At 42.8% G+C, this 144,179-nt stretch overlaps 3 protein-coding genes across 12 annotated transcripts; all 3 read right to left on the bottom strand.

Moving 5' to 3' along the window:
• Positions 1-30,311: 30,311 nt before the first annotated feature.
• On the bottom strand, positions 30,312-34,273 carry cdca7a (cell division cycle associated 7a). 4 transcript variants are annotated; one of them, XM_020455548.2, is made up of 10 exons: positions 33,968-34,273; positions 33,123-33,248; positions 32,890-33,009; positions 32,559-32,774; positions 32,391-32,465; positions 32,065-32,253; positions 31,798-31,932; positions 31,551-31,700; positions 31,318-31,454; positions 30,312-31,003 (listed from the first exon to the last, which is right to left on the bottom strand). In XM_020455548.2, exons 1-10 carry the CDS (start codon positions 33,986-33,988, stop codon positions 30,973-30,975), a joined length of 1,200 nt encoding a protein of 399 aa, XP_020311137.1. In that variant the 5' UTR covers positions 33,989-34,273; the 3' UTR covers positions 30,312-30,972. The 4 variants fall into 4 exon arrangements, with proteins under 4 accessions (XP_020311137.1, XP_020311130.1, XP_031651065.1 ...); XM_020455541.2 differs by having other exon boundaries at positions 33,123-33,251; positions 33,968-34,120; XM_031795205.1 differs by having other exon boundaries at positions 33,123-33,251; positions 33,872-33,969.
• Positions 34,201-89,738, bottom strand: LOC109866716 (mitogen-activated protein kinase kinase kinase 20-like). Of its 2 annotated transcripts, none has more exons than XM_031795199.1 (20): positions 89,547-89,738; positions 87,566-87,759; positions 84,838-84,925; positions 57,421-57,522; positions 56,954-57,019; positions 56,751-56,779; positions 56,487-56,624; positions 52,140-52,226; positions 51,663-51,737; positions 49,654-49,760; positions 45,363-45,498; positions 39,399-39,443; positions 39,255-39,285; positions 38,999-39,135; positions 38,792-38,854; positions 38,603-38,701; positions 36,493-36,609; positions 36,140-36,214; positions 35,728-35,881; positions 34,201-35,584 (listed from the first exon to the last, which is right to left on the bottom strand). In XM_031795199.1, exons 2-20 carry the CDS (start codon positions 87,722-87,724, stop codon positions 34,878-34,880), a joined length of 2,415 nt encoding a protein of 804 aa, XP_031651059.1. In that variant the 5' UTR covers positions 87,725-87,759; positions 89,547-89,738; the 3' UTR covers positions 34,201-34,877. The 2 variants fall into 2 exon arrangements, with proteins under 2 accessions (XP_031651059.1, XP_031651051.1); XM_031795191.1 differs by having other exon boundaries at positions 38,999-39,138; positions 89,547-89,635.
• Positions 89,739-90,079: 341 nt separating this feature from the next.
• Positions 90,080-140,907, bottom strand: LOC109866706 (rap guanine nucleotide exchange factor 4-like). 6 transcript variants are annotated; one of them, XM_031795171.1, is made up of 32 exons: positions 140,699-140,907; positions 140,358-140,523; positions 139,894-140,019; positions 139,707-139,793; positions 138,675-138,821; positions 121,295-121,370; positions 120,790-120,854; positions 116,014-116,064; positions 115,787-115,893; positions 115,537-115,658; positions 115,243-115,426; positions 114,983-115,067; positions 113,285-113,345; positions 112,969-113,045; positions 112,599-112,745; positions 109,433-109,554; positions 108,330-108,415; positions 103,045-103,123; positions 102,617-102,767; positions 102,274-102,362; positions 102,151-102,181; positions 101,899-101,977; positions 101,270-101,416; positions 96,903-97,000; positions 96,411-96,536; positions 95,842-96,020; positions 93,807-93,897; positions 93,316-93,366; positions 92,990-93,077; positions 91,219-91,283; positions 91,066-91,120; positions 90,080-90,948 (listed from the first exon to the last, which is right to left on the bottom strand). In XM_031795171.1, exons 3-32 carry the CDS (start codon positions 139,918-139,920, stop codon positions 90,821-90,823), a joined length of 2,901 nt encoding a protein of 966 aa, XP_031651031.1. In that variant the 5' UTR covers positions 139,921-140,019; positions 140,358-140,523; positions 140,699-140,907; the 3' UTR covers positions 90,080-90,820. The 6 variants fall into 6 exon arrangements, with proteins under 6 accessions (XP_031651031.1, XP_031651029.1, XP_031651033.1 ...); XM_031795169.1 differs by having other exon boundaries at positions 140,358-140,907; XM_031795173.1 differs by lacking the exon at positions 116,014-116,064 and having other exon boundaries at positions 140,358-140,906.
• Between the last annotated feature and the right edge of the window lie 3,272 nt (positions 140,908-144,179).

The raw sequence follows: 144,179 nt of genomic DNA, 5'->3' as shown, positions 1-144,179 counted from the left end.
GTTAGAAAGCCACGGAGGCGGACAATAAGGCGGACAAAGACAATGGTTAAGTGGGGTCCGCGTCCCGCGCCAGAGCCGCCACCGCGGACAGACGCCCACCCAGACCCTCCCCTATAGGTCAAGGTTTTGCGGCCGGAGTCCGCACCTTTGGGGGGGGGTACTGTCACGTTCTGACCTTTATTTCCTAAGTTTTGTATTTATTTAGTATGGTCAGGGCGTGAGTTGGGTGGGCAGTCTATGTTTGATTTTCTATGATTTGGGGTTTTCTATGTTTCGGCCTAGTATGGTTCTCAATCAGAGGCAGGTGTCATTAGTTGTCTCTGATTGAGAATCATACTTAGGTAGCCTGGGTGTCACTGTGTGTTTGTGGGTGATTGTCTATGTTGTAGCTTCACGGTCGTCATTTGTTTATTGTTTTGTATACAGTGTCAGTACTTGCTTTATTAAAGATTTACCATGGACACTTACGACGCCGCATTTTGGTCCGATCCTTCTCGCCTCTCCTCTTCAGATGAAGAGGAGGACGCCCGTGACATCATGCTGAAACAGGAAAGGGCCTTCCTGAAACTGATGCCACAAAGCTGGAAGCACATCTTGTAGCATTAAGATATCCCTTCACTGGAACTATGGGGAATAGCACGAACCATGAAAAACAGCTTCAGACCATTATTCCTCCTCCACCAAACTTTACAGTTGGCACTTTGCACAGTGGTGGAACTAGAGTTTTATACATGCGGTGGCCAGGGGGGTGGCCAAGAATACTTCAGGGGGTCCATAGACCATGACATAAAATGTGTGTGTGTAACCCTAACCTGGCATCTAGGGAGCATGAATGAATCCTATGATTGCTAATTAGAGGTAAAAGTGATCATTCACTTAACCCGGAGTTCTTTAGTGTGGCAGATAGTGTGGTCCAAAAGGGTTACTTCACTATAATTCTTTAGCAAACTATGAATAGTCAGTGTCTACCTCGGAACTGCAGCTCAATTTCTTTCTCTCTCTCACACACACACACACTGTACTCACATATTGGAGAGACTTGGGTCACTCTGTTCTCATATATAATCTGGGTCTATAAGTGTTGAACATCCAAAATATTTTCAGAAAATAAAGCTCAAGTACCAAGGAGATAAGAGCATTGGTTTGTTACATAAATTGCATAGTTTATTTACAAAAAGGTACATTCACAAAAAAACACACTACAAGTCCTCATTTATTACATCTAACATTGATGAGTTGCTGTCAATAGACCTTTTATGCTGATTCCAAGCATACATTACATTGATATGATGCTTACCTTCGAATGGAGCTTAAACCCAGAATCTTTAAACAGCGCCTTTTTTCAGTTACAAAAACCTGCCTGTGATGTGAAGACAGATTCAGGTGTAGGGCAGAGAAAAATGCCAACAGGCTTACAGAATATTAAAGCCATGAATTGTCCTTATACCACGAGCTGTTGAAAGCCCTCTTCCTAGTACCATGCTGAGTTCTGGGAAATGTTTTCAAACACAGCTGTACAGGACCCTCTTCTCTGGATCTTGAAATGTCTGAAATACACGTTAAATAATGTGTCATATCTCTATGGAAATGTATAATTTAAGGGATCCACAAGATTAGATACTAACAGCTGCGAACTAAAATGTGTAGTTTAAAGTATAGGCCTGGCCTACCATTGGGTCCAAGTCTGATATCTCATGATATCTCATGTTTAATCGACCCTATGCAAAAATAGGAGAGTCTGTGGTTATATCTAAGCATCCAATTAGCCACATTTTAGTCCAATCTCAATCTTAATTACAAATCCCCATTATCCTAACTGTAAATTAACTACCAGCCTAAGTTACTAGTTAGATCATGGCTAGCTCTACTTTGCAGTATATAACTTAGCTAGCTATAATTTCTTACACCTTTACGATAGCAAACAGGCTATCTGCCAATTGAGGTAATCTTTTGAGTAACGTTAACAGATTGATAATAAAAGTTGTTCGTTTTGAGTTCAAGTACGAAAATCTAACTGAGTTAATGGATTTCAAATTGCTGAATGTTTACTTGCTGAACACTGACAGCTGTAGCCTACTAGTTACCTCACATTAGCAAAACATTCGTATACTGTAACTTACGACACTACACTGTATATGCGTGTATTACTACCACAGATGTAAATATAATTTTTGACTAAATTGGGAACCCATCTCTCTATTCTGATTATGTCACGACTTCTGCCGAAGTCGTTGCTTCTCCTTGTTCGGGCGGTGCTCGGCGGTCGACGTCACCGGTCTTCTAGCCATCATTGATCCATTTTTCATTTTCCATTTGTTTTGTCTTGTCTTCCCACACACCTGTTTTCAATCCCACTCATTACCTGTTGTGTATTTAACCCTCTGTTTCCCCTCATGTCTTTGTCAGAGATTGTCTTATTGTCAGTGTAGTTTTATGTTGTATAGGTGCGCATCGGGTCCTCGTACCCATGTTTGTTTATGTCTGTACATTTTAGTGTTATGGAGCATGTTACGTGGTCAATTATTAAAATACTCCATTTACACTCCATTTTGACTCTCCTGCGCCTGACTTCCCTGCCACCTATACACACGACGCTGACAGATTAACTGTCTGTTAATGGAGCAAAAGGTCTAACATTAACTTACACAGAGACTCAACTTTCGTAAAAGTTGTTCAGGAAACCTACACCCGATGCTTAACCTTAAAACTTACTTCAAATATGATTCTTTCGCCAATCGCGAAAAGAGCTTGTGGAGCTGTGGAAATATTCTCTCTTCTTCTGTATGTTATTCTTATTCTTCTGTATCTCGCAACCAACGTTAATATTCTCTCTTCCTCGTCCTTGATTTGAAAAATGCACCTCCGAACGTCAAAATAAATGTTTCTTTCAACATCAGCATCAAACTGCCAGTAGCTAATAAAATTTTGGGGTGGCACCCGGGGTGGTCAATCAGATGTCAGGGGTGTCCAGTGCGGACACCCCTCTGGCCGTCGGACTGCCAGATGGTGAAGCGTGATTCCTCACTCGAGAACGTGTTTCCACTGCTCCAGAGTACAATGGCGTCGAGCTTTACACCACTCCAGCCAACACTTTATTGCACATGGTGATCTTAGGCTTGTGTGCGGCTGCTTGGCCATGGAAAACCATTTCATGAAGCTCCCGACAAACTGTTATTGTGCTGAGGTTGCTTCCAGAAGCAGTTTGGAACTCGGTAGTGAGTTTTTCAACTGAGGACAGACGATTTTTCAAACCAAATCAGATGTATTTATAAATCCCCTTTTACATCAGCAGATGTCACAAAGTGCTTATACAGAAACCCAGCCTAAAATCCCAAACAGCAAGCAATGCAGATGTAGAAGCACGGTGGCCTGGAAAAAAAAACTAGAAAGGCAGGAGCCTAGGAAGAAACCTAGAGAGGAACCAGGCTATGAGGGGTGGCCAGTCCTCTTCTGGCTGTGCCGGGTGAAGATGATAACAGTACATGGCCGTTAAGGCCAGATCGTTCTTCAAGATGTTCAAACATTCATTGTTGACCAGCAGGGTCAAATAATAATCACAGTGGTTGTAGAGGGTGTGACATGTCAGCACCAGTGGTTGAGACAGCAGGTGTGGTAGAGAGAGAGAGAGGGAGGGCGAGAGATAGAGAGGGTCGAAAACAGCACGTCCGGGGCAAGGTAGCACGTCCGGTGAACAGGTCAGGGTTCCATAGCCCCGTGTCGATTTTAGCATGTAAATCTTGGTGGGGCAAAAAAAATAAAAATTGCCAACACAACCCTTAACAATACATAAATTGCACCATAACGGTGACAAACGTTGCCCACAAACTGTTAGGGCCTACATAAAGCTGTCCCAACTGCAGAGCTTTCTTTTCAGGACCATGGAGTGAACCACCGCTACACCTGGCTATCAGCGGAGCCTTGTCTGGCAGCGAAACAGTTCATTCAGCCTCATTTACTGCCTTAAGAAAACATAGCTGATACGGCTGACTTGCTTAAACAAATGGGGTTTCTACTGACAATTGAGATGTACAAACTATGGCATAAGGGAACGACGAACGCATAAGAGGCAATCCGTAATTTTGATTAAGACATTAATAAGCGAGCATGGACGGACATAGTCAATATAACTATTCAGCACTTTCAGAATTCAGCACAAGTCAGAACCGTAGGATAAAAAAAGGGGGCATATAAGCAGACAATGAAAGCTCTAACAATATTAAATGATGACATTTCTCTAAAACAGGCTACATACCACAAAGTCAGAACGGTAGGCTAAGTTATGTAGGGGGAAGGGACCAAATTATTAGAGTGAGGCACATGGGCTACTAACAGCTTTCTACACTTAAACCCAGACTTGGACCTCCACTGAATAGCAGGCTAGTGATTGCTTTGCAAAGCTTGAAGTTAGCCACTGATTCCTTCCAAACCACACATTGTTGAATTTACAATTTCCAACTTGTTGTGTAATGTTTATGTCCAATGGCCGATAAGCACTGATACATTTTATCTATAATTTCTCTTCACATGACAAGGATTGAAAGGGTTTTGCCAGTAGATGGTCGACTTGATTCATGATGATGACTGCTTGCTAGCTAAGATTTTGAAACTATGATGTTGACCTGATCAGTCCAATCAAAGCTATGGTAGATATAACATGATTTGATGTCATTTTATCTCTGGCCAATGACCTTGAGCCTTCTTGGATGGTCACATCTAATGTAAAGCTATGGCAGCACCCAAGGGGCTTTGCATTTTGAGCTCTCCCTGTATATTTTGCAGTGATGCAGTGTCCCCATGAGTGACAGAACAGTGAGCCAATCACGGCACAACTAAACAACATTACCAACCAGTACGCGCCGTATTTTCTGCTTGCTGCCCCACTAGCACAGAAAGCACTGAGCTGCCTTACTCAAGAAAGCAAAAAAGAGACCATGTTTGTATGCGGCTTTATTAACTCAATTATTATTATTTTTGACATTGTTTGCAAACTGATATGTGACGTGCATTAATGCCAAAATAATATGCAAAACAGGGGTCTCTGCCCCACCTGTCCTGAATGAAGGGTTGCTACTGCCATAGCCACATGCAAAACAGCAGAAACTGGATCAGCAGCACGACCATGTGGACTGGGGACAACCAGGAGTCATCAGGCCAGGTAGTCCTGAGGCATAGTCCTAGCGCATCCGACGATACCCCCGGATAGGGCCAACCAGACAGGTCCAACCAGGCATGATAGAACCCCACTCACTTTGCCAATGCACAGCCCCCACACCACTAGAGGGATATCGACAGACCACTAACTTTCTACCTTGAGATAAGACTGAGTATAGCCCATGAAGATCTCCTCCTATGCGCTTCAGCACATGGCAGTCCCATTCTGTGAACTTGTGTGACCTACCACTTCGCGGCTGAGCCGTTGTTGCTCCTAGACATTTCCACTTCACAATAACAGCACTTACAGTTGACAGGGCAGAAATTTGACGAACTGACTGGTTGGAAAGGTGGCATCTTATGATGGTGCCACGTTGAAAGTCACTGAACTGTCCATTCTACTGCCAATTTTTGTCTATGTCTATTGTGCAACCGATGTGAAATGGCTAGCTAGTTAACGGTGGTGCGCGCTAATAGCGTTTCAATCGGTGACGTCACTCGTTTTGAGACCTTGAAGTAGTGGTTCCCCTTGCTCCGCAAGGGCCGCGGCTTTTGTGGAGCGAGTGGTAACGATGCTTCGTGGGTGACTGTTGTTGATGTGTGCAGAGGGTCCCTGGTTCGAGCCCGGGACCAGGGACAATTGCATGGCTGTGTGCTCAATTTGATACACTTGTCAGCAATGATGGGTGTGGCTGAAATAGCCGAATCCACTAATTTGAAGGGGTGTCCACATGCTTTTGTATATATAGTGTATCAGACTAATTTCAGTGTCCCAAATTTTCGTTTTCTATGTTACATCTACTCTATGAGACCAGCCTGGTACTAACAGCCCCCTACACAGATTCTACAAGTACCACCGTCCTCCTCCACACCGACGGCCAAAAGCAGCAGTGCCTAATCATTACTTCTCAGCACTCTGTAAAGCCATCTCCAGGTGGCGTGGTGGTGGTGGGGGGTTGAGAAGGAGAAGGGGGGCTCTGGAATAATCACACCTCGTTTGAAAACTTTGACAAACACACTCCTCATCACAGTGAAGTGTGGGGAGCCGGGAGGGGGCACAGGTCAGTGGAGCTGTGAATAGGCCTCATCAGCGAGGGTGAGGGATCAGATCCTCATATTAGTTACACTGCAGTCACTCTCAGCGACCCAAGCCGCTTTATGCAATTATTTGCAATCAGCAAATGTGGGATTCATTATAAAATATTTTTTACCCTGACATAATTTGCTATTGTTCATGTAAAAAAGCCACACAAAAGAACAGTTTTAAGTGTTATTGTGAAGAGCAGGACCTCTGTTTAAGACACTTTCACATTGCAGCTTTGAAAGTCTGATTAAACTTTCAAATTGTGAGCAAATTATGCACTGACCCTTGCTGAGAGAGAAAGTGGCAGGCTTCTTGAGCACCCTGTCTATTGGGCTGATTTGTAAATATAAGCTTTTGAAATATTGTACTGTACAAGCTCATGAATATTTCAATTTGTTGCGTCTCATGGTGCCATAGTAATCCTTTGCATCTTGTGTTTTAAGGATAGACAATACTGACCTAGCTAACTACAATCTCCATCTATATTGATGGCAGGATGAACTCAGTGTAGGCCTTAAACTGCTGCTGACACTCTCATAATGAGATATACTTTAGACTTTCAAATATAACCTGGATTCTAAGAGGCAATTAACCGCTCGAGGTGTTTGTCTGTACATCTGTGTTTGTCTTAGTTTCATTTGTTGACAGGAAATATATGAAGCCCAAACTCTTCAGCATGCTGCTATCTGTTTTGGTTGGACTGTGCTTGTTAGTAATGCCAAAGAAATATCAGTCTAATTAGCAATTTCCTCACGTTGCTATACGTTGTTTCGCTCTGCATATTTCTGCCTTCCAGATAGTAATGCAATTAGGCACAGAAAAAAATTCTCCCAACAAAATTGCTTAAGTAGATGTAATTACGAAGTACATGCAGTGATGAGGGGAACATAACTTAAAGAATATAGCCATAAACCTCTATAGTGTAGAATCGCCACATTAGAAAAAAGCTATTTTTTGTTTCGCAATTTGTTCTTTAATCCTATAAAAATGTATTGTATGTTAGTATAATGCATACGTTTATGGACACCCTGTTTATATGGAGTTTCACACCAGCTTGAGAAATTCTGAGTGAATATGGGATAACTCTGTTGTCCACTAAATGTGAATTCCTATGTTTGAGAGTCAACCTCCTGGCTTGTCACAAAATACCCCACAGCATATGGTATACCATTTCAAATTGGTTGGTTGACAAGAAGATATCTAATTATGTGATAGCATAGACTGCATTGTTTTCTATTGTTTAATTAACATTGTGTCGTGACCCAATCTCAGCACCCAGAACCAAAACAGCTACTCAATGTTAATGTTGTTGTTAGAGACTAGTGACCAAACCACACCAGTTATTGCATGAAGTGTTTTTGTGTTTTGTACAAGTGGGAATAGTCAATGAGCAAACAATTCACTCAGGTATGGAACGCCGTTTGGGTCTTTGCATGTCAAAAAACTATACATGTCAATTAACACTATTTGACGCGTCAAATAAGCTTATAATTTGACACGTCAAATAATACAATTATATTAATGCAGGGAAACTTAAATCCGTTTTACCTCATTTCTACCAGCATGTTAAATGTGCAACCAGAGGGAAAAAAACTGTAGAAAAGCTTTACTCCACACACAACGTGTACAAAGCTCTCTCTCACCCTCCATTTGGCAAATCTGGCCATAATTATATCCTCATAATTCCTGTTTACAAGCAAAAACTAAAGCAGGAAGCACCAGTGACTCGGTCAATAAAGAAGTGGTCAGATGACGCAGCTGGTCGCCTACCAGACGAGCTAAATTACTTGAGGCAAGCAACACTGAAGCAACACTGAAGCATGCCTGAGAGCATCAGCTGTGGGATCACTCTCCCCGTAGCTGATGTAAGACCTTGAAACAGGTCAGCCATGAAGTGCTTTGAAAGGCTGGTCATGGCTCACATCAACACCATTATCCCAGAAACCATAGACACACTCCAATTTGCATTGTGCCCCAACAGATCCACAGATGATGCAATCTCTATTGCACTCCACACTGCCCTTTCCCACCTGGACAAAAATAACACCTATGTGAGAATGCTATTCATTGACTACAGCTCAGTGTTCAACACCGTTGTGCCATCAAAGCTCATCACTAAGCTAAGGACCCTGGGACTAAACATCTCCCTCTGCAACTGGATCCTGGACTTCCTGACAGGCCACCCCCAGGAAGTAAGGGTAGGTAACAACACATCTGCCACACGGATCCTCAATCTGGGGGCCCCTCAGGGGTGCGTGCTCAGTCCCCTCCTGTACTCCCTGTTCACTCATGATTACATGGCCAGGCACAACTCCAACACCATTATTATTTACAATGACGGCCTACCCTGACCAAACCCTAACCCAGAAGACGCTGGACCAATTGTGCATTGCCCTATGGGACTCCCAATCACGGCCGGTTGTGATACAACCTGGAATCAAACCAGGGTCTGTAGTGACACCTCTGGCACTGAGATGCAGTGCTGTAGAACGCTGTGCCACTCGGGAGCCTTTGAAAGTGACGCAGAACATTACAATTGGTGGATTCATGCCATATTTAGACTAGATAATGTTAAACAAGGTTGGAGGGTTGTAATGTAGAGCAATGAAATGGGGTATCAGTCTACTGCTTGGTGACACCCGCAGAACACAACTGTGAAGGGTTTACACAAATATTAGCGTTGTAGCTCTTATCAGGGACTTTGACTTAGAGAAATCACCTGCCCTGTCAGCCTATTGTGCGTACTGACAATCAAACTGCACTGTACAGCCTTACCTAAGGATTGGGGATTAATAAAATGGGGGTATCAGTCTACTCAGTACCCAAGTGATATTTTCCCAACATCCTCCTCAGAGTTATCAGACTCCAAAACATCCACTTGTATTTTTTTTCCTCTGGAATAGTGTTCAATACACATTGAAGGTTGACTGGTACAATACAGGTTCTCTGGGTATCATTGACAAGACTGATACCCCCATGTCATTGATCCACAATCCATAGCTAAGGCTGTACAATTAAATAAGTATGTGTCACGGATCCCTCTGAAACTTTCATTGCGCACACCTGGCCCCTATTCCCACTGATTGTATTTGTATATATGTGCCCTTTGTTCACCATGGTGCTGTCGATTATTGTTACAAGGTCCGTTGGTGCGTGTGAGTACCTGTGCTGTGTGTTTTGGCTTTCGTGCCATTGTGGATTGCGCAGATGATTACCGGTCTCGTCCCGTGTGTGCGCGTGTGTTATTTATTCGAGGTACACCTCTCTCTTTTGTTTTGGGTTTCTACCCTGTGTTTTGTTACGTGTCTTCGTCCCGTGCCTTTACGTGGCACGCTGTAATTTGGGTACAATAAAAAAAACTATTACGCATTTCTGCACCTGTCTCTCGAATCATTTATGCCGACGTGGCAGAATAATCGGCCATTAAGGGAGACCGCGGGAATGGCCTGTCCGATGACGCTGCGACTGGTCCATCTGGCACCGCTACAACTTCGGCAGCTGCAACTGGGCTATACGACGACGCCACTTCAGCAGCCACAACTGGCCGGTCCGTCGCCACTGCTACTGGTTCGTCCGACGCCACCACATCTTCGGCAGCGCAACTGGCCTGTCCGACCACGACGCAACTGACAACTTCGGCAGCTGCATCAGGTCCTGATCGACCAGCACTGTGTTCCTGTGATCATCCTCGAGGCCGATGTCATTGCGCTGCTGGTCTTCGTCCCCGTGCCTTTACACGGCGTGCTGTAATTTGGGATCAATAAAAAACACTATTACGCATTCCTACACCTGTCTCCCGAATCATTTATGCCGACCTGACAGTATACCCCCAATACAATTCTAAAGTCTAATACATTTTTATTTTTTATTCATTTAACTAGGCAAGTCAGTTAAGAACTAATTCTTATTTACAATGACGGCCTACCCCGGTCAAACCCTAACCCGGACGACGTTAGGCCAATTGTGCTGGAACTCCCAATCACGACCGGTTGTGATACAGTCTGGAATTCAACCAGGGTCTGTAGTGATGCCTCTAGCACTGAGATGCAGTGCCTTGAACCGCTGTGCCACAATCCAGTGTGATTTCAACAGATTTTTGTCAAATTAACAAAATTATTGTTGAATTGATATAACATTCTAACCTCGTTTAGCATAATCTATTAAATTATTCCATAATTCCACTATTTTTATTCATTTGCTTCACCGTCAATGACAGACTTATTTTGAAGGCGAACCGCAAATTCCACGAGTGTGGCTAATCCTTATTGTGGCTAGTTTAATATAGGGGAGTCCTTCCACCGTTAATCAAATAAGAACTGTCTTATAAATTAGGGGTATTTTAGATGATGACACCTAGCTATATAGTAAGCTAGCTAACTATAGCTACTGAAACAGATTGTCGTTTTGCTATGTTTTCTATATAGTAAGCTAGCTAACTATAGCTACTGAAACAGATTGTCGTTTTGCTATGTTTTTGGGAAAGAACATCCAACTTGCTAGCTTTTTTTTATAACCAGCACTGCCCACAGTTTGGGGAAGTGAGAGTCTGTGCTCGTGCGGCTGCGTTAGGTGCGCGAGACAATTTGACCAGCATCATAGCATATGTATCGGTGAATCGTTGTGGCATATGACATACGAGTGATAGTGTAATCAATGTGTAATAACTACGTAAAAAATGAATGAACCTGTTAAATTATTATGTGACTTCCAGAGTTATATTCAGGTCCTCATTGGTCAACAAGTTTATTTGACGCATCAAATCGCGTTATTTGACGTGTATCTTTTTTGACACGCAAAGACCCAAACGGCGTTCCATACTCAGGTTCTAAAACATAGCTCCCTCTGGTTCCCTTTCCCATATCATGCATAGTGAACTCCGAGGCATGCAGAGAGTTTATGAACATGTGTTGGCATGTGCATGCATCTGGGTGAAACCTGGGTGCAGCAGAAGGATGCATCGCCCATATATACGATCAGTTACAATGGAAATAAATAATTCATGACGGGGAAATGAGTCTAATTAGCAGGCAGTTTTGGGTCCTTTGATAAAGCTGAGGACTAATTCTGTGAAGGGCAGGAAGCTCTGTCATCAGTCAGCCCTGAACAGATTAGCATCTATTATGAATGAGGGACGAGCACCCTGGTGAAACCAAGTGTGTCCTAGAGACAAACTTAATAGCTCCTGCAATGGGACAAACTTCACCTCCCCCTTCCCTCCTCCCTCAGCCAGCTCCACACACACTAGTGAGTCCCTGCAGGGCTATTGTGTGCAGGTAGGAGCATGCTGCTACTGTGGAATTCCCAGCCTCCCTGTCCATCATTTTGACAGCTGTGGAAATACATTCGCCAAGCAGTATTTAAAAGCATCCGCTGTGTTCAACAGCACTTTAAGCACAAAAGGAACCTATAATTCAAACTCTGCCCTTGGGGTAACTATGCATGTGTCCAATTTAAGAGTTTTGGCAACGGATTCTCCAGCATTTAAAATATTTGGGGAAGGTGTTGTGATGTTTTGTAGTTTGTTTTTATTCCACAGGATGCTGGCACGTGTAAAGGCCTCATATTTAATCTAAGAGTAGTGTATGTGATAAGGTGTGTTAGTTTTGGTGAGGAGTAGAAGTAAATCTTACTGAGCTGAGCGATGTCATATTTATTTTCTCTGATGAGAGCCCAACACAATGAGGGCCAATTAGAAGCTGGTGTCATGGCAGTGGCGGCTGGCGTGTGTGAGGTGCTGGGGACAAGTGAGGGCCCGGTGTCAGGGGGACACGGGTGGGCGTGGTATGCCTGTCAGGAGTGCATTGGGAAAGATAACAATAAATGGCTAGTAATGACACTTAATGAGCTTGATTAAGTTGATTTGTTACTGGAAAAAAATGAAGTAGCAAAGGGTGGATGTAGGCGATGTAATAAGAGATTCATTTTAATAGATAGCAAATTCTGTAGGGCTTTGGAACACAATGGGACTGGAGGGGAAATTAGTGTAGGGTACAAAGGGATGCTAAATTAATTCTTACCAGACATATTTAAGATAATTACGAAAAATGAATATCATCTCTCATTTAGCTGAGCACACTCTAGCTCTGTTTATACCTGGTTCTAACATGTGGCCTTTGTCCTGATCTTGTCCTCATTCTGATTGTGCCCACATTTTTAGAGAATAGAGAATCAAAAGACGCATTGTGACCTGATTGTGATCATATCTAATAAGTGTAAACAGACAAAATCAGGTTACGATCAGGACAATGGACGCACGCTAACGGCAGATGTAAACAGGGCTGTTGACTGAGTTATGGCTTTCAGGTGTACTTTTTCAACATATTTCATCGTATTTTCCAGATGTCCTTGGGTTTATTATTTTTTAAACACATTTTTCTTGAGAGACCAAGTTGAAAATGTTCCCATATGAATATATCATACTGCTATTATGGATATGCTGATGACTGTCAGGTAATTATCTCACCCACTCACAGTGTTGAAGGCTGTAGGATTCCTTTCATTCCATCTGATAATTGACTATGAATGGGTGGGAAATGTTATATACAGTTCATATAAGCTCACTTTCCCTTACACAATACCAGTGGAAATTATTACAGCCTATACACGTTTCTGAATGAATCTGTAAACAAAATGCCATATTATACAATGTTTTTCACTGCTTTTGAATATGCCTCTCCCAATTTTCCTTTGAAAGCATCAGAAAGTCAGATGAAGGGAAGTTTAATTAAGTAAGAACCTGTTGAGGAAGATTTCCAATCATGGTCTTCAGAATGAGTGCATTCACCGTATTCATCTCCAGGCGATATCCTCTCTCTTTATCTAAGTGTGCGCTGGAGTTCTCTAGAGGGACCCCAGTTAATTGAATACATTAAAGGAGAGCGCCGGGGGCTTTATTTATTTTCTACTTTTCTTAGACTTGTTTAAATGAGACCAACTGCTGCTGTTTGGTCCCTTCTAGAGTCTAAAGGGTCTCTACACTGGGATTGGTGGGTAGCAGTGGCTAGAGCACAGGCTCAGTGGAATCCAAAGTGTTATTTATTCATGTTGGACCCCTGAGAAAGACTATCTCAAGCATTTGCCAATCATTCAAAGATAGTAAGGCCATTGCCAAATGTCCCATATAGCTGCTGTATGAAGTGGTATGAGGTGTTGAAACCATTAGGCCTTATATTTGATCTGTCTGGCCCTCTATACTGTCACGCTCTGGTCTTAGTATTTTGTGTTTTCTTTATTATTTTAGTTAGGCCAGGGTGTGACATGGGTTTATTTTGTGGTGTGTTTTTGTATTGGGGTTTTAGTAGGTATTGGGATTGTGGCTTAGTAGGGTTGTCTAGTAAAGTCTATGGTTGCCTGAGGCGGTTCTCAATCAGAGGCAGGTGATTATCGTTGTCTCTGATTGGGAACCATATTTAGGCAGCCATATTCTTTGAGTGTTTCATGGGTGATTGTTCATGTCTCTGTGTTTGTTTGCACAAAATAGGCTGTTTAGGTTTTCGCGGTACATTTTTTTTGTATTGTTCGTGTTTGTTAGTTAATTAAACATGTATCAAAATGACCACGCTGCATTTTGGTCCGACTCTCCTTCGACGGAAGAAAAACGTAACATATACCTCTAAATTGCAATGTTGTGTGGAACTTTTGTCAAGAATACACAGAGGTGGGTTGTTCTCCTCTTCGTCCTTTACATTGTTGGTATTATTCTCCTCTCTAGGACAAAGCTGAGCACCATCCATTTCCTCCTGGCCTGGTTGGCATAGCTGTCCTCTGTGGTTTCAGACAAAATGTAAGATTACTTGCGTAACCCCGGTTCTCTGATATTGTGAGTGAGATATAGAGGTTCGCTAGGACCACCTACTCTCTCGGAAGGGGAAAGGTGATACCTAGTCAGTTGTACAACTGAATGCATTCAATTGAAATGTGTCTTATGCATTTAACCCAACCCCTCTGAATCAGAGAGATGCGGAGGGCTGCCTTAATCGACATCCACATCTTCGGCACCCGGGGAACAGTGGGTTAACTGCCTTGCTCAGGGGCAGAACGACAGATTTTTACCTTGTCAGCTCGGGGATTAAATCCAGCAAACTTTCTGTTACTGGCCCAACGCTCCTACCCACCAGGCTACCGGCCGCCGTACCTATCAAAAGAGTTGGATACAGACAGGTAGTGGTGAGTGGCGAATAAGGGGAGACCCTCACTTTCCAAACCTGTAAAAATAAATGTAGATTTCTGCTTAAATAGACACCCAAAAGTATTGATTTATCATAAGAGAGCCATAAACAATACCCAGTAATGCTTATACTGCCAGAAATATTAAAATCTCACCTTTCTGATAAATCTAGTTAGCAAAATATCTGCGGTGTAGTCACTTTTGAGGACACAAGCTCAAGTACACTGTACAAATATGATAAAATTATGAAAATATGAAAGATTTGCAAAAAAAGTGGGAATACGGCTTGAAATGATTAACTGCTTTCTAAATATAATTATCAAATCATAAACTACTTACTGTAATATTTCACCTGTCTTAACTGTAAAATAAATATGATCATACTTAGCGACAGGACAAAATTGGCACCATTTCATATAACTGATGACAGAGCATTTTCTGCCCAGCGTCCTGTGAGCGACACACAGATGCCATTCAAATGCCTGCTGACTTGTTACAACTTCCGCTTTAAGCACAAGGGGATTTCCTCCCTCTGTGACCAAGAGAAAGTGGTCTTGTTTAAATTCTACAAGATTGTTTTGTATTTCATGTTGAGAGCTCTAAATCCTTCTGAGAACATTACGGTGAGATTAAACTGTTTTTGCTGCAATCGCTAGTCTCCCACTCACATGCCATATTGTAAGCCGAGCTGCGAGGTTGACAGACAGGGAAGGTCGATCTTTCATAGAAAATGTAGAAAATGTGACGTGTTGCTCCTTATGCAAATTAGTTGTACGATTTCACATACTGCATTTTAGATGAGAACGGCTTGCGAAGCGATCAGAGCTGTCACGGCGTGCACAGCAATTGATGTTGCTCCATTTACAGATACCTTTTAGTCGGAACTAGTCCCCCAAAAAGGACTTTGTTTAAGTTAAAAGGACAACTCTCCCGCCTTCTGTTTATTATCAAGCATGCCTATCTTCTTCACGCTCTTGTGAGCAAAGGAATGCTGAGAGATACCTCACTCACAATATCAGAGAATCGGGGTTACGCAAGTAAGCTTAAGTTCTCTTCAATTTTACGTTTTGATATCTCACATGGGGGGATATGGCCAACTCCCGTATCGTAAGACATGCTCTCCGAAGCCAGGGTAGTCCCAACATCAGCATCCCTTAGAGGTCCCGAAACTAAGGGAGTACGCATCAAAAAATTTCCGAGACAACCCATCAGAAAACACCTCATTACAAAGTGAGGGGAAGCCCAAATCAAGGTGCACACAATCTTAGTTTAATGAGATATGTCCCAAAAACAGTGCCCAATAGGTAAACTCCTCTGTAGGATTGGGCCCTTCCAGTCCCCTCCGAAGGCTATCACCCTCTCGCCATTATAAATCAATATAATAGTCCCAAATATCCAGCAGGATAACGTCAAAAAGAGAGGGTGGTTGCCCAATGATTGAAGAGCATAATACCCTTGCCCGAACACCCCTACAATCCAAGTAGATGTGCACTGCGCGTACTTGACAACGACAGCCTTCTAGGGAACGTGACAGCTGAAAAGCCTTAGGCTCTAAGGTGCGCCAATAGGAAAAAGTTGTCTCGGGCCAAAGATTGGGTTAGGTACATTAACCTGAAAAAAAAAAAAAACAACCAGGGCAGACTGTGGGCGTGACCAGTGGTTGGTAGAGCCAGTCCACACGTACACTTAGGGACGCCAAGGGCTGTAGCAAAGTGAAATATCAAGGAATTTTACATGTTCCCACTTTTCAGAGGCTATTAGCTGCTGTGGAAAGATCTTAAGGACAATAGACATGTTCCAGGACGAGCTAAAGGCCTAGAGCAGGGTTCCCCAACTGGCGGTATGCGTGATCGTATACAACTGTAAAAAAAGGTTTGAAATTATGATGTTTTAGTCAAATATGATATCTGTTTGGGCTTCTTGCGGTCAATTTGTAGTCCCCCCAACCATCTGCTCAAGAAAAAACCGTCCCGTGGTTGAGACTGTTAAGGTCCTTTAGCCGCTTTTTTGGCCAGCAATGCCCCAGCCCCCTTAAGAGACAACACAACTGTTATGGGTAAACTGTATCACTGTCTGGTCCTATGCACCTTGCAGGATCTTTTTCATTGAGACAAGGTTAATTGATGTTAGGTCGTCCTGGGATGTGTCTATTGTGCTTAAGATCTTTTCACAGCAGCTACTAGCCACTGAAAAGCGGGGAAAGGTAATATTCCTTGATATTTCAGCCCTTCCTTGCTACAGCCCTTGGCGTTCCTAAGCGTATGTGTGGACTGTGCTCTACCAGCCACTGAACAACAATGAACCTTCTCTCCATCCAAAAGATCCTGCAAGGAGCATTGAACCATGGAAAAAGTGTAGGAAGAAGTGTAGGAAGAAACATAGTCACACCACTTTTCCACAAAAAAAACACACCAACTAAAACATTACACAGAGTGTACATAAAGGGCTGGCACTCTTTTCCAAGAGTCGTGGTTTTGTCTCTTTCTTGTTTTCTTTCTCTCTTACTGGCTATGACCCAAAGGCTAAAGCATCCAGGTGAGGATAGAGAGTTGCTTTGTTCGCTAGGGTATAAGCCCTGCATGATGATAGCTGCCAGGACTGGTCGTAAGCAGCATTGACTGGAAAATCACTGGTCATCGAGGGGCTCGAGGATGAGGAGGGAAAGCATGCGGCATCACCAACATTTCCCTTGGTGTGTCAGCAAGTTCACCCCAAACGGCGTGGTCCCTGTGTTTTGGTCCCTCATAGGGTTGTCGCTTCTACCAGGCTGCAGCAAGTCAGTCTGGATAGATGCGGGAAGCGGACTGTCTCGGGACAGAGCAGCCAGCGCCATGACGTCAGATCTCAGGCAATACAGGACAGCAGTATTCCTAATGCTGGGCAGTAGGACAGCTACGTAACTGGTATGTCTTGGTCCTGCTCCGTGGAGGACGGCTGTCAAGAGCAAAGATAGTTCCTCAGCCGCTCGCTTCTCCATTGGGAAGCAGAGCAGGCAGTGGTCTGGCTAAGTGAACCAATCGCAGTAAAACATGGGACGAGGAAAACCAAAGCTTTGTGGACTCAGGAGTACCAGATAGCTGTCTGGGGCTCTGATGCCTGATTAGGGAATTACTATACTTACTGATCTCTAGCGCAATGGAGAGTGTTCTCAAGAACAGAGCCAAGTTCCGCCACTCAGAATCCTAAAAAGAGCTGAGGGGGCTTCAGAGTGAGCCCTGGAAACCTGTCCTCCAGTAGAACAGGGGAGCGGAATGGTTATAGTTCCCCTGCCTTGTTGTATAAAGTAGCAGTGCCCTCTGGCAGGAAAACTGGAGTGGCGCACACAAGAACTTGCTTGACTGTGATAGCTTGCGCCATAGCAGTCAGAAGCAAAAGGCCATAGACACTGGGAAAATGGGCCACACTGGATGGCGAAAGATAGATTGCCGTCCTGCTCCATGTGTCTGTGAGACCAGAGGGAGGGCTAATATGCTGACTTCTGCCCCCAACTCCAAACCTGAGGGGAGAGCCTCAGGGAGGGAGGTATTCGGGGGGCAACAAAAAAGTGCATCTCCTCCAGGAGTAGCAACCGTTAAACCCGAAAAGAGAATGTAGGGGAGAGGGCCGTAGGCCCTACACACTATACTCCTCAGCCGCCAGGGCTACGCCCTAGGTTAGCTAACCATTCTTACCTCCCTTAAGAGGGTTAGAGGGACACAAGACTGCTTCCCTACAAGTTTGGCCTGGTTCATTTGGTAGACTGCTGAGTCGCCGGGGATCTTAGTCCCCCAAGGCCAGCTTGTTGTCCCCTCCCTAAGGCTGGGGCGAGATGCAGAAACCAACAGGCTGTCACGGAGCCCGGATCTGCGGGGAAGGCAGAAGATGAAGGCTTCGTCTTCTTTTTTGTTTATGTCACACTTCTGCCGCATGGCAGCGACAGTGGGCCTGAACAACTCCTTGAGTGTCACTGGAGCATCCAAGAGGACCACTTTTTCTTTGTCTGTTAAGCTGGATGAGCTCATCCAAAGTGCCCTTTCTCCCACTCTCAGTAGGCTCATGGTACATCCACATCCTTGGATGACACTACGGGATGCATGGAGGTTCAGGTCTAATCTCACAGATCTCCTAAGCATCTGGGTCTAGGGTGTCAAAGTTAATTTGCTTCCCCACCACCTCCAGTAACTCAGCCTGATATGCCAACAATAAAGAGGTCACATTCAGAACTCTAATTGCTTGGGCTGAGGCCTTGTACATCTTCTGAAAAAACGGAGGCAGTAATGTGCTTCATCTTCCCAGGGATTGAGGCACTGATGTCGTTAGCAAAATGGTACAAGGTGGCTGGGGTGGTAAGAATCTTTCTGGTGAGGGTTTTTTCCCACAAGCTCCGAGCTTCCATGAGGCAAGCTGGTACTGCTGGGAGTAGTTACTAAAACGGAGCTGTATAGGACGGGAGTATTTTCCCGTCATATAGGTCTCTTGACAGGCCCTGAGCCCCTACAGGAGATGGCCACTCGATATCAAGTCTGGCCACGGCCCGTTTGCATACATTAGGGAGCCCAAAATCCACTGAAGGAGGTTCTCGGGGCTGTCAGGCCTACAGGCCTGAGAGGGTGGGAGAACGGGGTAGTCAGTCCCAATCTCTTGCCCTATCTCGAAGACATCCATGAGATTTATTCCATCATCATCCATGTCATCCCTAACTAGCCTTCCCCTGACACTACATCGTCAGACAGTGAGGGGAGGGAGTCGAGGCTATCCATGACCTCCACCCAATTGGGCTCAGTTGCGGAGAGCTGAGCCTCATCTTTCGCTGTTGGCTCTGAGGCAAGAGGGGCTATCGAGATAGAAGCATGTATAAGCCTCCTCTTCACTTGCCCTCATCAGCAGTCTGCAGTGCTCACAGAACTCAAAATCCTTGAGCGCCTCTAGAGCATGTACCTTAGCAAAGCAATTGATGCATAGAGGGTGGGAATCGTTCCCTGCAATCATGGAACCACAAGCACAAGAACGTGGGGGTTAAAGTGCTGGGCTAGGCTCGTCCTGGGATGGGATAGCAGTAGCCATTGTGAGGAACAAGGCATGCTAGGGGGACCGAACAACACCTGTCGTAGGAACAACGTGTAGACAGTGTATGTTGCAAAAAATGTGGCAAAGAAATACATTTTATGTCCTGAATTCAAAGTGTAATGTTTGGGGCAAGTGCAACACAACACATCACTGAGTAACCCTCTTCATATTTTCAAGCATGGTGGTGGCTGCATCATGTTATGGGTATGCTTGTCATTGGCAAGGACTGGGAGTTTTTAAGGATAAAAATAAATGGAATAGAGCTAAGCACAGGCATAATCCTAGAAGAAAACCTGGTTCAGTCTGCTTTCCAACAGACACTGGGAGACAAATTCACCTTTCAGCAGGACAATAACCTACAACAAAAATATACACTAGAGTTGCTTACCAAGACGACATTGAATGTTCCTGAGTAGCCTAGTTACAGTAATAACACCACGCACAATTAATCTTACAAAAGCAAAATTATCTTCTCTCCTATTGCATAATTGTTCATTTTTGTCACTTGACTTTTGATTTTGCCCAATATTCTGTGTTCCTACCTTGCCACCAGATTTCAAAGGTCTATGCACAACAAGGACGTCATCATAAAATTGGTTCCATGTTTCATGAGTTGAAATAAAAGATCCTAGAAATGTTCCATATGTACAAAAATATTATTTCTCTCAAATGTTGTGCACAAATTAGTTTACATTCCTGTTAGTGAGCATTTCTCCTTTGCCAAGATAATCAATCCACCTGACAGGTGTGGCATATCAAGAAGCTGATTAAACAGCATGATTATTACACAGGTTTACCTCTAAAATGTGAAGTTTTGTCACACAACACAATGCCACAGATGTCTCAAGTTTTGAGAGAGCGTGCAATTGGCATGCTGACTCCAGGAATGTCCACCAGAGCTGTTGCCAGAGAATTGAATGTTAATTTCTCTACCATAAGCTGCCTCCAACATTGTTTTAGAGTATATGGCAGTACGTTCAACCGTCCTCACAACCGCAGACCACGTGCTACCTCGCCAGCCCAGGACTTCCACATCCAGCTTATTCAGCTGCGCGATTGTCTGATAACAGCCACCCGGACTGCTGATGAAACGATTGCACGTCCAAAGAATTTCTGAACAAACTGTCAGAAACCATCTCAGGGAAGCTCGTCTGCGTGTTCATCATCCTCACCAGGGTCTTGACCTGACTGCAGTTCAGCGTTGTAACCAACTTCAGTGGGCAAATGCTCACCTTCGATGGCCAGTGGCATGTTGTAGTAGTGTGCTCTTCATGAAAGAATCTCGGTTTCAACTGTACCGGACAGATGGCAGACAACATGTTGTGAACAGAGTGCCCATCGTGGTGGTGCGGTTATGGTATGGGCAGGCATAAGTTACGGACAATGAGCGGAATTGCATTTTATCGATGGCAATCTGCTGCCATCACCTCTTGTTTCAGCATGATATTGTCGTGTACGACAGTGTGTTCCAGTTCCCACCAATATCCAGCAACTTCGCACAGCCATTGAAGACGAGTGGTACAACATTCCACAGGACACAATCAACAGCCTGAGATGTGTTGCGCTGCATGAGGCAAATGGTGGCCACACCAGATACTGACTGGTTTTCTGATCCACGCCTCTACCTTTTTTAAGGTCTGTGACCAACAGATGCATATCTGCATTTCCAGTCATGTCAAATCCATAGATTAGAGCCTAATGAATTTATTTCAATTTACAGATTTCCTTATATGAACTGTAACTCAGTAAAATCTTTGAAATTGTTGTGTTTATATTTTTGTTCAGTGTAATTATCCTTGAAACATTACTTTTAAACAAATCATATTTTGGTCTAGTAATGTATTTAGTACCTTTTTTACTACCATGTCAGTAAACTAAGCCTATAGGCATTAACAAGTGAAATATTCATCTTTGCTGTTGAAAGATGTCTTTGAACATCAATCGACCTGGCCACAATTCCTCACTGAATATAAAACACTATAATTTGTGGATTGAGATCCCTTTTAATAAAGAGACTAAAGTAAAGATTTAAAATGAACACGCTGATTAAGAGCAAATGTGGCAGGCATTTATATAGCAGGACTGCAAGATAATTAATAAAGATTCATGCTCTAGACCAAAATTTGAATTTTGAACAAAATGTGCCTGATGTGGGCAGCATTTAATCACCTTACTGACAGGAGTAACTGCTTTCATTTAACCTTGACTGAAGATCATGAATTCTAACGCGTTTAATTGGATACATCATTTAACAGAATGAACAGAGCAAATTTCCCCCAATTCAAAGGCTCTGATTGACAGACAGTGGCAGTAAGACCTGCTACAATTAAAGCTGATCTGTATTCACTGCCCCCGTCACCCAGCTCCATAAGTGATGTGACTGTTTGATCATCGCTGCAGAGAAACTTTGCTGAACTTCACCTTGTTTTGAAAGGGCTAGATGCTGAATAAAAGGGGAAGGTTTGGGGGGGGACACACACACACACACACAAGCCCCTTGGGTGCCAGCGATGCCTCCCACCTCTGGCCCAACAGCAGTTACCCTCCTGATTCCTGGCAGGGACATGACAGGACAAAAGACAAAACTGGAAGTCTCACACCATTATGTTTATTATCACCATCAGCAGCTTAATTGAAATGTTTCAAAATCAGGAAAATGACAATGCCACCTTTCCGAGACATTGGAAATAATGACTTTGTCTCATAGCCCTCTGCAGACAATTGCCCCGATGATGTGAAAACTGTGTTAAGTGGCATACAGTGAAATGTGTTGCAGACACTTAATTGTTTTCTTGCCTTTGACTCTCGAGAGAACAAATTTAATCTGTGAGCCAGACATTTCCTCAGCGACGAAGCCTATCCAGACAAAGCATGTTTGGTTAAGCAACCATGCTCCAGGGTTAAATTTCATATTTTGCAATTACAGGGTTTATTTTTTCGAACAAAAAATGTAATGCATTATTTAAATGATCATAGCTTTGGGATGTTTTCAGGGATCATGCTTCCAGGATGTTATATTAGGGAGCTTAAACTGTCAATATGTGAATCAGTGGCATATAGGCTACTGGCTAATGGATGTATAACCCTGTCAATTGAATGATTCATTTATTTTTGACATTTGTGTTGGAGAAAGACCCTTGGTTTGGTGCTAAACCTTCTCTTGTTGTTGCAGCATGTGGTACAAAACAGATGGGTGTGTAACAGTGAATCTCTGAGTGAAAGTGAATGTTTAACTCACTGACTTCATAGCTTCGAAACATGTACTACCTGATCTGATCAACGAAGAGGTGTGTTGTTTTGAAGATAAGCAAGGTTACGACATGTTATGTGGACAACAAATCTCTCACGCTTTGTTCATTGGGAACAGTCCTTGGATGTTGCAATAGGCTAACTGGGGGATGTTGACACAGTGGTTAGGCCAGCTGGGTCAGATCAACACTGATATTAAGGAACAGAAGAAAAAACACAAAGGAAAAACACATTTAGGGGATCAAATCCAGTCGAGTGTTGTTCATTCTGTTTCACCACAATAATACAAACCATCTGTGCTGATTTTAAGTGGTGAGAATGATTTTAAGATTATTGAGTGGCTTTTGGTGCTAATTATCTAAGAGCTCTTTTCTTTCTCTCAACTTTAGACTGACTACCTCAAATGTTTTCTCTGTTTCTTTTGTCAACTGATAGCTTTGTGGAGATATTGTTTGAAAGTTGGCTAACAACCATGACAGATCCATTATTTCAGCATGTGTGGTGAAGCAGATGTCACATGATGTTCTTCAAGGCAGCAGTTCTAAATGATAATACGTTGAAATGGAGAAACTTTAGAAGCCTCTACTGTCTCTCCAGAAGTCTACAGACAGCCAATGCTTTACATTTGCTACTTTAACCACTGCACATTATTTCGAGTCTGACTCTTTCCTCATTCTCCAGTATTAGACCATATACCAAGTCAAGCGTCAGATCCAACACTAGTAAGACTTCTTTGTCCAGCTGTTGTACTTAGCGGTCAATCTACAAGGTCACGCCTGGGTGAATTTGAAAGTCACCCCCTATTGCTGCCCCGCCTCCACCCGTTTCCTCTGCGCTGTAAAACCAGTATAGTCAACCACCATGGGTTAATAGAGACAGTAGATATTGCAGGGCAAAGAAGCATGCGGGTGCTTTCATGATTGATTGATATTGTTGGGTTTAAGACTGTGAAACTATAATATTAAACAAATGGTCCATTGAAAAGTAGGAGGTGCCATGGCAATGATTGAAATCCTTGCTGAGGAAAAAGGGACCGCTAGATGTCCATAGATGTTTCAGAAACAGAAGAGTAAACCAAGAGGGCTCATGAGATACTTGCCTTTGTGTGTCTTTCAGCTCTGCGCGTCCACACCGCTGAGTAAACAGTGGTTCATACATGATTCGTTCGTTAATGTACTGCTTTTTCTCCGTCAAGGCAAGAGGGCCTTTTGACGGGAATGTCTATGGTGACATTTTGACGTGGGAACAAGGGTCCGCAATTTATTGATGTAGCGAACATCGTGACGCAACGTAGTTCACAAACATGCAGACTCCTCTGCCAATTATCAAAGTGGTTAACTTTTGAAAACATGTAAAATGACCTTTGCTCCATTTGAACCTCCGCAGAACAAACGTACAGTAAATTCCTCTGGATATCAATTCCAGACAGCGTGTATGCTTTTTATTTTTATTTTTTATTTTTTTACCTTTATTTAACCAGGCAAGTCAGTTAAGAACACATTCTTATTATGCTTATGCTTATGCTTAACTTCAGTCCCTAGACAAGTCCTGGGATTGTTTCTTAGCTTTTGTTTTCGGGTCCTCAGCACTGCGGATATAAAGGAGCTTTCACAATAGGATTTATTTGAGACATCATTATATCATTTCTGAAGTTTAATATAAATGCTTCTTTTAACTAGCTAGAGTAAAGAATGCTTTGTTTTTCAGACATGTTTTCCAAATGTGAAGACATTGATCAAATGTAGTGAGCTAACTCATAAATACCAAATGCCTCTAAGGTTCTGCATTTTGCATGTGTTTGTGATTTATTCAGACTGTGTTAGTCAGTATATCCATTGCATTGTCTTGTATGTACAGTTGAAGTCGGAAGTTTACATACACTTAGGTTGGGGTCCTTAAAACTAGTTTTTCAACCACTCCACAAATGTATTGTTAACAAACTATAGTTTTGGCAAGTCGGTTAGGACATCTACTTTGTTCATGACACAAGTCATTCTTCCAACAATTGTTTACAGACAGATTATTTGACTTATAATTCACTATATCACAATTTCAGTGGGTCAGAAGTTTACATACTCTAAGTTGACTGTGCCTTTAAACAGCTTGGAAAATTCCAGAAAATGATGTCAATGCCTTAGAAGCTTCTGATAGGCTAATTGACATAATTTGAGTCAATTGGAGGTGTACCTGTGGATGTATTTCAAGGCCGACCTTCAAACTCAGTGTCGATTTGCTTGACATCATGGGAAAATCAAAAGAAATCAGCCAAGACCTCAGAAAAAAAATTGTAGACCTCCACAAGTCTGGATCATCCTTGGGAAAAATGTCCAAACGCCTGAAGGTACCACGTTCATCTGTACAAACAATAGTACGCAAGTATAAACACCATGGGACCACGCAGCCATCATACCGCTCAGGAAGGAGATGCGTTCTGTCTCCTAGTGATGAACGTACTTTGGTGTGAAAAGTGCAAATCAATCCCAGAACAACAGCAAGACCGTGTGAAGATGCTGGAGGAAATAGGTACAAAAGTATCTATATCCACAGTAAAACAAGTCCTATATCGACATAACCCGAAAGGCTGCTCAGCAAGGAAGAAGCCACTGCTCCAAAACCGCCATAAAAAAAAAGACAGACTACGGTTTGCAACTGCACATGGGGACAAAGATCATAGTTTTTGGAGAAATGTCCTCTGGTCTGATGAAACAAAATAGAACTGTTTGGCCATAATGACCATCGTTATGTTTGGAGGAAAAAGGGGCATCATGGGGATGGAAAATTATGTGGATATATTGAAGCAACATCTCAAGATATCAGTCAGGAAGTTAAAGCTTGGTCGCAAATGGGTCTTCCGAATGGACAAAGACCCCAAGCATACTTGCAAAATGGCTTAAGGACAACAGAGTCCAAGGTATTGGAGTGGCCATCACAAAGCCCTGACCTCAATCCCATAGAAAATGTGTGGGCAGAACTGAAAAAGCGTGTGCGAGCAAGGAGGCCTGCAAACCTGACTCAGTTACACCAGCTCTGTCAGGAGGAATGGGCCAAAATTCACCCAACTTATTGTGACAAGCTTGTGGAAGGCTACACGAAACGTTTAACCCAAGTTAAACATTTTAAAGGCAACGCTACCAAATACTAATTGAGTGTATGTAAACTTCTGACCCACTGGGAATGTGATGAAAGAAATAAAAGCTGAAGTAAGTAATTCTCTCTACTGTTATTCTGACATTTCACATTCTTAAAATAAAATGGTGATCCTAACTGACCGAAGACAGGGAATATTTACTAGATGTCAGGAATTGTGAAAGACTGAGTTGAAATGTATTTGGCTAAGGTGTATGTAAACTTCTGACTTCAACTGTATCTGATATTGCTGTCCATTTTGCCAGTGCTCTGGATTCATGACCAGCAATGAATTGTGTGTTGTAGGCTCTGGAGGAGACAGTTAATTAAGTAAATTTAATGAAGCACGGGAGCACCACCAACTCACGGTGGTAAGCTCCTTCCATGCTCCTTTCGTAATGTATGATCTCAATTCAATCAATCCAATGTACCAGTTCTCATTTAAGGTAAGATTAGATTTACACATTACGGCCCAGCACTTCCCTACATCATAATTAGCTACTCCCTCTGATCGGGACATAGTGGCATGCTGGACTCCCCTCATCTCCCTATTGCTACTCACAAATTTAATGAGAACTTTCACAAGGCTGTGCGCACTGACAATGTCATCACCCTCTCAGGTCCCAGCTCTAGGCCCTGCCTGTGTGAAGCCCTCACTAGTGGGACAGAGTGAGGGACAAAGAACCCAGACTAGTCCTCCTCCTCCTCAGCTCTCTTGTTCTCCTCAAGTCCCTCCTAAATCAGTCTCTCGGGGGGAATAAGCTACAGTAATGAAATGGCACTCTAAATTAAGCACTATGCTAGCTACAGTATGTACTTAGCCTACATGGATTGGCGACACATCTGTGAATGTACTACTCTCGTTGACTGTATCTGTCAATTTCCTGTAGTTGCGGGTGAAACCATTACCACAACCTCATTGATAAGATGCTTCTGTTTCTCCACCAACTCTGTGGAAGAGTCACTGAAAGTTGCAGCTGTCAAGATGAGGCAGTGTACAGAGTTGCCTGTATTGGAGCTCCCCCTTCAGGAACAGCTTATTGGGTATCTTCCATCAGATGAGGTGATAAGATAGAAAACAAGCATTCAAAATCTGGTGATGGTGTGAGAAGCCATGCTATGTCTGTCCAAACTGCCCAAAATCAGGTATGTATGTATGGTCAAGAGTGTGGAGCATGCAGCGCTGACCACCAATGATCATTTGTGTTTGACTACGGTGGTGCATGTGTGATCACAGAGCAGTTAGGGTTGCTGTGGTGAAGAGAGGGTCAAAGGTGAATGTAGTAGAAGTAGTGCATTGACTCATAGCCTAGCTATGGGAGATTAATGACCTTGTTACCCTTCAGAAATTCCCTTTCAGATGTATCACTTATAAACTCAGCAAAAAAAGAAACGTCCCATTTTCAGGACCCTGTCTTTCAAAGATAATAGTAAACAGTGTTTAAACCCCATTGTAAAGGGTTTAAACACTGTTTACCATGCGTGTTCAATGAACCATAAACAATTAATGAACATGCACCTGTGGAACGGCCGTTAAGACACGAACAGCTTACAGACGATAGGCAATTAAGGTCACAGTTATGAACACTTAGGACACTAAAGAGGCCTTTCTACTGACTCTGAAAAACACCAAAAGAAAGATGCCCAGGGTCCCTGCTCATCTGTGTGAACGTGCCTTAGGCATGCTGCAAGGAGGCATGAGGACTGCAGATGCAGCCAGGGCAATAAATTGCAATGTCTGTACTGTGAGACGCCTAAGACAGCACTATAAGGAGACAGGACGGACAGCTGATCGTCCTCGCAGTGGCAGACCAAGTGTAAAAACACCTGAACAGGAATGGCAGTTTTCTGCCATGGCCAGGGAAGAGCCCGGATCTCAATCCCATTGAGCACGTCTGGGACCTGTTGGATCGGAGGGTGAGGGCTAGGGCCATTCCCCCCCAGAAATGTCCAGGAACTTGCAGGTGCCTTGGTGGATGAGTGGGGTAACATCTCACAGCAAGAACTGGCAAACTTGGAGCAGTCCATGAGGAGGAGATGCACTGTGGTACTTAATTAATGCAGCTGATGGCCACACCAGATACTGACTGTTACTTTTGATTTTGACCCCCCCTTTGTTCAGGGACACATCATTCCATTTCTGTTAGTCACATGTCTGTGGAACGTGTTCATTTTATGTTTCAGTTGTTGAATCTTATGGTCATACAAATATTTACACGTTAAGTTTGCTGAAAATAAACGCAGTTGACAGTGAGAGGACGTTAATTTTTTTTCTGAGTTTAGTAGAGGTAGTGCATTGAATCCTATAGCCTAGCTATGGGAGATTAATAACCTTGTTACCCTTCAGAAATTCCCTTTCAAATGTATCACTTATATCTGAAATATACAAATATTCAGACAATTAGACTATTTAGGATATTGAACATATGCTCCTCAAAAAGTTAGCTTTAAGGAAGCATGCAAAAATAACAGGATTGACAAGTTCAGTTGTATGATGTGTTTTTTCCCCCCCTCTGTGAAGAATTCTGTATTTATAATGTCATTTTGTCACGCGTTCTTTGAAGGCGGCAGCGAGTGCACTTATGCCTTCCTTTGTTAGGGTGAGTTGGCAATTTCCTCAGAGATGGAACAACTGCAGGCAGCCTTTTTTTCGTGGATAATGCCCCTGACACCTGGACCAAACTGCTGTTTCCATTTGCTCACAGTCTGGAGTCGGTTGTAAGATACATGTCATAAGTCTCCTGCCACCCAAGAGTCAGTCGCTGCTGTTCCTCAACAGCGGCACACTCTCTCGACAGTCTACAGGACACAGAGGTCTGGGGGGAGGGGGGGATATTATCTAGAAACTTCTGTCCACCTGCACAATAAATCACAGAAAAGAGAGTACTGAAGACGTCTTAGTCCCCCTGAATGGGCTCTCCTGCCGTTCTTTTTGTGCTTGTGTGATCCAGGCCTTAGTGGCTCCTAACATGGAACATGACAATCTAGTTACGGCGTTCCATGGCAGTGAGCTGAAAAGGGTGTTTATTGCGGAGATCTGACAGATGCATTCTACATTGTAAATCATCTGTTGATTTTTACCTACAGATCCCATCGTGATCATGAATTGTGTGTTCCATTTATTCAGCTGTTACTCCCCTGGCTTCACAACAGTCACTAGACACCTAGGAAAGTAAAAGCAATTTTGCAACCCTGCAGCCATAATGAAAATATCAATCAATTAAACTGAAGAAAAAAAACATGCATGAAAAATCCTTCTATGCAATCTGAAAACCTGCATGATAATAGCTATGCAGTTCAACCAGCACAATATCACTATCATTATTCATGTAACATGATTGTCATCATTACTACTCCAATTCCTCCAGCCCTGGCAGAAGAGGGCATTGTGGGGGCTGAGGGCCCATCTGTGTGCGGTCTTCAGATAAAGTGATGTAGTGCTGGGGTCTGGACAGACAGGACCAAGGGCTGTGGCTCTGTGTTGCTCAATGTGGCATGGCACTCAGGGCACTTCAACCCCCATTCCCTCCTTACAGGTACCCGACAGCCCACCACCGTGCGCTACTCATTTACTGCTACACTGGTTTTCATAATTAGCGCCGCAAGGCCTCATTAAATCCGCTCTAATGAATAAATATTGTATTTCATAGCCTGATTACCAGATCAGCTCAATGCTTGCACGTCGTAAACAATTATTTCCCTAAATATTCATCACCTCAAAGTGGATGATCATTGGTATTTAATACCAGTATTTTCAAGTGCATCTTTATTATGCTAATAATAGATTTTTAAAGATTTGTTTCTGGGGGAGAAAAATATGATCCAAAAAATATGAAAATGTAGGGAACAGAGATGATGACCTAAACACAGCATCACTGTATGGATTTGTGGAGAACTGTTTAAAGCAGTAAAACTTGCTTCTTTCTTTGCACATCTCCAGATGTCTACGTTTATAAACTGAGGATGCTATTCAGACCAAATCTGTAGCGTGCCTTGATCAGCTTATGTGAAACGGCCTCCAAGATTTGACCAATGTCAACGCAAGCCAGAGCCATTTTCTACTGCATATGACAGAAGGCAATGGACTACTACAAACTTGTGACCAAACATGTATCCTTTCGTAGCCCAGCAGGACAAGCTTCCAACTGTTTTCCAAATATTGAACAAAGCAGCGCACTCCCGAATTAGAGTAGCTACTCCTGTAATAAGAGAAAGTCTTTCGCCGAACACACTCAAGCGTTGACTGAAATGTCAAAATGTAAAGTGTTAATGAGAGCATGCTCACTGGAGACGGTGCAGGTCAAATGCAGTACATTTTCAAAGGCTCAATAGCAATGAACCACCAAAGACTCACCGCACATTTCCTGTGTGGTACCACACTACCGAAGACAAAATACAGGCAATAACTTCTTTGCTACTTGAGTGACAACTGAGAACATTACTATTTGCACTGTAAAACATAGCTGGAAAATGAAAGGAGAGAAAGAGGAGAGCGAGAAAGTGCTTTAATAGAATTGATTTACAGGTATGAGATTCCCATTAGACACTGCTAATTGTTTCCACACCATTAGTGACAGTTATCTAATGAAGGATATAACCAGGCACTGTCAGATATCACAGTTCCTCTCAGCCCAGGGGGGGGGGGGGGGGGTCAATGGCTCACTGTGTCCTCTCCACCCCAGGGGCATTGTGGGACAGTGACAGACTGCCAAATAGTCAAGAGTAACCGTAACATTTTTTACTTTCCAACAGCTGAGACTAAAACAGCAGATAAGCCTTATTGAAGTTAAAAGCTCATTTTCTTACAGACAAATTTATGAATCTTGAGTACAATTACCGTAGAGCCCAACTAGCCCTATTACACATTTGATATATATTTGGGTTTATAACAACTTGCAGGTTAAAAGTGAGATCACAAGCAAACACAACTATAAACATTGAAGATATTCATCATAACAGTATAAACAGTGAGGAAGACTCATCAAATTACATCACGTAATTGATGGTAAAACTTTATACATTTAAAACAATGTAAGAAATACAGAATCAGGAACAATAGAAGAATTAACCGTTTTGCATTATGGAATATAGAGATATTTAACACAACGCTTGTCAGTCAGGTCCAGAATCAGGTGACGCCCTCCGTGGTTTACTGGCTCTCGTCCATTTCCTTTTTAAGGCTGCAGAGAGAGAAAGAGCCATGTTTGACTTCCCAACACAGTAGCAATCACAGGCCGTATACGATTTTTATTTTTTTATTTTTTTACCTTTATTTTACTAGGCAAGTCAGTTAAGAACAAATTCTTATTTTCAATGACGGCCTAGGAACAGTGGGTTAACTGCCTGTTCAAGGGCAGAACGACAGATTTTGTACCTTGTCAGCTCGGGGATTTGAACTTGCAACCTTTCGGTTACTAGTCCAATGCTCTAACCACTAGGCTACACTGCCGGTGAAGTGGGGCGATTGAAGTGCTTCAGCGGAAAGAACATTTACCTTTTTAAGTAGGCATGGGCGTTGTCATAGCCGTGGTATTTAGCCAGGTAGACCAGGACTCCAGTGGCACAGCGACCCTCTCTGGCTCTACAGAAGCTGCAGTTGCAGATCCCTCTGCATGTCGGACACTCCCACTCCTGCAACATACCAAGGCGAGTTCAACCAAGGCTGCACAACAGTCAAAGAATGAGTCACCGTTTGATGGCTAGGGAGTAGAACAGTGCAGTACTTACAGGATCCAGCAGGGCATCTCGGACCTCCTCTCCGTAGCGGTTACGGAGACATGGGCCACAGAACTGACCCCTCACCCCCACACACTCCGGGTTACGGCAGTTGGTCTTGGTGTCGATCGTCTTCTGGCGGCACTGGTGGCAAGTGGATCCCTAGGTCAAGCAAATCAGAGGGGTGAATTTGCTGAACATGGCAGTACGAATGTGAAACCTTGCGTTTGAGAACCACTGTAGGAGAATGGGAACTTACAGTGGAGCTGTTGTACACCTTCTCCCGCACGTTGTTGGCGATCAGATCCAGCTCCATCTGGGAGATGTCCTCCACAGGCCGCACCACATGAGGAATAGCTAGCCCCGAGCTGTAGTTACGCCGATGAGGCGCCTTCTATAAACACATTCACAAATATATCAACCGAACGGGCAATTCCTGGAGTTCAGATTCACTATTGTTGAACAGACAGATCAGGAAACATCAAAATATTTAACTTTACAACAAGGGTATGGGTGTGCCACTCACCGCCTCATCCACCTCCTCATAGTAGCGGCTCCTGCGCACCAGGTTGAACTTGTCCTCCTCTTCCTCTGGAGGAGGGCTGGGGGGGCCGTCCACCAGGGTGCGGGAGCGAGTGTGGGGCCGAGAGGTGCGTTCAGGGTTCTTCCTACGGGGTCCTGAGGCTCCCAGAGACTGGCGGGGGGCACGGCGAGGCTAGAGGAAATTAAAACATACCCAATCAAATACAGTAAAAAAACAAAAACATGGTAGCTAGTCATCAATAGTCAAATCTTCGGTTTCCTGATATGCGTTTTATAGTACAGCCTCATCCTCCATCTTGACCCACTTACCGTATTCATCATAGGCAGAGATGATCTTCTGGGGAAGCCAGGTATTTTGTTGAGTTCTGCCATCAGCTTTGCAAGCTAAACAAAATATTTCAAAAAGAAAAAAATGAGCACTCAAATGTCACTCAGCAGGCAACTGAATGAGCAGGCAACTGAATGAGCCCGTCCTACCATTGCTTTGTTCTCCTTAATGTTAAGCGCTCTCTTGTCCATGAAGTTGCCTCCCTCCTTGGAGTCAGACTCTTTTTTGGGCTGTTTAGAGGGCTCTGCTGCAGTAGTCTTCTGGGTGGCCCTCCTGGTGGGGAACTTCATGGCCACCTTCAGGGTCTGGGACCGACGGCCCTTCCGCCGAGGCACCAACGACTCCTCCGAGTCAGAGTCCACTCTCTGAAACACACAAGCAACATTCTGAAAGGTTGTTTATAGTAGTACCATTGTGTAATAAAATTAAGCTGGTAATATCAAGAACATGTTTTAATATTTTTTCAATTTAAATAATCACCATGGCACTCATTTTACTGCTGAAAGCATTCTCGAACCCAGTGAGAGACTCTTCCTCCGAGCTAGCCTCAAACACCTTGGCTCTCTCCGCCACCTTCTTAGCTTCTCTGAAGATACTTTTCTGCACAAAGTAAAACCACAAACTTCAGTTTCATTAACAACGAACTCATTAAAATGAGTGAATATGGTAAAACATTAATTCTAACTGGGTGGAAATTTAACAATTCGGCTTACCGTGTTGGCAAAGCCACCGTCCGAGCCAAAACTATCACAGCTGTCATCTGAGGAGGAAGAGGATGTCTCCATGGGCACGTTACGGAAGCTCCGCAAACTCATCCTGGTGGAAGGAGGCTGGGGGGCCTGCTGGAGCGACAAGCGGAAAAAGTTAGGAAAAACTGAATGACTATAGACAAACACTGTGAGTACTATTGGTTTTAGAAACTGCCTGTACACTGCTGCCCTCCTAGACAGGGAGAGAAGCAGCAATACCTATGGTGGTAGGGGTGTGACTGCAAGATTCATTCCGGACACCACAAGGTAAGTTAGCTAACGTAGAGCTACATCACGGCTAACACAAATGGATCTTACAAGGTCAATGAAGTTAGCTATAGAAAAAGGAGTTGCTAGCTACAGTAGCCAAGTAAGATTCACTCACGTTGATTTAGGATACAACCAACATTTGAAATTACAAAACTTGTCAGGATAAAATATGAATCTGAGTAGCCAAATCTGTGGTTTTAACTAGGTAGTAGCCACTGAAATGGTTGATTAAAAACACAACTAGTTAACGTTACTTAATATATATTTAACTGTTTAGATTCACACATGGTAGCTAGTTAGCGAAGCAGGATACTTGATTTGAAGCAAAGGCAAAGCAACGGTTGCATTGCAACTCAAACGAGACTGCAGGCAATCTGCAAACAGCTTGACTAAAATGTGAGCAAGAAAATAGAAAAGTTAACGTTAGCTAGCTACAAGTTTACCACAGGAGAATTGTAGGTAGCTATCATTCTCTGCAGCTATCTAGAAGTACCCTGTAACTTTGATATAGCTATTATAGGTAATTATACATTCCTTACCCTAGAGCGAGATGGACTCATTTTGTTTTCTTTAAAGTTTTTTGCAAAGAAAGTCAATCTAAACTCGTGTTCACGCTTCTTCAGTCCTTTAATGAATGCAGAGAAACACCTCCAGACTTGCAGATGGGGCAGAGAAATTTCCCGCGCAGGAAAATGTCCTAAAAGGTATATAAACTTTTTTTTTTAAATACGAGCTAAAAGGAAAATAGAACACACAAATCTGCGACAACAAATTAGCAAACATATATATTTTTTAAATAAGGCTCTTCAACACATTTTTATTTTACAAATATTTGAAAATATTATGTCATATACTGATCCACCAACGTGTAACCTTTCAAGTACTCTACGCCCTGGCGCGAAATCATAGCATAGAACTGTGCATAAAGGGGCGGGTTTATCGAAAAACTCCCGCGTCCTTGCCACCAGGTGTTGTGGTCGTGTTCTTGGAAAATAAGAGAAGCGTATGAACTTCATATATGTTTCTTTTTTTTAAACTGTACATATAGTTAAAACCTATATAAAACCTATATTACGTACATTAACTTTTCTATATTGTAATAAAAGGCACAATTATCTCTCATAAATAGAAATATTACAACAATGTAGTCAATACAATTTACAATAGCCTTATATAAAACAGTTCACATATACAACTACACATTATATGTAGGCTTACATGTTAAATATAAAAGATATGAGTGCATACAGTACAATTCAGCCCTAAAAGACTAAATTGTGTGCATTCCCTAAATCACAATTCTCACAAGCTCAAATGACTCCTAAAAAGATCCCTCGAGAGAACATTTAAAAATGTATATTTTTTAAGTAGTGTGAAGGATAATTTTCAAAGTAAACCTGCTGTCCAGTCTATTCAGACATGTAAACAGTTTCAAACAGCAAATGATCTTCAGCTTCGACCACTACAGCCACCTCTACCCCCTCTCCTCGGTCTTCCTCTGACCTGTTTATTGTCCTGTCGCGGTAACCTTTTCTGGCGCTCCACTTTGATCCATCCCCCCTCACTGACTTTAGCCCCCTCTTGCTCTGTACTGGGGTTTTCCACCGCTGGTGATATGCCCGGTATCACCCTGGGCCGGTTCTGAGCTACTACACTGTAACTATGGGACCGAGGCCTCCCTGTTTGCTGTGAGGTTCTGCTAGACTTATTCTGTGTGAAGTTTCCCCTTGTATTGGACCATGCACCTCTGTTGTGGCCTCCTGTCACAGTCAAAGAGTTTTTAAAGTAGCTGCTGTGCCTGCGGTAACCTTGCACTGCCCCAGCACTGAGCGGGCGTTCACGCTCCAATGCGCTATCTGAGGTGGTGCTGGAGGGGCTGCTGCCCTTTGACCCCAGGTAGAGGGGGGAGAGCATGGCGGACAGGCCGGTAGTGGGGGATGAGCTGCGGGAGCACCAGGGAGAGAGGGAGCTGCGGTTGGGAGACCTCCGCACTGCTGCAGCGTAGGAAGAGGCCTGGTCTCCATACGCAGACAGGAACTGAGACAGGGTGCCGGTCTCTGAGCCACCGGTGGGGGTCCGGGCACCATGCTGCTCTGCTGCTGACTGGTTCTTCAGCTGCCTCTGTCTCAGATTGTACATCCATCTGGGATCCACATCTGGAACAAGAAAGAACATCCACTGGTAGGATCGGCTACATAGAAGTGCTCATACATTTGTTCATTCTGTTTTTAAGACAGCTTTAAATGCACCACGTGTCAATGAAATCTGCATCCAAAGCACAATAGAAAGGAAAGTTGACCTTTTGAGTCTGATCTGCTTCTGGGGTTCCCTTCTATGTTCAACTGGGTTGTTTCTATCAGCAGCTCCACAGTCTTGATCTCATCTCGTCCACCGGTGGGGTTCCACATCACTGCATGGCTATATCGCGTAGACCTTGGTGATCTCACATCATTCTAGTGGCAAGTGTAGGGACACAACAATCACTGTAGGTGATTTTAAACATCAGATCACATTTACACGTCAAATTAAATTCAATGTATTTTAATTTTTTTTAAGCGTACCATACGGTACACTGTGAACCTACATTTTACTGTAGAATTCTTATTATTGGTAATGACTAGCCTAAAGGTGGTGTAGTGTAGGCCTATGTAGTACAATGGTTAGGTCATTGTAGGACTGTCTCCCTATAGGATATGTTTTGAATGACTCACCTCATAATTAACAATGCAGTCAACAACCTGATTGTCCCGTAGTCCAACTACCCATTTGTCCATCACAAATGGGGGCTGCAAGGAAATAGTTTGATAAATGGTAATTAATCATCATGCATAAGCTAGCTAGCACTGTGCATCTTCAACACTGCAATGACATCAATTCAAGGAATAATTACATTTATCTTGAGATACAAAGAGGGACTTTAAATGTCATAACATTTAGCAAAAGGGTACGCTCCTTCAATGGTCATAAAAACCGTCAACAAAGAAATGTAAAGGACAAGTGACTGTTGGTTTTAAGTCCGGATGCCCTTTCAGCACACGGCATGGTGTAATGCTTATGATCACACCTTGGTCATCTTCAGGACATCCACATCCTGTCTGTTGGCATCAAAGGTCACATCCTTGATGTACGTTATTGCAACTTCATCTCCGTCAAGTTCCATGTACATTTTCCATTTGCAGTCCTAAAAAAAGAGAGATTGTAGGTCTTACAGTATATTTATTTATCCCTGGCTGGCTCCAAACTGTTGCTTTCTGCAAAAAAATATATAAAATAGAACTGCTGTCAGTTGAGAACCTAACTTCATTTTTTCCTAAACCAACAGCACAGCCTAGAGGTAGTTCCTTAGAACTGAACATTTCTGTAATGTGAATGTATATGAAATTCTGATTAAATTTGACAGAAGCACAAGTTATGTTATACTTTTAGATTTGAATTCTGCTTTCACCTAGTATCCTGTGTGAGTTACATTCAATTAAGACATAATGTTTGAATATTGAGTGCTTTCCCCACACTTTTCTAATGTGCTCTCAGAATCATAGAGGATGGCATGTCTCTTGAATTATCATAGCATGAAGGATGACCTAACAAGTGGTCAAACATGAATAATAATAATGAGAATATTAACAACCAATGCTTGCAAAGACATTTATTTTACTTCAGGGGTAAACATAAGTTGCTACGGTGGATATCTAGGATTATTTCCTGTAGTGGATATGGTTTGCAGAATCTTGACACATGGTGCTATTTTTTGTCGAAAAAATACAGTGTAATGCTAATATTATTCCAGTTAGCTGAAAGTAAAGTCAGTATTTCAATATTTTCTGCTCAATGGACATAGGGATCAAATCCTCACTAGGAAATACAAATCTGAGCAAACCCCAACGCCATACTCCTTCTGAATATTGCATGCTGACAAAGCAGTAATGATTTTGCCATCCCCAAAAGCCAGCCATGAAGCCACAGGTCACTGCTTAACCACACAGGGTTCACGGTGTGGACCAATCTATTGTGTGGAAGGATCACAGAAGAAGACATCAAAGAAGTGCCACTAACACACTCGTCTGAGGAGCCTCAGCCCACTCCTGCACCGTCCCCAGGGGCTGGCCGGGGCTCAAAGGGGGAGCAAGTGTGAGGAAGGCTCTGGCTCCGAGACACACCAGGCAGCGGCCCTGTGTCGGCCCTGGCCAGTCGCACCAGGGCCCCCAGGTCCACGCTGGTCTAATCACTCCAGCAGAAACAATGTCTGATAATGATGCCCAAGACCGGAGTGCGTCTGCTCTAATGACAACTCATACATAATTCAGCACCTTTCTCTTGGCTGCGCGGTGATATCCTCATTAGTAGGGGACCCTCAGTGGTTGTCAGATGGTGGCCGCACAATCGCAGGCCCTCATTTTGTCTTTGAGAAGTGCAGCTGCTACCATGACACCGCCAGCAAAGAGAGGCGGGAAAAAAAGCAGTGCGGGTTTGTTTTATTTAGTGCAAAAAAACCTTCCAGTTTGTAAAAACAAGGCTGACACAGAACCTGACACCAGGCAGGGGAAAATAATTAGCTCTCATTTTCTCAGCCTCCTGTTTCCTTCTCCCTGCTGTGTTTTCTACCCACTAAAGCACCACATGTCAGAAGAAATGGGAGGCAATTAGCAGGCTCGTTTCAGCCCCGCCGAACTCACTGAAAGGGGACTATTTATGATGGGACAATGAACAGCTGAAAGATTAAATAACATTTGCCTTTTAAAAAGAAAATGACTTCTGGCTAAATGGGCAATTTTTTTATGAAATTCAAAAAGCAAGTGGAGAAGCAGCCTCTCTCCAACGTTTGAGACCCTAACAAAGGACGATGAGCAAGTGGGGGTGGATGGGATTATATGAAATATTTATTAATCTGTTTCTCTTTAAGGATATGTCTTGAAGGCAAAGCAAGCCCAGTGAAACTGGTCAGTGTTTGCTTGAGTTTGATGGGGAACATATGGGCATCTTTACCTAGAGAAACAACATCTTGAAGATGAGCATTTCCATCTTGACATACCAGTTTCAATCTTATCTGACAAGTTTGCTATGACTATATGCATTTGAACCAAACCAGAACTGAGACTAAATTATTTTACAGATACATTTGAAAATGCAGGGACAAAATATCAACAACAAAAAAGTCCCGAGACATGAAAACCTACCGAGTGACCTGTTCCTGCTTTCCAGTGGTACCCAAACACCAGCTCCAGATTAACAATCTTCCTCCTCTCCTCCTCCTCCTCCTCCTCTGCCCACGCATCCTGTGGAACAGAGATTTCCAGACGGAACATATTGTAACAGTAAACAATGCCAACCATTTCATAACATTAAAGAGAAAGGACATACAGTACCTTCATTAGTGGAGGGAAGTGGAAGAGCCCAATGTAGTCATTGGTTAGCTTCTCAATTTCACTCTGTTGGAGAAAGCATGTTATACATAGACTTCAAACTTCAAAATAATTAGTATGAGCATATTGCTCAATTTCAATAATTATACCATATGGACACATTGTGAAATGGCTGGCTAGTTCATGCTAGTGTGAAAGGTAATATGGTACCTTGAGGTGCATGATGTGACCTTTGGACCTGACCCCCAGGTCTCGCATGTCTGTTTCCGTGAGCAGCAGCAGCCTCTTGCCAGTGATGTGGTTTTCCTTAAACAGGTCACCATACAGCTGCATGCCATATGCCCCCTCTTCTGAGAACACGGGGGAAACAAATGCAAATTAAAAACACATACACGCCAAAACGATGGGTTTATTCATTTGAACATACCTACAGTATAAGAAATCTATATGGTGACTTTGTACATACCCGCCCCAAATATCTGCTGCATCCAAAAGTACTGTGGGGATGGAATTGGAAAAGCATTACTATTCATAGTCAATGGAGGCATAAATGGTTATTAATGCTCAAGTAAATTAAATAAGTAATCAATTGATACATGTTGATACTGACCACATGTTCCTCTGTCCAGGAATGAATTTGAAGGTTGGGAAGGAGCTGTGTAAAAAAAAAAGAATGAAGAAGAAGACAAAACTGAATTAGCACTGGGGAATACTGCTCTAATGGTCACGTAGTACAAATGTGCACAGCTCAAAAGAAAGAAATGCTGCCTATTCTTTATGTTTGGACTCTGACACAGATTTTGCATTCATGTGTGCAAGTAAATCATTATGAACATCGGTGCATTACATACAGTATACATTACATACAGGCTTACTTCATTCCAAGACATGTTTACCATGTCTTATAGCAATGGTTTTTGCAGCTAGTGTTCTGCAATCAAGATGACTGGGTCCTAAATGTCTATATTAAACTAAAATGTGTCCAATGCCCATCTGACTGGTCTTTCATGATGCATTTTAAAGATAAATCGTTTACTGTTCATTAAGTATAAAACAGGCAGAAAGTAGCCAGACAAAATGCAAATTTCATCATTATGATCACGAGGCTGCTATGTGGTGGCAGAAACGATGCACCGGGAGAATTGAGGGGAAGATGACTACATTAATTACTAATCGGAGCATTCTCTATTTGCTTCCCACGGAATCGTATAACAGCCCAGAGCCTGAGATGAATGGCAATCTCAACAGATCGCATTCAAAGAGGGCCGTTTTAGAATTAGCGCGATACACTTCTTTGCAGCCTCCTTCTGAAGTCCCTCGCCCCCAGCTGCATTTTTCGTCTACTCCAGTGGTATGGTTCGGAAGTAATGACATAAAAAAACACCACCCCTACACTACTGCCACAGTTCCATAATAGATTTTGCCTAATTAAAGTGACATAATATCGCGATTACAGGAGTCATATTGTATGTCACAAATTACTTCAAATCGTTTAATAAAATCCTTAGCATACTGTTGACAAATTGAAACAGATCTTAATTGATGACAGGAGGGGAAGGATGGGGGGATATCAGTAGAAATTGCTCAGCCTTTGGGATTCCTTTGGCAGGGAAGAGGAGTTCAGTAGTTCACACAACTCTGCCCCCATGTGGAATGGGAGTATACTGTAGCAAGTTGATTACACTATAGAGGCGGAAAAGCATTGGAAACTTGTTGGCTAGTGGCTACACCACAAATTCAACATGACTTTGTCAATCCCCGCAGGGGCAATTAAGCAGACATTGTCCGTAAGTGTAACATATACAATACAAATTGATGTTCTGCGCCAAGTATGAGTGGTGCCCAGTTAGCTAATGATAGAAGTCCCACCATTGACTATATATTTATTTGAAACCTTGAGGACTAGTGTGAACATGGGTCTAATGCAAATCAATTAATGTAATATGACTGATTTCAGGTCTTACATGTTAAAACATAGTTATTCCAGACCACATCTGAAGTTATATTTCTAACACCAGTCACATTTAGTTCATTTTCTCCCAGCACAAAATGTTTCTGATTGTCTTGGCCACATTCGGAATTTTGTGGCTAACAAACCTTTGTTGTGAAGTTATTGTAACGTTTTTGAATTAGTCGTTAGTTTCAAGGTAACAACAACAAACAAAAAACTGGGAAAACCAAGAGGAAATGTGAGAAGACAAAGATTGAGGATGATAGTGGGAGAATGGCATCCCTTAAGAGGGCAAGAATGAGATGAATGTTAGGAGAAGTACAACATTACCATAACGAGACACATACATATACGGAGGAGGAATGGAGGGAAAAAGAGAGGCAGAGGAGGTCAAAGAGAGAGACGGAGGAAGAGGGTGAGCTCGAGTCAGGTAAACACTTTGGGGGGGGGGGGGGGGGGGGGAGATGGTTTGTCGAAAGAATGGCAGAAAGTGGAAGCAGTGTGAGACCTACGCCAGATTGAAGACAGGGGGAGAAATGGAAGTGAGTGAGTGTGAATTATCAGAGGTGGCAGGGCAGGTGTGGTGAAGTCCTCGGAGCCTGAGGCTTGCACTGATGGTCAGGATAAAGACGAGTCGGTGACTGTAGGAGGGATATTTTTGGAAGATGTGGACCCCTGCCTTTTGTTTGATCCATTTGTTGTTTCAGTGTGTGAAAAAGGTGTTTGGTACTGTGGAATCGGTGAAGGTAACCCGAAGTGGTCTTGTGATAATTGTTTGTGTTTCTGCTGGTCAGAAGGAGCAGAGGCTTCGCGCCAAACTAATTGGGACAATAGATGTGACTTGAATTGCTCCCAAGAAAAGGGCGCCATTGAAAGGAGCGATTACTGGGGTAGCAGTAAATGTGAAGGTTGACCAACTGAAGGGGAAGACTCCCGGTGTTTGTGATGCTCGTCGTTTGGTGCAACACAGACAAGGTGGCATGGGTGGTGAAACAGAAGAGTCATTGGCTGTTATTTAGAGTTTTTATGTTGAGTCTGCCCAACAAAGTGAGGTCAGGATATTTTAGATCTCGTAAAAGCTTGTTACAGGTTGTTACGTTGTAACAGGTGTCAAGCTTATGGGCATATGGCAGCAGTGTGTAGGAGGGAGGGTCCTTGGTGTGAGCAGTGTGCAGAAGGGCATGAGACAAAGGAATGTGTAACATTGGGGAAAGAAGCTGTATGTGTTGATTGTTGGGGTGCCCATGGAGCTGGGGATCAGAAGTGTCTGGTGCAAGAGAGGCAGGTTGAGGTTACCAGGGTTACAGTAGAGCAGAAGGTGTCGTATGCTGAGGTAGTGAAGAAAGTTGAGGAAGATGGGTCAAGGGGGAGGGATCCTGACAGGATTTGTGTGAGTAGTAGATCTGTATCAGTACAGAGGGATAGGCCAAAATATGATATATGCTTCAGTAAGAGTTGCCGGGTTAAAGGGTTTGTTGAGTGGTAGTGTGTACCGTCCTTTCAGGCTGTTGGCCTGAGGTAGGACTAGAAACATTTAAATAGTAGAGTAGGGTGGTTGGGTTTTAATGAGAGTAGGGTTAGATGGTAGGGTATTTTACATGTATTTGACTCTTTCATGCAAAGTATAAGGGAGTTATACTACAGTCTAGTTGGTGGAGGTAATGCAACATTTACTGGATGCCAACCGCCGTCAAACCTCATCGAAGAAGAAGGAAATGTAAGAAAACAGGGAGAGTAAAAGAACCAAAGCAGGAAGTTTAATGAGAAAATGTTTATTGAAAAACAAGGAACAGTAGAGGTTGCAGAAAAACATGTTCATATCAAAACAGCAGTCTGTCTAATAGTGTCTCTTTAATTGTGTGCCATAACTATCGGAATAATCCAAGGAATTGGACTAATCCAAGGTGCTGAAGTTTGCATAGATCATATTGCAACTCTGGGTATTCGATGTCCTGAAAATACCTTACAAAGTGGTTGACTTTCACATCAGGAGGTGTATCGGTTGGTTATTGTCTATGTCAATGGATGTGTTTCGGAGTGACTAGGTTTAAGAACTACACAACAGAATACAAAAACATACATCAACTAAGTAGAAATAGGTGGAACCTGTAGGGCCAGAGTCAGACAGAAATATCCTCCATATTGGATATGTTTAGAAGAGATGAGGTCCCATTTGACCATAAATAGCAGAATTTACAGGGCATTTGGTGATGGCACTTGTTAAGGTGAGCTTCAATAGGCTCAGTTTGGGCATGGTTAAACACACTTTTGTCTGTGGTCAAAACTGTTGGTGCAGATGCATACATGTTTAGCTGAAAGATAATCATTAGCTTAGAGAAGCCATCTAAAGAGTATTTCATATCATCTCTCCAAAGAGATACTGTTATTACTTCCTAAATAATTGAATGAAAGGCCAACCTACCACTGAATAACAGAGTTAGTGGAATAAAGGTCCTTAATAGTTGCCTTTTGTCTATGAGAACTTACCCCTGTCAAGGTGTTGTAGTCGAAGGTCTATGGTACTCCTCACAAACATCCTGATTATATGCATCTATAACATGCAGCTGTCAACCAGCACACGAAGCGAGACTTCACAAACACCTGTAGTGCCCTTTACACCAATAAGCCATGGTATGCAGGCCTGAAATCCAAATATTCCAAACACTGTATTTACAGAAAAAGAGCACAGGAAGTCTGTAGTTTAACATGGATATCGGGAAACTTTTTCTCTCTCTCCTGCTGACATGAGTCAGGGTCAGCTGAGGGACACAACATGTACATTCTCGTCCTGGTGAGAGACTCAATCAGAGCAACTGCACTCTACCACATTCAGAACAAATTGGCCAATCTTAATGTCAGCAAAACGTCATAAAAGCTTTGCCTCCTCAATGCAAGTTGCTCACATGACTCTTTACAGCATGGCACTATACATCCAGTACATTAGGCATTAATGACATCCATGTGAGCCATGTAGGAGGAAGGTTTCTAATACATTGTGTTCATAAGGCGAGAAGAACATCTCTGTGCTACAACAAGTATTGTATCTTTGGATACGCTTTATTGTTTTTCAAAAGAATGTGTGAAAAATGGATTGTTCCAACAACAACAACAAAAACAGTCAAGGAATAAAAAGCTATTAGTAATGAATGATCTAATGTTTGAAGATGGTGTCCATAACACCAGTAATGTGAAAAAGAATATGCATGGGAGCTTGCTGCAAGACCACAGTTTAGACACAGGCCAAAGTGATTGATGGACAGATGTTACGGATGCTACCAATCAGGTTGCTCTAATCACTGTCGTCTGACATCCCAAAGGCCATGTTGATTTTGCGGCCCTCTCTGACACTGCTGGACTTGGAAGAGTTCTGCTTGGCCTGCATGTTGCCCTGCATGCCAGAGTGCAGGACGGAGCCCCCCCATGTCCAAGGCAAACATGTCCCCAAAGCCCTTCATCATGACCTGCAGACTCATCCCCTCCACCTCCCCGTTACTGGAGGATGTGATCTGACACGTCATCTCCGAACTGTTCGACTCCTCCGTCTTAGACTCATAGAACGACTCAGTGCTAATCTGAGCCGCCACGGGTAGGAACAGCAGAGAGGGAAAGATGGGGGAGAGAGGAAAGGAAGGGAAGAAGAGGGAGGAAAAGAGGAACGGGAAAGAAAAGGAGGGAAGGAAATCAGTCTTTGACCACACACTGTACACCAAGACGAATGATTAAAATGTGTTTTGTTTTTATACCCATTATGAAAAGGTGACTGTCAAACACTAGAAGAGTAGAGTTGAGAGATATAGTAAATTGGATTATCAGAGAAGGTTGGACTGAAACAATTGGAGTCTACAGGACAGATTAAGTTAGGAGAAAGGGAGAACACAAAGAGATAGCTGACACGATAACATCTCTCAGGATGACAGTACTGATTCTTACCCAATACATCAGTGCATGTATCAATTTCAACTAATGTCAAATTGATGCCAAGGCAAAGCACTGTAAGACATTCCCAATGCATGGCTGTAGAATGCAATTATACAATGGACAAAACAAAGTATTAGTGCTACAATGTGGAAGTGCGGTAAACAAATCCAACCAACACATCCAACTACAAAGGTAATATTTAGGTTAAATGTGTTGCATGCCAAAGCAATAACAGAAACAGGAGGCCAAGGCCGAGTGGGGTGTCCCTTTGAAAGCTTCACATAGAAAGGGTAGTATAGGCAAATACACACAAGCAGCGAAGCGTGACAACATTGGCATTACCAACATTACAATCACACTGACCTCTAATTATCACTGATGGCCAATGGGGGCTCAGTGACATAGTCCCACACAGAGTAGCACCATGAGCTAATACCTCTACTCAACACAACAGCCCATCGGTGAGACTCAGTGAGCCTAGCCAGAGCCTTAGTTTTATATTTTCCCGCCATTCCAGACTGAAATCTGAAGTAAACTGAATTATTTGCTTCCCCTTGTGACCAAGAACATAGGCTGTGACACATGGACCAACACAGTGAAGGTGGTGCTAAGCTGGGGTGCTGTTCATTTTCAGGGACAAGACGGTGTGTGGGGGTTGTGCTGAGGGTGTGGGGTGCAATGGGTATTGGCTCCTGAGGAACTTACCGGGGTGTTGGACTGCTCGATGAGCTTGCGCTCCCACATCTTCAGGCGTCGTTCTCTCTCCTTCAGTTCCTGCTCTTTGGTGCTCAGATCCCTCTCCAACTTCTTCAGTCTCTCGAGTGTGGCCTCGATCTCACAGCTACAGCACAGACAACATAGGGATGCGTTTCAGTGGCGTCAGTTTAGTTAAACCGAGGGTATGGCAAAGTGAGGTGGGGTGTGCGAAGTTGAAGCTCATTTGCTGCATTTCTACAGAGATTTAAAAACTCTCAAATGCTATTTGGAGAACAGCAAAAACAAAATGACCCCAGCAATGAATTATTATCCGCAATATTAGGTTAAAAGGTCTGTGGAACGGCGTGTACAATGTCAACCACTACTCAACTCCCACTCATCATTAATTGACTAATTTACTTGTAGAACGGTGCATACAGTGCAACATGAAAGATGCATAATTCACTCAATCAAGTCACAACCAGGCCGACTTCAAAAGCAGACAATGTGAAAGTAACTAGTGCATAAAACAGCTGACCGCGGAAGCAAACTATGCCAGATAAATCCTACACATGCATTGAAATAAAAAAGGCATAGGTCTACATCAAATGACTTACTTACAATAGACAAGGGCACATGAAGACAAACAAACTCGTTCAAAGAATGTCAGGGCCCTTTACATGTCAGTGTCAAACCTATGCGTTTCGTGTAGTTACATTTTCTTCTGATTGCCCCGTAATGTGGGCGCCCAAGCTAGTTTTCTGCATTTGCCAGGGAAGGGAAAGCATAGCATTGTATCAACAAGGCTGCTCAGAGAATATTGAAACGTTTTGTGTCAACACGGCGGCTCCGAAATATTAATACAGCCAACGAGGGGGCGGGTCCGCGAAAAGGTTTCCCCGGGCCATTTTAGTCTCCTTCTGATATCATTGTGTTGCCTACAAAGCAGTTGCGATATCTGATTGCTCATTATGTCAACAACAAAAAACAGCCCTACAGCTACACTATAGCCAGTACTTGACGTGGACTGAAATAGGTGCCGGTACTGTTTAGGAGCTCCACAACATTTTTGAGCTAATATTCTATAAGACGTGCAGGACCTCTAGCAGTAGATCCATAACTTAGCAATATTTAATGACGTTTTGCAAGCATGATTGATCTGGTAGAATATCTCATTTTAATTCAGGAAGGTGGACAAACTAGACTGAGAGGTGGGAATGCATTATATCAGAGACAGGTAGGGATTATGAATGAAGGCTGAAGATGATGTAGGCCTAAGTAGTCATTCATGATTTGCATTATCTGAATATTAGCATTCTGTCACTTCGTGAAAATGCACATTTGGCATAAACAGGACATGTATTTTGGGGCAGATGCTCTAAATAGCAAGTTGTTCAATTGTGTCTATTTTCATACATTCATGTATTTTCATACATGAAACCAAAATTGCACTAGCCTACTGGGCAAATGAATGAAAATATCAATTAGGCCTAGAGCTATCACAACCTATATTTTATTATCAATAATATACACTGAACAAAAATATAAAACGCAACATGTAAAGTGTTGGTCCCATGTTTCATGAGCTGAAATAAAGGATCCCAGAAATGTTGCATACGCACAAAAAGCTTATTTCTATAAAATTATATGCAGAAATGTGTTTACATCCATGCCAGTGATTATTTCTCCTTTGCCAAGACAATCCTTCCACCCGACAGTTGTGGCTTTTCAAGAAGCTTATTAAACAGCATGATCATTACACAGGTGCATCTTGTGCTGGGGACAATAAAAGGCCACTCTAAAATGTGCAGTTTTGTCACACAACACAATGCCACAGATGTCTCCCCTAAACAGATGCATATCTGTATTTCCAGTCATGTAGAATCCATAGATTAGGGCCTAATGAATTTATTTAAATTGACTGATTTCCTTATATGAACTGTAACTCAGTAAAATCTTTGAAATTGTTGCATGTTGCATTTATATTTTTGTTCAGTATAGGTTTTGGTTGCGGATGATCACCAAGAAAGAGGGCTCCCTCAACTCCCAATTCCCAATTCAAATTATCCCTGGTTATCAGATTACAGCAAGGTTTAAAAGCACAAGTTCAAATGCCAACATTCAATTCAAAACAATCAGCGCACTGCCTAAACAGCTGACAGGCAAAGCAAACTCACACCAGCCATCCAATACGCTAAACAGCCATTGGGATTTAAGTCTACTTTTTTGTTGTTGTTGCCTACTTTATATTTTTGGTCTTGAGCTAAGGTATGACACCCCTGATGTGTTTAGTAACCAACATCATCCACCACAACACATATAATACTGGTGTTAAACTGTTGATTTGAGGTACTTGTGCTTAACTCAGATTCCAACACATATCTCTCCCTGACATCCATGCAATATACACAAGAGTTCAAAGTTATGCATGTGTTTCTCAAGTTTGGATTCTGCCCTTTTAGTGACAGCTCTAAGGCCACAGACAGTAGAGGAACACTTACCTTCCAGTGTGTTTGCTAATGTGGTTCACACACTGAGTGGTCGGGTCTGCTTTGCCCAGCAGGTGGGGCTGTGTGGTGCACCATGGGTAGCCATGCTGAGTCAGAGGCCAAGACAATCGGCTCCCAAAGTAACTATTTATAACCAGGCACGTGACACAGACAGGAACTCCTGCCCTGTTCATGCATCCTCCCACACTCCCTCCCATCCCCTCAAATACTTTCCACTAATACTTGAAACTTCCCTCATAATTGATTCTCTTGCTATCCATTTCCTGACAAACACTCTCTGTATTTCTAGTCCTATCCTGCTCATTTACAGGTTTTCTAATACCTCTCACATTTCCTCCCACAGCACTCTAACTACCCCCTTTCTTTTCCTCCCCAACTAACTCCCCCTCTCTGCTCCTCCTCCCTGATCTAGACAGGTGCCAGAGAAACAGCGAAAAGAGGAGTCCCTTCATGCTCTACTGGACCATGTGCAAACTGCCTTAATATAGACTGCAACAAGAGCCCTCTGAGCCATCGTTACAGAGCAGTGAGCAGCTTCTAACTGACACTATTACACAAATGAGTGCATTGATAGCTAATGAGACAGCCAGCCACTGTTCACTGGACTAACAGTCTGATAAAAGAGAAGAAACATAGCATGAGGCCAGATTTAATATAGCCAACACCAGGAGCCATTTGTCAGCGGAGGCTACCGAGGGGAGAACGGCTCATAATAATGGCCAGAACAAAGCAAATGGAATGGCATCAAACACCTGGAAACTATGTGTCTGATGTATTTGATACCATTCCACTGATTCCGCTCCAGTCATTACCACGAGCCCGTTCTCCCCAATTAAGGTGTCACCAACCTCCTGAGATGCAAATACAGGACACCTACTCCTAGTTTGACTTTTTTCAAGTGCCAGAATTGACAATACCATTGAGCCTTCATCAGTGGGACACTTACTTATTATAATAATTTGTAGGGTGCTTATATATGTACAAGTTTGTATTGTAGACATGTGAATTGGAAGAGTGGGGTCGCGGCCAGGGTCAGCCAATACCAATGGCGACACTGGAGCAATTAGGGTTAAGTGCCTTGCTCAAGGGCACGTCGACAGATTTTTAAAATCTTCTCGGCTCTGGGATTCGAACAAGTGACCTTTCGGTTCTGGCCCAACGCTCTAACTGCCTGCCACCCTGAGAAACTATAACACATCGCTCCTGCAACCTGTTTGCCTCTGATGCAAGAGGAGCTCAGGCCGCACCACTCCAATCTTCTCCCGTTTCTTACTAGCTAGCTACTACGACTGTACTTGGTGTGCAACATTTCCCTCACTCTAATGCACATGTTCTTGATCGACTCTCACTACTGAGCTGCTCACCTGCTTGGACACGTCTCTATGAAGAGTTGTGAGCGTAGAAAAGCCCAGAGAGAGAGAAATCAGTAGCAGCTGACACCCAGGCTGTGCTGAACATCACTAATCCTCCAGCTGCTCATGCAGGCCAATTAAACACTTGGACTTGAAAAAGATGTTGATTATTTTTTAGACCTTATGGGTATAGAGAGGAAGGAGATCCAGATGGGGGATTCTTTAGATATTTGATGCCTTTATGTTATCAGTGCAATTATAAAAGATCTGTATGCACACTCCCAAATATCCCTTCAGACATTTAGTGGCCCACAAAAGCAGCACTTGCGCATAGATGGGCCTATTGATTTGAAACAGTTCTGGCGTATCCTTAGAATATAGCGGTGTTGGTCTAGAAGAGATGGAGAGGATTGCAGTCATACAGTATGATCTCAGTACCTCCATTCTGCCTTGTTGTGTAGGAAGGAGTTGCACTGCTCTGGAAGCTTGCTGTCATTGGACATGGTCTCCAAGGTTGTAAGGATAAGTTTGAACATGGGTCTTTCCTAGGTGGAAACGAAACAAAACAGTTTGATATTCATAAGCAGACATGTAGTATATATATCTACTCAAGACTAGTGGACTGGGTAACTGTATGTAACATAACATTACTCTTTAGTATTATCCATTGTAGTACTGACTTGCGTGCTGAGTCTACTGTGCACAGTGGTATGTGTGAGTATGCACAGTTGAAGTCGGAAGTTTACATACACTTAGGTTGGAGTCATTAAAACTAGTTTTTCAACCACTCCACAAATTTCTTGTTAACAAACTATAGTTTTGGCAAGTCGGTTAGGACATCTACTTTGTGCATGACACAAGTAATATTTCCAACAATTGTTTACAGACAGATTATTTCACTTATAATTCACTGTATCACAATTCCAGTGGGTCAGAAGTTTACAAACTAAGTTGACTGTGCCTTTAAACGGCTTGGAAAATTCTAGAAAATGATGTCATGGCTTTAGAAGCTTCTGATAGGCTAATTGACCTCATTTGAGTCAATTGGAGGTGTACCTGTGGATGTATTTCAAGGCCTACCTTAAAACTCAGTGCCTATTTGCTTGACATCATGGGAAAATCCAAAGAAATCAGCCAAGACCTCAGAAAAAAAATTGTAGACCTCCACAAGTCTGGTTCATCCTTGGGAGCAATTTCCATACGCCTTTAGGTACCACGTACATCTGTACAAACAACAGCACGCAAGTATAAACACCATGGGACCGCGCAGCTGTCATACCGCTCAGGAAGGAGACGCGTTCTGTCTCCTAGAGATGAACATACTTTGGTGCGAAAAGTTCAAATCTATCCCAGAACAACAGAACAAGGACCCTGTGAAAATGTTGGAGGAAACAGGTGCAAAAGTATCTAATTCCAATGTAAAACGAGTCCCATATCGACATAACCTAAAAGGCAACTCAGCAAGAAAGAAGCCATTGCTCCAAAACCGCCATAAAAATATCCAGATTACGGTTTGCAACTGCACATAGGGACAAAGATCGTACTTTTTGGAGAACTGTCCTCTGGTCTGATGAAACAAAAATCTAACCTTTTGGCCATAATGACCATCGCTATGTTTGGAGGAAAAAGGGGGAGGCTTGCAAGCCGAAGAACACCATCCCAACCGTGTAGCACGGGGGTGGCAGCATCATGTTGTGGGGGTGCTTTGCTGCAGGAGGGACTGGTGCACTTCACAAAATAGATGGCATCATGAGAAAGGAAAATTATGTGGATATATTGAAGCAACATCTCAAGACATCAGTCAGGAAGTTGAAGCTTGGTCGCAAATGGGTCTTCCAAATGGACAATGACCCCAAGCATACTTCCAAAGTTGTGGAAAAATGGCTTAAGGACAGCAAAGTCCAAGGTATTCGTGGCCATCACAAAGCCCTGACCTCAATCCTACAGAAAATGTGTGGGCAGAACTGAAAAAGCATGTGCGAGCAAGGTGGCCTACAAACCTGACTCAGTTACATCAGCTATGTTGGGAGGAATGGGCCAAAATTCACCCAACTTATTGTGGGAAGCTTGTGGAAGGCTACCCAAAATGTTTGACCCAAGTTAAACAATTTAAAGGCAATGCTACCAAATAATAATTGAGTGTATGTAAACTTCTGACCCACTGGGAATGTGATGAAAGAAATAAAAGATAAAATAAATTATTCTCTCTACTATTATTCTGACTTTTCACATTCTTAAAATAAAGTGGTGATCCTAACGGACCTAAGACAAGGAATTTTTACTAGGATTTTTGTCAGGAATTGTGAAAAACTGAGTTGAAATGTATTTGGCTAAGGTGTATGTAAATTTCCAACTTCAACTGTATGTGTACGATAGCATAGAATTACATATAATTCAATAGGATCTCTGTGTGCGTGACAATGTGGGTATGTGTGAGGACGTCGTACCTTGGGATCAGTCACCCAGCACTTCCTCATCAGCTCAGCGAAACTGTCTGGGCAGCTACTGGGAATGGTTAACCTCTGGAACAGACAGACACAGACACAGTCACACACACAATCACTAAAAGGATTGCAGTCGTCTCAGCTTTCAGTTTTGAGGTCAGAATATGAATTTAGAGCATGTCAGGAGGCAGGTCAAATATACGGATGACTTATGTGACTGGAGACCTGGTTCTGAGAATGCGGATATTGCATGAGTGGGATCAATTGGCTTTGGCCCATATGACGATCCCCCAACTAGTTATACTGGTGTGTGATGACTGAAATGATTCCTGCAAAGATACACTGGCTCATTAAGAAAAACTGTCAGGAATCTGTCTCTTCACAAAATCTATTAGCATAGATAGAGGAAGCTACAGTACATCTACAGTCAATCTGTTCCTAGAAGACTGCATAATGAGGAAAAAGGAAGTGCAGCTGTACCTCACTCTTCTCCACCACCAGCCAGGCGACTTGTAAACCCTCCAAGCCTTTAAAGGGAATCTCCCGGGTGAGCATCTCCCACAGAACCTGACACAGGGAAACGAGAGGGGTCATGGTCAGTCAACGAGCAAATGCATCTAGGTCTTTCTATAAACTAGGGTACCAGTGAGGATTTCCTACACTGGATAACTTATTACAGCTGATGATAAGTCATTGATAATAATCTGCCAATTTTCTTCATGTCATTACATTAAGATCAGTGGCGGTCGGTGCCGTTTAATATGAGGGAGGACGATTATTTTTTTTATGAGCATGGCCTTATTTCTATTACAGCATATTGGATGACAGTCATTCATATTCCATTCACTCAGCTCATGGTACCATCGATAGGTTCAGGCTACTTCATGATACTCAAATGTTCCCTATACCCATCATGAGGTTGCTACAACCTAGCTTATGAATTACATTTTTGTAGGTGCACAGTTCGAGATAAATTTCAGTAATCAAGGTCACAGACACTAACACATTCAATACCACCTTGCACACTCTTTCCTGCATGTAGCTGATCTATAATTCCTTCTCGTATATACAGTATGCGCTCTCCTCTCAACTTTTCCCTTTGCTTGTGGACTTCAGTGCACAACACATCAGCTGTCTGTGACCAGGCAAAATAACTTTCCAAACCAAACCTTCATATCATAACCGCTAACCTCTACACACAGCCTACGCCATTGTCACCATGTTAGCTAACGCTATAGTCAAAATAGCTAATAGAGCTAACGCATTAGTAAACTTTCTACAATCATGCAGTACAGTATACAGTCAGCAAGCAGTTTAGCTTACCTTGACTTGGAAGAATTCCAGTGTTGGATAGCCAAAGCCAGCTAGCTAACATAATGTAGCATCCCTCTCCGAGTGTTTGAGTAGGCTAAACTAGCTAGCTGCATTCACTAAGGGAAAGGTTTTTTTTAAATACAAGGAAATCTCTCTCTCTCTTGCTTCTCTATCATTTTTGATTAAGTTAATTTGTTAAAAAAATGTCAACTATTCTCTGTCTCTCTCTTGAGTAAACTACTCAGCGCATTTTATGCACTGAAGTGCTAGCTAGCTATAGCTTATGATCTCAGTACTAGATTCATTCTCTGATCCTTTGATTGGGTGGACAACATCTCAGTTCATGCTGCAAAAATTCTGATAGGTTGAAGACCGTCTTCTGGAATTTGACATAATTACTGTGTAAGTCTATGGAAGTGGGTGAGAACCATGAACCTCCTAGGTTTTTGTATTGAAGTCAATATACCCAGAGGAGGACGGAAACTATCTGTCTTCCGGCTACACCATGGTGCTACCCTACAGAGTGCTGTTAAGGCTATTGTAGACCTTCATTGCAAAACAGTGAGTTTTAATTAATTATTTGGTGACAGAACTATACAAAATATGTTTACATAACTAAAAAGGATAACTTTATTAATGTTTCACTATTTATATTTTTATGAAATTCACTGAGGATGGTCCTCTGAGGGATAATAGCTATTTTCAATCAAATTCAAGAGTTCATTGAAATGTTTTATGCTTTATTATGGTTGGTGTCTTGACAAATGTGTTCAAAATCCTGCGACATAAAACATAACTTTTCTGTCCTTGCATTTATGGCAGTGTAAATTGTCGTTATATCATATATTAATCATTAATCAGTTAAAATAGACATTGAACTTGAACTCTGTAGAATCCTGGATCTAACTCTCAGACACTCGCAGAAATGCAGTGTAAGTACATAACATCTCCTTATGTTATGGGGTGAAAACAGATTTCATCGGCACACATATCCAAATGCATTGGAAAATTGAATGCTTCTAACCGAAAGAGTCACCTCACCTTAATACTTAAAACCTAAAAATCGATATTGTCATTAACGTGGTTCTTCAATAATTATACATAATAGTCGTTGGATTTGATTTGGTGTCCAGCTGATTAGTTGTGCCTTAATATTTTCACACATCATCATCATCTGACCCAGAAAGGAATTTTCTGAATGACAGTCAAGTAGTGAACAGCTGTTGTGATAGCGCATGTGATGCGACAACAGCCCAAGTGCTGGAAAAAAATTGTGTTTTGCGAGGAATGTCCAGAATATTTTGGTGTCTCACTCCTTACGCCAGTGAAGACAGTTGTGCTGGGATCCACATTGGATCTAAGATCCTTAGCGAATTGATGTTGATCATCTATTGTTGTCTGCTTTATTTATAGCAGGATCTCATTCAATTTTTTAACAGAGAAAAAAAGCATCACGGTAACGAGTTCATGTTTTCATATGTTTTTGTGCCTCGGATTGGACAGTTTACTGTATGCAGTTGCGCAATAGTCAATACTACACAACACCCAAAGCTATTTCTATTCATTATTCTGGATATAATGACAAATTACCGTACACAGCCTGTACAATATCATCTGGTAATGAAATAACATGATAAATACATTTTGTTTTCCATGTTAGACCTGCATTTTTAAACAATACAAGGAGCATGGAGGAGCCTACTTGAATTTGAATTTGGAGCTCAGAAATTCAAGTAGGCTCCTGGAATAGGCCTACCTTGAAAATCAGACATTTTCTCAATTTGATGCTGGTGAGATTCAAATGGTGAGATTAATGCTACCGCTATTCATGTGTGCCTGCATCAAATCAAATTTATTTATATAGCCCTTCGTACATCAGCTGATATCTCAAAGTGCTATACAGAAACCCAGCCTAAAACCCCAAACAGCAAGTAATGCAGGTGTAGAAGCACGACCACATAGGATATAGAAAAATCCCCATGCATCCAAACGATTTAGTCGGGCAATGTCCACATTATTCTCACATACTGTATTTTAGAATGTAGTAATAATTGAAATACCAATGTATTGGCAAGGCCTAAAAAATACATTATTCTTAAAGTGGTAATGGCCTACTTTATTGACACTTTTTGGGGGGAGCGGGGTTCTATAATCAGGCCCTGTATGTACAATTATTTAAAATGTACAATTGTATAACAATTGTACAATTGCGGTCATTGAAAATTACAATTAAGTGCTTGAAAAAGTCTCTGAAAGTCTTTGAATTTGACTTGACAATGTCTGTATGAACCCTGCTTAAAGGATGTATAATCCTAGGCCTATTTTGTTGAATACTATAGGTGGAGATATGGGCCAATTTGCATATATTCACTTGTATTCCTCCAAGTGCACATGTGGAATGCATGAAAGTCCTTTTTATTTTTGTTCAAACCATTCTGAAATGTTTATCCAATGTCACACACCGGCCCCATTATTTATAGAAAGACCCATCTACACCACAGAATGCATGGTCTGGTCAGAGTCTTCCACTGAACTGAGATACAACACAGACTAAGACTTTAGTTATACATTTGTTTCCATATTTGGAGAGTAAAAAAAACCTTGAATGAAGGGCAAATTGGCAAATCATACAAGTCACTACACATAATACACATTTATAACAATACAGTAAATGACATTGTGTGTGGTAAATACACTCCAGGTGGAGTGTAGGTGGATTGAGATAGAGAACAGTGGGTTGACCCAGACACTGGCTGACCTGACCTCAGGCCTTGCTCTTTGTTCACTGACTATTTATGTCACTCAGGAGTCAGGCCCTTGACTGGCTAGGTGACTCAGAGCGTCCCCTATATGCTCTGTCACTCTACACTTCACACCTTCTCCATGCAGGAATGTAGCGAGCAGATGCAGCCAGCACAGCCAGCACCACACACACACACACACACACACACACACACACACACACACACACACACACACACACACACACACACACATAAATATGCCCAGGCTTCAAACTCTCTACTCAGGGATGAAAGATGATAGAAATTAGGAAGAAAACATATGGAACTGCTGCTAGCACTTCTACAAAAGGTCAATAATGCCGCTCCCGACTACTTTTCCAGTGGCAGTAATGAAGGCATGAAAATGTCATCTCTGAAAAGTCTGTTCTTTCAAGTGCTAGGTACTGGTTGATTGACAGTCTACTCTCTCAGCCCTGCAGTTGCAACAGTGACATTAGAGCTTTTTCTTAACCATACTTGTTCTTTGGCTTCCTCTACAAACTAAGCAACTTCCTTACCAAGCTGATTCAGTCCCAAGTCAAACAAGTTTCTCTGATGGTTTCTGTACTTAGTAAATAAAAGTCTATGTATGAGCCGATACATATGAACATCACAAGCAGATTGTTTTGCAGAATCAGCTGGAGAAAAATAGCCCAGTCTCAGTAACTATTGGATTGAGTATGAACAGCTGATCTGTGGTCAGTGTGTGTCCTATGTGTTGGTCACTCACCACGCCGTAGGAATAGGTGTCACAGGTCTCAGACACAGGCAGGCTCTGGATGACCTCCGGGGCCATCCAGGGGAACGTGCCTACCAGGGACATGTGTGTGGTGTGGGAGTGGAACCGGGATGCCCCAAAATCACAGATCTACACAGGGAAACATGTACTGGTGAAGGCCCGGGTTTTAGCAAGAGTTGGGAGAAAAAGGTTTTTGGTAAAACCAGTATGCAAACGTATGATCCCATGTATTCAGGAATGTGCAAACAAATGTACCTTAAGAACTCTGTCTGCCGTCACAACCACTGCAATAGAAAACATGTCTGTCAAGTCAGGAAAAATATGTATATTCAGGTTTCTTCTAATTCAGCTTATGTAATATTTGCCTCTGGCTATATCCGTTAGACCAGACGTGTCTTTTGTATAGACTCAGACACATAACAGAAGGCGAGATGATGAAGATGAATCTGAAATCTTACCATTCCTGGACTTCAGGTCTCTGTGGATAACCTTGACCGGGGCCTCTGAGTGTAAATAGTGCATGCCTGATGGAGAAATAAAGCACATTTCCTCTGACCAATCAATGGGCAACCAGGCTGATATAAACAAGTCTGTGTTAATCTGTGCTCTCCTAAATGCCTCATCCATGCCTTCCTCACAATGTCCATTACTTATGTAAACTAAGGACACAGATTAATCACATGTAGGCCTTCGTGTTTTGACTTCACTTGTTCTCAATGAGACCGTATTGTTCTCAATGAGTTGGAATAGACCCCGAGCGTACATATCTGAAATATATTCTACTGCTGAGTTGCTAATGAGCTAAAACAAATGTGGAATCTCAGTCAGTGTTTAAGTTTAGTCAAATGGCTTTGCAAAAAAATTCGACAAGAACACGTACCTTTGCATGTTTTAAAGGAGCTAAGACAATGAATCATGACTGTACCTTTGGCAATCTCCATGGCCCAAGTCATGACCTGTTCCTGGTCCATCTCCTCACTCTCTGCACTGGACAGGTAGTCATACAGGGACCCTCCACTGGCATAATCTGTGGTGAAAACACATACCATTATAAGACTCTCAAAATAGCATTTACATTGCTCTGCACTATCAAATATGTCTTTATACTATAGTTAAAGGTCAAATGCAGCTGTTTTCATCTCAATATCAAATCATTTCTGGGTAACAATGAAGTACCTTACTGTGATTGTTTTCAATTAAAATGGTCAAAAAGAAACAAAAATAGCTTCTCAGCAAAGAACAATTACTCCAGCAAGAATTCTGCTAGGACTGTCTTGGGGTGGTCTGAGTGGGGAGGGGAAAACTGAAAACTAGCTGAAATTTCAGGCGGTCTTTTAGAACAGCTCTTAAATGCTGACCAAACCGGCGGCATTGCGTCTGCATAACCAGGCGCTAAAATATAACTTGGTTCTAGTTTAGATGCTTGACGTGCTGCAAGTCCCGCCCCTCCCATCTACTCATTCGGTGATTGAAAGAGGAACAAGGTCCACGCTTCAGCCCAGTTTGTGACGGTAATTCACCTTAAAGTTGGTTGCCAACCACCAAAAATATAAACAGATATGCATCTGTTGGTCACAGATACCTTAAAAGTAAGGTAGGGGCGTGGACCAGAAAACCATCTGGTGTGACCTGATTTGCCTCATGCAGCGTGACACATTTCCCATGCATAGAGTTAATCAGGCTGTTGATTGTGACCTGTAGAATGTTATCCCACTCCTCTTCAAAGGCTGTGCGAAGTTGCTGGATATTGGCAGCAACTGGAACACGCTGCCGTACATGTCAATCTAGAGCATCCCAAACATGCACAATGGGTGACATGTCTGGGAGTATGCAGGCCATGGAAGAACTGGGACATTTTCAGCATCCAGGAAGTGTGTACAGATCTTTGCGACATTATCATGCTGAAACATGAGGTGATGGCGGCGGATGAATGGCACGACAAAGGGCCTCAGGATTTTGTCACGGTATCTCTGTGCTTTCAAATTGCCATCAATAAAATGCAATTGTGTTTGTTGTGTGTATCTTATGCCTGCCCATAACATAACCCCCTTGCCACCATGGGGCACTCTGTTCACAATGTTGACATCAGCAAACCGCTCGCCCATACGACACCATACACGCTGTCTGCCATATGCCCGGTACAGTTGAAACCGGGATTCATCCGTGAATAGCACACTTCACCAGTGTACCAGTGGCCATCAAAGGTGAGCATTTGCCTTCTGAAATCTGTTACGACGCCGAACTGCAGTCAGGTCAAGACCCTGGTGAGGATGACGAGCATGCAGATGAGCTTCTCTAAAACGGTTTCTGACAGTTTGTGCAGAAATTCTTCAGTTGTTCTATCCCACAGTTTCATCAGCTGTCTAGGTGGCTCATCTCAGATCATCCAGCAGGTGAAGAAACCGGATGTGGGGGCCCTGGGCTGGTGTGATTACACGTGGTCTGCGGTTGTGGGGCCGATTGGATGTAGTGCCATATTCTCAAAAACAATGTTGGAGGCAGCTTATGGTAGAGAAATAAACAATAAATTCTCTGGCAACAGCTCTGGTGGATATTCCTGCAGTCAGCATGCCAATTGCACGCTCCCTCAAAACTTGAGGCATCTGTGGCATTGTGTTGTGTGACAAAACTGCACATTTTAGATTGGCCTTTTTATTGTCCTCGGCACAAGGTGCACCCGTGTAATGATCATGCTGTTAAATCAGCTTCTTGATATGCCACACCTGCCAGGTGGATGGATTGTCTTGGCAAAGGAGAAAAGCTTACTAACAGGGATGTAAACAAATTTGTATACAGAATTTGAGCAATATAAGCTTTTTGTGCAAATGGAACATTTCGGGGATCTTTTATTTCAGCTCATGAAACATGGTACCAACACTTTACATGTTGTGTTTATATTTTTGTTCAGTATACATTTCTTTGATTGTTTATACTGTACGTTATATACAATTCAGAAAGTATTCACACCCATTTACTTTTTCCAAATGTTGCTGTGTTACAGCCTGAATTTAAAATGGATTAAATTGAGATGTATTGTTACTGGCCTACACACAATATCCCATAATGTCAAAGTGGAATTACGTTTTTTGAAAATGTATAAAAAAACTGTCTTGAGTTAATAACTATTCAACCTCTTTGTTTTATGGCAAGCCTAAATAAGTTCAGAAGTAAAAATGTGCTTAACAAGTCACATAATCTGTTGTATGGAGATGAAAGGAAACCACTCAGAGATTTTACCATTAGGCCAATGGTGACTTTAAAACAGTTAGAGTTTAATGGCTGTGATAGGAGAAAACTGAGGATGGATCAACAACATTGTAGTTACACCACAATACTAACCTAACTGACAGGGTGAAAAGAAGGAAGCCTGTACAGAATAAAAAGTAACAAGGCACTAAAGTAATACTGCAAAAAATGTGGCAAAGAAATTCACTTTTTGTTCAGAATACAAAGTCTTATGTTTGGGGCAAATCCAATACACACACATTACTGAGTACCATTCTCCATATTTTCAAGCATAGTGGTGGGTGCATCATGTTATGGGTATGCTTGTAAGGACTAGAGAGTTTTTCAGGTAAAAAAAATAAACGGAATGGCGCTAAGCACAGACAAAATCGCTAAGCACAGAGGAAAACCTGGTTCAGTCTGCTTTCTACCAGACACTGGTAGATGAATTCACCTTTCAGCAGGACAATAATCAAAAACACAAGTCCAAATCTACACGGGAGTTGCTTACCAAGAAGACAGTGAATGTTCCTGAGTGGCTGAGTAACAGTTTCAACTTAAATCTACTTGAAACTCTATGGCAAGACCTGTAAATGGTTATCTACACTCTTAGAAAAAAGGGTTCTAAAAGGGTTCTTCAGCTGTCATCATAAGAGAACCCTTTTTAGTTCAAGGTAGAAACCTTTTTGGTTCCAGGCCGAACTTTTTGGGGTTCCATGGGGGCAAAGGTTCTGCATGGAACCCAATAGCCAAATAACCTTTTTAGGTTCTAGATAGCACCTTTCTTTCTAAGTGTAGCAATGATCAACAACCAATTTGACAGAGCTTGAAGAATTTTGAAAGGATTAATGGGCAAGTGTTGCACAATCCAGGTGTGGAAAGCTCTTAGAGAAAGAGACTCACAGCTATATATGGCTATGGTAGCATAGCAAAACCTATCAGCAAGCATTCAGCAACGTACACAGCTGGTTGCATAGTAACAGCATCAGCGTCACCAGCCTGAATCTATTCGGTAGTTGCAGTTCCTGTATTAGCATAAAAAGTACTTTTTAAAATTCATTTTTCTCGCTATATGTTTATTGTGTGATTATATTTGATTTCCTTCACAGGCTATGTACAAAACCTGATGGATTTGTTGTTCAGCAGCGTCATGGGAACCCCCCTACCCTATCAGGAATTGTTACAGAAGGCAGAGGCAGTGGCTAGATACCAGTCCCGCTTCAGAGTAAATGGAGGACACTTGAATCGGGTTGGTCACATTTGATCTGGTCAATTGTCAAATTACTATGTCCTGGAATTCACCTAACCACCTGTATGTTGTAAGGAGGTGCCCCCTTCCACTGTGCCAATGGACTACTCCTGAGCCAGAGTGAATAATGCCAACCAGTCAGTGCCATGCTGGCATGTGTCCCTTGTGAATTAGCAGAGAATCAGGAACTCTGACTGGCTATGTTCAACCGTATAGTTACTGTTGGCTTCCATGACTGTGAGCGACAGTCTTTCTCTCTCTCTCTCTGTGAAACAGGAGCTGTGTCGGATATAGGAGCCGAAGCCAGGCTCCTTCATGACTAGTATCTGTGATGAGAGAGGCCTGGAGCAAACAGGTCAGGGTACACCATATACCCTACAGGAAGGTATAATATTTGCACATTGTTATATTAGCAGAACACTCCTAATATACTTAAGGAACAATGGTTTCTTAAGTATTATGTGAAGTATTATTTTTTTCTACATGGAACTGTTACACTTGAAAGGTATAAAAACACTTTTTTTCAAAATAGGGCTACTTAATGTTAGATCCCTCACTTCGAAGGCAGTTAGTCAATTAACTAATCACTGATCATAATCTTGATGTGATTGGCCTGACTGAAACATGGCTTAAGCCTGATGAATTTACTGTGTTAAATGAGACCTCTCCTCCTGGTTACACTAGTGACCATATCCGCATATCTGCGCATCCCGCAATGGCAGAGTTATTGCTAACATTTACGATAGCAAATGTCAATTTACCACAACAAAAATGACTGCGTATATATTATAGCTACTGTTTACAGGCCTCCTGGGCCATATACAGAGTTCCTCACTGAGTGCCCTAAATACCTGTCGGACTTGTAGTCATGGCAGATAACAGGGAGGCCTGTACATTCACATTTTGGGTGACTTTAATATTTCATATGGAAAAGTCCACAGACCCTCTCCAAAAGGCTTTTGGAGCCATCAACGACTCAATGGGTTTTGTCCAACATGTTTCCGGACCTACTCATTGCCACAGTCATCCCCTGGATCTATTTTCTTCCCAGTGGAATAAATATTTTGGATCTAAAAGGTTTTTCCTCATAATCCTGGACTCACAGACCACCATCTTATTACGTTTGGAATAGCAACAAATAATGTGCTCAGAGTACAAAAATCGGTTAACCACCTAATCTGAGGATCTAAATGTAACATTGTGTAATACCTTAGATGCAGTCGCACCCTTGAAAACAAAACCAAAATTGTCACAAGAAACTAACTTCCTCCCTGCTATACAGAAAATATTTGAGCCCTGAAGCAATTTCCAAGCTAGTATCAATGGAGACGCTCAAGTTTTTTTATCCTACATGTTATTTGTCACATCCGCTGAATACAACAGGTGTAGACTTTACAGTGAAATACTTACTTACAAGACCTTAACCAACAATGCAGTTAAGAAAAAATAAGTGTCAAAAAAATTGATAAGTTAAAAAAATTCAAAATAACAAATCACAAATAACTAAAGAGCTGCAGGAAAATAACAATAGCGAGGCTATATACAGGTGGTACTGGTACAGAGTCAATGTGGTGGCACCGGTTAGTCGAGGTAATACGTACATGCAGGACCTAGACTTGCCATGCGGTAGCGGAGAGGACAGTCTATGACTAAGGTGGCAGGAGTTGGAAAATTTTTAGGGCCTTCCTTTGACACCGCCTGGTATAGAGGTCCTGGATGGCACGAAGCTTGGCCCCAGTGACGTACTGGGCCGTACGCACTACCCTCTGTTCTGCCTTGCGGTCGAGCAAGGCATTGCCATACCAGACAGTGTGAATTCTATGGTGAATCTCCCATTACTCTCAACATTTTTTGAAAAAGCTGTTGCGCATAATGTATATGAATAATGAATAATGTATATGAAACGCTTTGGTCTGGTTTTAGACCCCATCATAGCACTGAGACTGCACTCGTGAAGATGGTAAATGACCTTTTAATGGCGTCAGACCAAGGCTCTGCATCTGTCCTCATACTCCTAGACCTTAGTGTTGCTTTTTACACCATTGATCACCACATTCTTTTGGAGAGATTGGAAACCTTAAATTGGTCTACGGGGACAAGTTCTTGGCTGGTTTAGATCTCATCTGTCGGACAAATCAATTGTAAGTGTCGGTGTTCTTCAAGGTTCCATTTTAGGATCAATTGTTTTCACTATATATTTTACCTCTCGGTGATGTCATCAGAAACGCAATGTTAACGTTCACTGCTATGCAGACACACAGCTGTGCATTTCGATTAAACATGGTGAAGCCCCAAAATTGCCTACCCTGGAAGTCTGTGTTTTAGACATAAGGAAGTGGATGGTGGCAAATGTTTACTTCTGCAAATCTGAACATTTGCAGAAAAACTGATCCATGCTTTGGTCAATTCTAGGTTAGACTACTGCAATGCTCTACTATCCGGCTACCCGGAAAAAGCACTAAATAAGCTTCGGTTAGTGCTAAACACGGCTGCTAGAATCTTTACTAGAACCAAAATATCTGATCATATTACACCAGTGCTAGCCTCTCTACACTGGCTTCCTGTTAAGGCTAGGGCTGAATTCAAGATTTCACTGCTAACCTACAAAGCATTACATGGGCTTGCTCCTACCTATTTCTCCAATTCTGTCCTGCTGTACATACATACACGTATGCTACGGTCACAAGACACAGGCCTCCTTATTGTCCCCAGAATTTTGAAGCAAACAGCTGGAGGCTTTCTCATATAGAGCTCAATTTTAATGGAATGGTCTGCCTATCCATGTGAGAGATGCAGACTTGGTCTCAACCTTTAAGTCTTTAGGTTCTATGATCGAGTGTAGTCTGGCCCAGGGTTGCGAAGGTGAACGGTAAGGGACTGGAACGACGAACTGCCCTTGCTGTCTCAGCCTGGAAGGTTCCCCTCTCTCTATTGGGATTCTCTGCCTCTGATCCTATTACGGGGGCTGAGTCGCCAAGGAACTAGAAGCTATCAAACTGCGCCACTACAGCCACGTCGATGAGAATGGGGGCGTGCTCTGTCCTCCTTTTCCTGTAGTCCACAATCATCTCCTTTGTCTTGATTATGTTGAGGGAGAGGTTGTTGTCCTTGCACCACACGCTCAGGTCTCTGACCTCTGACCTCGGCTGTCTCATCGTTGTTGGTGATTAGACCTACCACTGTTGTGTCATCGGCAAACTTAATGATGGTGTTGGAGTCATACCTGGCTGTGCAGTCATGAGTGAACAGGGAGTACAGGAGGGGACTGAGCACGCACCCCTGAGGAGTCCCCGTGTTGAGGATCAGAATGGCAGAATGTTGTTACCTACCCTTACCTCCTGGGGGCGGCCCCTCAGGAAGTCCAGGATCCAGTTGCAGAGGGAGGTGTTTAGTCCCAGGGTCCTTAGCTTATTAATGAGCTTTGACGGCACGATGGTGTTAAACGCTGAACTGTAGTCAATGAATAGCATTCTCACATAGGTGTTCCTTTTCTACAGGTGTTAAAGGGCAGTGTGGAGTGAAATAGGGATTGCATCATTTGTGGATCCGTTATGCAAATTGGAGTGGGTCTAGGGTTTCTGGGATAATGGTGTTGATGTGAGCCATGACCAGCCTTTCAAAGCATTTCATGGCTACAGACGTGAGTGCTACGGGTCAGTAGTCATTTAAGCAGGTTACCTTAGTGTTCTTGGGCACAGGGACTTTAGTGGTATACTTGAAACATGTTGGTATTACAGACTCAGACAGGGAGAGGTTGAAAATGTCAGTGAAGACACTTGCCGTTTGGTCAGCGCATGCTTGGAGTACACGTCCTGGTAATCAGTCTGTTCCTGCGGCCTTGTGAATGTTGACCTGTTTAAAAGTCTTATTCACATCGGCTGCGGAGAGCTTGATCACACAGTCATCCGGAACAGCTGATGCTCTCATGCATGTTTCAGTGTTGCTTGCCTCGAATCGAGCATAGAAGTTATTTAGCTTGTCTGGCAGGCTCGTGTCACTGGGCAGCTCTCGGCTGTGCTTCGCTTTGTAGCCTGTTATAGTTTGCAAGCCCTGACACATACGATGAGCGTCGGAGCCGGTGTAGTACAATTCGATCTTATTCCTGTATTGACGCTTTGCCTGTTTGATTGTAAGTCGGAGTACATAGCGGGATTTCTTATAAGCTTCCGAGTCCCGCTCCTTGAAAGTGGCAGCTCAACCATTTAGCTCAGTGCGAATGTTGCCTGTAATCCATGGCTTCTGGTTGGGCTATGTACGTACAAGTCACTTTGGGGACAATGTCGTCGATGCACTTATTGATGAAGCCAGTGACTGATGTGGTGTACTCCTCAATGCCATCGGAAGAATCTCGGAACATATTCCAGTCTGTGCTAGCAAAACAGTCCTATAGTTTAATATCTGCTTTTAATTGACCAAGTCACATGTGCTTCCTGCTTAATTTTTTTCTTGTAATCTGGAATCAGGAGGATAGAATTATGGTCAGATTTGCCAAATGTAGGGCGAAGGAGAGCTTTGTACATGTCTCTGTGTGTGGAGTAAAGGTGGTCTAGAGTTTTCCCCCTCTGGTTGCACATTTAACATGCTGATAGATATTAGGTAAAACTGATTTAAGTCTCCCTGCATTAAAGTCCCCGGCCACTAGGAGCGCCACCTCTGGATGAGCGATTTCCTGTAGGGCTTATGGTGGTATACAGCTAATTGTGTGCAGTTTTAGTGCCAGCATCGGTCTGTGGTGGTATGTAGACCTCTACGAAAAATACAGATGAAAACTCTCTAGGTAGATAGTAGAGGTAGTAATCGGAATGGCCGATTAATTAGTGCCGATTTCAAGTTTTCATAACAATTGGAAATCGTTATTTTGGGCACCGATTTAATTTATTTTATTTTTTACATTTTTATTTAACTAGGCAAGTCAGCTAAGAACACATTCTTATTTTCAATGACGGCCTAGGAATGGTGGGTCAACTGCCTTGTTCAGGGGCAGAATGACAGATTTTCACCTTGTCAGCTCTGGGATTCAATCTTGCAACCTTACGGTTAACTAGTCCAACGCTCTAACCAACTGCCTCTCATTGCACTCCACAAGGAGCCTGCCTGTTACACGAATGCAGTAGAAGCCAAGGTAAGTTGCTAGGTAGCATTAAACTTATCTTATAAAAAACAATCAATCATAATCACTAGTTAACTACACATGGTTGATGATATTACTAGTTTATCTAGCGTGTCCTGCGTTGCATATAATCGATGCAATGCTGGGGGATGATTTAACAAAAGCGCATTTGCGGAAAAAGCACAATCGTTGCACGACTGTACCTAACCATAAACACCAATGCCTTTCTTAAAATCAATACACAGAAGTACATATTTTTAAACCTGCATATTTAGCTAAAAGAAATCCAGGTTAAAAAGCAATCAGGTGAAATTGTGTCACTTCTCTTGCGTTCATTGCACGCAGAGTATATGCAACAGTTTGGGCATCCTGGCTCATTGCGAACTAATTTGCCAGAATTTTACGTAATTATGACATAACATTGAAGGTTGTACAATGTAACAAGAATAATTAGACTTAGGGATGTCACCCATTAGATAAAATACAGAACGGTTCTGTATTTCACTGAAATAATAATACGTTTTGTTTTCGAAATGATAGTTTCCGGATTCGACCATATTAATGACCAAAGGCTCGTATTTCTGTGTGTTATGATGTTATAATTAAGTCTATGATTTGATATTTGATAGAGCAGTCTGACTGAGCGATGGTAGGCAGCAGCAGGCTCGTAAGCATTCATTCAAACAGCACTTTCGTGCGTTTTGCCAGCAGCTCTTCGCAATGCTTCAAGCACAGCGCTGTTTATGACTTCAAGCCTATCGGCCTAATGGCTGGTGTAACCGATGTGAAATAGCTAGCTAGTTAGCGGGGTGCGCGCTAATAGCGTTTCAAACATCACTTGCTCTGAGACTTGGAATAGTTGTTCCCCTTGCTCTGCAATGGCCGCGGCTTTTGTGGAGCGATGGGTAACACTGCTTCGAGTGTGGCTGTTGTCGATGTGTTCCTGGTTCGAGCCCAGGTAGGGGCGAGGAGAGGGACGGAAGCTATACTGTTACACTGGCAATACTAAAGTGCCTATAAGAACATCCAATAGTGAAAGGTATATGAAATACAAATGTTATAGAGAGAAATAGTCCTATAAATACTATATTAACTACAACCTAAAACCTCTTACCTTGGAATATTGAAGTCTCATGTTAAAAGGAACCACCAGCTTTCATATGTTCTCATGTTCTGAGCAAGGAACTTAAACGTTAGCTTTTTTACATGGCACATATAAACACTTCTCCAACACTTTGTTTTTGCATTATTTAAACCAAATTGAACATGTTTCATTATTTATTTGAGGCTAAATAGATTTTTATTGATGTATTATTTAAGTTAAAATAAGTGTTCATTCAGTATTGTTGTAATTGTCATTATTACAAATAAATTGTAAAAAAAAAAAGAAATCAGTATTGTTTTTTGGGGTCCTCCAATAATCGGTATCGCAGTTGAAAAATCATCGACCTCTAGGTAGATAGTGTGGTCTACAGCTTATCATGAGATACTCTACCTCAGGCGAGCAAATCCTCGAGACTTCCTTAGATATCATGCACCAGCTGTTGTTTACAAATATGCATAGGCCCCCGCCCCGTGTCTTACCAGAGGCTGCCGTTCTATCTTGCCGATAGAGTGTATAACCCGTCAGCTGTATGTTATTAATGTCGTCGTTCAGCCACGACTCTGTAAAACATAAGATATTACAGTTTGTAATGTCCCGTTGGTAGGATATATGTGCTTTCAGTTCATCCCATTTATCTTCCAGCGATTGAATGTTAGCTAACAGTACGGATGGCAGAGGCAGATTAGCCACTTGGCGCCTGATCCTCACAAGGCACCCCAATCTCTTTCCGCAAAATCCAATTTGAGGTGAGTATTCACTGTTCTGATGTCCAGAAGCTCTTTTCGGTCATAAGAGATGGTAGCAGCAACATTATGTACAAAATAAGTTAAACATTTTGTTGTGTTACAGCCTGAATTCAAAATTGATGTAATAAAAATAAAACATCTTGCCCATCTACACACAATACCCCATAAAGTGAAAACAAGTTTTTAGAAATTTTTGCAATTGTTTTGAAAATATCTAATTTACACAAGTATTCACACCCCTGAGTCAATACATTTTAGAATCCCCTTTCTTTCTTGGTAAGTCTGCACACCTGGATTGTACAATATTTGCACTTTATTCTTTAAAAAATTCTTCAAGCTCTATAAAGTTTCTTCCTAGACATTTTCAAGTCTTGCCATAGATTTTCAAACCGATATAAGTCCAACTGTAACTAGGCCACTCAGGAACATTCAATGTTGTCTTGGTAAGCAACTACAGTGTATATTTGGCCTTCTGTTTTAGGTTATTGTCCTGCTCAAAGGTGAATTAGTCTCCCGGTGTCTGTTGGAAAGCAGACTGAACCAGGTTTTCCTATAGGATTTTGCCTGTGCTTAGCTCTAATCCGTTTCTTTTTATAAAAAAAAACTCCCTAGTCCTTGCTAAAGACAAGCTTACACATAACATGACGCAGCCACCACCATGCTTGAAAATATGAAGAGTAGTGTGTTGTGTTGGATTTTCCCCAAACATAACACTTTGTCTTCAGGACATAAAAGTTCATTTCTTTGCCAAATCTGTTTTCAGTTTTACTTCAGCGCCTTATTGCAAACAGGATGCATGTTTTGGAAAAGTTTTATTCTGTACAAGTATAGAAGTTCCGGCACCTACAGAGATGGCCGCCTCGCTTCGCGTTCCTAGGAAACTATGCAGTATTTAGTTTTTTTACGTGTTACTTCTTAAGTTGGTACCCCAGGTAATCTTAGATTTTATTACATACAGTCGGGAGGAGCTATTGGATATAAGAGCAACGTCAACTCGCCAACATTACGACCAAGAATACAACTTTTCCGATGCGGATCCTCTGTTTTGCCCAACACCCAGGACAATGGATAGGATCCCCGCCGGTGAACCAAAACATCGGCGCCGTAAAAGGGGCAGACGATGCGGTCTTCTGGTCAGGCTCCGGAGACGGGCACATCGCGCACCGCTCCCGAGCATACTACTCGCCAATGTCCAGTCTCTTGACAACAAGGTAGTTGAAATCCGAGCACGGGTAGCATTCCAGAGAGACATAAGAGACTAACGTTCTTTGCTTCATGGAAACATGGCTCACTCAAGACACGCTATCGGAGTTGGTACAGATCAAATCAAATCAATTTATATAGCCCTTCATACATCAGATGATATCTCAAAGTGCTGTACAGAAACCCAGCCTAAAACCCCAAACAGCAAGCAATGCAGGTGTAGAAGCACGGTGGCTAGGAAAAACTCCCTGGAAAGGCCAAAACCTAGGAAGAAACCAGGCTATGAGGGGTGGCCAGTCCTCTTCTGGCTGTGCCGGGTGGAGATTATAACGGAACATGGCCATGTTCAAATGTTCATAAATGATCGGGGGGGGTATGCCTGATGATTAACGAGACGTGGTGTGATCATAACAACATACAGGAACTCAAGTCCTTCTGTTCACCCGACTTAGAATTCCTCACAATCAAATGTCGACCGCATTATATACAAAGAACATTCTCTACGATTATAATCACAGCCGCATATATTCCCCCCCAAGCAGACACAGACTGCCCTGAACGAACTTTATTTGACTCTATGTAAAATGGAAACCACATATCCCGAGGCTGAATTCATTGTAGCTGGGGATTTTAACAAGGCTAATCTGAAAACAAGACTCCCTAAATTCTATCAGCATATCGATTGTGCAACCAGGGCTGGTAAAACCCTGGATCATTGTTATTCTGACTTCTGCGACACATATAAGGCCCTCCCCCACCCTCCTTTCGGAAAAGCTGACCACGACTCCATTTGGTTGCTTCCAGCCTATAGACAGAAACTAAAACAGGAAGCTCCCGCGCTCAAGTCTGTTCAACGCTGGTCTGACCAATCTGATTCCACGCTTCAAGATTGCTTCGATCACGACTGGGATATGTTCCGCATTGCGTCAAACAACAACATTGACGAATACGCTGATTCGGTGAGCGAGTTTATTAGCAAGTGCATCGGCGATGTCGTACCCACAGCGACTATTAAAACATTCCCAAACCAGAAACCGTGGATTGATGGCAGCATTCGCGCGAAACTGAAAGCGCGAACCACTGCTTTTAAGGTGACCGGAAACATGACCGAATACAAACAGTGTAGCTATTCCCTCCGCAAGGCAATCATACAAGCTAAGCGTCAGTAGAGAGACAACGTAGAGTCGCAATTCAACGGCTCAGACACGAGAGGTATGTGGCAGGGTCTACAGTCGATCACGGATTACAAAAAGAAAACCAGCCCTGTCGTGGACCAGGATGACTTGCTCCCAGACAGACTAAACAACTTCTTCGCTCGCTTTGAGGACAATACAGTGCCACTGACACGGCCCGCTATCAAAACCTGCGGACTCTCCACTGCAGCCGACGTGAGTAAAACATTTAAACGTGTTAACCCTCGCAAGGCTGCAGGCCCAGACGGCATCCCCAGCCGCGTCCTCAGAGCATGCGCAGACCAGCTGGCTGGTGTGTTTACGGACATATTCAATCAATCCATTTCCCAGTCTACTCTTCCCACATGCTTCACGAGGACCACCATTGTTCCTGTTCCCAAGAAAGCTAAGGTAACTGAGCTAAACGACTACTCACTTCCGTCATCATGAAGTGCTTTGAGAGACTAGTCAAGGACCATATCACCTCCACCCTACCTGACACCCTAAACCCACTCCAATTTGCTTACCACCCCAATAGGTCCACAGACGACGTAATCGGAACCACACTGCACAATGCCCTAACCCATCTGGACAAGAGGAATATCTATGTGAGAATGCTGTTCCTCGACTACAGCTCAGCATTTAACACCATAGTACCCGCCAAACTCATCATCATGCTCGAGACCCTAGGTCTCAACCCCGCCCTGTGCAACTGGGTACTGGACTTCCTGACGGGCCGCCCCCAGGTGGTGAGGGTAGGTAAGAACATCTCCACCCTGCTGATCGTCAACACTGGGGCCCCACAAGGGTGCGTTCTGAGCCCTCTCCTGTACTCCCTGTTCACCCACGACTGCGTGGCCACGCACGCCTTCAACTCAATCATCAAGTTTGCAGACGACACTACAGTGGTAGGCTTGATTACCAACAACGACGAGACGGCCTACAGGGAGGAGGTGAGGGCTCTCGGAGTGTGGTGTCAGGAAAATAACCTCACACTCAACGTCAACAAAACAAAGGAGATGATCGTGGACTTCAGGAAACAGCAGAGGGATCACCCCCCTATCCACATCAATGGGACAGTAGTGGAGAGGGTATTAAGTTAAGTTCCTCGCGTACACATCACGGACAAACTGAATTGATCCACCCACACAGACAGCATGGTGAAGAAGGCGCAGCAGCGCCTCTTCAACCTCAGGAGGCTGAAGAAATTTGGCTTGTCTCCAAAAGCACTCAAACTTTTACAGGTGCACAATCGAGAGCATCCTGTGGGGCTGCCTGATAAGGCAACTGCTCCGTCCACAACCGTAAGGCTCTACAGAGGGTAGTGAGGTCTGCACAACTCATCACCGGGGGAAAACTACCTGCCCTCCAGGACACCTACATCACCCGATGTCACAGGAAGGACATACAGGACAACAACCACCCGAGCCACTGCCTGTTCACCCCGCTATCATCCAGAAGGCGAGGTCAGTACAGGTGCATCAAAGCAGGGACCGAGAGACTGAAAAACAGCTTCTATCTCAAGGCCATCAGACTGTTAAACAGCCACCACCACTAACATTGACTAGCTGCTGTATCACTAGCCACTTTAAACAATGCCACTTCATATAATGTGTACATACCCTACATTACTCATCTCATACAGTGGGGCAAACAAGTATTTAGTCAGCCACCAATTGTGCAAGTTCTCCCACTTAAAAAGATGAGAGGCCTGTAATTTTCGTCATAGGTACACTTCAACTACGACAAACAAAATGAGAAGAAAAAAATCCAGAGAATCACATTGTAGGATTTTAAATGAATTTATTTGCAAATTATGGTGGAAAATAAGTATTTGGTCACCTACAAACAAGCAAGATTTCTGGCTCTCACAGACCTGTAACTTCTTCTTTAAGAGGTTCCTCTGTCCTCCACTCGTTACCTGTATTAATGGTACCTGTTTGAACTTGTTATCAGTATAAAAAGACACCTGTCCACAACCTCAAACAGTCACACTCCAAACTCCACAATGGCCAAGACCAAAGAGCTGTCAAAGGACACCAGAAACAAAATTGTAGACCTGAACCAGGCTGGGAAGACTGAATCTGGAATAGGTAAGCAGCTTGGTTTGAGGAAATCAACTGTGGGAGCAATTATTAGGAAATGGAAGACATACAAGACCACTGATAATCTCCCTCGATCTGGGGCTCCACGCAAGATCTCACCCCGTGGGGTCAAAATGATCACAAGAAAGGTGAGCAAAAATCCCAGAACCACACGGGGGGACCTAGTGAATGACCTGCAGAGCACTGTGACCAAAGTAACAAAGCCTACCATCAGTAACACACTACGCCGCCAGGGACTCAAATCCTGCAGTGCCAGACGTGTCCCCCTGCTTAAGCCAGTACATGTCCAGGCCCATCTGAAGTTTGCTAGAGAGCTTTTGGATGATCCAGAAGAAGATTGGGAGAATGTCATATGGTCAGATGAAACCAAAATATAACTTTTTGGTAAAAACTCAACTCGTCGTGTTTGGAGGACAAAGAATGCAAAGAAGAGTTGCATCCAAAGAACACCATACCTACTGTGAAGCATGGGGGTGGAAACATCATGCTTTGGGGCTGTTTTCTGCAAAGGGACCAGGACGACTGATCCGTTTAAAGGAAAGAATGAATGGGGCCATGTATCGTGAGATTTTGAGTGAAAACCTCCTTCCATCAGCAAGGGCATTGAAGATGAAACGTGGCTGGGTCTTTCAGCATGACAATGATCCCAAACACACCGCCCGGGCAACGAAGGAGTGGCTTCGTAAGAAGCATTTCAAGGTCCTGGAGTGGCCTAGCCAGTCTCCAGATCTCAACCCCATAGAAAATCTTTGGAGGGAGTTAAAAGTCTGTGTTGCCCAGCAACAGCCCCAAAACATCACTGCTCTAGAGGAGATCTGCATGGAGGAATGGGCCAAAATACCAGCAACAGTGTGTGAAAACCTTGTGAAGACATACAGAAAACATTTGACCTCTGTCATTGCCAACAACAAAGTATTGAGATAAACTTTTGTTATTGACCAAATACTTATTTTCCACCATAATTTGCAAATTTGCAAATAAATTCATTGAAAATCCTACAATGTGATTTACAGGATTTTTTTCCCTCATTTTGTCTGTCATAGTTAAAGTGTACCAATGATAAATTACAGGCCTCTCTCATCTTTTTATGTGGGAGAACTTGCACAATTGGTGGCTGACTAAATCATTTTTTGCCCCACTGTATGTATATACTGTACTCTATATCATCTACTGCATCTTGCCATCTTGATGTAATACATGTATCACTAGCCACTTTAAACAATGCCACTTTTATATGTGGACATAACCTACATTACTCATCTCATATGTATATACTGTACTCGATACCATCTACTGCATCTTGCCTATGCCATTCTGTACCATCACTCATTCATATATTATTATGTACATATTCTTCATTCCTTTACACTTGTGTGTGTGTATATGGTAGTTGTTGTGGAATTGTTAGGTTAGATTACTCGTTGGTTATTACTGTATTGTCGGAACTAGAAGCACAAGCATTTCGCTACACCCGCATTAACATCTGCTAACCATGTGTATGTGACAAATAACATTTGATTTGATTTCACTCTGTCATTTAGGTTAGTATTGTGGAGTAACTACAATGTTGTTGATCCATCCTCAGTTTTCTTCTATCACAGCCATTAAACTCTAACTGTTTTAAAGTCACCATTGGCCTCAATGTGAAATCCCTGAGTGGTTTCTTTCCTCTCTGGCAACTGAGTTAGGAAGGACAGCTGTATCTTTGTAATGACTAGGTGTATTGATATATCCACTATCCAAAGTGTAATTAATAACTTCACCACCATTTGGGGCATAAAATCATCGAAGCTCTGCAGATTTTGTTGTGAGGATACAGAATCAATAGACCATTTATTTTGGAATTGCCCTCGGATAGCCTGTTTCTGGTCTCAGTTTCAGGAATGGCTGAAAATACATAGCATTGATCTAAAATTGACCCTAGAAATAGTACTGTTAGGAGATCTGTAGAGACCGGGTCAGTCAATCACTAATACTCTTAGTAAAAGTATTTATCTTCAACACGCAATCTGTAGATTCTATTCGATTAGATAGATAGATTGAAATTGTACGTTAAACATTATTTTTTATTTATTTATTTTTATTTTACCTTTATTTAACCAGGTAGGCAAGTTGAGAACAAGTTCTCATTTACAATTGCGACCTGGCCAAGATAAAGCAAAGCAGTTCGACAGATAAAACGACACAGAGTTACACATGGAATAAAAACAAGCTTACAGTCAATAATGCAGTATAAACAGGTCTATATACAATGTGAGCAAATGAGGTGAGAAGGGAGGTAAAGGCAAAAAAGGCCATGATGGCAAAGTAAATACAATATAGCAAGTAAAATACTGGAATGGTAGTTTTGCAATGGAAGAATGTGCAAAGTAGAACTAAAAAAAAAATAATGGGGTGCAAAGGAGCAAAATAAATAAATAAATAAAAATTAAATACAGTTGGGAAAGAGGTAGTTGTTTGGGCTAAATTATAGGTGGGCTATGTACAGGTGCAGTAATCTGTGAGCTGCTCTGACAGTTGGTGCTTAAAGCTAGTGAGGGAGATAAGTGTTTCCAGTTTCAGAGATTTTTGTAGTTCGTTCCAGTCATTGGCAGCAGAGAACTGGAAGGAGAGGCGGCCAAAGAAAGAATTGGTTTTGGGGGTGACTAGAGAGATATACCTGCTGGAGCGTGTGCTACAGGTGGGAGATGCTATGGTGACCAGCGAGCTGAGATAAGGGGGGACTTTACCTAGCAGGGTCTTGTAGATGACATGGAGCCAGTGGGTTTGGCGACGAGTATGAAGCGAGGGCCAGCCAACGAGAGCGTACAGGTCGCAATGGTGGGTAGTATATGGGGCTTTGGTGATAAAACGGATTGCACTGTGATAGACTGCATCCAATTTGTTGAGTAGGGTATTGGAGGCTATTTTGTAAATGACATCGCCAAAGTCGAGGATTGGTAGGATGGTCAGTTTTACAAGGGTATGTTTGGCAGCATGAGTGAAGGATGCTTTGTTGCGAAATAGGAAGCCAATTCTAGATTTAACTTTGGATTGGAGATGTTTGATATGGGTCTGGAAGGAGAGTTTACAGTCTAACCAGACACCTAAGTATTTGTAGTTGTCCACGTATTCTAAGTCAGAGCCGTCCAGAGTAGTGATGTTGGACAGGCGGGTAGGTGCAGGTAGCGATCGGTTGAAGAGCATGCATTTAGTTTTACTTGTATTTAAGAGCAATTGGAGGCCACGGAAGGAGAGTTGTATGGCATTGAAGCTTGCCTGGAGGGTTGTTAACACAGTGTCCAAAGAAGGGCCGGAAGTATACAGAATGGTGTCGTCTGCGTAGAGGTGGATCAGGGACTCACCAGCAGCAAGAGCGACCTCATTGATGTATACAGAGAAGAGAGTCGGTCCAAGAATTGAACCCTGTGGCACCCCCATAGAGACTGCCAGAGGTCCGGACAGCAGACCCTCCGATTTGACACACTGAACTCTATCAGAGAAGTAGTTGGTGAACCAGGCGAGGCAATCATTTGAGAAACCAAGGCTGTCGAGTCTGCCGATGAGGATATGGTGATTGACAGAGTCGAAAGCCTTGGCCAGATCAATGAATACGGCTGCACAGTAATGTTTCTTATCGATGGCGGTTAAGATATCGTTTAGGACCTTGAGCGTGGCTGAGGTGCACCCATGACCAGCTCTGAAACCAGATTGCATAGCAGAGAAGGTATGGTGAGATTCGAAATGGTCGGTAATCTGTTTGTTGACTTGGCTTTCGAAGACCTTAGAAAGGCACGGTAGGATAGATATAGGTCTGTAGCAGTTTGGGTCAAGAGTGTCCCCCCCTTTGAAGAGGGGGATGACCGCAGCTGCTTTCCAATCTTAGTTGAAAGATATGTGTTGTGTAGAAACACGAAGTGCGTGGCCAGCAGAGATAGATGGGATGGGCTGAGGGAAGCTGAGGGTTGGTATGTGGAATTGGAGACACGTGGGAGTGGAGTTGCTGTGAGAGAGAGAATGATGGTCAAAAGATAAAGGAGAAAAAAAAGTCTAAATACAACATAAAAGTACATTTGAATGACATTAAGTGGCAGTGTTTTTACAACTAATGCCGGTTTTCCTGAGGCTGATGCCGTGCAGGTGTTTGTACACATTCATATACATTCACTCTCATTAAAATAAATACATACAAGATCACACACATACAGTGCCTTGCGAAAGTATTCGGCCCCCTCGAACTTTGCGACCTTTTGCCACATTTCAGGCTTCAAACATAAAGATAGAAAACTGTATTTTTTTGTGAAGAATCACAACTGTCCCTCGAATGGTTGAGGGACAGTTATTGGAGAACTGTGGGGGGGTGTGACACCCTGATCTTAGAGATCTTTATTTATTCTCTATGTTTGGTTAGGTCAGGGTGTGACTCCGGTGGGAGAATCTGTTTTCTATTTCTTTGTTGATTTTGCCAAGTGTGGTTCCCAATCAGAGGCAGCTGTCTATCGTTGTCTCTGATTGGGAATCATATATAAGTTGTGATTTTCCATTTGGGTTTTTGGGGAGTTCTTTTCTCTTTAGCTGTTTTGTTTCCTGACAGAACTGTGTGTTTTCGTTTTTTCTACTTTGTTATTTTGTTGCGGTGTTCAGTTTATTAAAAATCATGAACACCGTGGTCTCCTTCTTTAACCCATGAGAGCCGTTACATTGGGAAAAAAGAAACTATGACAATATTTTATGTCACTATCATGCACAAGCACCCTCACACATAAGGATGGCTCTGTTGCGGAAAGACTGATACATGTTTGGTAGTGTCTTGATGCTGTATTGTTTGTCCTTCATGTTCTAATACTTTGTTACCCCCTCGTGTTTTTTGTAATAAATAATAATTTAAAATTAAAAAACTAAATAATAACTTTGCCATGCTCAAAGTGATATTCAATGTAGGCTTTCTTCTTCTTCTTTCTACCCATTTACCAATAGGTGCCCTTCTTTCGAGGCATTGGAAAACCTCCCTGATCTTTGTGGTTGAATCTGTTTGAAATTCACTGAACGACAGAGGGACCTTACATATAACTATGAGTGGGGAACAGAGATGAGGTAGTCATTAAAAGATCATGTTAAACACTTATTGCACACAGAGTGAGTCCATGCAACTTATTATGTGACTTGTTAAGCACATTTATACTCTTGAACTAATTTAGGCTTGCCATAACAAAGGGGTTGAATACTTATTGACTTAAGACATTTCAGCTTTCAGCTTTTTTAATTATTAACATTTCTAAGAACATAATTCCACTTTTACATTATGGGGTATGTATGTAAACTTCAGACTTCAACTGTGTAGACATATATATAAAACTCCCAGTAATTTATTGGGTAAAACAACCCACTAAATTACTGGGAGTTTATATACAGTTGATGTCGGAAGTTTACATACACCTTAGCCAAATACATTTAAACTCTGTTTTCAACAATTCCTGACATTTAATCCCTGTAAAAAATTCCCTGTCTTAGGTCAGTTAGGATCACCACTTTATTTTAAGAATGTGATATGTCAGAATAATAGTAGAGCTATGCTAGCTAACTGCTGTCAGCTTGGTTAAACACAAGGTCAGCGCAGGTTTTAGCCTCCACATAAAACTGAATTAGCTGACCATCTTAAGATGGCAAGTCAGTCAGGAGAGGAGAAGTCCTGAACGTCGATCTCATAGCAAAGCTAGCTTAGCTTACCTCACTACTGGCCCTGTTGTGATTGAATGGCAAAGACACACCCAAGAAACACCCACATCAGACCGACACACACTCATGACCGCTAGCATTTCTTAATGAACATTGATGGAAAACAAGGCCAAATCAGGAAGTGCAGTCACCCTATAAACTATCAATGTCAAAACTATATCCCTGTAAAAACTATTTTTCTATCATGTTCAAGAAGGATCAGACCATATTACTCTAATGCATACTTTCCCCAGACCAGTAGTGAAGGGAAACACACGAACATAGCAATAACAGAAGCATCATGTGGAAGTAGGATGCTTTGATAGTCCATGCAACACCTCCTTATAAAAAGGCCACAAGCACTGCCAATAATCATTGTTAAATCATTGAGACACTTCGGTACCGGGGAGACACAGAGACAGACCGACACACAGCTCTCCTGTCGCTCCATGAACTATAGAGTGGCCTCACCTGACAAAGACAGATGGCTAAAATTGACATTATCTGATATCAACTAGACTAGTGGGAGTCTGATGTTTGCACAACATACATTTCTATCTCACCACAGATAATAGTGCAAACAAGAATCACGGTTGAGGGAAGGAACCAGGCCTGTACTTGTAATTAATAATATGAATTGACCTGACCATATTATGCCCTAATATAAATCCAGGAAGGATGTAGGTTATAGATCTAATCATTTACATTATGTGGTTTAGATATGAACACCAAGACCTCTTACAGATTTCATTGTGGTCTTAAGGGTTACTCTCAAACCCAATTTCAGCCTTTGCCCAACCCCTTCAAAAAAAAAAATGTATTCAGGTGTGAATTGCTCATAAATATTAATGTTTGGGGTGGGTAAATGTAGTTGTACCTGATCCCAACACTTCCTCACTAAAGCATACTTACCAGAAGTCCACTGGCAATCTGATAATACAACTACAGTATGTGCATCGTTAGCAAATGTGGCTCTGGACAGGTAGCTCACAGTGGTAATGTCACGTCAGTATGAAGAGATCGGGAGACAGGCGCAGGAATGCGTAATAGGGTTTTTATTACCCAAATTACAGCGTGCCGTTGAAAGGCCCCAGGGTCGAAGACCAAACAAACACGTATACAAAACATAGGGTAGAAACCCAAACAAAAGAGTGAGGAGTACCTTGAATAAATACACAATCGCACAATGATTTTCACATTGGACAAGACCTGTAATGATCTGCACAATATACGTGGCACGAAAGCCAAAACAACATAGCACAGGTACTCACACAAACCAACGGACGTTGGAACAATAATCGACAGGACAATGGTAAACAAAGGGCACACTTATACAATTACTAATCAAAGGGAATAGGGACCAGGTGTGCGTAATGACAGTTCCGGAGGGATCCGTGACAGGTAAGTTCCTGACATCTATTGCCACTTGCCAACACAATCTCACACTTAATTTGTGCAAATATGTACAAAAAGTATTTCAGCGGAATATGTGTGTTTAATGCATTTTTGTGTGGCTTAATTCGTGTGAAAAGACACATTTTTGTTTGAAATGCGGCAGGAGGGACTGGTGTACTTCACAAAATAGATGGCTTCATGAGAAAGGAAAATGATGTGGATATATTGAAGCAACATGTCAAAACATCAGTCAGGAAGTTAAAGTTTGGTCACAAATGGGTCGTCCAAATGGACAATGACCCCAAGCATACTTCCAAAGTTGTGGCAAAATGGCTTAAGGACAAGAAAGTCAAGGTATTGGAATGGCCATCACAAAGCCCTGACCTCAAACCTATAGAAGATTTGTGGGCAGAACTGAAAAAGCGTGTGCGAGCAAGGAGGCCTTACAAACCTGACTCAGTTACACCAGCTCTGTCAGGAGGAATGGGCCAAATTTCACCCAACTTATTGTGAGAAGCTTGTGGAAGGCTACCTGAAACATTTGACCCAGGTTAAACAATTGAAAGGCAACGCTACCAAATACTAATTGAGTGTATGTAACTACTCCAAGTCTCAGAGCGAGTGACATTTGCCATCAGGCTGTTAGGCTTGAAGTCATAAACAGCGCTGTGCTTGCGAAAAGCTGCTGGCAAAATGCACGAAAGCGCTATTTGAATGAATGCTTACGAGCCTGCTGCTGCCTACCACTGCTCAGTCAGACTGCTCTATCAAATCATAGACTTAATTATAACATAACACACAGAAATACGAGCCTTTGGTCATTAATATGGTTGAATCCGGAAACTATCATTTCGAAAACAAAACCTTTATTATTTCAGTGAAATACGGAACTGTTCGGTATTTTATCTAACGGGTGACATCCCTAAGTCTAAATATTCTTGTTACATTGTACAACCTTCAATGTTATGTCATAATTACGTAAAATTCTGGCAAATTAGTTTGCAATAAGCCAGGCTGCCCAAACTGTTGCATATACCCTGACTCCGCGTGCAATGAACGCAAGAGAAGTGACGATTTCACCCGGTTAATATTGCCTGCTAACCTGGATTTCTTTTAGCTAAATATGCAGGTTTAAAAATATATACTTATGTGTATTGGTTTTAAGAAAGGCATTGGTGCTTATGGTTAGGTACAGTCATCCAACGATTGTGCTTTTTTCGCAAATGCGCTTTTGTTAAATCATCCCCAAGCGTTGCATTGATTATATACAACGCAGGACATGCTAGATAAACTAGTAATATCATCAACCATGTGTAGTTAACTAGTGATTATGATTGATTGTTTTTTATAAGATACGTTTAATGCTAGCTAGCAACTTGCCTTGGTTTCTACTGCATTCACGTAACAGGCAGTCTCCTCGTGGAGTGCAATGAGAGGCAGGTGGTTAGAGCGTTGGAATAGTTAACTGTAAGGTTGCAAGATTGGATCCCCTGAGCTGACAAGGTGAAAATCTGTCGTTCTGCCCCTGAACAAGGCAGTTAACCCACTGTTCCTAGGCCGTCATTGAAAATAAGAATGTGTTCTTAACTGACTTGCCCAGTTAAATAAAAAGGTATAATTATTTTATTTTTTTATTTGCAAAATCGGTGCCCAAAAATACCGATTTCCGATCGTTATGCAAACTCATTATAGTTGCAAAATCCGTGCTTCTACACCTGCATTGCTGGCTGTTTGGGGTTTTAGGCTGGGTTTCTGTACAGCACTTTAAGATATCAGTTGATGTACGAAGGGCTATATAATTTGATTTTGATTTGAACTCCAATAACTTTCAAAATATTGTTCCGAAGTTTTCCCCCCCAAAAATGTATTTTCCTATGAATGTAGTCGCACAAAGTGCCGTGTATTTTCCTAAGAATTAAGTCACACAAAAATGTGTGTATTTTCAAAGGAACTAAAAACACACAAAATCTGCTGAAATATTTTTGTATATATTTGCACGAATATATATTGAGTGTGAGATTGTGTTGCACTTGCAGTGTAAGTTCAAATCCCCCATGGTGCCCAAAATAAATCTTTGAAATGTGGACTCACATTTAATAAGGTATTCACATTTATTGCGGTATTGTGTTGGGAAGAAAAGTGCAATCACCACCTTGAAAATGAAGATCAGGGGCTCAATTCAATCCAACCCACATTGCAGTATATAAGCAGTAGCTTTTTATCCAATGGTCAAATTAACTCACATATTTGTCTTGGGTACTGTATAAAAACTACACTACACTCTTAAAAAAAGGTGCTATCTAGAACCTAAAAGGGTTCTTCAGCTGTCTCCATGGGAGAATCCTTGGAAGAACCCTTTTTGGTTCGAGGCAGAACCCTTTTGGTTCCAGGTAGAACCCTTATCGGTTCCATGTACAACCCTTTCCAAAGAGAGAAACCTCAAACCTACACATTTTCCAGGTATAACCTCAAAAGGGTTCTACCTGGAACCAAAAAGAGTTCTAACTGGAACCAAAAAGAGTGATCTTATGCGAACAGCCGGAGAACCATTTTGGAACCCTTTTTTCTAAGAGTGGCAAATTTAATAGATAACACAACTTCCTGAACTGCTTTTATCATACAAAGTGTTGCTGTCCATCACAGTATAGCCCCCTCAAAGTGAGTATGAATCCTAAACTCAAAGGAATAACGATATAAGGTGTTATGACATAAAAAAACATTTGCTTTCCTACAGTAAATGTAGGTAGTTATTGACAAACACGATGCCACGTGGGTCAGCCGAGACAAATGTCATTTCCTGATAGACATTGTTTGTTAGATAGCTGAGACACCAGCCCCTGATATATGAGCAGACAGGAGAAATGTATAACTGAGCTGATGAATGTGGAAATGGCATGATCAGAATTGTCATAAAACACTTTCCTTCATCTGGTGCTAATTAGATTATGCTTTGATAAATAGTGACAGCAGCCCCTTGACAACCAGCCGACCCAGTGTTTCCTTTGGATATTGCGGGGGGGGAACTGAAAAGCTCAGTTCTGGTGACCTTTTAAAATAACATTCTAATCCAAAGCCGACACCATGTAAAATGTCATTTCCACCGCTAGAAATGAGCCATGCATATTGGACCATGCATATTATCAGGTATGCTATTAGCAATAAGCATTATCATCAGTAGCCCAACTGATGCAGCATAGTGGCTATATATAAAAAGGCTGAAGCATGGGGCTTCCTATCTACATTTAGCCCATCGGGCTAATCATTAGCCAGATCTCAAATGTGATCTTTTAAATAGTTAGCATCCTATTGATTGATTTTATGTCCCAAAAAACTTGCATAAACAGTGAATATAATATAATGGGGTAATCCGCCACCTGGTATAACCACCCCCCCTGCCTGTACAATTTACAGAAACCACATCATGTCACCCTGGTTGCCACTACTCTTGCTCAACAAAAAATGTAATCTGTCTCATCACAATGTTTTAAGTCATTCCAAGAAAATTATTTTAGGTAGGGTGGCATTTTACCCAAATTTACCCTACAATTGACCCGTGTTACATATAGCCCACTCTCCCCTGTGCACTCACAGTGCATTGCTGAGAAGTAACCTGCTTAACCATGCAGCTGCTAAGATCTCTGGGTTTAAAATGGTGCAGTTGGCACATATTTAGGGGTTGAGAAATAAATCAATCGGGAATGGAAAGCTGGGAGCCCCCTCTTTTTAATAAAGGCCATTAAAACTGCTGTTTTCATAAATTGCAATAATTATTGTGCATTGACTGCTTGTCAGAATGCATGTTTCCATCCCTATGGCACTCGTAACTTGAATGCACCTCGAGATGAATATTTATCTAGCATAGAACACACAACAAGGTAAATAGATAAACTATTCTACGATGGGGTAGTCTGATTTTTCTATTCATTACTCCTTTTGTTTGCAGAGGAAAGGGGCTGTTCTATTATCTTCAAAGTGCGCTTCGGCAGAAATATTGTTTTATGTTCCTTATTTTTTTTGGCGAGGCGGCAATGGTTTTGCCATGGAGCAGAGCCACAGCAAAACGACTGCAACGGAAACACTGAGCCAACCCCATCTCTCGCACCCATGTAACACTGGCTGGAGGTTGTGAAATGTAAAGTCGGAGAACACTGTGAACATTACTGCCTCGTAGCGACTAAAGGGCAAATATGACTGTATTATAAGACAAACAGACAGAGGAAACATCAAAAGGGGCATCTGTTTTCCTGTTCGAGCAATACCTGATTTTAACAAAGATATTTCCCAATTCCTCAATCCATGAAGTCGCACAATGCTTATACAGTGTGATTCCCTTTCTTTTTTTCCCAACTAGGGCTGCATGTTTCCATACAACAACATTCCACGATCTATGGGATAAGAGCAGGAGCAGGTGGAGTAAGCATGGGAGATAGGAAAGAGTACATGTAGTTAAATGTCATTTGTGGAAATCATCCTAAAAGTAGTGGTTGGACACTTCCAAAATAACCTGATTGCTTATGTCACTGTGAGGCCAAACTGCAAAAACTTAAAGGAAAATACCACTTTTGTTTGTTTCATTAGTCCACTGTTGATACAGTCCCAACATGTTTTTCATGTCAGCAATCAAGTTTTCAAAATATATAGCTTTCAAAACACAGAGTTTGGACACATCATCACTTTCTGTATTTTGAAAGTTCTAGATCTTGAAATTATGTGTTCATGAAACAAATACCAAGATAGTGTTTTTGAGTGTTATTGTCCTTCAAGCTTGCCCAATAAAACGAGTTATAGAGAACAAAGATAGAATCATGTCTGAGGCAAGGCTGCAGACAAGAGATGAAAGGTGAAAATCCACAAAGTATAACTCAATACAGTAAATAGATACCTAGTGAGCACTATTTCTATCAACGGCAGTGTCATTCACCACTCATCCACCACTCATAGCTTACATCCTAACCATGGGAGTATTGAGTCGGCCAATGACTGCCATGTGATGTGATACTCAGAATATGCGCAGGGAGGGGTTTCTCATACCACAGGGTGAGGACTGTCACATGGTATGAACTCTAAAAACATCTCAGTCGCTAACATTAACAAAAAGCCAGCAACATGTAATCTTACTGAACCATAAAGCCATCTACTAACTAATGTGTTAATATAGACCACAGCACCATTCAGTTCTAAGCAAACAAAATAGCTGTGAAACAAGTATGAACAGATGGTGTTTGTTGGCTTTCCATTAACACGATAGATATAAACGTGGTCTGAATCTCCTGAGGAGATAATAGCTGTGGTTACTATTGCATGGCAAACTAGCAAGATTAGGGTTGTCGAGACTTACCAGTGACGATTCCATAGTTGGGTGCTTCAAGGATCGCCCCATAAAACTGAATGATGTTCCGATGGCTTAGTACACTGAGGATTTCAGCCTGAACAGGGGGACAAGCGAACATAGAATTCACAAACAAAATAGACTGAATATACAATGCCTTCAGAAAGTATTCACACCCCTCGACTTTTTCCAAATGTTGTTGTGTTACAGTCGGAATTTAAAATGGATTAAATTGAGCAGGGAGGTTTTCCAATGCCTCAAAAAGAAGGGCACCTATTGGTAGATGGGTAAAAAAAATAAAAAGCAGACGTTGAATATCCCTTTGAGCATGGTGAAGTTATTAATTTCACTTTGATTGGTGTACCACTCAAACCAGTAACTACAAAGATACAGGTGTCCTTCCTAACTCAGTTGCCGGAGAGGAAGGAAACCGCTCAGAGATTTTACCATGAGGCTAATGATCACTTTAAAACAGTTACAGAGTTTAATGGCTGTGAGGCTGGATCAACAACATTGTAGTTACTCCACAATACAAACCTAATTGACAGAGTGATAAGAAGGAAGCCTGTACAGAATAAAAAATATTCCAAAATATGTATCCTGTTTGCAACAAGGCACTAAAGTAATTCTGCAAAAAATGTGGCAAAGAAAATTAAGCAATTCACTTTTTGTCCTGAATTCAAAGTGTTATGTTTAGGGCAAATCCAATACAACACATTACCGAGTACCAATCACCATATTTTCAAGCATTGTGGTGGCTCCATCATGTTATGGGTATGCTTGCAATTGTTAAGGACTGGGGAGGTTTTCAGGAAAAAAAAAAAAGACATGGAATGGAGCTAAGCACAGGCAAAATCCTACAGGAAAACCTGGTTCAGTCTGCTTTCTACCAGACACTGGAAGAGGAATTCACCTTTCAGCAGGACAATAACCTAATACACAAAGCCAAATCTACACTGTAGTTGCTTACCAAGAAGACAGTGAATGTTGCTGACTGGCCGAGTTACAGTTTTGACTCAAATCGGTTTGAAAATCTATGGCGACTGAAAATAGTTGTCTAGCAATGATCTCCATTCAATTTGACAGGGCTTGAAGAATTTTGAAAAGAATAATGGGCAAATATTGGACAATCCAGATGTGAAAAACTCTTAGAGAATAACCCGGAAAGACACACAGCTGTAATCACTGCAAAAGGTGATTCTAACATGTATTGACTAAGGTGTGTGAATACTTATGTACATTTATTTGTATTTCATTTTCAATTTATTTGCAAACACGTCTGAAAACATGTATTCACTTTGTCATTATGGGGTAATGTGTGTAGATGGGTGAATTTTTAAAATATTTAATACATTTTGAATTCAGGCTGTAATATTACAATATGTGGAATAAATCACTGGGGTATGAATACTTTCTGAAGGCACTGTAGCTGACATCTAAATTGTGTAGAATTGTGTAGGATATCAGTTAAAATATTTCTGCAGGTCCCAAAACAGGCATATTAAATAGAATAAGTATGAAAAGGTACACCATATATACAAAAGTATGTGGACACCCCTTCAAATTAGTGGATTCGGCTATTTCAGCCCGTTGCTGACAGGTGTATAAAATCACAGAGCCATGCAATCTCCATAGACAAACATTGGCAGTAGAATGGCCTTACTGAAGAGCTCAGTGACTTTCAACGTGGCACAGTCATAGTATGCCACCTTACCAACAAATCAGTTTGACAAATTTCTGCCCTGCTAGAGCTGCCCCGTCAACTGTAGGTGCTGTTATTGTGAAGAGGAAATGTCTAGGAGCAACAACGGCTCAGCTGAAAAGTGGTAGGCCACACAAGCTCACAGAACGAGACCGATGAGGGCTGAAGCTCGTAGTGCGTAAAAATCATCTGTCCTCAGTTGCAACTCTCACTACAGAGTTCCAAACTGCTTCTGGAAGCAATGTCAGCACAGGAACTGTTCGTCGGAAGCTTCATGAAATGGGTTTCCATGGTCGAGCAGCACCACACAAGCCTAAGATCACCATGCGCAATGGCAAGCGTGAGCTGGGGTGGCGTGAAAATCGCCGCCATTGGACTCTGGAGTTGTGGAAAGCCTTCTCTGGAGTGATGAATCACACTTCACCATCTGGGTTTGGCGGATGCCAGGACAACGCTACCTGGCCCAATACATAGTGAACACTGTAAAGTTTGGTGGAGGAGGAATAATGGTCTGGGGCTGTCTTTCATGGTTCAGTCTAGGCCCCTTAATCTTAAGGCTACAGCTTACAATGACATTCTAGATGATTCTGTGCTTCCAACTTTGTGGCAACAGTTTGAGGAACTTGACTGGCCTGCACAGAGCCCTGACCTCAACCCCATGAAACACCTTTGGGATGAATTGGAATACCGACTGAGCCAGACCTAATCGCCCAACATCAGTGCCCAACCTCAGGTGTCCACATACTTTTGGTCATGTAGTATACATCAGATGTATTTTTGTCACTTACAAGAAATCTCCAGAATCAGAATCATCCATTCTTTAATTGGGCCTAATATGATCCCTCATTTGGCAATAGACGTTCTTTAAAGCATACAGCATGTGAAATTCTGTGCACAAAGCGAGGGGGAGTATAATGACTATGACTGATGGGTACCAAAAGTCACCACAACCCACTAAACGGGGTAGCAATTAAAATGATTACTACACCGACAATTAAAAAGTATATGAAAAGCCTCAGCAATTAGGACTCCTACCTCATTTTCGATCTTGAGCAGCTTTTTCACCGCCACCTCTTTGTCCTGAGGGATCCACCTGGCTCGGTACACGCTCCCGAAGCTGCCGCCGCCGCAGTTCTCGTAGAAGTGGATGTCATCAAACTTGATTTGCACGAAGGAGGCACTGAGAGGCAACATCTCATAATAACACTCAGCCCCAACTCAACGTCTGTCTGGAGGACCACAGGGAAGGAGATAGCGGAGGAGGAAAAATAAGCACAGAGCTCACTAAAAAGCAGTTAAGAACCGATGCTCAAATCTGTCATAGGCTTGTCCCCCCCCCCCAAAAAAAAACTCTGATTCCTCAAAGTAAAAGTCCTGCACCAGTGACACAACTGAGAGCAGCTGTACACTTGAGCACACCATTAGAGTGTGTGACTGGGAAGCTGGATGTGCTGCTAACAGTACCCCAGGGAGGCCTCTGTGTCATTGGCTATGTCTGCCCGGAGTGGCACCGTGATATCCCTGATCTCAGCCAGTGACTTACGGGACATTCAACGAGCCCGCCTGTCCCAGACCTACGCCACACAGTCACCAGTAAGCACTAAGTGAGGGTCCCAGGATCCTCTGCTTGTATAAGGACTATGGATGGCATCCCTGGCATGCATTCTCCCTCTACTGTGATCACTAAGCGCAAAATACGCACAGCCAAAGTCACCGACTGTTCCAGTAGAGTCTAGAGTGGTCTGTACAGTACATGTAAGGCTACAAAGCTAGACACAGCAGAGCTCTTAAAAGGGATTACATCCTCTAGTCTCCCATGAATCACTGCAAACTTTTCATGACACACTATCACTACACACTTGTTTTAAAAACAAACCCAAAAGGTGCTACACACCTCTAATTCTATATTCAAAGAACAGGGACCATGTCTTCCTAATGTATATAAATGAAAGTGCGATAATAGGTAGAGGGAACACCAAACCAACTTTTTGCCCACAGACAACAATTAACGCACACTTCCCTTTGTTTTTAAATATCAACCTAAGTGCATCTTGTAAAGAAAGAATCCCTTCATTACAGGAAATTGTAGCTCGGATATTGTTCAGAAGTTTCCCATTTACTGCTCAGCAATTATGGCTTTTAAGAGGCTGTTACCTGGACCTAAATCAGGATTGCTATCCAGCCCAGCAGGAAATGCCTCCATTGTCACAGAGGGGAGCCAATTCTCTCTACTGATTTACGGCTATTGATGCTATACTTAGCTTCACACCAATCTTTTCAGTACATGAGCAGCTCCGACATTTTCTGTAGACACTTAAGCACGAAGGATTACAGGGTTATTGGAGCTCGTTTTTGCCTGTCCTCACTGGAAAGTCAACACTCTGCCCCAGACACTAAAATTATGGACCAATACCCATGTGAACATATACAGGCAAGTGGATACCTGCCAGAGCTCTACAGATGAACATGTAAAAATGTAGCAGAAATAATCCAAATGTATTGAGTTAACCTCGTCTGCTTGACCCATTCATATCATCCCGGTGGCGGATATGATTGCATACTGTCCCCCATCAGGAAGTACAAACTTCAGCTCCAGAGTTTAAACTACCACCCGAAGCAAAACTAAATAGAAGTCTCACTGCTGTTACTTACATAATCAAAATGTCTCCAGGCATTTACGGTAAATAATTCAACCAGGAAATGGTCTATTTGTATGTATGCAGTTTAGACTGCATACATACACCACACACAAAATATGTATAGACTAGTGTAAATTGTGTTAAATATAATTTTGCAAGATTAAGACACTTCAGCAGCTCAGGATCAACAGGAGTTTAAAGGCAAGAATACCAATTTCCTCGATGACACGCATGAGACCAAAGCTTTTGCCAAACAGACAACTGTAAAACAATGGAATTTGTTATTCACAACTTTCAAAAAAGTATGTAATTGAAAACATGTAACGGCGTGTAAGCCTACTCACTGAAACATAATGCGATATTAGTACATAGCATACCTTTGAATTTTCCAACAAATACTAGAAACATTCAGTTTGACAGATCCAATGGGTAGCTTAACTTCTGCAGGTAAACATAGAACTACTGTAAAGAACCCACTTTCCTGGAAACCTGGCGTGACGTTTAGGATTTCCCCACACCGGGATTTCTAGTTACACAACTTCTTCCTTGACTTGGGCTGAGTGCTGAACGCTATAGAGAAATAGCCATAGACATTAAAACCAGGGAAGTATCCCAACATTTTTCAAAGAGCTTCACAAATTCTGACGACAACAGCGCCACTCAATGGGTAAAACCGGTACACCTCCAACGACACCATTAAAATGAAGCAGCAATCTATGTTATAACAACCAACACCTACAGGGAATCGAATTCGTTTTCCTATTATCAAAAGATAATACTATGACAGCATAAAAGTTTATTTGAAATATTATTTCAGGCTACTGTAAATATTTTTTCAGCTCAGCTCATAATTTGTTATTATACTAACTAATGATCAAAATAATCAATGAACAATTAAATGGACAGCAGATACATCGAATTCATTTTTAATATTTACAGAATACACATGGCTAAAATGTTTGCAGAAAACCGTTACCTTAGAGACTTTCAAAGAGGAATGTGCTCACATACTGTACATCCCAGCCCAACATCACAAACCATTGCATGCTGAGGCCATAATAGATATATGAACACATTGTACATGTGTAATAAAAAGCATCAAATCTGATTTAGAAAAAAAGATTGGAAACAACATCTGAATATCAGGATTTGGAATTTAGGAGGTTAGAGAGTGAAGTAAGAGCCAATGTTCCCACCTGGAAAAGTTATCCGTTTAACATAAACCTCACAGATTATTGTACAACAATCAAATGGATGATTATTTCCAAACGATAATTCGCTTTATAGATTGTGTCCTTTTCGTGGGGCTGGTGACTTCAAAGAATTAAATAGAGCTTCAGGGACATGAGAATGAGATGAATTTGAAAATACTTGGTGAAATTTAAAGCAGAGTGACTGCTGCCCATTGATAACAAAAATGAAAACGATACACAAAGGAAAACAAGCAGCAGAAATGATACTGACATTTGAAATACAGTTGAAGGTGGAGCCGATGAACTCTGCAGCTGTAGCTTACTTGACTATACTGCATGTATAATAATGTGAAGTTCCACGTAGCAAAGTGGATATGTGTGTGTACTGGTACAACATTGTTGGCAGTAGAGCAGCAGCATGTGACATGTCCCGTGTCTGTCCAGTGTCCGTCCAAGCTTCAGGTCCTGCGTGGTTCCAGTCTGTGGGAGAACTGAGATAGGGTTCTCTGGTTGTCAATCACAGTCAGCTGGCGCACATAGCTCCTCACGTCCAGGTGGTTCTTACTGGTCTGAGATGGTTCTGCACCTGAGAGACGATGGGAAAGCGAAATACCACCTTCCTTATAAACCATGTCCTGTATGCCCCAAGCACTTAGAAACCTTCCAGTCAAGTGAAGACTTAAAGATTGCTATGTTTACTTACTGAAAGGCAGACTTCTGCAGTATCTCACTATTCTCACTGTGTTAGCGATCATTCGCTGAAAAACAAGAAAACACAAAGAGATGTTACCATGATGAATTTAGACTTCCAATATAATATCATGTCAAAATCAATATCCTCAGGGGAGGGCCTTACCATTTTCTCAAAATTGACCAAACTGTCAATGAACGTCTTGTTTCCATCATGAGTGAAAGTCATGTCTGGAAAGATAATAGCAATATGATTGCACACACAGAACATAGACAAAAGAATAAGGATTGGAATTGACAAGAGCAAACAATATAGAAGCTAGTTACACTGTGTCCCAGGCTGACACTCCAAAAAGAGATCAAAACTTGCTGATAATAACTTCTTCACACAAGAGGCAGTGAGGACAAACCTCTCAATAGTCAATCAATAGGTAAGATAATGGGTAAAACAACATGGAGGGTCATGTAGACGGTGGGAGAGAGCTGTGTTGGGTAAAACAACATGGAGGGTCATGTAGACGGTGAGAGAGAGCTGTGTTGGGTAAAACAACATGGAGGGTCATGTAGACGGTGAGAGAGCTGTGTTGGGTAAAACAACATGGAGGGTCATGTAGACGGTGAGAGAGCTGTGTTGGGTAAAACAACATGGAGGGTCATGTAGACGGTGAGAGAGCTGTGTTGGGTAAAACAACATGGAGGGTCATGTAGACTGTGAGAGAGCTGTGTTGGGTAAAACAACATGGAGGGTCATGTAGATGGTGAGAGAGCTGTGTTGGGTAAAACAAAATGGAGGGTCATGTAGATGGTGAGAGAAAGCTGTGTTGGGTAAAACAAAATGGAGGGTCATGTAGATGGTGAGAGAGCTGTGTTGGGTAAAACAAAATGGAGGGTCATGTAGATGGTGAGAGAGCTGTGTTGGGTAAAACAACATGGAGGGTCATGTAGATGGTGAGAGAGCTGTGTTGGGTAAAACAACATGGAGGGTCATGTAGACGGTGGGAGAGAGCTGTGTTGGGTAAAACAACATGGAGGGTCATGTAGACGGTGAGAGAGCTGTGTTGGGTAAAACAACATGGAGGGTCATGTAGACGGTGAGAGAGCTGTGTTGGGTAAAACAACATGGAGGGTCATGTAGATGGTGAGAGAGCTGTGTTGGGTAAAACAAAATGGAGGGTCATGTAGATGGTGAGAGAGCTGTGTTGGCTAAAACAAAATGGAGGGTCATGTAGATGGTGAGAGAGCTGTGTTGGGTAAAACAAAATGGAGGGTCATGTAGATGGTGAGAGAGCTGTGTTGGGTAAAACAACATGGAGGGTCATGTAGATGGTGAGAGAGCTGTGTTGGGTAAAACAAAATGGAGGGTCATGTAGATGGTGAGAGAGCTGTGTTGGGTAAAACAACATGGAGGGTCATGTAGACGGTGGGAGAGAGCTGTGTTGGGTAAAACAACATGGAGGGTCATGTAGACGGTGAGAGAGCTGTGTTGGGTAAAACAACATGGAGGGTCATGTAGACGGTGGGAGAGAGCTGTGTTGGGTAAAACAACATGGAGGGTCATGTAGACGGTGAGAGAGCTGTGTTGGGTAAAACAACATGGAGGGTCATGTAGATGGTGGGAGAGAGCTGTGTTGGGTAAAACAAAATGGAGGGTCATGTAGACGGTGGGAGAGAGCTGTGTTGGGTAAAACAACATGGAGGGTCATGTAGACGGTGGGAGAGAGCTGTGTTGGGTAAAACAACATGGAGGGTCATGTAGACGGTGGGAGAGAGCTGTGTTGGGTAAAACAAAATGGAGGGTCATGTAGACGGTGGGAGAGAGCTGTGTTGGGTAAAACAACATGGAGGGTCATGTAGACGGTGGGAGAGAGCCGTGCTGGGTAAAACAACATGGAGGGTCATGTAGACGGTGGGAGAGAGCTGTGTTGGGCTGCACTGACCTTTGATCAGCAGCGGCATGAAGGGAATGATGGGCGGGTCCAGCTTGGCCACAGTGAGCCGGTACGCCCGGTGGTTCCTGGACGGGTCCTGTGGAAATACTCACACTGTTCTGAGATCTGCCACAACCATGTTAAGTGGGCACATCACAGTCACAGCCAAGGGTGGTGCAGCTCCATACATACATTGTTAGATGACAAATGACCATGCAAGAATGTGATGTTTCAATTAAATATTTGAATAAATTGGAGCTTTAGAAAGCAAGGCTAGAGACTATGTGAGTGGATGAATGGTTGATATGGGACTAAAAATAGTTTAGGGTACTCACCATTAAGCTTTCAAATTCACTGTAAAACTTCTTAAATTTGCTGGGTAGTTTCTGTCAACACAAGTAACAGGGAAAGTTAACAGACAGTTGAAATCATATTCTTGGGCAGATGCTAAACACATTTGAGTGTTGTTGGACAGACAGATGCACAATGTCAGACAGACAAGATGGACACAGTGACAGACACACAGAGTGACAGACACACAGTGACAGACAGGCAGAGTGACAGACAGGCAGAGTGACAGACAGGCAGAGTGACAGACAGGCAGAGTGACAGACAGGCAGAGTGACAGACAGGCAGAGTGACAGACACAGAGTGACAGACACAGTGAGACAGACAGACACACTGAGACAGACAGACACACAGTGAGACAGACAGACACACAGTGAGACAGACAGACACACAGTGAGACAGACAGACACACAGTGAGACAGACAGACACACAGTGAGACAGACAGACACACAGTGAGACAGACAGACAGACACCCACCTCCCATGTCTGACTCAGTCTGCTCACGGCTGGGTTACTCATGCCCATGATAATAGCGAAGAAGGAGTTGAGGTTCTTATACTCCTTACAGCTGTTACAGAGAGAAAGTAGTCCAGAGATGTATCAGTATCAGGTAACATGTTACGTGTGACTAATTTAAGTCATCACAGGGGGTCATGAAGGAAACCCTTTTTCCACATTTTGTTGATTGATCAAAGAAAAATACATCTCAATCTACATACAATACCCCATAATTACAAAGCAAAAACTTGTTTTTAGACATTTATACAAATGTATAAAAAATAATAATAAACAGAAATACCTTATTTGCGTAAGTATTAAGACCCTTTACTATGAGACTCGAAATTGAGCTTAGGTGCATCCTGCTTCCATTGATCATACTTGAGATGTTTCTACAACTTGATTGGAGTCCACCTGTGGTAAATTCAATTAAATAAAATTCGGTGCCAACCTTGCTAGACGCCTCAGAGATTTGGGAGAGGGCAGTGAGTACTCCCTAAACTTGAGGGAGGACAGGGAGTGCTTCTCACGGTCCCTAATCTTTGTCGGCTGGGTATTGATACACTATGTGCGTAGGATACCTACTGTTCGTGTGTATATGCGTATGATATCTACTGTTTGTGTGGAAGTATGTGCGCCGCTATAAAATGGATGTCTTTGTATTGTGGACTTCAGAACATTCTCGTGAATAAACATTTGACTATTGTAGGCTGGGCCTCTGTCTGTTTTCATTTCAACCAGTATCTTACAAATTCTGGGTTGCAGACAGAGTAGTTAATTGAAGTTCAGTTTATGAACATTGAGAACATAATTCTCACAACAAATGGTCACTCTGACAGAGCTCCAGAGTTCCTCTGTGGAGATGGGAGAACCTTCCAGAAGGACAACCATCTCTGCAGCACTCTACCAATCAGGCCTTTATGGTAGAGTGGCCAGATGGAAGACACTCCTCAGTAAAAGGCACATGACAGCCCGCTTGGAATTTGTCAAAAGGCACGTAAAGCGCACTCCGACCATGAGAAACACGTTTCTCTGGTCTGATGAAAAGATTGAACTCTTTGGCCTGAATGCCAAGTGTCACATCTGGAGGAAACCTGACACCATCCCTACGGTGACGCATGGTTGTGGCAGCATCATGCTGTGGGGATGTTTTTCAGCAGCAGGGACTGGGAGACTAGTCAGGATCGAGGGAAAGATGAATGGAGCAAAGTACAGAGACATCCTTGATGAAAACCTTCTCCAGAGCGCTCAGGACCTCAGACTGCGGCGAAGTTTCACCTTCTAACAGGACAACGCCCCAAAGCACACAGCCAAGACAATGCAAGAGTGGCTTCGGGACAAGTCTCTGAATGTCCTTGAGCCTCCAGTCAGACCCCGGACTTGAACCCAAAGCCACTCCTGCATTGAACCCGAAGCCATCTCTGGAGAAACCTGAAAATAGCTGAGCAGCAAAGATCCCCATCCAACCTGACAGAGTTTGAGAGGTTCAGCAGAGAAGAATGGGAGAAACTGCCCAAATACACGTCTGCCAGCTTGTAGCGTCATAACCAAGAAAAGTTGAGGCTGTAATCATTGCCAAAGGTGCCTCAAAGTACTGAGTAAAGGGTCAGAATACTTATGAAAATGCAATATTTCAGTTAAAGATTTAATACATTTGCCAACATTTCTAAAAAGCTATTTTTGCTTTGTCATTATGTGGTATTGTGTGTAGAATGATAAGGGAAAACAAAACTATTTAATCAACTTTAGAATAAGGCTGTAACGTAACAAAATGTGGAAAAAGTCAAGGGGTCTGAATACTTACCGAATGCACCGTACATTCAACCATTCACACATTTGTTAATCTTGACACTTAAACCTTTCCTTTAGGGATTGATTGGGAGGGTTGACTGTACCCTACAGCTAAGTGACACAGGTATGCAATTCTACTACTACAGCTCTGCAGTCAGGGGAGACCATGTGCGCGCAAATGTGCATGCATGAGAGAGAGAGCGACAAGTCAAGGGCCACTCACTGGGCAGCGATCTTGATGAACTTCTTGAGCAGCTGAACACGCTTGCTGAGCTGAGCACACAGACAGATCTCCGTGATCACCCACAGCTGAATCTCATTGAACCTCCTGAGGAACAGGTCCATGTTGGCTGTAGTCTTCTTGAAGTTCTTCCTCCCAAATGTATAGTAGATCAGCTCATGCTGTAGTACAGGGCAAGAGAGAAAGTCAATGACCGTGTCCCTGATAGTTTCCATTATAATGTATCACTATATTGGTTTAATAGTTAATAGTTGCCATCTAGAACCTTCTGAAGAAACCTTTTTGTTTCCAGGTAGATGGTTTTACATGGAATCCAAAACGCTTTCTTCAGAGTGTCTCAAAAGGGTTCTACCTGGAACCAAAAACGGTTCTACCTCCTATGGGGATAGCCAAATAGTGTAGGAAGACATAGCCTGCACCCAGAATGGCACACTATTCCCCATAGGGCAGGGGTTGAAAGTAGTGCAAGAAACATGTATAGGGAATAGGGTGCCATTTAGGTCACAACCATAGAATCAAGTCATTCCTAATTCGTCATTGGTCTGAGGCACCTCATGTACACAGTGGAAGAGTTCCCAGTCGTAGAGAGTCATCTGGTAGGCCAGGTCTTTAGAGCTCATCAACTCAAAGCTGCCCAGGGAGCCTGTGGAGGGTCCTTCCTGCTCTGGTAAGGGCATCTGAAATATTGCGCAAATGTAATATACTGTATAATTTACAGTTGTCTGTATATCATTCTTCATCATACAATTCACACTGATATGAAATACAGGACTGTTTTGATAGCTACAATGACAGCTATACAACTATAACAAGTCGAATTGCAACAGTAGCCTCAGGCCAGTGAACATATGTCAGTCAATTACAACAAATATATTCCATTAGAGAAACACAACATGAGACGCAACATGCTTCATAGTAACAGCTGCATGAGATGTAGCTTGTAGGAAAACCTCTGGGAATTAGTTGGGTGGGTCTGAATGCTTGTTTTTCTGCATTGTTAATTTGTTGGGCAATATGTTTTTCTGGGGGGGGTATTTACACACCAATGAATCCAGTTGATCCCTGGGACAGACAAATAGACGGCCGTTGATGCTGAGTGTGGAGAAGACGGAAATATCGTTGGGTTTTAGCACCATTTTATCTGAGGGAAAACAACAAACGAGAGATAATTAAAACATGATCCTATTAAATACAGTACATTACCATATTATTATGGTCTGTTCTGAAGTCGCATAACAAGGGTAAGGAAAAGATGGCGCTGCAGTGGATATCGACCGTTTTACGGGCTCCCGACCAATTCAAACCAAATCTTATTAGCAACATGGGCCAAATACAACAGTGAAATGCTTACTTATGAGCCCCTAACAGACAATGCAGTTTAAAAAACTACGGATAAGAATAAGAGATAAAAGTAACAAGAGCAGCATCAAAATAACAATAGCGAGACTACAGAGTCAATGGGTCACATGCCCCAAATACAACAGATGTAAGTAAGCACTTCACTGTAAGGTCTACAAGTCCTTAACCAACAATGCAGTTCAGAAAATTCCCCAAAAATTAAGAGATAAGAATAAGAAATAATTAAAGAGCAGCAGTAAATAACAATAGCGGGGGTTACTAATACAGAGTCAATGTGTCAATGTGCGGGGGCAGGGCACCACCGGTTAGTTGAGGTAGTATGTACATGTAGGTAGAGTTATTAAAGTGACTATGCATAGATGACAACAGAGAGTAGCAGTGGTGTAAAGAGGGGGGAGGGGGCAATGCAAATAGTCTCTGAGTAGCCATTTGACTAGATGTTCAGGAGTCTTATGGCTTGGGGGTAGAAGCTGTTTAGAAGCCTCTTGGACCTGGACTTGGCGCTCCGGTACCGCTTTCTGTGCGGAAGCAGAGAGAACAGTCTATGACTAGGGTGGCTGGAGTCCAACAATTTTTAGGGCCCTCCTCTGACGCTGCCTGGTATAGAGGTCCTGGATGGCAGGAAGCTTGGCCCCAGTGATGTACTGCGCCTTTCGACACTACCCTCTGTAGTGCCTAACGGTCAGAGGCCGAGCAGTTGCCATACCAGGCAGTGATGCAACCAGTCAGGATGTTCTCGATGGTGCAGCTGTATAAACTTTTGAGGATCTGATGACCCATGCCAAATCTTTTCAGTCTCCTGAGTGGGAATATATTTCATCGTGCCCTCTTCACGACTGTCTTGGTGTGCTTGGACCATGTTAGTTTGTTGGTGATGTGGACACCAAGGAACTCTCATCCTGCTCCACTGCAGCCCCGTCGATGAGAAAGGGGGCGTGCTCGGTCCTCTTTTTCCTGTAGTCCACAATCATCTCCTTTGTCTTCATCACGTTGAGGGAGAGGTTGTTGTCCTGGCACCACACAGCCACATCTCTGACCTCCTCCCTATAGGCTGTTTCATCTTTGTTGGTGATCAGGCCTACCACTGTTGTGTCTTCGGCAAACTTAATGATGGTGTTGGAGTGGTGCCTGGCCGTGCAGTCATGAGTGAACAGGGATTACAGGAGTGGACTGAGCACGCACCCCTGAGGGGCCCCTGTGTTGAGGATCAGCGTGGCGGATGTTGTTACCTACCCTTACCACCTGGGGGTGGCCGGTCAGGAAGTCCAGGATCCAGTTGCAGAGGGAGGTGTTTAGTCCCAGAGTCCTTAGTTTAGTGATGAGCTTTGTGGGCACTATGGTGTTGAACGCTGAGCTGTAGTCAATGAATAGCATTCTCACATAGGTGTTCCTTTTGTCCAGGTGGGAAAGGGCAGTGTGAAGTGCAATAAAGATTGCATCATCTGTGGATCTGTTGGGGCGGTATGCAAATTGGAGTGGTCTAGGGTTTCTGGGATGAGGGTGCTTATGTGAGCCATGACCAGCCTTTCAAAGCACTTCATGGCTACAGACGTGAGTGCTACAGGTGTAAGATGGCGCCGGAGCAGACGTTTACGTTCCCCCAGCAAATTGTGTTTTTTGTTTATTTATTTGCGTTGTTTGTAACTTATTGTTTTTACATATTTTGTACATAATGTTGCCGCTACCATCTCTTATGACCGGAAATAACTTCTAGACATAAGGACGGCAATTACTAACCACGGCTTGGTAGAATCCTTTTTTTCCTTTCACGACTCTGACGAGCCCGACGCGAAGGATATACTGCTTCCTCGGGAACAGGCCTCGATCCCCGTGATCTGCGTGAAGAGGAGGCGGAGAAAGAGGGGCCGAAGGGCGGGCTGCCTTCTGAGAATTCATAGGCTATCGAATAAACCCCCACTTCCCTCCATTCTGCTAGCAAACATGCAATCCTTGGAGAATAAAATCGATGAGTTACGCAGAAGATTAAACTTTCAGCGGGACATAAAAAATTGTTACATCTTATGCTTCACGGAGTCGTGGCTGAACGATGACAATATTAACATACAGCTGGCTGGTTATATGATGTAAGGGCAGGATAAAACAGTGACGTCTGGTAAGACAAGGGGCGGTGGACTATAATATTTTTGTAAATAATAGCTGGTGCACGATATCTAAGGAAGTCTCGAGTTATTGCTCGCCTAAGGTAGAGTATCACATGATAAGCTGTAGACCACATTACCTACTGAGAGAGTTTATCTGTATTCATCGTAGCTGTTTACATACCACCACAGTCAGAGGCTGGCTCTAAGACAGCATTGAACGAGCTGTATTCTGCCTTAAGCAAACAAGAAAACGCTCACCCAGAGGCGGCGATCCTAGTAGCCGTGGACTTTAATGCAGGGAAACTTCAACATTCACAAGGCTGCAAGTCCAGATGGATTACCAGGACGTGTATTGCTGGCATGCGCTGACCAACTGGCAAGTGTCTTCACTGACATTTTAAATCTCTCCCTGTCCGAGACTGTAATACCAATATGTTTTAAGCAGACCACCATAGTCACTGTGCCCAAGAATGCCAACATAGCCTGTCTAAATGACTATCGCCCCGTAGCACTCACATCTGTAGCCATGAAATGCTTTGAAAGGCTGGTCAATAGCTCACATCAACACCATCATCCTAAACACCTTGCACCCACTCCAATTCACATACTGCCCAAACAGATCCACAGATTACGCACTCTCTATTGCACTGCCCTTTCCCACCTGGATAAAAGGAACACCTATGCGAGAATGCTGTTCATTGTTCAACATCATAGTGCCCATCTAAGCACATCAATAAGCTCAGGACCCTGGGACTAAACATCTCCCTCTGCAATTGGATCCTGGACTTCCTGACGGGCTGCCCCCTGGTTTGGAGAGTATTTAACAACACATCTGCCACATTAACCATGAACACGGGGGTACCTCAGTGTCCACAATGACAGGACTGTAATGGAGCGGGTCGAGAGCTTCAAGTTCCTCGGTGTCCACATCACTAAGGAATTAACATGGTCCACACTAACCAACACAGTCGTGAAGAAGGCACGACAACACCTCTTCTGAAAATAATTGGGCCCTCAGATCCTCAAAAAGTTTTACAGCTGCACCACTGAGAGCATCTTGACTGGCTGCATCATCGCTTGGTATGGAAACTGCTTGGCAGCTACCCCCAAGCCATAATACTGCTGAATAGTTCATCAAATGGCTACCCGGACTATTTGCATGGAACCTTTTTTGCACCGACTCTCTTCCACTGACTTTACACACGCTCACCGGACTCACAAAACACACACATATGCATATTGACGCCACACACACACACAACACACTTTCCCACTCTTCACATACACTGCTGCAACTATGTTAATTTTCAATCCTGATTGCCTCGTCACTTTTACCCAGAGTCGTCCTCTAACTTTATTATCAAAGAAAATGGTCATAAATACTATGAAGAGGATGCACTCATGATAGCATTAGAACTGGCAATATTGCATCGATCATGACAGACAGGGGCATCCATCTTCCTCTGAATCCTCAGCAGAGAACTGGGCCCAGATTCTTAGCAGCAAAACAAATGCTAGTAAATAACAGACTTGTGGGCAATATGATTAGGGTCTCAGAGACAAAGGAGCAGTGCTTCAGGGCTTTATATTACTACTTGGTACGGGTGAAGCGCAGGTCAAACATAGGCCAGAGAAAGAGGTGGATCAGTACACTGGAATATCCATACAGCAAGTCCCAGCCGATGCCGGTGTAGAATCTTATGAGTTGAAGCAAGCTTGCAGCAATATTGCCCCAACCTTTTCCCTATGCTGCAGGCCATGGCCCTCCTGTCCCTATACTGAGCATACACCGGGTAACTGAAACAGACCAATCCAGCACCAGCACCCAATCATTTCTAGTAACTCAGGCCTGATTAATGAGCTTCATAGCATCTGTAAATAGCAGGCCATGTGTGGAAAGACTGTCAACCACCATCGTTTGATTAGCGTATAGCTGTGGCCCTTTTCACCTCCGGCCGAACTGAGGTTGACCAGGAGAAGGTCCTCCGCTGACCCCAGCTTGTCGGCCACTGCGCTGATGACCTCGCTGACCGAGGCGGCCATGGGGACCCGGATGGTGGTGTAGGTGTGGTCGCTGCAGTACACTTTGAACAGGACTGCATGGGGAGAGAGCACAGAGCACAAGGGTTGAAGGATGGGTACTGGGAAGACAGATCAGAGGCCAAGCGCATCAGCCTTGTCATGGTAGAGGTTCAAAACAGATTAGAAAACACTGTGTGTCACTCCTGGCTGCAAGGCCAAAAGGCTCATGACTGCTAAACTGTGCTTTTCTATAGCATATAGCTAGCTCTCGTCTAACGCATATCCTGCATGCTTTCACACACACACACACACATACATACATATACACACAGTATATATTTTTTTGAATTTTCATTGTAGGACATAAGACTGTAAAAACACCAAGAAATCAGCTCCAAGTGATTTTAATTAGGGAAATCTGTTCCCAAGTCTCTCCACGCATATTAGAGAGACACGTGATCATCAAACAATATAAACAAACGTTTAAAATGATTGTTTTAGTCAAATATTATATATTTTTGGCCAGTTGGAAAACCCTGCACTATGCCATACTTACTCTCATCATTACTCTTGATGGCCTGTCGTTTCTGCAGCTTCTCATCCCCCATGCTGAACTGCCTCAACAGGATTTTGTGCTAGAACAGAACAGGACAGACAGAAGTGGTTCAGAAGTGTGTTGGTTCAACAACATGACAACAAACCATGGGTGGGAGTAGGATGTAGCTTGGGGAAATGTAGCTCGGGCTGCCAATGCAAACAAAAGCACAGAACATGACTGCAGTGCTTGGGTCATAGCTGGGTGACATACCTTTTGTTGAGAGGATTTGGCGTCATCAGAGCTGAGAAGGCAAACAAAGTGAGATTACATCATGCTAAAGCCGGGGACACTAAAGATAAGTACAACGCAGTAACAATACATTCACACACTTACTTGTTTTTAACGATCTTCTCTAACTCTGGGAGTTGATCTTTCAGAGCAGGAATCACCCTGGCATCATCAGATACAGACACAAAGAACTCCTGGAGCACACAACACACTCTCAATGAGGAGAGATTAATGAGCACAAACTAATTTGGATTATCAAATGACAAATCACTAATACTATTACAGCAAACAGTATATTTTTAAGCAACAAGCTGAATAAGAGTGCCTATTAATAAAGGTTTGTGAGGAAGACACTGGTTACCTCTGCAACGGCAACCTATTCTCTTCATAAGGCACTCGTTTTGACCAGGGCCCTATATAGGGTGGGACTTGGTATGCATCCACTGACCTCTAGGAAGGCGACGGAGGCATCCTCCTCCTGCAGGTGGTCTCCATGTACTGAGGCCCACTGCAGCACCAGCCTGATTACCCTCCTCTTGTTGTTCAGGGTATAGTCAAGACGCTCCTGTTCTGAGCCCTGGGATGCCTCAGCATGGTAGGTGCAGGGCAGTTAAGGACAGAAACACGTCTGTGCTACATCATCTTCACTGACTCACATCTAGTCCAGGGGCCGTTTGTAGCAAGCGTCTCAGAGTAGAGGTTCTGATTCAGGATCCATGTAGCAATTTAAGTCACAATGAATACGATTATTTGGACAGGGCGGACCGGATCCTACTCTGCAATTTTTAATACATAGAAGGGATACTGATTCTCATCAGTAGAAATACACACAAAAACATACAGTTTATTTGCTATTTTCAGTGACTGAAAGGATATTGGGCCATGAGCACCGGACACAGCTGACTGTTAGGGATGAAGACGCAGTGCATGAGCACAAAGTCGTCCAGAGCTGGATCTGGGCAGACAGAGAGAGAGAGAGTGACAGAGAAAAAGAGAGATAGAGAAAGCGTGAGAGAGAGAGCAGAAAACAGATAGAGAGAGAGGGGGGCACCTGTGATGTCAGATGAAAGGATGCCAGACCAGGCCAGCAGGCTGACAGTACTACAGGCCTGATCACACATGGCTGCTGGCTCTGTCACCGCAGACGGCTGGGACATGAAAGCAGCCAGGAGTTCAAGCGTAATTAGATCAGCCCTGTGATGCGCTGCTAATTATAAACATGAACATGGAGGCCGGATACCTCTCTCTCTCTCTCTCTCTCTCTCTCTCTCTCTCTCTCTCTCTCTCTCTCTCTCTCTCTCTCTCTCTCTCTCTCTCTCTCTCTCTCTCTCTCTCTCTCTCTCTCTCTCTCTCTCTCTCTCCTCTCTCTCTCTCTCTCTCTCTTCTCTCTCTCTCTCTCTCTCTCTCTCTCTCTCTCCTCTCTCTCTCTCTCTCTCTCTCTCTCTCTCTCTCTCTCTCTCTCTCTCTCTCTCTCTCTCCTCTCTCTCTCTCTCTCTCTCTCTCTCTCTCTCTCTCTCTCTCTCTCTCTCTCTCTCTCTCTCTCCTCTCTCTCTCTCTCCTCTCTCTCTCTCCTCTCTCTCTCTCTCTCTCTCTCTCTCTCTCCCTCTTCTCTCTCTCTCTTCTCTATATGTAGCTGAGGTAGTATGTACATGTAGGTAAAGTGACTATGCATAGATGACAACAGAGAGTAGCAGTGGTGTAAAGAGGGGGGGAGGGGGGCAATGCAAATAGTCTGGGTAGCCATTTGATTAGCTGTTCAGGAGTCTTATGGCTCTGGGGTAGAAGATGTTTCGAAGCCTCTTGGACCTAGACTTGGCTCTCCGGTACCGCTTGCTGTGTGGTAGCAGTGAAAACAGTCTATGATTAGGGTGGCTGGAGTCTGACAATTTTTAGGGCCTTCCTCTGACACCACCTGGTATAGAGGTCCTGGATGGCAGGAAGCTTGGCACTGGTGATTGTACTGGGCCGTACGCACTACCCTCTGTAGTGCCTTGCGGTCGGAGGCCGAGCAGTTGCCATACCAGGCAGTGATGCAACCAGTTCTCAATGGTGCAGCTGTAGAAACTTTTGAGGATCTGAGGACACATGCAAAATCTTTTCAGTCTCCTGAGGGGGAATAGGTTTTGTCGTGCCCTCTTCCCGACTGTCGTGGTGTGCTTGGACCATGTTAGGTTGTTGGTGATGATGTGGATGCCGAGCTCTCAACCTGCTCCACTGCAGTCACGTTGATGAGAATGGGGGCGTGCTCGGTCCTCCTTTTCCTGTAGTCCACAATCATCTCCATTTGTCTTAATCACATTGAGGGAGAAGTTGCTGTCCTTGCACCACACGGCCAGGTCTCTGACCTCCTCCCTATAGGCCGTCTCATCGTTGTCAGGGATTAGGCCTACCACAGTTGTGTCATCGGCAAACTTAATGATGGTGTTGGAGTCGTGCCTGGCTGTGCAGTCATGAGTGAACAGGGAGTACGGGAGGGACTGAGCACGCACCCCAGAGGGGCCCCCCGCGTTGATGATCAGCATGGCGGATGTGTTGTTACCTGTCGTACAGCCCGTCAGTAAGTCCAGGATTCAGTTACAGAGGGAGGTGTTTAGTCCCAGGGTCCTTAGCTTATTGATGAGCTTTGAGGGCACTATGGTGTTGAACGCTGAGCTGTAGTCAATGAATAGCATTCTCAGATAGGTGTTCCTTTTGTCCAGGTGGGAAAGGGCAGTGTGGAGTACAATACTGACTGCATCATCTGTGGATCTGTTGGTGCAGTATGCAAATTGTAGTGGGTCTAGAGTTTCTGGGATAATGGTATTGATGTGAGTCATGACCAGCCTTTCAAAGCATTTCATGGCTACAGATGTGAGTCTTACTCACATCGGCTGCGGAGAGCGTTATCACACAATTGTCCGGAACAGCTGATGCTCTCATGCATGGTTCAGTGTTGCTTGCCTCAAAGCGAGCATAAACGTTATTTAGCTCATCTGGTAGGCTCGTGTCACTGGGCAGCTCTCGGCTGTGCTTCCCTTTGTAGTCTGTAATAGTTTGCAAACCCTGCCACAGCTGACGAGCATCGGAGCCGGTGTAGTACGATTCAATCTTAGGCCTGTACTGACGCTTTGCCTATTTGATAGTTTATCAGAGGGCATAGCGGGATTTCTTGAAAGCGGCAGCTCTACCCTTTAGCTCAGTGTGAATGTTGCCTGTAATCCATGGCTTCTGGTTGGGGTATGTACGTACAGTCACTGTGGGGACGACGTCCTCGATGCACTTATTGATAAAGCCAGTGACTGATGTGGTGTACTCCTCAATGCCATCGGAACATATTCCAGTCTGTGATAGCAAAACAGTCATATAGTTTAACATCTGCTTCATCTGACCACTTTTTTATAGACCGAATCCCTGGTGCTTCCTGCTTTTATCTTTGCTTGTAAGCAGGAATCAGGAGGATAGAGTTATGGTCAGATTTGCCAAATGGAGGGCGAGAGAGAGCTTTATAAGTGTCTCTGTGGTGGAGTGGTCTAGAATTTTTTCCCCAACTGGTTGCACATTTAACTTTCTGACAGAAATGAGGTAAAACTGATTTAAGTTTCCCTGCATTAAAGTCCCCGGCCACTAGGAACGCCGCCTCTGGATGAGCAATTTCCTGTTTGCTTATGGCGGAATACGGCTCATTGAGTGAGGTTTTAGTGCCAGCCTCAGTCTGTGGTGGTATGTAGACAGCTACGAAAAATACAGATGAAAACTCTAGGTAGATAGTGTGGTCTACAGCTTATCATGAGATACTCTACCTCAGGTGAGCAAAACCCTGAGACTTCCTTAGATATTGTGCACCAGTTCTTGTATACAAATATGCACAGGCTCCCGCCCCGTTCTGTCCTGCAGATAGTGAGTATAACCCGTCAGTTGTATGTTAGTAATGTCATCGTTCAGCCACGACTCGGTGAAACACAAGATATTACAGTTTTTAATGTCCCATTGGTAGGATCTGTGCTTTCAGTTCGTCCCATTTATTTTCCAGCGATTGAACGTTAGCTAGCAGAACGGAAGGCAAGGGCAGATTAGCCACTCGTCGCCTGATCCTCACAAGGCATCCTGATCTCTTTCTTTTCCTGCGAATCACGGGGATTTGGGCCTGGTCGGGTGTCCATAGTATATCCCTCTCGTCCGACTCATTGAAGAAAAACTCCTCTTCCAATTTGAGGTGAGTAATCACTGTTTTGATGCCAAGAAGCTCTTTTTGGTCATAAGAGACAGTAGCAGTAACATTATGTACAAAACAAGTTATGAACAACGCGAAAAAAACTAACAAAATAGCATGGTTGGTTAAGAGCCAATAAGACGGCAGCTTTAAAAAAAAATAACAAAAATAATATATATACATATACATACACACACATACATATACATACACACACACAGTGGGGCAAAAAAGTATTTAGTCAGCCACCAATTGTGCAAGTTCTCTCACTTAAAAAGATGAGAGAAGCCTGTAATTTTCATCATAGGTACACCTCAACTATGACAGACAAAATGAGAAAAAAAAATCCAGAAAATCACATTGTAGGATTTTTTATGAATTTATTTGCAAATTATGGTGGAAAATAAGTATTTGTTCACCTACAAACAAGCAAGATTTCTGGCTCTCACAGACCTGTAACTTCTTCTTTAAGAGGCTCCTCTGTCCTCCACTCGTTACCTGTATTAATGGCACCTGTTTGAACTTGTTATCAGTATAAAAGACACCTGTCCACAACCTCAAACAGTCACACTCCAAACTCCACTATGGCCAAGACCAAAGAGCTGTCAAAGGACACCAGAAACAAAATTGTAGACCTGCACCAGGCTGGGAAGACTGAATCTGGAATAGGTAAGCAGCTTGGTTTGAAGAAATCAACTGTGGGAGCAATTATTAGGAAATGGAAGACATACAAGAGCACTGATAATCTCCCTCGATCTGGGGCTCCACGTAAGATCTCACCCCGTGGGGTCAAAATGATCACAAGAACAGTGAGCAAAAAATCCCAGAACCACACGGGGGGACCTAGTGAATGACCTGCAGAGAGCTGGGACCAAAGTAACAAAGCCTACCATCAGTAACACACTACGCCGCCAGGGACTCAAATCCTGCAGTGCCAGACGTGTCCAGGCCCGTCTGAAGTTTGCTAGAGAGCATTTGGATGATCCAGAAGAAGATTGGGAGAATGTCATATGGTCAGATGAAACCAAAATATAACTTTTTGGTAAAAACTCAACTCGTCGTGTTTGGAGGACAAAGAATGCTGAGTTGCATTCAAAGAACACCATACCTACTGTGAAGCATGGGGGTGGAAACATCATGCTTTGGAGCTGTTTTTCTGCAAAGGGACCAGGACGACTGATCCGTGTAAAGGAAAGAATGAATGGGGCCATGTATCATGAGATTGAGTTAAAACCTCCTTCCATCATCAGCAAAGGCATTGAAGAGGAAACGTGGCTGGGTCTTTCAGCATGACAATGATCCCAAACACACCGCCCGGGCAACGAAGGAGTGACTTCGTAAGAAGCATTTCAAGGTCCTGGAGTGGCCTAGCCAGTCTCCAGATCTCAACCCCATAGAAAATCTTTGGAGGGAGTTGAAAGTCCGTGTTGCCCAGCAACAGCCCCAAAACATCACTGCTCTAGAGGAGATCTGCATGGAGGAATGGGCCAAAATACCAGCAACAGTGTGTGAAAACCTTGTGAAGACTTACAGAAAACGTTTGACCTCTGTCATTGCCAACAAAGGGTATATAACAAAGTATTGAGATAAACTTTTGTTATTGACCAAATACTTATTTTCCACCATAATTTGCAAATAAACTCATAAAAAATCCTACTATGTGATTTTCTGGATTTTTTTTCCCTCATTTTGTCTTTCATAGTTGAAGTGTACCTATGATGAAAATTACAGGCCTCTCATCTTTTTAAGTGGGAGAACTTGCACAATTGGTGGCTGACTAAATACTTTTTGCCACACTGTGTATGTATGTATGTATATATATATATATTTAAAAAAATATCATATAGGGTTAAAATATTTGTCATTGAAAATATGAATTTGTTCTTAAAAAAAAAAAGGTCCTTACACAGAAATACAATGGTCCACAGTGGCGAAAGAGATGTTATTGGAGTGACAGAGTGCACTACTCTACCTGATTCGTTAAGGTGAGAGTCCAGTCGCATCATTTCCAGAAAGTGCTCCAGAATCTTCTCCGGTGTCCCAGACATCACAGTGTATCTGGAATGGCAGTGTCAATCAATCACCTACTTCATTAATCAAGACAAGTTTACTGCTAGTGCTCACTACTGTTCCTATGCCACACTTCAATGACCTGTGTCCTCTGAAAACCTGGCTGTGATTACTACATTAGATAACAATCCTCAAACAACAGGCAAAGAGGTCCTGACCACCGCTGTATGTTTTAGGGGGATGGCTGGGTGAGAAAGGGTGTGGAAGCCTCTCCATAGGTAAAGCACAGGAAGAGACCACCACTCGACCATAAGAATCAACACGCTACAGCCAGGCTTGTTGTGATTGGCTAGGTAAGGGGAGAGAGAGGACGAGGCGTGTCTGTCCCAAATGGGACCCTATTCCCCATAGGGCCCTGGTAAAAAATAAAGTAGGGAAAAGGATGCCGTTTGGGACACTGGTGGTGTGTGCCAGGCACTCCACAGGGGAAGGAGAGGAGCTTGACACCCTCACACTCTTCATATGTGACTGGCGCTGTAGTTGATTAGAGGCCTACTCTGGCAGAGTGATTGTGACCCGCGGGGCCTGCCTTCTCCCCGGGAGCCCATCTCTCAGTCATTACCATTAATGTGTCTCTCTCCATTACTGCAGCCGCGGTCACTGACAGCAGCTGCCATTAAGACTAGCTAGTAGCTAACAGACGTCTGCAGCCTTGTAGCCTCAGTCTTGGCTTTACAATAGAACTTCTACCCCCGGCAACCAGATCCGCACTACTATACACTCTTTAGCCGAGGGTAGCTCAAACTCACCCACTTTTTACACTCACTCTGTGCAAATTGTCAAGAGTCTCTCACACTAACCTCACTCCCTGTTATGAATCTAACATCAAGAGACATTATCACACACATGACCCTCCCCCAACAGGAGAGAGTATCTCACACACCCACAGTCCCCTTTAACTTCCTAGTGAACTCTACCTCTACTGAACAGTGCTGCTACAGAAAGCAGTTCAATCATATTGTGAGGGGATGACTGGGTGAGACAGATAGAGAGTTAGCTCAGTACTTATAGTGTGAGGAGGTGGTGGTGGTGGAGCCATGGGTGGAGGCCTGGCTGCTGGGGCTCTTCTCCAGGACCAGAACATCCTGATAATGCTCTTTCAAACGCACCGTGTTGGCCTCCACATCCTGGACACACACAATTGATCATTATGTCATCATAAATCATTGTATTGTTGTTATGTTTTATTATGAAATGACATGCCATTCCTAATGACTACAAGTGGTTGTTATCTGGATGTTAAGTTTTTGAAAATGAATAAATACATTTCCGACTGAATAGTACTGTAGCAAATCCTGCAGAGTAGACCATCCCCCAAAATGGCTAGGATGACTTCTCTCTCCGACTCTAGTGGCATCTGGTAGTTAACATGGAGGCTGCACTACATTACATCATCCCATCAGAACTATGGTACTGTAAGCATGGTGGATTAGTCTGCTAGTTCAACTGACAGGGAGACTGGGCGGTCAGCATTTTGACTGAGGCGGAGTCACAAATGGCACCCTATTGTCTATGTAGTGCACTACATTTGACCAGGATGTGCAGTTCATAGGAAATAGGGTGTCATTTGGGAAGCAGACTATGTGGCCCAGAAGCCCATCAGTCCAAAGCCAACAGGAGATTTACAGAGGAGGAGGACTCAATGAGCCGCATACAAAGGGTCTGCCTCTGTGGATCACACAGATGTCGGCGGCAGCGTAGCCTAGTGGTTAGAGCATTGGACTAGTAACCGGAAGGTTGCGAGTTCAAACCCCCTAGCCGACAAGGTACAAATCTGTCGTTCTGCCCCTGAACAGGCAGTTAACCCACTGTTCCCAGGCTGTCATTGAAAATAAGAATGTGTTCTTAACTGACTTGCCTGGTTAAATAAAGGTAAAAAATAAAAAAATAAAAATGTCCATCATCCATCCGCTTTTCAGTAGACACAATCAAGACCCTGATGTCCTATCAAAGTCCAATGCAAGCTGCACGTGGGCGGAGCTAAACAATAGGCTGTGGAGGGAGAATGTAGAGAGACTGATAGCCCAAACGCAGGCAGATGTCGATATTGATCTAGTATTGATGGTTGCAGCTTACAATCCAACCGTATTGTATGCAGCCGGTAATACACTCGTATCCCCTGTGGACCGGTTCGTCCTGTGGACCGGTTCGTACTTAAAACATTCTCCACTCAGGCTGCAAAGGCGACTATTTCCTCCTGAACTAAACTCAGTAACAAACAAAAAATGTCCCTTTTTTATTACCCTGTCTTTCAAAGATAATTCCAAAAATATATATATTTTTGCAAATCCAAATAACTTCACAGATCTTCATTGTAAAGGGTTTAAACACTGTTTACCATGCTTATTCAATGAACCATTAACAATTAATGAACATGGACCTGTGGAACGGTCGTTAAGACACTAACAGCTTACAGACCGTAGGCAATTAAGGTCACAGTTATGAAAACATAGGACACTAAAGAGGCCTTTCTACAGACTCTGGGGAAAAAAAGAAAGATGCACAGGGTCCCTGCTCATCTGCATGAATATGCTTTAAGCATGCTGCAAAGAGGCCTGAGTACTGCAGGTGTGGCCAGTGCAATAAATTGCAATGTCCGTACTGTGAGACGCCTAAGGTAGCGCTACAGGGAGACAGGACAGACAGCTGATCGCCCTCGCAGTTGCAGACCTATGTGTAACAACACCTCAGTACATCACACAGGTACAGGATGGCAACAACAACTGCCCGAGTTACACCAGGAACGCACAATCCCTCCATCAGTGCTCAGACTGTCCGCAATAGACAGAGGCTGGACTGAAGGCTTGTAGGCCTGTTTGGTCCGTCATGGTCTCGGGAGGTGTGTCACAGCATCATCGGACTGAGCTTGTTGTCATTGCAGGCAATCTCAAAGCTGTGCGTTACAGGGAAGACATCCTCCACCCTCATGTGGTACCCTTCCTGCAGGCTCATCCTGACATGACCCTCTATCATGACAATGCCACCAGCAATACTGCTCGTTCTGTGTGTGATTTCCTGTAAGACAGGAATGTCAGTGTTCTGCCATTGCCAGGGAAGAGCCCGGACCTCAATCCCATTGAGCACGTCTGGGACCTGTTGGATCGGAGGGTGAGGGCTAGGGCCATTCCCCCCCAGAAATTTCCGGGAACTAGCAGGTGCCTTGGTGGAAGGATGTGGTAACATATCGCAGCAAAAACTGGCAAATCTAGTGCAGTCCATGAAGAGGAGATGGACTGCAGTACTTAATGCAGCTGGTGGCCACACCAGATACTGACTTACTTTTGATTTTGACCCCTCGTTCAGGGACACATTATTCAATTTCTGTTAGTCACATGTCTGTGGAACTTGTTCAGTTTATGTCTCAGATGTTGAATCTTGTTATGTTCATACAAATATTTACACGTTAAGTTTGCTGAAAATAAACGCAGTTGACAGTGAGAGGACCTTTTTTTTATGAGTTTAGATTTATTGACAAGAAGAAGGAAAAAAACTGGGGAAAATATGTGTGCTTTCTTTATGGCTAATGCTACTTCCTGATGTTGCACCCTGCATGCAGAATGCTGCAGCCTGATTGGCTGAACACGATACGCAACATCCGGAACTAGCATTCCTTCCTAGGTATTTCATAAAGAAAGTATGCATATTTTTTCCCCTACCTTCTCACTGTGAAATCTAGTTCAGGAACAAATTGATGCATTTGCAGCCTGAATGGAGAAAGTTAGGTACGAACTAGTCCACGGGGATATGAGTGTATTGCCAGCTGCATACAAGCGTTTGGACGGTAAGATGGCAACGACTCAATATCGCCATCTGCTGGCCATTGGGCTAAGAGTCTGACAGTTGACAGTTTGGCTTTAGCGTTTATACCGTACCTCTCCTACAGACAACGGTCTCCATTGACCCACGTAGTTGATAGTAGTCCATCTTTAAAACAATTCTATGAAAATGGGGACTTGACTCTTAACTGGTACAACTGGTTAATATAGGCATCATTCTGATGAACACCTCTCTTTTTAGGAGCTGCAATGTTGAATTTGAGTCTCAAACAATAGAGGGAGACTACACCATTAATACAGATAAAGTGGAATTTCACTGAGCTTAGTGGACAGAGAGGTGGAGGGGGCCATGCCATCTCCTGTGAGGACAAAAAGGATTTCCCCAGATAACTCACTTTGAGGATCCGATTGAAGTCCTCCTTGTCCACACGTAGGAAGTGGCAGTTATCGTCTCGTAGGACAATGGAGGCGGCGCGGGGGGCATCGTTGACCAGGGCAAGCTTCCCAAAGTCATCTCCCTCATGCAGCGTGCAAACAACCCCCTATGTGAAACAGGACAAGAATAAGCAAACAAAGAATGGCTGTGCCTTAAAGGGCATAAGATGACAGCATACAATAGTTTTACATCTGCTATGTAATTTATCCACTCTCATATTTTCTATAATTGGCTGTAGTGATTAGCTGAATACTGTTCAAATGGGGATGAGTCGTATGAGATGCCAGATTCAAATAACATTTGAACAATCTTTTTTAAATATTTTTTACCTTTCCATAAATGACAACGTTTACTGAGCCCTTTAGAATGATGTACCACGATGTGCCTTCCTCCCCTTGATTGAACACTGTAAGTGAAAATGATGAAACATATCAAAACTGATATTTTCCAACAAAACATTTCCAAGAATGCATCTCAATGCATTAACTTACAGAAACAACCACAAAGGATTTACTATTTCATCTGGAATTTTCTTTCTGCCTCCATATAGATGATGCATTTATAAATCAATGAATAGCGTGCAAAGTTGATCAAGTTAAAAAAGGGATTGAACTTTGGTCATGGAGGCAGTGTTAAACTACTTACACACAGTTCCTGCTTTGGCATGGGACTCAAAGATCAGGACTCCGGCTAACTCCTTCTTTACCTGTAGAAGCAGTTGGGGGAAACACAGCTAGGTTACAGGGTTGACATCATACAGTGCCTTGCAAAAGTATTCAACCCCCTTGGCCTTTTTCCTATTTTGTTTCATTACAACCTGTAATTTAAATGGATTTTCATTTGGATTTCATGTAATGGACATACACAAAATTGTCCAAATTGGCGAAGTGAAATTTAAAACATTAATAAAAATGGCAATTGAAAAGTGGGCTATGAAGCCCCTAAATTTGATTTGGTGCAACCAATTACCTTCAGAAGTTACATAATTAGTTAAATATAGTCCACTTGTGTGCAATCTAAGTGTCACATGATCTGTCACATGATCTCAGTATATATTAACCTGTTCTGAAAGGCCCCAGTGTCTGCCACACCACTAAGCAAGGGGCACCACCAAGCACTATGAAGACTAAGGAGCTCTCCAAACAGGTCAGGGACAAAGTTGTGGAGAAGTACAGATCAAGGTTGGGTTATAAAAGAATATCTGAAACTTTGAACATCCCACGGAGCACCATTAAATCCATTATGGAAAGAATATGGCACCACAACAAACCTGCCAAAAGAGGGCTACACACCAAAACTCACAGACCAAGCAAGGAGGGCATTAATCAGAGAGGCACCAAAGATACCAAAGATAACCCTGAACCCTAAAGCTCCACAGCGGAGATTGGAGTACCTGTTCATAGGACCACTTTAAGCCGTACACTCCACAGAGCTGGGCTTACGGAAGAGTGGCCAGAAAAAAGCCATTGCTTCAAGAAAAAAATAAGCAAACACGTTTGTTGTTCGCCAAAAGGCATATGGAAGAAGGTATTCTGGTCAGATGAGACTAAAACTGAGCTGTTTGGCCATAAAGGAAAACGCTATGTCTGGTGCAAACCCAACACCTCTCATCACCCCGAGAACTTCATCCCCACAGTCTAGCATGGTGGTGGCAGCATCATGTTGTGGGGATGTTTTTCATTGGCAAGGACTGGGAAACTGGTCAGAATTGAAAGATGGCGCTAAATACAGGGAAATTCTTGAAGGAAGCCGGTTTCAGAGACTGGGACAGAGGTTCACCTTCCAGCAGGACAATGACGCTAAGCATACTGCTAAAGCAACACTCAAGTGGTTTAAAGGGAAATATTTAAATGTCTTGGAATGGCCTAGTCAAAGCCCAGACCTCAATCCAATTGAGAATCTGTGGTATGACTTAAAGATTGCTGTACACCAGCGGAACCCATCCAACTTGAAGGAGCTGGAGCAGTTTTGCCTTGAAGAATGGGCAAAAGTCCCAGTGGCTAGATGTGCCAAGCTAATAGAGACATACCCCAAGAGACATGCAGCTGTAATTGCTGTAAAAGGTGGCTCTACAAAGTATTGACTTTGGGGGGGGGGGTGAATAGTTACGCATGCTCAAGTTCTCTATTTTTGTCTTGTTTGTTTCACAATAAAACATATTTTGCATCTTCAAAGTGGCAGTCAGGCTGTGTAAATCAAAAGATACAAACCCCCCAAAAATGAATTTTAATTCCAGGTTGTAAGGCAACAAAATAGGAAAAATGCCCGGGGGGGTGAATACTTTCGCAAGCCACTCTATACAGGCCGACAATGAATTATGAATGTAACCGAATCTGTACTCACAGTGGTGGATAGGTGCGATAAGGCTTTTATATGGAGCAGCTCCTCATAAATTATCTCCAAATCATCTGCCGTCCTCTGTCCTGGCCTGGGGAAGGGGAAACATGCACCGATAAAACAAATCATTTTTAAACGTATTAACTTCAAACAGGACCTTCGCATCAGCTTTGCACTTTGCTTACAAATCTTATTTATCTTGCCTAACCCAAACTTTCCAGACCTGCATACATCCTACCCACAGGTGGCGATCTCTGTGATCTTACTGTTTCCTCAGGATCATGCGCATGTGTGCGTCAGGGCCTATCTGGGAGAGGAGGAGGAGGGTATCCTGCAGCTCCTCATCGCTCTCCCTGGCCTCCTTCTCAGTGGGCAGGGGAGCGTCATCCTGCTCATCATCCAAGAAACGGTAGAACAGATACTTGTCCTGGAAGGTCAGCTCCTGGTCCACTGCAACCCCAACAAACAGAGAAGTTTAGAAATGGACCGGCTTTCACATGCAGACAGACAGACAGACAGAGGTTACTCTGAGTACGGTCTACTGGACTGTCCTGGCTCACCGTGGTTGAGAACTCCTTCCTCCAGCAGCACCTGCCACATGCCCACTGCTTGAATGCGAGAGTGAACACAGGAGCTCTGCTGCATCTGCCAGTCAACCAGCTCTGCTCCCACACAGCATTGCCTGCAGGAGATACACACATCACATCAGGAAATACATACAGCAAAAAACAAACATAACCAATACACAAACCGAATGTACACGTACTGTGATATGAGTGTACCAGGTGTACAGGGGATATTCCAACCCACCTGTATGTCTTCAGGTGGTACTTCCTGTCTCGGATGATGTGGGGAGCTCTGGAGAGGATGGCATCACGTAGAACCTTCCCTGCTCGCATGATCTTCTCAGATGGGACCTGTGGGGAGAAAATGGTCCTTATACTAGAGAGGCCAGGCCTTATAATAGAGGAGAGAAAAGGAGATCAATGGACAGACACAGATGAGATGGCCTCTATTGGTGTGATGGTCTTTACTACCTGAGAAATGGATTTAGGATGGATTTTGTCTGGGCTTTCTGTGAAGGATTTCTGAAAAGTAAAATAACATGACATTGACTGGAAAACGCGCACACACACACACGTACACACGGAAACATCATGGATTTCAAAAACTCCCTAAAACACTTCTGCGAGCAGGCCTTTCTAATCGACCTGGCCCGGGTATCCTGGAAGGATATTGACCTCATCCCGTCAGTAGAGGATGCCTGGTTGCTCTTTAAAAAGTGCTTTCCTCACCAGCTTAAATAAGCATGCCCCTTTCAAAAAATGTAGAACTAAGAACAGATATAGCCCTTGGTTCAACCCAGACTTGACTGCCGTTGACCAGCACAAAAACATCCTGTGGCGTACTGCACTAGCGTCGATGAATCCCCGCGATATGCAACTTTTCAGGGAAGTCAGGAACCAATATACACAGTCAGTTAGGAAATCAAAGGCTAGCTTTTTCAAACAGAAATTTGCATCCTACAGCACTAATTCCAAAAAGTTTTGGGACACTAAAGTCCATTGAGAATAAGAGCACCTCCTCCCAGCTGCCCACTGCACTGAGGCTAGGAAACACTGTCATCATCAATAAATCCACAATACACGAGAATTTCAATAAGCATCTCTCTACGGCTGGCCATGCTTTCCATCTGGCTACCCCAACCCCGGCCAACAGCTCTGCACCCACCGCAACAACTGGCCTAAACCTCCCACGCTTCTCCCAAATCCAGATAGCTGATGTTCTAAAATCTGGATCCCTACAAATCAGCTGGACTAGACAATCTGGACCCTCTCTAAAATTATCCGCCGACATAGTTGCAACCCCTATTACTAGTCTGTTCAACCGCTCTTTTGTATCGTCAGATTCCTAAAGATTGGAAAGCTGCCGCAATCATCCCCCTCTTCAAAGGGAAGACACTCTAGACCAAAACGGTTACAGACCTATATCCATCCTGCCCTGCCTTCCTAAAGTTTTCGAAAGCCAAGTTAACAAACAGATCACAGACTATTTCGAAATCCCACAGCACCTTCTCTGCTATGCAATCCGGTTTCCGAGCTGGTCACGGATGCACCTTAGCCACGCTCAAGGTCCTAAACGATATCATCACCGCCATCAATAAAAGACAGTACTGTGCAGCAGTCTTCATCGACCTGGCCAAGGCGACTCTGTCAATCACCGTATTCTTATCGGCAGACTCAACAGCCTTGGTTTCTCTAATGACAGCCTCGCCTGGTTCACTCATGCTGCCAAACATACCCTCGTAAAACTGACTACCCTACCGATCCTCTGGCGATGTCATTTACAAAATAGCCTCCAACACTCTACTCAGAAAATTGGATGCAGTCTATCACAGTGCCATGCGTTTTGTCACTAAAGCCCCATATACTACCCACCACTGCGACCTGTATGCTCTCGTTGACTGGTCCTCGCTACATATTTGTCGCCAAACCCACTGGCTCCAGGTCATCCATAAGTCTTTGCTAGGTAAAGCTCAGCCTCATCTCAGCTCACTGGTCACCATAGCAACACCCACCCGTAGCACACGCTCCAGCAGGTATATTTCACTGGTCATCCCCAAAGCCAACACCCCCTTTGGCCGCCTTTCCTTCCAGTTCTCTGCTGCCAATGACTGGAGCGAATTGCAAAAAAAAAAAAAAAAAAAAACACTGAAGTTGGAGACTTATATCTCCCTCACTAACTCCAGTGTTAATTGCTAAATTGTTATTACCTCGCCACTATGGCCTATTTATTGCCTTCCCTCCTTAATTCATTTGAACACACTATACACCGATTTTCTTGATTGTGTTATTGAGTGTGTTTATCCCATGTGTAACTCTGTTGTTTTTGTCGCACAGATTTGCTTTATCTTGGCCAGGTCGCACTAGTAAATGAGAACTTGTTCTCAACTGTCCTACCTGGTTAAATAAAAAAAATAAAAAATGGATTTCAAAATAAAAAGCACAAAATGAAGAACAGGGATGATAAGAACATTTGAGATTGTATGACACACGATACAGACTTTAGTGAATGGTCGCAGTTCCCTCCCTATCAATGATGACAGAGATTAGGCCCTTGTGAAGATGTAGCCTTTACCACTATCAACCAAGGGCATACTTTCAGATAAACCAAGGGTATGGCAAAATGACAGCTGTACAGATGCACTCTCCAAAAAGCCAGCCAGCCAGCCAAACAGCCTTCCCTCCCACTCATTCCCATGGTCCTAAAGTCAGCCTGCTAAACTGCATTTGCCTTTAAAAATCAGGATTGGAATGATTTCAGTAGCCCATTTTAAAATTGTTGGTGTTGGGCCATACCCAATTGACAACCATGCTAACAACCTCCACTGTCAACAGGGCCCTGTTAAATCGGAAGTTAAATCAACAGCTGGTGTCTGCTGTCTGTGCTTACATCCCAACCCTTGGACCCACAGCACAGAAACCACCTTGAACAAGTCATGTATGGATGTGGTATTCATGAGTTCTACAGCAGAGAAGAATCAAACTGAACTATACATACAGCAGCACTCTATACTACAAAGCGGACATGACGACGACTGTTCAAACTCTATAACACCTCCTTTCTAACATAATTTCTCTCACAGCCAAGAACAATACTTACATAGATGCTTAAAGGGATACTTCAGAATTTTGGAAATGAGGTCTAGTATGAAGGAAGTTAAGAGATAGTGTCGCAAGCCAATGCTAACTAGCATTAGCACAGTGACTGGAAGTCTATTCGTATCTGGATATAACTGAGCTCAAGTGCATCTCGTTTCCATTGATCACCCTGGAGATGTTTCTAAAACTTGATTGTGGTAAATTCAATGGATTGGACATGATTTGGAAAGGCACACAACTGTCTATATAAGGTCCCACAGTTCACAGCGCATGTCAGAGCCAAACCAAGCCGTGAGGTCGAAGGAATTGTCCGTAGAGCCCCGAGACAGGATTGTGTGGAGACACAGATCTGGGGAAGTGTAAAATAAAAATAAAATAAAATAAGAGTGTCTGCAGCTTTGAAGTTCCCCAAAAACATAGGGGCCTCCATCGTTCTTAAATGGAACAACTTTGGAACCAACAGTACTCTTCCTAGAGCTGGCTGCCCGGCCAAACTGAGCAGTCGGGGGAGAAGCGCCTTGTCGAGAGGTGACCAAGAACTCGATGGTCACTCTGAGCTCCAGAGTTGCTCTGTGGAGATGGGAGAACCTTCCAGAAAGACAACCATCTCTGTAGCACTCCACCAATCAGGCCTTTATGGTAGAGTGGCCAGACAGATGCCACTCCTCAGTAAAATGCACATGACAGCCCGCTTGGAATTTGCCAAAAGGCACGTAAAGCACTCTCAGACCATGAGAAATAAGTTTCTCTGCTCTGATGAAACCAAGATTGAACTATTTGGCCTGAATGCCAAGCGTCACGTTTGGAGGAAACCTGGCACCTTCCCTACGGTGAAGCATGGTGGTGGCAGCATCATAGTGTGGGGATGTTTTTCAGCAGCAGGGACCGGGAGACTTGTCAGGGTTGAGGCAAATATGAATGGAGCAAAGTACAGAGACATCCTTGATGAAAGGGCGAGAGTTCACCTTCCAACAGGACAACTACCCTATGCACACAGCCCAGACAACACAGGAGTGGCTTCGGGACAAGTCTCTGAATGTCCTTGAGTCTTGAGTGGCCCAGACAGAGCCTTGAACCCGATCGAACCCGATCGGGAACCCGACATACCAAAGAAGACTTGAGGCTGTAATCACTGCCAAAGGTGTTTCAACAAAGTACTGAGTAAAGGGTCTGAATACTTATGTAAATGTGATCAGTTTAAAATATATAAATTAGCAAACATTTCTAAAAAAACAAAAACGGTTTTTGCTTTGTCATTATGGTGTATTGTGTGTAGATGTATTTAAAAAAAATGTTTTGCCTTAATCAATTTCAGAATAAGGCTTTAACGTAACAAAATGTGGAAAAAGTCAAGCGGTCTGAATACTTCCCGAAAGCACTGCACATGAACTGCATAACAGTCACTGCATTTGTTGTTGTTGTTATGACTACAATATGTAGAGCCTTCGAGTTAGACAAATATTTACCAACAATTCAACCGCAGGGTGGGATTTGCTAAAAAACAACAACAAAATTACAATTATCATTGTAGTTATTTATAGTGCACATGTTTTGGCTGGTCTGGAGAAGAAAAAAAAACAGGAACAAAGCCCAAGCCGTAATAAATCACGAAACCCCAGAGTAGCACCGTGTTATCTGTATGGAGGTAAGGAAGTCACAACCGGGTTAAAGGTGGAACGGGAATTATTAAGGACATGCTGCACACCAACGGAAGCTTGGTCTCAGCTGCCGCCTTGTTTATATTTAGTCAAACTTTAAACAAGCTCGACATTCCAGACTTATTTTGAGCTTCTTCTAACTAAAGAGGATGTTGTTAGATCAGGGCCCACGCAAGCAGCATGTAAATAGGAGTAAATAACCGTCCCTTTACCACCCGCGGTCACTCTTCCATTCACAACAGTGTTCAATCTGGGTGATATTCACTTCACATAAAGTGGTTACTGATCTCTTTCACACAGATGAGTAGCTGGTCATTTACGTTAGATTTTGTTTCTGGGTTGCCAAGATCACATGGTTCCTGCAATAGTCACACAGTGCTTTTTTGAATGTCCACTATCATCATCCAAAAATCAATGTTGGAGGGTGAAACTAAGTCATTCTGATATGTAATGATGAGGTCTCAGTTTTGCGTTCAGGGATGTTCTACTGTACCTTACTCAGATGTTTAGAGATGGATCCAAAAGAGTTGTTGCTTATGTTCTCTTTGTCCGGCATTCCTGAGTGAAAATGTTTAAATGTGTAGTCAATCATCGGTAAAACATTACGACCGAGTTGAAAACCAATACATCATACTACTTATTTCTCTGCCACAATTGGTGCATTTTCACAAATATACTTTGATGTTAATACATCATCTCAATGCTATGTTGAATGTAGATATGTGTCAACTAAAATCTCCTTGGGGAGTGAGTGACATAACGTCATCAGTCACCGAGGGAGATTTCTACAGTAAGAAGAGGGTGATGTTCCCCCCCCCCCCAAGAAAAAACACAATTAGTTATTACACTTCAAAACCTTTTCTGGAGGGGAAATTACCCCAATTCTTAGACATGACTTTCAGACTGCTGATATCACCTTTTCCATAGTAAAAAGGTGAGAGGTAGGCCAGTAAGGAAGCATCGTAGATGGACATTACTGACTGTTGTCTTGTACTCACTGTCAGGGCTGGGTCCACCACTTTCCATAACTCCATAAGATGGGGCCAGCAGTCCAGCCATGCACTGACGATATCTCTACAGAGAGAGACAGAAGAGCAGTCTTCTTATTAGACATGGTAGAACAAGCCACAAGCCAAATCCTCAACACTACAAGGTTTTATTAGACAGTGGGTCGATGCAATTCCATTCAAGATAACGATGTAATTCATTGTGAACCACGGTCACCTGTTTATGTCAGGTGGTAACCCGTGGAATCATTTGGATTGTAGTATTATGCATCTCTCCCCTATACTCGCGCTCTTAATCAACGTGTCTATTGAGGACTATGTAAATACACAGCTGAGACTCCCAGCTGGCGGTTATGAGTATTCAGAAGCGTCACAACTGCTGCAGCCTCATTTAAAATTATCCTTCATCTCACAAACCAGTGCATTTCAAAGGGCAGGAACAAAATACACGTTTCATGTCTCTTCATTTGAAGTAAAAGCCTATTGTTGTTGGCCACAGTAGCTGACGTGTATACAGGACAACATGCTTCCATACGTATAGTAAGGAATCGATGTGGCAAATGGGCAAATGTTCAACTACAGTATCTATGCTTTTCATGCCAGATTTTACAAATGATGGCATCATTGGAGATGAGTAGATTCAGTCAGTGTGGCAAGAGTTGATCAAATACCCTTAATATGTAGTCTATACAGATGAAAAGGATTTACAACAGATTATACCAAGAATCAATCAAAACACACCCTTACATATACAGTGGGGTAAAAAAGTATTTAGTCAGCCACCAATTGCGCAAATTCTCCCACTTAAAAAGATGAGGCCTGTAATTTTCATCATAGGTACACTTCATCTATGACAGACAAAATGAGATTTTTTTTCCAGAAAATCACATTGTAGGATTTTTTATGAATTTATTTGTAAATTATGGTGGAAAATAAGTATTTGTTCAATAACAAAAGTTTCTCAATACTGTGTTATATACCCTGTGTTGGCAATGACAGAGGTCAAGCAGAGGAAAACAAGGTTTTCATACACTGTTGCTGGTATTTTGGCCCATTCCTCCATGCAGATCTCCTCTAGAGCAGTGATGTTTTGGGGCTGTTGCTGGGCAACACGGACTTTCAACTCCCTCCAAAGATTTTCTATGGGGTTGAGATCTGGAGACTGGCAAGGCCACTCCAGGACCATGTAAATGCTTCTTAAGAAGCCACTCCTTCATTGCCCGGGCGGTGTGTTTGGGATCATTGTCATGCTGAAAGACCCAGCCACGTTTCATCTTCAATGCCCTTGCTGATGGAAGGAGGTTCTCACTCAAAATCTCACGATACATGGCCCCATTCATTCTTTCCTTTACAGGGATCAGTCATCCTGGTCCCTTTGCAGAAAAACAGCCCCAAAGCATGATGTTTCCACCCCCATGCTTCACAGTAGGTATGGTGTTCTTTGGATGCAACTCTGCATTCTTTGTCCTCCAAACACAACGAGTTGAGTTTTTACATCTGATCATATGACATTCTCCCAATCTTCTTCTGGATCATCCAAATGCTCTCTAGCAAACTTCAGACAGGCCTGGACATGTACTGGCTTAAGCAAGGGGGACACATCTGGCACTGCAGGATTTGAGTCCCTGGCGGCGTAGTGTGTTACTGATGGTAGGCTTTGTTACTTTGGTCCCAGCTCTCTGCAGGTCATTCACTAGGTCCGTGTGGTTCTGGGATTTTTTGCTCACTGTTCTTGTGATCATTTTGACCCCACGGGGTGAGATCTTACGTGGAGCCCCAGATCGAGGGAGATTATCAGTGCTCTTGTATGTCTTCCATTTCCTAATAATTGCTCCCACAGTTGATTTCTTCAAACCAAGCTGCTTACCTATTGCAGATTCAGTCTTCCCAGCCTGGTGCAGGTCTACAATTTTGTACTCTCTCCTTTGACAGCTCTTTGGTCTTGGCCATAGTGGAGTTTGGAGTGTGACTGTTTGAGGTTGTGGACAGGTGTATTTTATACTGATAACAAGTTCAAACAGGTGCCATTAATACAGGTAACGAGTGGAGGACAGAGGAGCCTCTTAAAGAAGAAGTTACAGGTCTGTGAGAGCCAGAAATCTTGCTTGTTTGTAGGTGAACAAATACTTATTTTCCACCATAATTTGCAAATAAATTCATAAAAAATCCTACAATGTGATTTTCTGGATTTCTTTCCTAATTTTGTCTGTCATAGTTGAAGTGTACCTATGATGAAAATTACAGGCCTCTCATCTTTTTAAGTGGGAGAACTCGCACAATTGGTGGCTGACTAAATACTTTTTTGCCCCACTGTGTGTGTGTGTGTGTGTATATATATATTATTTTTTTTTTAAATCACAGGTGAAAAGAACACGGTTTTCAGACACTTGTGATATTTCACATTCATTTTTCACGTGAACAGATATATTTGAAAAAATGTCACATGGGGAAAAAACCAACATGTGGTTTTTAGACATGCGTGAAGATTCACATTTTCACATGACTCAGACACATGGGGTTTCCCATGTGATATTCTAAGTTTTACATGTGTGCTTTTGTAACTGCCGGGATTAGAACCCGGGATTCCTATGGGAGAAGCCAACGTCTGGATCATTCGACCAAGAGGGCAAACACAAATGTTGAAGTCGCAAGCAGGACTACCTCATCACGTGACCATGAGCAACCATGGCCGACTCATATCCGCTACACTTTCACCTGTGCATTTTCACATTTTAATGGGAATAAATGAAAACATAAAAACAACATGTATTGCAGGATTTCATGTGAATAATCACAAATTCATAATTTGCTGTTTTGATTTTGTCCAAAGGTTAGCAAAATCTGGATAATTGTTAAACATGCTTTCTTTAACCTCAAAGTCAACTTGTTTTGACATCGCATTGTTGTTTTTAGCTGGATAGATTATATGTACGTGAATGTTTTCGGTGTATTTTCACATGTATTAAATTTAGAGTTCAAACGTTAACACCAGCAGTAACACCCCCGAATGGATGGTTCAGAAATAATACATCTTGAATCGTTATACTCAGGTAAGCTAAGTTACCTTTTACAGAATGGCATTACAGAATTTGCAATTCCATATGTGGAAACATTGCCACCTTCACACATGTGAGGAGAAAAATACTATTTCACCACCACATGTGAACTTGCAATTCCATCTGTGAAAGTTCGATTTTCACATGCGAATGTTTCTTACATGTGAAACTGCAATTTAGATTGTCACTGATTGTGATTGATTTTTACATGTGAACGTGCATATCCAATTTTAACATGTGAACCCGCAAATTACACATGCAACCTCAACCTCAAGTGAGGTGAAAAAATGTAGGTTTTTTTCCCCCTCACATATGAAAAGGTGGTGTTAACATGTGAACTCTAAATTGAATACATGTTAAATTATGGTTTCACATGTAAAATTTAAGCTCAATGTGTGAAAACAGCTATTTCACATGTAAAAGTACAAATTTGACATGTGTTTTTTTTTTTTGTAAGGGCACACACACACGAGAGGGAAGCATCCAAACCTCTGAAAATGTGTCTGGATCTCTTTACACTGCATTAATATCCAGCGTGTAGTCCCTCCCATCAGAGCACAGGAGCAGCTGGGTTCCTGTGGTTTTCTAGTGCACTGTAGATTAGGCCTCTCTCTATACGCTCCCCAGACTCCTACTACTGGGCATCGCCTCGACCCATATCAGTCTGTGAGCGTTAGTGCACTCAGCCTACATGTAGAGAGCGATCCTCTGAGGAATCAGAGCATGACAATAAGGCCATAAGTGGCTTATACTGCAGCTGTGCCTTGCAGCATGGCTATTACGTAAACAAACATTATACCCATGCCTACGTCAATGCCGTTTCTTAGCTCATGACAACGCAATACGGGCCTACAGGGGTCAAAGGGCACATTAACAGGAATATCACTTCAATAATCCAAACATGCACGAAACCATGTGCATGTGTAATTCTATGTGAAGGGCTTCCCATATCAAGGAGAGTGTAGTAGAGTTATGCTTGTCTGGTAGAAATATAACAACCAGAATGTCTAATCTTTCTGCTAACCTTTTATAGGCTGGTACTGTGCCTTACTAGACCTTAGCTGCACAACAACAACAAATCAAGAAGAGGGTCCTTTAGATCGACACTTTATGCAATTTCACTAATATTAACTGGATTGGCTAGTTACTTACTCAAGAATGCACTTCACAAAACCATTGTGATCAATCAAACACGTCAAAATCCCTGAAATGGATTGCTGTTAAATCAATATCCGATACCAGCATGTGCTGAAAGGCTTCCAAAAACAAGCATAATTACAATGGGCTAAGAGCCTAAATGAAGGGTGGGACTCCATAGAAGCTGGTTTTAGCATTTAGGAACATAGGATGTCAGGCAGCATCTTTTTTTTAAAATCTTTTGGTCACTACAGACCTAATGAATGCCCAATCTACAGTCATTTGTTACCGGATGGCAGTTTACGCCCAGAGGTCAAATTCTAAATTGAATTATACCCACAGCTAATCACTTTAAGATCCCATAAGAGGCAAACAGCTTTTTCGCTCAATTAAGAAGCCTTTTGAAAATGGCTCAATGACCTCTGATTTTTAGAAGCATTTCCCCTTAATGTAGTCCAAAACTCTAATTGACTCTGTGCTCTCTGCATGTTGCTGAAATATGAGCAAAAATGGTATCATAAACCATGAGACTATATACTGTATCGGCGTGTATTCAACAGAACTGACCTTAATCATCACGTGTCTGAAAAAGCCATTCCAGCAATTGGGTGCCTTTTGATTAGTGGAAAAAAAAAAAAAAATTTACATTCGGTCATAAAGAGGGGTAATTGAATGCAAGCTTCACAACAATTTTTTTAATTTACATTTCTAGCTTATCTATTGGTAACAGGGTTGACATGTTACTCGCTCTGTTTTCCAACACCAGAAAATTGTCAAAATGAGTAGAACCAGCTCACCTGCTTTTACACTATGATATTTATCAGATGTTCAATGTTTATTTGGAAAAAAAAGTTAAAGTTCATGTAACAGGGTCGACCTTAAAAAATAAGGGCCAGGTTATTGTTTTCTCTTAAAACTCATCACTAAATCACATGAAATAAATAATATTCTTCAGAAATGACTGTCAAAAGCAACAAAATAACTAGGGCTTTACAATGGTGAAAACTTGGGAGAATTGCTGGTGTTAGTAGATTAAAATCTTCCTAAGAAGTCACAAAGGATGCTTAGAGGGACATGTCAAAAGGCGGACTATTTGCATTTTAGCAAGACTTTGTTCATATTAAAAATCTGATTTATAGAATTTTCCATGTGGTTTATATTAAAGGGCACTTCATTTAATATAACAGGCTCTTAAAATTCTATATTTTTGCACAATTTCTACTTAAAATATTAAGGCACAAAAAGGCACTCATTTCGTGGAACAATCTATATAACAGCATGCTTTTTCAGTTAATTATTCAATGAACATTAGTGCCACAGAAATAAGCCTTCAGGATCAGTTACTGTAAACATGCCCACTGTTCTTTGTTGACAATTAAAGGGCTTGGGAGTAGCACTTAAACTGAGCAACAAATGAGCATTCAGTGCACAGGAGACGCCTCCAACACTTAAATGACCCTACTGAACCAATAAGTCTCTCCCCTGAGGGACTGGCTGGCTGAAGGAGAGAGGGTGGGGTGTGGAGAGACGGTGGGTGGGGTGTTGTTTTAGAAGGGTGTTGTTTTAGATGGGGATTAGTGCTGATGGCAGGAGTGTCAGCAAACACTCAATTTTCACAAAGCTACAGTCTCCCCCCTGTGACCTACTGTACTCTGCACTCGCTTCTATAGGAAGCCGCTAGCTATACAGATGAGGAACAATCATACATTATCAATGATTCCTTTTGCCAGGGCAGCTGTATTATAGTCTATCCGAAACATGCTCGAATGAAACAGTTTATATAGATATTACATCAAATATAATGTATATTTGATTGTTCTTCATCTGTGAAAATGAATTAATCAGCTGACGAAGACAGATTGATATTTATCTATCTCAGCCAATCTTACAATGGTACAGAGTTGTGGGACAACTGAAAAATAGACTGTTCGACAATGCAATCGACTCTTGTCCATTTCCCTACTTTCTTGTCACGTGAACCCCTTCATTCTAAACTCAGCAAAAAAGAAAGGTCCTCTCGCTGTCAACCGCGTTTATTTTCAGCAAACTTAACATGTGTAAATATTTGTATGAACATAAGATTCAACAACTGAGACAAACTGAACATGTTCCACAGACATGTGACTAACAGAAATGGAATACTGTGTCCCTGAACAAAGGGGGGGTCACTCGTAAGTGAAGAGCACTTTTTTCCAGTCCTGTCTGGTCCAGCGACGGTGGGTTTGTGCCCATGGGCGATGTTGTTGTAATGCACAGTGCTGAGATTGCCTGCAATGACAACAAGCTCAGTCCGATGAGTCCGATGATGCCGTGACACACCTCCCCAGACCATGATGAACCCTCCACCTCCAAATCGATCCTGCTCCAGAGTACAGGCCTCGGTGTCATGCACATTCCTTCGACGATAAACGCAAATCCGACCATCACCCCTGGTGAGACAAAACCGTGACTCGTCAGTGAAGAGCACTTTTTGCCAGTCCTGTCTGGTCCAGCAACGGAGTGGTTTGTGCCCATAGGCAACGTTGTTGCCGGTGATGTCTGGTGAGGACCTGCCTTACAACAGGCCTACAAGCCCTCAGTCCAGCCTCTCTCAGCCCATTTCAGACAGTCTGAGCACTGATGGAGGGATTGTGCATTCCTGGTTGAACTCGGGCAGTTGTTGTTGCCATCCTGTACCTGTCCCGCAGGTATGATGTTCGGATGTACCGATCTTGTGCAGGTGTTGTTACACGTGGTCACGTGATCAGCTGTCCATCCTGTCTCCCTGTAACGCTGTCTTAGGCATCTCACAGTACAGACATTGCAATTGGCCATATCTGTAGTCCTCATGCCTCCTTGCAGCATGCCTAAGGCAGGGACCCTGGGCATCTTAGTTTTGGTGTTTTTCAGAGTCCATAGAAAGGCCTCTTTAGTGTCCTAAGTTTTCCTAACCGTGACCATAATTGCCTACCGTCTGTAAGCTGTTCGTGTCTTAACGATCATTCCACAGGTGCATGTTCATTAATTGTTTATGGTTCATTGAACAAGACATGGGAAACAGTGTTCAAAACCTTTACAATGAACACCTGTGAAGTTATTTGGATTTTTACGAATTATCTTTGAAAGACAGGGTCCTGAAAAAGGGACGTTTCTTTTTTTGATGAGTTTATTAGTTAGCCCAAATCCCATTAGCGGAGATTCAGCACTGTAATTACAATGAGCACTTTCAACTCTCACACGACTATATGTATAGTATCGTTTCATTTTTACACACACCAGTTACTGTAGAGTGATCAGGGTTGGAAAAACAACAATGGTCGAAGCTCTGTAGCATCTGTTGCAGGTAAAGCGGTCACAAAGGGCATGGCTGCTCAAGAAAACAGCATTTCAATATGTCATAACAACTGGACGATTACGTGGGAAGTTATGCACCTTTCAAAATGATTTTATTCTGTTTTAACCACAAGTCTCATTCAGTCACACCAGATAGATATCAATTTGACTCGTATGAAAATGGGAGGCACTACACAACAAGACAACCATCAAACCGTGTGTGTGCAGAGATTTGACGCAATGTGATATGACAGGTCAACAGAGCTTCATTGATGGCCTGCCTGACACACCTAACACAGCATCAAAGGAAGTGTCCTAAATCACCATGTCAGATTACCTAGCCGGCCCTACTGTATCACTTCACTGAGAGGTTGCCTGCCCCCTGTCCATTAGAAGTAGTAATGAGGCGAAATCAGATGGAGTAGATGTAGGACTACATGCTAAACCTATCCATCCCAGTGTTACACTGGTGCAAACATCAGCAGGTCGTTCAGAACTTAAGAACTTGTTTTCACATTAAAGGGTCATTTGTTTGAATTATCTATAGCTAAATGTAAATAAAAAATAAAACGTTTCCTATTGGGTTAACATAGAACGGTCACAGTCCCTGATGCCTTCACCCCCCCAGAGTCAACAGTATTGGTAGTCAACGTTGAAAGTAAAGGCAGTCTATGGAGATAATCCCTGTCAAGAAGTCCTTGAAGACAGTTTTACAACTAGGCAACAGACAAAACAATGGCTTAAGTCAAACGCTTCAATCTTTAACTGATATTACTCTTACCAGATAATGAAACAGTTTGTGATCGCGTCATAGCAGTGAGCTTAGGAGGTTGTGATAAGAAGCATTGTTAGAGGGGATTTCCTTGGAGTTAATGGAAGGATTTAAAAGCATACACAGGGATTCTTTGGTGTTCTGTTCTCTGAACTGGGGGACATGTTAGGACCAGATCAGGAAGTTACCTGGGATTTGAATCTGAAAGAAGAATCGTGAATTACTGTGGTGGAGTGAATCCAATGCACTAACCCGGATTACACAAATAAAAAGCTACTACTGTATCATATAGTGCCAAAATCTCTTCTATGCAATTAAATAAAGACCCAAGTATAAACACAGGCCCAAAACACCCCATATCTATATAATAATACACTCATAATAACAGGAGTGAAACTATTCCTCTGAGACTCATCCTAAACATCACTTATCCCATCATACATACCGAGGCTTTATCAATGCAATGACAGCGGTGTCTATTCTCTTTCTCTCTGTGGGGGGAGGGGGGGTCAGGGCAGCTACCCTCTGATTTGCCTCAACCACTCTTGACACACACACACGCTCTGCTCCACCTCTCCAACCATTGTGGCTTCTCTGTTACAAATTTTTACAAATGCACGTTTCAAATATACTAAAACACTTCTAAAATAACATTATCCATTTGTCAAAAACATACAGTAACACTTCTAAAATAACATTATCCATTTGTCAAAAACATACAGTAACACTTCTAAAATAACATTATCCATTTGTCAAAAACATACAGTAACACTTCTAAAATAACATTATCCATTTGTCAAAAACATACAGTAACATTTCTAAAATAATGCTGACATGCATTGAACATATCATACCAGTGATCATATGTATGGCATGGATCTACAGTAATACTGGATTTTAAAATCAAAGTCTAGAAATATGAAAATATAAACAACTTGTCACATTACTAAATTCACAGCTCATGTTCTCGCTCCTCCTCTGCACATTTTGCACTCTGAGCATCATTATGCATGGATGTTGTATGTTGAATAATTCATCCCAGATGACAGAACATACATCACAAACTGCTGCCTGCTCTCAAGACATTTCCTTAACTAGTCCATACCCTCCACTGTCTGGCAGACTACAGGCTGCTTGGAAAACTATTTGGGGAAGCAGCTTAAGGCTCTCAGCAAACAGAGACGTTTCATGCAAACTTTCCCAAAACATTCTAGTTTAATGTTATAACTATAGTTATAAGTTAAGCACGTTTATCCTTGTGATGGGTTTCTGTAGAAGTCAAGAGAAACATTCAAAATGTGCAATTTATTATAATGTATTAATTGTCTAAAAGTGTATCCCATTTCTAAACCCTTTGTGATAGGTTTCTGTAGAAGTCAAAAGACACAGTCAAAATGTGTAATTTATGAAAAATGTATTCAATTGCCTAGAAGTTTATCCCATTTCTAAACTCCACATTAGCATCACACAAAAGGTTTGATAAAGCAAGACTCACCTACACGTGTTCCCAGTCTAGTTATCTTCATGAGATGATTCTACAGTCCCAGTAGTAGAATCCACCTACAGTCCCCCGTGTCAGAAACTGGTCTGAATTCCCTCACATCCCCCGGTTGTCAGTGTGGTCCAGTCCTGGTGCCCCAGCCTCCATCCCTCTCTCAGAGCAGAGTGAGTTGAACCCAGCCTGCCTATGCCCAGTAGAGTCCCTGCCTCCCAGCCAGCTGATTTCCCCCCATGCAGCAGTTGCTAGGCGATCACTCCACCCCTCCAATCGGACGCTCTCTCCGTTGCAGCGGCACACAGCGACACTACACGCTGGGCAGACACAGTTGGAACTTGCTCGTGGTCCCAAAAGGCAGGGACATAGGGGTGCTTTGCTCTATTAGTTAAACCATTAAGTCGTGTTTACACAGAACACAGATATGTATTTTAAGTGCTCCCCTGTCTTGATAATAATACAAAGTTAATACTGGAACAACGGTTTGGGAGAACACTCAGCATAGTTGTACAAAAGGGATGCCAACCATTTGTGTCATCTTCCATGCAGTTACCTACCCTTCAGTGTTACACCTTCAACAGCACCCATGTCGCCATCTCCCAAGCAGGGCATTCATGAAATGAATTATTCAAAATGGCATGTTCATACCTATAGTTGGAAGGAAATTAATCTGACAGTCTTGTATTGGCCAGGCACACTGGGCCTACAGCAAGGTATTACGTGACATTACATCCAGAACAAAGCAGAAAGCCAACTGGAGTAATAGCTTTTTGAACTCAGCAATCGCTCTTGGCCTCCGATTCTCCGGGGGCGACAAGGAGCCATACAACAAACGTCCTTTTTGATGCCCGGGAATACTTTCTCCGTTATTTAGTGAGTTCTGACCCTAAAAGGTTCCGTACATTCAGTACTCCGACTTCTATTACTTAGCCTCTCTTCATTACATCAACGACAGTGGGCAGATGGGATCTTTGACCTTCCAACTGGTTAGAGCCACAGTCCTACAGCGTTTTAACTCTGGCCTTGTAGCCAAACAGAGAAAGAAGTGTTTTTGACAACATTGTTACATGGGTAAATCCATTTGAATTCAATCATTTTTTTGACACTGCATCCTTTTTCCCTTAAAACAAAACGTTCCAGACATGTTTGCCCATGGAAGGAGTGTTCAGAAAGTGACTTTATGGACCTGAATGCCAAAACATTCAAGAGATAAAAGGTGCTCAAAAAGGTGCTCAAAAAGGTGACCCGTTTGCATACTCTACCATACCCTGAGACATCCATGTCTTCATCACTGGAAAAGAGAAATGGTTCCGTTTGATTATATTTAAAAGCTTACAAACAGAATAATTCAGATTTTGTTTTCCCTTTAAAAAAGGGTCAATCTGCAGTTGCTTCATCCATTTAAATGTACCCATTGATTCATGAAGAACTTCACTTCTAAATGCCTCATGAGCTTAGTTCAACTGTCGTACCCCATCGGAACCCAAAATATAAGCTCGTTTCGCTCCAACGTTTATAAACAAAGTACAGTGTAAACAAACTATTTTAGCTTAAAAAAAACATGCTTAAAAACACTCATTTTGATATCATGGATAGTCAGTCCATGTATCCATAGCTCTGTCCATGAATTTGAGAGTGGTTACATATGTCCAGCCCCATCGCTTCAGCTTTTTTACTGAAACAGGCATGGGGAGTACACTTTGTTATTGTTTCAACTGCTGATTGCGACTTTAAAAGTCAATTATCTAAAAACATGTGCACGACGATTTTTGTTCATGTTCGCATGTGTTCTAGCTTAGACCGTATTTTACATACACTTTTTTTCCTGTGTTCCGCCCACCAATCGGTTGAGACACAACGTGTTTATAAGCTTTTAAAATGATATCGATCTCAACCGTTTCTCTTTTCCAGTGATAAAAACATGGACGTTTCATGTTATGGTAGGGTATGCATAATGGGTCACCTTTTGAGCACCTTGAATGTTTTGGCATTCAGGTGTTTTCAGCACTTCTACAATGGGCAAATACGTATAGAAGGTTAGATTTACCCAGGTTGTAAATATGTTAGTATTGGAGGGCTGACCACTGCAAAAAATGTATCAAAGAATAAAGTAATAATTGGACGACAATGGAGAAGGGCCAGCTTCACTCCGTGCCATAGAGGGAACTCCCCCCACTACTAATAGGTAGTAATAACAAATGTCAATTTATTGGTGTGACAGGGAGAACAGACCATAGCCCCAGGGTGTGAACAGTATTGCCAGTGTTGCATAACTGCTCAACTGCAGCCAAGTTAACCCTGAATCAGATAAAAGAGACAGTGAAATTAGAGAGAGGTGTCTTTGTGAAAGGGCCCCTCTGTCAGTTGGTTTGGAGTGAAACAGGGGGAGAGGCAAGGAGATGAGCAGGTGCAGATGGATGTGTGTTAGTGGAGAAGCTCTGGTAAATGTGGACACCTCATATCCAGCCTCTGAGCCACACAGGTCTGTCACGGCTATTTTGGGGAAACAGAAGAATCATGGATTTATTGGAGAAAGATGACATATATAATCATAATTGTAAATCACATAACTTGTTTATGGTTTTCAATGGACCAAAATTCACACTTCGACCGGCGACCCCCAAGCCTGGCCTGTCTAAATTGTTTTAGTACACTTTCAGTCAGCTTTAGACAAACGCTCTGGGAGGTTACAATAATGTGTTTGTAAAAGATTGGGAACATGGCATGACGGGGAACACAAAGCTCGATTTTGAACAGTTCTGTACAGACGTAGTTTGTGACAAAGTAATTTATTAGATACGGTTGGGTTACTTCCACATTTTCAGAGATAGTGCATGATGAATTGTGAAGTCCACAATGCAGTAAATAATGGACCATTGTGAATAAACAAAAGGAGTAAATCTATGTCCTGCATTTCTATTCTCCTCATGTAATAACAGTGGATACATGGATATTCAATTCACAAAGCCCCGACAACACCACTAAGTGCAAAAACAATTAAATGCAACCAAGAAAACAGAGAGTGACAGATTTAGCAATTCTCCTCTCTATACATCATCCACTAGAGAGTGAGTGAGTGAGTGAGTGATGAATGTGCACATCTGATGGTGAATATACAGATGACGTAATCCCTTTGATCACTTATGGTTCCATCTGATTGAACAAAATCAGCCATGAAAAGCTGATTCTCTTCCAGGTTGAAAAACCATTGTTCTAACGTTTATGCAACGGCTGTGAGAACGGCTAAGGAGATAAACAGAAGTGTTGTTGATACAATGATCTCAGTGCTCTTTACTTGTGTATATATTCACTGTTCTCTGGGAAGGACTTGGGTCTGCTGGCGTTTAGATGTAGTAAGAGTGCGTGCGCGCACACACACACACTTGCCACTGGTCTTACACTGCCTATGTATGTGGATGACTCCACACTTTACAGGTCAGCACCCAAAGCCAGTGAGCTTAAAGTGGTCGCCCACCACCCACCCACTGTCCTGCCTCCAACAGAGCCTCACCTCAACACTGCATGGGCTTGCCTGTCATGCACAAACGCTAACTAGGCATGCCTTTGAACACTGTCGCTCCACTACAGCACAGATGTACAGCGTATAATATCGCAGAAAAGTGGGCTACGATAAAATCCTGGGTATGAAAGTGAATCCTATGTGCACCACAAGCGAATGGAACAGAGACCGGGATCTGCTGGCTAGAGGCTACTGATCCAGATCGTGCTGTCGTGCAAGAAAGCAAAGCACAAATCACAATTGTGTTGTTTCATTCTCGATGACCGATGGAAGCAGAGAACAAAGTTTTGGGTAAATTGATGATCAGGTCATTGGTGCCTCAGCAAGTGTTCCTGTGTGTGCAGAGCATAGCCCATGTCTGATCTGTTAAATAAACAAGCACATGCCTGCCTCTCCCAATAACATAAACCAGACTAGGATTAGCAGAGCGGGAGCCATGCCTGATAGCAGTGACAGTTGACGTTGTTGTTGAAGGCGGGAGTCAGGGGAGTAGAGAAAACCAACATTTCATGTTCCAGCAAAATTTCTGTGACTGCCACCACCTTCAGTGTCAAGCTGAGCGGGACAGTATATCAAACCATAATCACAAATGGTTTGTGTCCCATTCGCCTCAGCGTGAACGGATGCAGCGCTTTTGAAGAAGATTCACGGAGCAAGATGTTCAAATGGGGAGCAAAGGCCATCAGTAGAAATACTTGAATATAAAGTATTTGAAGCGAATATCCACGTACCGTCTGGACTTTTTTTGTGATGTTTTGAATTCAGAGACTGGATGAGAAGTGTGTTCTGAATACTTGGCAGCCATTAATAAATAATACCCAGCAGTTTATTCAGGCTGTGCTGTTCTCAGCCTGTAGCGGTGTTGAGGCCAAGGGTTTCTGCAGGGAGAGAGATCTCAGATGTGTGGGTGGAGTTGTGTGTGTGTGTGTGTGTGTGTGTGTGTGTGTGTGTGTGTGTGTTTGTGTTCATGCGTGTCAAAGGCCCTCCCTTACCCTAAGCATCTTGTTCCTCGGGGGATGGACCTTGGGTTAGGACAACTCCGGTCAGCACCCTCCCTCCCTCCCTCCTCCTCGAACTACTACTCTTTGTTTCTTCAGACAAATCATTAATTACAGCTAATAAGCTGTTCAATAATTTTTAAGTCATTGCCTGAGGGAGACCATTTGCCTTTTAATGAGCTTTGTGTTTGACTCAATCACAAAAAAAAACACAATGTCAAGTCAGGTTGTCTATGCCTCTGGTAGTTAGTCTGCATTTATACAATCAATTACAGCACAGTACAAGAGATATCGTAAACAGGCAGGGTATAAACAACTAAGAAAATGAAGAATTTATAAAGACCTGTGCTGCTAGTAACAGGATATCAGGAGTACTTTCTGAATTGCGGCAAGGCAGACAGAAATAAATGGCCACCCCTAGACCGTCTCAAACCAAGGCTCCACAGGAAAGCACAAGCAGGTCTGAATATTCCTATAACAAGATGTGTCTAGCACCTTGACACATAGGAGATTCTCAAAAGAACTGAAAGGGATGAACTCAATCTGTTTTCAATCTATGTTCTGTGCACGTGAGCAAAATGCTGAGTGACAGGAAACAGTATAGGACCCAAAGTCGTATAGGCCCACGCCACAGACACGCTGACAGCATAATTCATTTAAAGCTTGCCAACGGGAAAGATCACAGGGTTCACTTTTGATTGCCGTTCAGTCATTCCCAGCTTGTCTGACATCGCTAACTCAGCATGTCAAGCAACAAAGTCATGATGGAGTGATGTTTTGCTGAACCCAAGGTCTGTCATTGGCATTGGCTGGAGCGGCTGGAGCAAAGGAGATTGCTATCACTGAACACTATTTACAGCAATTAAAGACATGCTCCTACTTTGGTGACTAAGAAAGTATTTCAAACCTCCAGCTTCAGACTGGATGTGTCAATGTGTAGTTCATACATGATTAATCTATTAGCAGAATTACCGTCTTACCTCAAGTAGCCACAAAATCGTTTTCTTGAAGCTGTGCCATGCCATTTTCCCTAGCAAGAAGCCTCCCAGCGTTATCCAATGAGGTTGCAGGGCCGGGCCCAACAGCTCAGTGGACGAGAGAGAGAGCGAGAGAGCGAGAGCGAGAGCGAGAGAGCGAGAGCGAGAGGGGGGGGGGGGAATGACGTGGGGCACATATCTGCACGCATATACATAGTACGCAATTTTAGGGGACCACTTTTGGCTCATGAGTACTACTTTCAGAATTACTGGCTCAAAGGTATACAAAAGTACCAGATAATCTCTTTAAGCACGGAGCTGTGAGCTGCTACCTCCAATGACTAGGCTGCTTAAGTAATAGGAAAAAGTCAATGAAACACAAAACATTAACATCATAGCGGGGGAGATGCAGACACATCTCTAGACACTAAAGAATGTTCATAAAGAATGTCCGATATTGCTCGTCCTAATATTTATATATCTTAATTCCATTATTTTACTTTTAGATGTGTGTGTGTGTGTATTGTTAGATACTACTGTACTGTTGGAGCTAGGAACACAAACAATTAGCTATACCTGCAATAAAGTCAGCTAAATATGTGTATGTGACCAATCAGATTTGATAACAGCCAAAATTGCTGTATGCCGAGACAAGCTGTTGTTTCACCATCACAAGCTCCCTTCCCGTTTGAAAAGTTTGAACTCATCAAACAAGTAGATTCATCCGTAGATATCTTTGTAAAGCGGAAATAGTTTGAAATGAACAGCCCGGAACATAACGACATAGTCATCCAAAGTCCTGAGCTGAAACCATCTTTAAATCAAACAGAAAGCTTTATCGACGGTCATTATATCACTCAGTATTCCTTTTATCCCTGCTCTAAAAAGCTAACTGCAACCGTGGGTATTAAATATTATCTGAAGACAGAACAAAAACATGCCACATCAGTGAAGCATGAGCAAATGTACAATGATGATGTTCCTGCCTGGCAGTTAAAAGCCTTTTTCGGTAGGCTCACCTCAGACCAACCTTTCAGAAGAGCTTATTCTCTGGATAGAGATAGTAGTATTTCCATGTGGTTGTCCACAGCCTAAACGCAGTAGACCACATCCAGACAAGGCTCCGATTCCAGTTCAAGTGAGGAGGACCAGCGAGTGACATACAGTCCATAGTTTTAACACTAACAGCCCCCCTGCCTGCCCTCTGCTCTCAGAGGAAACCAGCTCTCTCACTCAGGAAGCTAGTGTAGTGGATCCACCAGGACAGACAGGGGCCTCTGGACAGTGTGGCACCTCCATCCCGGCCAACTCAGTCCTTAGTACCTTCCTGTACTGCTGGGGTGGGTTGGAGGGTGGGGGGGGTAGGGGAGAGAGGAGCTCAGTGGAGCAGGAAGGGACACAGTGGCAAGGGATATAGCTGTCTAACCTGCTGCGGAGACATTCAGATATCATTACTGCTCTTCAAAAAAATCATTTCCCATGGAATTATTATGCCCTGAGTACAAGGAACAATGTTTCACAGATATGGCAAAGAATCTTCGCAGGGGCACTATTTTTCCTAGACTAATTGGAGAGGAGAATGGCTCCAAATGTTGACTTAAATGATGAAGCGAGCGATCTAACCACAATTGTAAATGTATCCACACAACATGAAGAAGTGCACTGAATCTCTATAACACTGCACTTCCCCCTAGTGGTCAAAAGGTCTAATGAAACTCTAAACAGATGCTTCATTGAACTACCGCTAAAGAAATACTATCCCAATTAAAATATATTTCAAAAAAAGGCTATTTCTTGTGGTCTACTTTAAGAATTAATGTGCTGCTCACGTGATCTATACACAGTGTATAAACACAAGTAAAAACCAATGCCTCAGAGACACACCTCAAAGGGTAAACAACTTACCAACAATTCTGCATGCTCACTTTTGCAGAGATCAAAGAAAATCCCAGAATATAGAACCCCCACAAAGCCTCATTATTTCCAGCGTGGGTATTATCAGTCCCCTGATACTTAACTATAGCTACTATCTAGGTAAGTCATACTGGATGGTGAATTGAAAGCGTGAATCCACAATAGTGAGGAGTACTGCAGAGGTGCTTACCTCCCACAGAGACTTGAACTCCCTCTGGTCAATGCGGAAGAGTTCACTGAATTCCCGGGTAACAATGGTGGCGTGCCGAGGGGTGTTATCCAGGATCGACTCCCCAAATGCTGTCCCAATCCCCAGAGTGCAAATCGTAACCTCAACCTACAAGAGACACCAAAAAGCATCTCTTCTTGGAAGGTTCCTCGTTGTTTTCAATAGGAGGAGACAGGGGGGGGGGGGGGGTAGGAAGGACTACGCTAATCAGATGTGTTTATTCCCTTATAAAATGGGCCTCGTTGAGAGGCACTCAAAGTGCTAGGTACGGGCAGTGATCAGATCACGCCCAACGGTGGGGCGCAATCTAGCAGCACTGAACACTTGCATTAGACAAAGGGCTTCTAAAATCACTCCAATCAACACATGGCCAGGCAGATTTGGACATACAGGTCACTGGTAATGATAGGAAAAGACTCCTGGTGTTCCCAAGGTTAGCAATTTCAGATATAAATCATTGTGAAGTAGAGTGTCCTTTCTAGTTGACTCTTCAGATGAGCTCCAGGGTTAATGTGCATCTTGATCTCCTCATGCACATGCTACATAGCAGTTCATCCTTTTTGACGTGAGAGGAGACTAATAGAACTAAAGGTAGGATTATTGGAAAGATTTTCACCCATCTCAGGCAATACATAAGGAATACCAATTATTATTCTTTTGCAGGAAAGTGGACACGCCTCTGATACGCCTATCTTATTTGGTATTTAACGATTGTATGACAAAAATATGAACATTAGCTATAATACAATTTATTTTTGGAACCAACGAATCGATTGGATACAGGGACGAGTGATTTAAATTGTAAAGAAAAGTCATTCACAGTAAGTCAGGGAAGTGATTTTAATATGCCATTTCGTTTTGCAATCTTGTTCACTTGCAATCTTGTTCACTTGCAATCTTTTATGCCATCGACTGTTTATGGCATCTACTCAATAAATACTATTGCTTTTCATTAAAAGGGGTATAATTACAGGAATAGTCAACCGTTCTTACCTGATGATTTGCTCTCTGACACTTTGACAACAAGTGAGCCAAAGAGGACAGCATACCAGCTGGTACCAATATCTCCTTGACGATATACTAGAGAAGAAAATACATGATGTGAGAACATATTTTTAGATATGCACAGAGTAAGAGTCTTGCTAACATACGGGTCTTTGAACATAATTGCAAGACTTACATGTGACGCCTCTCTCCACACAGGCATATCTGTTGTAGGAGGCTAGGGTGGAACCGCTCAAAGACCTTCACACATTTCAGCCTGGCCAGTATGATGTCCACATCTTCCCCAGAGCGCTCAGCAGGTCTGAACGGAGAGGAAATATCTTATCAGTCAGTTATTCAGCACAACATTAGAGAATTAGGAAAATAACCCTGTATGACGCGAGCTCCTGTCACCTTAAACATTCCACTCCGTTCATATCCTCTCGTTTAGTGTAAAAAAAAAAAAAAGATTGCAAATGTCTGCTGATGTTTGATCATGTTGCTAACGTTTTCAAGCATTTTCCTATATCTGTATCGCTAAATGTGATTTTACGCCCTGATATGTTCAAATGTATTATGTATTGGCCATTGATATTGAAACCAGTGAAAGGGATGCATTATTAAGTGAGAAATTCCTGTTAATTGATGAAATAGGCCTACCTGTTTAGGTGCATATCCCAGATGGATTGGGGCGTTTAACCTGTTCAGGGTGCTCATTTAAGGGGGGCTGGAGTGATATGTTGTCCCAGTGTTCTCTAAGCCTCGTCCGGGGTTTGGCCGGTGTAGGCAGTCATTGTAAATAAGAACGTGTTCTTATCGGACTTGCCTAGTTAAATAAAGTTTAGATAAAAATGTCAGTGTTCGTCAAAGTCTTGTAAATATTAATGGATCCAGCACACCTTCTGCACGTGCAAATCACTACAACTATTTTCCACGTGATTCTGTCTGACTCCTGATGCTTCACACCCACTGACAAGACCTTGTAGGGTCCACTATCTTACCGTCACTTTCCACAGTAAAAGCAGCAGAATATTTCATCGAGCTATAGCCTGGTGCAAAAAAACATTCTGACACACTATCAACTCTCTGACGTTGAGATAACTTCCCGGTACTGATCAAGTGTAACAAGATGCCTGAAGCAGATTCAGATAGATACTTCCTAAATGTGAGGACACAGTTGCATATTCAGCTATTCCCATTTCCTGTCATTCCCTTCCGAAACAGCGCCAAATTGTATCACGTGAGTTAAAACTTTTCATCATGACATATTATGGCTGCTTATTCTGTACCCTACTAGCCAACCATGGTATCACATAATACATATTTGAGAGACTACCTGTCTTGGTATTTGGTATTGGCATTTTTCTTCCTGTTACGTTAATGCAAGAGTAGAACAATGAAAATATGAAATGCTATATTTAGCCATTCACATTGTATTTGCGCTTACATTTGGTGGGGAAAGTGACAGAGGAATTTCCAATTATACAACCAAAATCTAGTCAAAAAGTCTGTGCTGTAAATGTCAAATATCTACATCATAAGGTGAGCCATGTTTGCCTGCAGGTGGCGATAAGCCACACCAAAAGCAACTCCTTTATTTTAAACTGCACTGCCTAAAGTGCCGGGTACGCTCTACAGTGACAAAGGGACATTTACTGTGTAAACAAATCTGGCAAGCGAGTCACACGCTCGTGTGGCTAATGCACTCTCTCACATGGAGGTGAAAGTGCGCAATGGAGAGACCACCGAGGAGGTTTCCCTGGCGCGCTGGGGCCTCTCTCCTTCCGGTCTCCTGCAGCCTTATCCACAGCTCAGTAATCAGAGCAGCCGCCAGAGGGCCTGGAAAACCATGTCTGCCCCTGCCTTATCTCTCTGTGTTAGAAATAACCTTTCAGACAGGTAGCTTTGCATCCTGTTACCTTGGGCAAAGCTAGAATGGCAAGTTTAAAGCTCTTAGAGCAAATCAACAGTGAAACACCACGTCCTCCCACCTGTATCACCTAATAGCTGATGCAATACATATCCTTTCTATTTTCCTGACAGGTTCCTCTCCTTTACAATGCTGTTCCATCACATAGTCCAGGAGGTATTCCCTTACATTTACAAATCTCACTTGATTATAAGATTCAATTGAGTAATGTATTTCTGACCAAAGGTTATAATCTGCATGAAGAGTAGTGCAGTAGGAGTAGGAAATATTGATCTGTAAAGGGACGATCCCATGTGACCATCGTGGCGAGACCTGCTGTATCAGTCATAAATATAGTACGATCATTCAACACTCAATGACTGATATTTCCATCTAAATCACCCAGTAGTCACTCAACAGACTTCACAGAGTGCACAAACAGTGGGGACCTTAGCAGTTTGTAAACTGGTTCTTGTCGATCTCCTTGTGACATTTGATGTAAACTACTGATATTTGGGAGGTGTTTTCTAAAATCAAAATATTTATAGGATACTTTTTTGGCTATGAATTACAACTGGACATTTGGCAGGTTTCCAAAAACAAGACAGACCTGGGAGTTTTTGCTAGTAAACAAACACTGTATAGTCCATAGCATCAAAACATGATTAAAACTATAATATTTATATAATGGATGGTCAGTCCTTGCATCCAAAGCTCTGTCTATGAATTTGAGAATGTTTATATAACTGCAGAACCATCCCTCAACTGTTATCCAAAAGTAATGGGGAACGACCACATTTTAAAGCCAGACATTTGTGGTGTGCAACCTTACCTGATGACCAAGGTTGGATGGAAATCGGCTACAGTGGTGCCTTGACTACTGTCACCAGAGAACTGGTATCAGTCAGCTGTTGGGGTTGATAGGGAGAAGAGGTCAACCAAAGGGGAATATAAGGGTGAATGTAACATAGGTAATGCTCTGGATTGTCTGTCACCTTAATGAAGATGAAAAAACTTACCTGAGACTACTATAGTCTACTGTAGCTCGGATATGCGCAGACTTTGGAATAGGCTACAAAGCCATTATGACTATGGAGGTTCGATTGCAGTAGATTATACAAACACACTAAATACAAAGCAATGCAGACAAGTGATAAACAGCACAGGAGCTGTGAAGGCCAGTCACGACAGTGACAGCACTGCAGCAAAATGAGTGGGAGCAAACAGTTTTTATATCCACTGTAAGAAAATACCTGCAGTCTGCCCATGGGAGTGGAATAGTCGCTGTTGGAATTGCACATTGGTAGCTGTGGATCACAGGACAATTATGGTGCTATTCAATTGGCAACCTGAGAGAGATTCCGGGTTTTGTAATTTTGCAAAAATCACTCATTAACATTGATTTGAGTGAACCAGAGTACTCTGGTTGCCAACCATCTCTCTGATTGATTTGGAGAACCTCTTGCACTCTGTGCTCAGACATTCAGATGGAAATTAGCCATAGGAGCCCTAGGTAGCTAGCTGCGGGCTCTGTCACTCTCATTCAACACACTGACTACAACACCGAAAAAGCAACTCAAGCCCAATTGGGTCTATGGTTTGGCAGCAGGGGAACGTTCCACACTCCTGCAGATGTCTCCCATATATAATATGCGAAGTCCAGACGGTGTGTGTGTGTGCTATACCCAGGGAGTCAAGAGGCAGCAGCTGCTGGAGACAGATGTGCCAAACAGCATGATTTAAATGGCTAGTCAGCACATCAGGGGAATTCTGTGCTGCAGGATATTGGTATGTTATGCAGGTAGGGGTATAGTGTGACATTTGAAGCTCCATACATTGAAGTCATGTAGCAGGAAGCGAAGACAGATAGGGAATAACATTCACTTATGCCTGCTCTAGTGTACTTTGGCTGCTATATTGGCCATAAAATGTATTTTTTTTCAGTTCAAATACAGTTAAACTTTTATTACATAGATTGTTTCTTGTCTTTCCCTTTAGAGTTGCCTTGGTAACAAACTGAGACATGGGAATGTAAAAGTAATGGCTATCTTAACTTGCCTCACTAGCTGTGGCAGTATTTTCCTGAATCCACTATGTGTTTGTTAACAAGACTGTAATACATGTTGGAAAGTGCCATCCGATTACTGCTTTTAGTCCATAATGACCTCACTGAATTGGGACTAAAAACAATGTGGGGAAAACAGTATACATTGTTTAAAAGCTACTATTTTGACATGCGATTATCATCACAGTGCTGATTTTATTTAGGAAAATGTCTGCTCTCACCTTTTGTTCTCAGCCATTTACTTTTCTGTCAGAAGATGGCAGCATTCAGCGCGCATCCTGTCCAGTAGCATCATGACATCCTTTCATTTCCAACTTTTGAATACTGTATACTTATCCAACTGTGCACAGGCCACAGCTCACATACCACTGTCAAGTTTGATCCACTGTTATAGAGATTGGGTCTATCTGCGGTGGTGACAAACCACAGTTTGTGTTTGTAAACTGTAATTGCCATCATCTGAAGAGAAGTCTGCTGCCATCACCATAGTTACACCCTCTCTTCTGGA

The sequence above is a fragment of the Oncorhynchus kisutch genome, linkage group LG2, assembly GCF_002021735.2.
Source record: "Oncorhynchus kisutch isolate 150728-3 linkage group LG2, Okis_V2, whole genome shotgun sequence".
NCBI classification, from domain to species: Eukaryota; Metazoa; Chordata; class Actinopteri; order Salmoniformes; family Salmonidae; genus Oncorhynchus; species Oncorhynchus kisutch.
The sequence above is the reverse complement of the archived record's forward strand: the minus strand, read 5'-3'. Positions and strand labels throughout refer to the sequence as shown.

Coding starts and splice junctions, on each gene's coding strand:
- cdca7a (XM_031795205.1), bottom strand. CDS start 33,898: ATGATAGCTACCTACAATTCTCCTGTG. Junction 32,775..32,889: donor GCAGTAAAATGAGTGCCATG/GTGATTATTTAA, acceptor TGTGTGTTTCAG/AGAGTGGACTCTGACTCGGA. Junction 32,466..32,558: donor TTAAGGAGAACAAAGCAATG/GTAGGACGGGCT, acceptor TATTTTGTTTAG/CTTGCAAAGCTGATGGCAGA.
- LOC109866716 (XM_031795191.1), bottom strand. CDS start 87,724: ATGTTGCCTCTCAGTGCCTCCTTCGTGCAAATCAAGTTTGATGACATC. Junction 51,738..52,139: donor TGGTGGTGGAGAAGAGTGAG/GTACAGCTGCAC, acceptor TGTCTGTTCCAG/AGGTTAACCATTCCCAGTAG. Junction 45,499..49,653: donor CACAACAAGGCAGAATGGAG/GTACTGAGATCA, acceptor TCTGTGCTGTAG/CTGTGAGATCGAGGCCACAC.
- LOC109866706 (XM_031795169.1), bottom strand. CDS start 139,920: ATGCCTGTGTGGAGAGAGGCGTCACAT. Junction 139,794..139,893: donor TGTGGAGAGAGGCGTCACAT/GTAAGTCTTGCA, acceptor TTTCTTCTCTAG/TATATCGTCAAGGAGATATT. Junction 138,822..139,706: donor GTCAGAGAGCAAATCATCAG/GTAAGAACGGTT, acceptor TGTCTCTTGTAG/GTTGAGGTTACGATTTGCAC.